Source organism: Vicia villosa, linkage group LG6 (assembly GCF_029867415.1).
Source record: "Vicia villosa cultivar HV-30 ecotype Madison, WI linkage group LG6, Vvil1.0, whole genome shotgun sequence".
NCBI classification, from domain to species: domain Eukaryota; kingdom Viridiplantae; phylum Streptophyta; class Magnoliopsida; order Fabales; family Fabaceae; genus Vicia; species Vicia villosa.
The window spans coordinates 26,742,796-26,886,974 of NC_081185.1; the positions used below are offsets into that span (position 1 = coordinate 26,742,796).

The window sequence follows — 144,179 nt, forward strand, 5'->3', positions numbered from 1 at the left end:
TTCGAGATGGTGTCAGAATTGAGAGTGAACATGTGGAACAACAAGCTTTATGGGGTAAAGACAGATCAATATTTCTTACAAGCGGCAAGTGAGTTTTTATGTTGTAAACTAGACAGTATTCCTTTTAAATTTTTTGGTGTTATAGTTGGTGGTAATCCGAGAAGGCTTTAGTTTTGGGATCCGGTGTTTGCTACAATGTGGGCTAAACTTTCGTCGTGGATTGGAAGCTTACTATCCATTGGAGGAAGACTCTCAGTGGTCACAAAACTGTCGGTTTGCTACATGTCCTTCTTCAAATTGCCTATCAAAGTGGTGGAAGCTATGGTTAAAATCAAGAGAAATTTCTTATGGCATAATGCAGTAGATAAGAGAGGAGTGGACTGGATTAGTTGGAGCACAATCTATAAACAAAAAGAAGAGGGAGGATTAGGAGTAAAAGATATGATGTTGTTTAATAAGACTTTAGTAACAAAGTGGCTGTGGATATTTCTAAATGAAGACGAGGCTATTTGGAAAGGAATTTTGGAGGAAAGATACGAATTACTGTACTAGAGGATTGTTTTTAAGAAGAAGGTGGGCAACCAAGCATTAGAGTCTCTATGGTGGAGGGATTTGATGAAAATTGGAGATGAAATACAGGCTGGTGGATTCACGCAAATCTTATCAATAAAAATAGGAAATGGTAGTAAGGTGTCATTTTGAAAAAGTAGATGGTTGTGTCAATGGCCTCTATTCAATGTTTTTCCTGCTATGTTTTAGGTGTGTGTAAATGATAGTAGTAGTGTACAAGACATGGTGGTGTGGGAGGATAATGCATGGCACTGGAAACTAGAAGGTGATGAAGACATTCATAACCAAGAGGTAAGAGAGGAACTGATAGAGTTGAAAGAAATTTTGGCAGGTGTGGAGCTGAAAAGATTCGAAAATGATGTATTTGGCTGGCCGTTGGATGGTTCAGGAGAATTTAGAGTCAAGGCATATTACAGAAAATTACATCAGTTGGCGTCCGTAGAAGTGGAGGCCCCCAATAACAAAGCAGCGTGGCAGGTTGTGTGGAACTCGTGGATGCCGTCGAAGGTCAAAATTTTTGCTTGGAGATTGATCAAGAATAGATTAGCAAAAAGATCTCAGTTAGTTAACAGAGGGATTTTATAGGACAACGAGACAGCTTTTTGTGTGTTTGGGTGCGCGGAGCCGGAAGAGCTACAACACTTGTTTCTCACCTGCTCCATAGCTAAAGGAGTGTGGCAAAAGTTCTTTACTTGGTTGGGGATTATCCATCTGACAGAGATAACTTGCTGTGTATTTTTCTTGCAAATGGTTGGGATTTTGAAAAACAAAATGTTCCTCAAGGAGAGCGGGTGTTATTTGGGCAGCAACATGTTGGTGCATTTGAAAACAACAAAACGATATCATATTTAGCAATGAGGTGGTTGATATTGAGGAAATCATCCACAATGTTAAGATGCTTTTTTGGTGGTGGCTAGCTATTGGCAACAAAGAAAAGGTTAAGTGTAATTTTTATGAGTGGAACCATTGCCCATTAGATTTCATGTAACTTGTAGGATGAGTAAGGTAGTTGGTAGAAATTATTGAGTGAACTTGTAATGTATTGAGAATTTTTGGTTCTCTGTTATATAATTCATTGCTTATAAAAAAAATCCTAAAGAATTATTAAGTGTACAAATAAAAAAGAAAAATTAAACACACACTTCCAAACACCTAAAGATTCTTAGGTCTTTTAGGTTATGTTCTAGAGTTTGGAGACGATTGGAGGGAAAGGCTTTCGAAAATGAATTTTTACAAAAATATAGAAAAATATTTGACATATTTTGAAAAAATAATTTTATATAGAATGATATAAAAATATTTATTATTACTATATTTTTAATTTTTAGACACATACTTCCAACTCTCATTCAATACAAATTTTAAGTTCCTCTAAAATAGGGACTTTTAGAGTTAGGAATAAAAGCAAATCCTCCAAAACCCTCCCAATCAAAATCCTTCAATTCTTTCTACTCAATACTTCTCTATTTTTAAAGTCCTCTTCTCCCTTCCCCTCCAAACTCCCAAACATAGCCTTAAAGTAAGGAGACGTACACTTATTTAAAAGGGTTTGATGGATAAGCACTAACAATGTAAAATGGTTTTACACTGTCATCCAATAGAAAACAAACAATCTGCCATGTCATAAAAAAATTAAAATAAAAAGAGAATGTATTTGGATACATGGTTGTAGTTGATTAATAGTGTAAAATTATTTTACATATTTTCAGTCTATTACCCATTTTCTATATTTAGAATCATTAAAAAGTGGCGCTCATGATGATGGAAGAAAAACTGAATTATATAAAAGAGCCAATTATAATACGGATTTGATTCCTTTCTTATATATTTGCTCCACCATATCTCAATAATCTCTGTCAATAAAGTGAAATAATGCTGCAAAACTCTCCCTCTGCTAACACCTCATGAACAATAAAGAATTGGACAATCTAACAACTTTAGGACAATCTACATGACACTTTGATCTAACACTAAACCAATCACAAGCTAAATATTTTGCTACTATAACAATCTCTTTTCTCCTTTCATCCCTCCATTTAAAAGAATATCGTTTCTAATCAACCAAACAACCTTAACCACCATCAACCAGATACGTTTTTAGAGCATGCTTAATGAGCGCGATTTCACATTACTCTAAAGTTTTAGTGGTTTTAATTTTCGTCCCTAATAAATTAATCCGTTAGTCAATTTAATCTATTTTGTTAATTTTTAACATTAATTTTCTTAGGTGAGACAATATTGTTGAGTGTGCACCATAAACTTTATTATTTTTTTAATTTTAACCATTTGATCTTTTTAATTAATTTTACACCTTTAGATTTGAAGAGTCTATTAATTATAAAGGTACACCATCAATATCTAATTTTTTTACCATCTTCATCTTATTTCCTCTTCTTCATCTTCATGTTCATCATCATCTTCATTATTCTACATCAAAATTTCAGAAAAATAAAAAATTCGAAAACCATCAAATCTAAATAATCTTCATTTTATTTAAAGTCTATCTTCTCAAATCACTTAAATTTGGGTAGATGGGACAGCTCAGCATATCGAAATAGCCTCTCCATCTCTATTTAGAAACAACCTTCATCAAATTGAAACCTAGGTGTTTCAAATCCTCAAAGTCGACAACCTTTTCGTTGATCACAAACAGTAGGTTTTCATCACAGTGAAAGGTTTTGAAGACATTTTTGGAATGAAATTAGATAAGTAACGAAATAGAAGGGGGTTAGAAATATATAAGTGAAGGTGAGAAATGAGAGAAAATTTTGAGACTTTAAATAGGAAAAGAAATGAAAAAGTAAGAGCCTTTCAAAAACATTAAGGGCAAGACTTGATTTAGAGAATGAACAAATGAGATTAAGACAAATTTTTTGAAAAACTCTCACTAGAAATAGCTGTTACATGCTAAGAAATTAATGACTTAGGAGAGCGAAAGGATAACGATTTCATATGTTCCCAAAACATAGAGCTCCTTAAAAGTCCCTTCAAACTTTTTTATAGTTGCATGCATGATAACTGTCATACTTCAGAGTCTAAAAAACTTTTGTTTGACTTTTGATTTTCCTCAAAGTCTAATAACTAAAGGTTCCTCACGAGATTCTGACTATGGAAAACTCTTAATTAGAGAACCATCTAATTTCAGAAAGCTAACTGTTCTAGAGTAAATAACCCGAAGTCTTATTTTACACATTCAGAGGCAAAAACATTTATCATTCTGGACAAATTTTCCATTTTGATATTTTTCAAAATAAATACGAATATGTCTTCAGCAAGGGGTTTTGTGAAGATAGCATCCCATTGATAGTCTATATCTATAAATTTTAAATTTAAATTTCCTTCTGAACATAGTACCTTATAAAATGATGTTTGATTTCAATATGTTTTACCCTTGAGTGTAAAATAGGATTCTTAGATAAGCAAATAGCATTGGTGTTATCACTAAAGATAGGAATGTTAACTTCCTTAATCTAATAGTCTTCTACCTGACATTTCATCCAGAGTATTTACATGCTACACACAGAGGCTGCAATATATTTAGCTTTTGCAGTTGAAAGAGCTATTGTAAATTGATTCTTGCTGGATCATGAGATTGGATTTTTTCCAATAAACTCAAAGCTTCCACTGGTGCTTTTTCTTTCAAGTCTATCTCCAGCATAGTCAGCATCATGATATCCTACTAACTTGTATTCTTTTGATTTTCTATGCATCAAGCCAATGTTAGTATTACATTTCAGATATCTAAAGATTCATTTAACAACTGTTAAGTGAGATTCTCTACGATCTGATTGGAATCTAGCACAGAAGTTAACACTGAGTAGAGTTTCATGCCTAGAAGTAGTCAAATATTGAAGAAAACCAATTATACCTCTATATAATTTTTTCTCTACCCTTTTACCTACTTCATCATTTTAAAGATGAGAGTTGTATGCATTGGAGTTTTAGTTGTCTTATACTCAGATAAGTCAAACTTCTTCAGAAGTTCTCTGTGTACTTTTGCTTATGAATGTATGTTCTTTCTGAACTTTGATTAATTTGAATTCCCATAAAGAATTTCAGTTCTCCCATCAAACTCGTCTCAAATTCTTCCTGCATAGACTTAGATAATTAAACGCAAGGAGTGGCATTAGTATAACCAAAAATAATATCAATAATGTAAATTTGTATTACTAAGATATCATTTTGAATTACTTGTAGCACAATGTTGTATCAACCTTCCCTCTTGTAAAACCATTTTTCAAAAGAAAGTTTCTTAGTCTTTCATATCATGCTTTGGGAGCCTGTTTCAGACCATGCAAAGTTTTTTTTCAGTTTATAAACAAAATCTGGGTTCTTGGGATTTTCAAAACCAGGAGGTTGAGGAAATAAACTTCTTATGTGATGTAACCATTCCAAAATGCACTCTTAACAGCCATTTAATATAAAATGATGTTATGATTAACTGCAAAAGAATTCAGGAGACGAATATATTCTAACCTAGCCACTGGTGCAAAAGTTTCAGTTTAGTCAATTCCTTCTTGTTGACTATAGCCTTGTGAAATTAGTATGGTTTTGTTTCTGAATAAACAATTGGCTCTAGTGACAAGCTTTTCTTTCGATTTATTGGTACCAGATCTCATACATCATTTTTGGAGAATTGATTCAATTCTTCTTGCATGGCCAAAATCAAAATCCATTCAGAGTCTCGTAGAGCGTCATTTATGGATGATGCTTCTATGATAGACACCGAGCCCGAATGGTTTCTTTGTATTGTCTAAATGAAGATCTGATTTTGATAAGTTCAACTTTGTAACCCATAATCAATTCCTCGGGATGAGAGGATTTTCCCCTATGTTCCTTTAGAGGTATTGGGGTGTGAGCAGCTTCTGGTTGAGCATGTTCAGAATCTTTAACCTTAGAATTTTTTTCTTCAGGGTCCAAACTTTTCAACTAGCTTTGACTTTTCAGGATCAAGCTTATCATCAAACTTAATATGAATTGACGCTTCAACAACTCGTATCCTAACATGATACGCTTTTGTTCTTTATAGTCAAACTTGTTAAGGTCGGTAACTTTGGTATTAAGCATAAAGCAGACACAACCAAAGGGATGAAAATAAAAAATATTGGGCTTTCTATTCTTCCATGATTCATAGGGAGTTTTATTTATAACGGGTCTTCTTGAGATCATGTTCTGTATGTAACATGTTGTGTTGACTACTTCTATCCAAAAGTGTTTTGTAATATATGTCTTATTAATTATGGTTTTGGTCATTTCTTGCAAAGTACAATTTTTCCTTTCTGCAACTCCATTTTGTTGAGGAGTTCTAGGACAAGAGAAATCATGAGAAATGTCATATTCATCAAAAAGTTTTTCAGAATCTTTGTTTTCAAATTTCCCACCATGATCACTTATGACTTTGACAATTTTAAAATCTTTTACATTTTTCACTTTGGAGGAGAAAGTAGCAAACACGAAATATGACTCATCCTTGTGTTTTAAGAATTCTACCCATGTTCATCTATTGTAGTCATCGACGATTACTAGTCCATACTTCTAACCAAAAAATATTGGACAACTCTCAACTTTGTTTTGCAACAACCTTTAATTATTCAGTTCCACCGAAATCTCTCATGGAGTATATATAGAAAACTCTTATCTTATCGGATGATCACCACCATATATACACATAAAAACTTCACATAAAAAATATTAGCTTCCCTAATGTACCTTAGATTACCTCTCACACTCAATCTAAACAGTGGAGCACCAAAACAATTATTTTTTGGTACAAGGTTGATGATGAAGGGTATCTAAATAGTCTCATATAATACATCTTAGATCTCACAATATCAACATTTTTGGAAGTTTTTCACAAGGTTGAATCAAGAAGAAAGAGTGTTTGTGAATGGAGAAACTCATAGTTTTTTCTTAAGCTTTTTGAAAATATGGGTTTGGATCTCACTAGCTCTCACTCGCAAAGAATTCCATTGTGAGACTTATTTTTTTGATCAATTAACAAGATTAACCCGTTAGTCTTCCTTAGAAAATGACACTAAAAGGATTTAAATGTTAGAGGTTAGTCACAGAAAGGTGAATAAAATTAAATAACAAAATGATTCAAGTAAAATCATAAGATTATGATTTGTATCAAAAGAAAAAATGACTTAAATAAATGTAATAAAATGAAGAATTTGACATTTTAATTTGAATCAAGATTGGTGTTTATGATTAGAGTAAAGCTAAGGCATTATTCAATATATAGTTGTATTCTAAAAGATTCTTTGTTGACACTATTCAAATCAAAAGTTTTGTGATTCAATTCAAGGAGTGTTATGATTCGAAACACACACATCCTTGATTTGAATAAAGCTGACAGAACCAAATTTCATATTTCCTCTTGATGTTAATTTGATTTGAATCATTAAAAGGTTTGACTCGAATCAAGCTTCAAAAAATCTTGTTTTAAGCTTTATAACTTGTGATTCAAGCTACACTCAACATGTTGACTTAGACGAAATTGCTTAAGCTACAAACTACAAACACACTGCCATGGGTCCAAAACTTATTTATTGAATATAAAAGTAGCTCAAATGTACAAATCTATTTGAATAAGTGAAATAGAAAAACTATAAACAAATTATTGAAAATGATAAATCAAATTACTGTGAATAAAGGTTTGTTCCTAAAATAAAGAAAACAAATCAGAAATTAATTTGTTCTCATTAAATGTAATTATTTAGTGTAACATAATATTAAAATAAAATATGATATCGGAGATATTACTCATCCAAATTATAATTTTTACGAGTTTTGTAAAGATCTGGTGTTCTTTCTAACGTAATCTCAATTGGTTTGTAATCTTCCTTGTTTTGTCGAGATTATTGACCTCGTTCTTGTGTAAAAAGGTTTGAGAACCCTTAGTTCTCTTTTTATTGAAATCTTACTTACCAAAAAAAAAATCTCAATGAAAGCACCAAAGTTATTACTTATTAGGCAGGGTGTGATAAACCAAGAGTTTGAGGACTAGAGAACTTCAAAAGAATGAGGAGATAATTTGGATAAAATCTTGCTTGTTTTCATTCATTCTATCCATAAGAATCTATAATTTGTTACTTATAATGATTGCAATATTATAATGCATAGTCAGATAATCTATATAGTATTGTTGCAATATTTGATAGAGCCAATAATAAAGAAAATTTCTTTACCCACCTCGGGGGTCACCCCCAGCGAAAACCCAAAACTGCCCCTGCTTCAGAAATGAACTTCCGAAGTTATTTTTTTTTTGATTTTTTTTTACTTCGGAAATGCATCTCGGAAAACACCACTTTTTTGGTGTTTTCGGAGATGCATCTCCGAAGTCATAAAAAATTCAAAACCGTGAATATTTTCGGAAGTTCATTTCCGAAAATATTTCTGCATATACAAATTTCCCTCCTTCACTATTTCATCATTTTTCTCCAAAACTTCTCAAAACCCTCTCTAAAACCCAATCAATCTCCATCAATTTTTCGCCCTAAAATCAAGTTTCAAACCGTTGATCACGTTAAAGGGAGCATAGAAAGCTACAATTTCAGGTAAACATCTCTCATTTCATCCCCTATTTCACTACATTGATTCAACAAATTTATGCTGAAAACTGATATGGTTCGGAAGTTCATTTCCGAAATATATCACCTAATAAATTTCGGAAATGAACTTCCGAAATATGCCCTGGCAGTTAAAAAAAACAGTTTTGGCCAATTTTGTTAATTTTTGCATTTGTTAGGTATGGTGCATCCGGACAACATTGTGCAAGACGATGGAGTATTAAATCCAGAAATTGTCAACGTTAATAACGATCCGGTTATTGACGCTACTCCCATGATCAATGCGGTCGATGTTCGGCAACATTTTACAAATGATCGGAGTTTCGGTAGTCGAGAACAATTGATTGATTGGGTTCGGAAGGAAACTAACAAACATGGATTTGGAATTGTTATTTTAAGGTCGGACAACGGAAATAGTAGGCGGAAAGCTTTCGTTGTTTTGAATTGCGAACGGGGTGGTAGATATGTACAATCAAACCGGGTGCTAAAACACGAGGACACGGGATCGAGAAAGTGAGGGTGTCCGTTTAAGTTGCGTGCCACTCGAAGGGTTGATGATTTGTGGCGGTTAACCGTAATTTGTGGAATGCATAATCATGCCTTGGATGTCAAGTTACACGGGCATCCAATGGCGTGTCGTTTGTCCCGCGAAGAGAGAAATGTGATATCGGACCTAACGATAGTCAAAGTGGCGCCTCGCAACATACTTGCCGATTTGAAGCGTAAGAAACCGGATAGCGTTTCAAATATCAAGCAAGTTTACAATGAACGGAACAATCTCAAGGTTTTGAATATGGGCCCTCGGTCGGAAATGCAACAACTTTTGAAACTTCTAGGCGATAACAATTATGTTTCAAGCTTCCGAACCTCCGAGGACAAAGTTACCGTGCGTGATATTTTTTGGACTCATCCCGAAAGTATCAAATTGTTCAACACATTTCCAACCGTTCTAGTCATGGATTCGACGTACAAGACAAACAAGTATAGGCTTCCTCTTCTAGAGATCGTCGGTGTGACCTCGACGGACAAGACTTATTCGGTGGGGTTTGCTTTTTTGGAGTGTGAAAAAGAAGAAAACTTTACGTGGGCCTTGGGAATTTGCAAGTCTTTGTTAGTTGATCAAGAGGTTATGCCAAACGTCATTGTCACCGATCGAGACAATGCTTTGATGAACGCGGTCGATACCGTCTTCCCGACATCGACCGCGTTACTTTGCCAGTATCACATAACTTGCAACGTGAGAAGCAAGTTGAAACCCGCGGTTGGGACAAAAGATAGGCCGGATGAAAACGGTAAAGTTGTCAAAGCCGGTGTTGTGGTTGAAAGGATAATGTCGGCATGGAAGGAAATTTTGGATGCACACTCCGAAGAGGTGTATACCGAGAAATTGGTACACTTTAGGTCTTTGTGTGGTTCCATTAGTACATTTTGTCATTACGTCGAATCCACCATTCTTGACAAAGTTAGAGAAAAAGTCGTGTGCGCTTGGACAAATCGAGTTAGACATCTTGGTTGCACCACGACTAACCGTGTTGAATCCGCACATGCGGTCTTCAAGAGGTGGTTGGGTGATAGCAAGGGAGATTTGTGTCGGGGATGGGACACCGTGAACCAAATGCTTGAAAATCAACACAATGAAATTCAAACATCGTTCGGTCGGAGCAAGACGGTTATGGAACACCGGTATAAGGGCCAAATTCTATTCTCCCAATTGATTTACAACATATCTCGAACGGGTTTGAATTTTTTGTTTCATGAAGCTAAGCGGTCGGAGACCACGGGGCCCGATAGTTCATTATGTGGGTGCACCATTAGAAAGACATACGGCCTTCCACGTGCTTGTATACTTGCAAAAAAGAAGAAGTTGAATTCACCAATACGCATGGATGAGGTAGCCGACCATTGGAAAAAGCTTCGTTTTGATGATTTTGACCCGCCGAAAGAAAATGACTCCAAAATCACCATCTCCGACGAGTTGGAAGTGATAATGGAGAAGTTTGCTAAAGCGGACGACACAACAAAAATGCACATAAAAGAACAATTGTGAAAGATCGCATTTCCGGAGACCACCGATTTGAAACCGCCATCTCAACCGGTTAAAACGAAAGGTGCACCGAAAAAGTCCAAAATTACACAAGATGACACGTCAACAAAACGATCTCCTTCCTACTTTGAACATGTTGATGCATCGTTCCCGGAAATTCATGAGACACCGAAGTCTAAGTGTAGTGGTAACAAAGGAGCCCGTATTTCGAAGCCACCTCGTACACCGCCGATCAAAAAATCACCAATTGTCTACATTGATGAGATGCCACTTTTTATGCACAAATATATCGATAACATCGTTGATGTTGGAGGCGACGGCAATTGTGGATATCGGGCCGTTGCGGGTTTGCTCGGTAAAGGGGAAAATAATCACACTTTAGTCCGACGGGAACTCATTGCGGAGTTGACTTCGTATCGGGACATCTACGGCCGACTATATGAAAATCAAGAAAAGTTTGCAAAAATTCATGATGCACTTGTTCCATCACTTACCGGTATCGCTCCGGTTTCGAAGTGGATGTCATTCCCTGATATGGGTCATCTAATAGCAAGTGCGTATGATATGGTGTGTATCGATTTGACGAGGTTTGGACTAAGTGAGACTTTCTTTCCACTTCATAGTCGACCGCCGTTGGACGCGTCGGGCCGCATCATATGCATCGGGTATCTACGATCGTGGCACTTCGTTCAAGTGTTTTTGAAACCGGGTTGTCCTATACCGGCTACTTCTTGTCAATGGACGGCACATCGTTCAAATGAGGCGGAGACTTGGCCGGATCCGTTCGTTTCGAGGATGGCGGAGTTTGAAGAAATGATGAGTAAAGAGCGCGAGCAAAATAGAGAGCGGTCGAAGAACGTGCCTATTTTGGACTTAGGATCCACCGATTGGTTCGGTGAATTTTAGTTCGTTACGGATCGTTTTTGTTTGTAACGATCATTTTTTGTATGTATTGTTGTTTATCATGTAAAATCGGACCGATTCAATACATATATAATATAAGTATGTTTTATGTTGTCATTGCCTATTTTATGCCTATTTTGTATGCTTTTGGTATTGTTTACACAAAACAGAATGCAATGCACAAAATGCAAAATTCACCTCTGTTTCTGCATAATTCGGAAATGAACTTCCGAAATATACATGTCTGGAGCCTATTTTCGGAAGTTCATTTCCGAAATGTCCCCTGAGGCAGGATAAGGTTTGTTGGACCATCAATGCTCCAATAAGTCTATAAATACTACACACTCTTCTTCATCCTCTTCACACCACAAAACACAAATGACACAAACCTACCCCCACCTAGCATTCGTCTACTTTGAAACCGGCTACCAGATGCCGTTCCAATTTCGCTTCTCGCGCGACACGCCGTTTACGGAATTGATACCGTCGCTCAACACGCTTTTGCGCTATCCCGAGAATCGAAAGGTTGTCAAGCTCGAGTACCGCTCGCCATCGCTTAACGACGAGGGAGGCATTAAGTTCACACCTTTTGAGATCAAGAACGACGAAGATTTAGCGGTTATGTGGACAACGTTCGACCGATTTTCTTCGAAAGGCCCGATCGAGTTGGACGCCAAACTTCAAAGATCGGCGGACGACGTTATCAAAATGTTGACTCATCCCCACCTACCCGTGTTCAACAATATGTAACTTTAATTTTCAGTAATATTATCGTTCTAATCTTCACCCGGTTAAATAAAGCGAATCGTTGTTGTTTTTCATTTTTCTTCTGTCCAGACATAAATTCGGAGGTTCATTTCCGAATTCCATCATGGGGGTGCGTTCGGAGATGAACTTCCGAAACACCACATTTTCTGAAAATGTAACTTTATTTCGGAGATGCATCTCCGAAACCAATATTTTATATTAAAAAAAACACGTTTTCGGAAGTTCATTTCCGAAAACACCTTTTTTTCAAAAAAAAGTACCGTTTCGGAAATGAACTTCCGAAACAAGGGGTAATGTTGTAAATTCACCAGGGGTGAGCAAGAAGGTTAGGAGGTGGGTGAAGAAATTCTCATAATAAATTGTCAACTCGACTTTTCCTATTTGCATTCGTTACTTTCATGTAGTCTTCTAAATATAGCATTGTGATCTTTCTTTTGGATTTCCCTCATTTTAGGCCACTTCAACTATTTCATCTTCAACTATTTCAACTATTTCATCACTCTTTCCCTCATTATTTACTTAATTATTTAAAAAGGAAAGCCATATTATTTTGTAAGTGATCAATTATTTATTGGAAATGATTTAAATTATATATAAAACACAAAAATACAAGAAGTAATTCAACCAATTAATACAACAAAATATTTATAATATAAGGATCACAAGAGGCAAGACTTAACAATACAAACAACACAAAGCATAATTATAAGCAAAACAATCTCCTAAGAACAATACAACCAAAAACAATGAAGCAACAACCTAATTTACACAAACCAACGCAATCAACTAGAGAGAGAAGTTGACATCATGATCCATTAATTTGAAGAAAGACTAAACAATGCAAAGTCATGAATCATGATAGAGTCTTAAAGCCATCCAAGAACAACATAAAATACAACCAAAAACTGTCAGGAAAACACTCTAAAGTCTAAACTAAACAATAGCAAGGAAAGGGGAAGCAAGCAGCATAAATCAGTAGCAAACTGAAAAGATCTCTTGAGGGCCTTCTCATCAGATCCAAGAACAATTCTTCTACCTACTCACATGGTCAACTAATTTGAAGCAAGAGCTTCCAAAATAGCAACAAAAGCAGTTACAGGATTTCCAAATATAGCTGAAAATATTAGCTTGAATACCACAACTGCTATCTTTGTGTACTTACTTATAGTCCTTGCTCTCCTTGAAATCCTCAAACGTTGATCCATCTCCATGCTCCACAAACGCTGAGTTTCTCTATCACTACTTGAATTTGTGGTTGCAATTGATCTTTCTACTTGAGAAAAATAACCCCTCCTCCAATTCTCAAGTATCAAATCCTTGAAACATGACACATGATAACAACTATTTCTATCATAATAACACCACCCTTTCACTTTTCCCACAACACTTCTATGCTTACATTTCACACACTTTGAACCAACTTTCTTAGACAATGTCAATGTCACGCTTCCACTTTCATCAGTAATACTATTTTTCAGCTTCAAACAACAAGGATGAAGATCATATCCGGTTCTAGAGCAATGGTACACAAACCCTAATATATCTTTTCCACAAGCATCACAGTATCTTTCTCTATCTCCAGGTGGTTTCTTGTGAAATTCGAAATAACTTTTCTCGAAAAAAGGATGAAAGGCGTAAGGATCTGGATATGCACATTCTCCATGTAGGACATGAGTGCAACTGTTCTTTTGACAATGGTAACTTGATCCAAACCCTAATTGTCTACAACCGCTGCATGTGTATGGTGCTCCTGGTGGCTTCTGTTGTAACAAATGTTCATGATCCATCTCAGTTATTTTCTGTGAATATTGGAAGTTAGTATTTAGATATCACAAACGTGTATGTTTCTATATATATATATATATATATATATGCAGCGAAAGAAAGCGTGCCCAATAAGTTTCTTTTTTTTCTTCTATTTTTGATGATTTTCCAAGTAATGACTTATTAATATACGTGAAGTTACGTAGTTTTTCTTCTTCTAGAAAATGCAATAGCAACTTCATGATATTTATGAATATCATTATCTTTCTAGAACATTCATACTTGGTTCCTTAACTATGTGAATTTAGTATTTGAAACTAAGATAGCAGATGATATTATATATTTCCCAACTTCCAGCTAAGAAAATGAATCAGCATTATATAATTAAAAATTGTTTATCCATTTAAACACATTATCTCAATTTATTATTATTTATCTGAATCATTCCGAGTAAGCATTTCATAGAAAATATAGTGAAGAGACTACTAACTTGCTAGCAAATCTAGATTGTTGCATCATAAAAAAATATGCGTAGTTTACCATAATCTAGATTGTGATGTGATGATGACGATAAATTAGAAATTGGCTTTAAGAATTGACCAGTATTCCTCTCTGTCTTTGTGTCTACGGTATCAAATGCGGCTTAATTAACTAAATAATAAAATCGTTCCTAATTTGGTTCTTTTAGGTTTTTGACTTTCTCCCAAATTTTTGGATTTTTTATTAAAAAAGAATACTCTCTTATCACACTAATTAGTTTAATAAAAGTAATTATACGTAGTAGTTTAAAATATTAATACAATTGAAATAAATAATATGTTTTTATTATAATCAATAGGTACTACAAAAAAAGTTATTTTTTTAACTCATATGAAGATAATTTTATATATTTAAATTTCGTTTAGTTTATTATTTTTTTTAAGCAAGAAATATATTGATAGGAGAATTCAAAGTTCTCTAAACCTCGATACAAAAATCGAGCAAAAGCTCCCGAAGAAAAATTACGCACCAAATAGAACCTACGAAAGGTACAATAGAGGAATTCTACTAAATTCATAATAGTTACATTTGGGTTGTATAATTTTTTCTATAAAAGTCTATCTCCAAACCATAGCTTAGTTTATTATATGATTTTTGGAAAAAACTTAATATATATTTTTTACTATAACATTAAGTAAAAACAAACTCCTATAATAATATAAAAAAAATTGACATACAACAAGCTTTTCTTTCGATTTATTGGAGAATTGATTCAATTCTTCTTGTATGGCCAAAAATATCAAAATCCATTCAGAGTCTCGTAGAGCGTCATTTATGGATGATGCTTCTATGATAGACACCAGGCCCGATTGGTTTCTTCATATTATCTAAATGAAGATCTGATTCTAATAAGTTCAACTTTGTAACCTATAATCAATTCCTCAGGTTGAAAGGATTTTCCCCTATGTTTCTTTAGAGGTATTGGGGTGTGAGCAGCTTCTGGTTGAGCATGTTCAAAATCTTTAACCTTAGAAATTTTGTCTTCAGGGTCTGAGTATGTGATCTTCAGATCTGCAAACTTTTCAACTAGCTTTGACTTTTCAGGGTCAAGCTAATCATCAAACTTAACATGAATTGACGCTTCAACAACTCGTATCCTAACATGATACACTTTTGTTCTTTATAGTCAAACTTGTTAAGGTCGGTAACTTTGGTATTCAGCATAAAACAGACACAACCAAAGGGATGAAAATAAAAAATATTGGACTTTCTATTCTTCCATAATTCATAGGGAGTCTTATTCATAACGGGTCTTTTTGAGATCCTGTTCTGAATGTAACATGTTGTGTTGACTACTTAATTCGACCCAAAAGTGTTTTGTAATATATGTCTCATTAATCATGATTTTGCTCATTTCTTGCAAAGTACAATTTTTCCTTTCTGCAACTCCATTTTGTTAAAGAGTTCTAGGACAAGAGAATTCATGAGAAATGTAATTTTCATCAAAAAGTTTTTCAGAATCTTTGTTTTCAAATTTCCCACCATGATCACTTATGACTTTGACAATTTTAAAATCTTTTACATTTTTCACTTTGGAGGAGAAAGTAGCAAACACGAAATATGACTCATCCTTGGGTTTTAAGAATTTTACTCATGTCCATTTGTTGTAGTCATCAACGATTACTATTCCATACCTCTATCCAAAAAAGATTGGACAACTCTCAACTTTGTTTTGCAACAACCTTTAATTTACTCAGTTCCACTGAAATCTCTCATGGAGTATATATAGAAAACTCCTTTCTTACCGGATGGTCACCACCATATATACACATCAAAACTTCACATAAAAAAAATTAGCTTCCCTAATGTACCTTAGATTACCTCTCACACTCAATCTAAACACCGGAGCACCGAAACAATTATTTTTTGGTACAAGGTTGATGATGAAGGATATCTAAATAGTCTCATACTATACATCTTAGATCTCACAATATCAACATTTTTAGAAGTTTTTCACAAGGTTGAATCAAGAAGTAAGAGTGTTTGTGAATGGAGAAACTCATTGTTTTTTCTTAAGCTTTTTGAAAATATGGGTTTGGATCTCACTAGCTTTCACTCGCAGAGAATTCCATTGCGAGACTTATTTTTTTATCAATTAACAAGATTAACATGTTAGTCTTCCTTAGAAAATGACACTAAAAGGATTTAAATGTTAGAGGTTAGTCACAATAAGATGAATAAAATAACAAAATGATTCAAGTCAAATCATAAGATTATGATTTGAATCAAAAGAATAAATGACTTAAATAAATGTAGTAAAATGAGGAATTTGACATTTTGATTTGAATCAAAATTTGTGTTTATGATTCGAGTCAAGCTAAGGCATTATTCAATATATAGTTGTATTTTAAAAGATTTTTTGTTGACACTACTCAATTTAAAAGTTTTGTGATTCGATTCAAGGAGTGTTGTGATTCGAAACACACACATCCTTGATTTGAATAAAGCTTACAGAACCAAATTTCATATTTCCTCTTGATGTTTGATTTGAATCACTAAAAGGTTTGATTCGAATCAAGCTTCAAAAAACCTTGTTTTAAGATTTTTAACTTGTGATTCAAGCTACACTCAACATGTTGACTTAGACGAAATTGCTTAAGCTACAAACACACAACCATGGGTCCAAAACTCATTTATTGAATATAAAAGTAGCTCAAAGTACAAATATATTTGAATAAGTGAAATAGAAAAACTATAAACAAATTATTGAAAGTGGTAAATCAAATTAATGTGAATAAAGGTTTGTTCCTAAAATAAAGAAAACAAATCAGAAATTAATTTTTTCTCATTAAATATAATTATTTAGTGTAACATATTATAAAATAAAATATGATACCGAGTGCAATTAGCCATGAGTTCATCTCAATGAAAGCACCGAAGTTATTACTTATTAGGCAGGGTGTGATAAATCAAGAGTTTGAGGACAAGGGAACTTCAAAAGAATGAGGAGATAATTTGGATAAAATCTTGCTTGTTTTCATTCATTCTAGCCTTAAGGATCTATAATTTGTTACTTATAATGATTGCAATTTTTTTTTTTTGTAATCAAGAGATATATTAATAAGAGAACCAAAGGTTCTAAAGTTTGATTACAAAAAGCGAGGCCGAAAACCGAGCCAAGAAAATTAATCATCAAATACAACTTAAGAGAGGTAAAACAAAGGGGCTTTGTTGAACTCGTAAAAATTATAATTGGTCCGAGTAATTTTCCCGATAAACGACCACCGCCAAATAATCTTCTTTATGCTCCAAACCGTATCAAGAACGTTCCATGGATCATTCCGGAAAATAATCTCATTCCTAATATTCCAAATGGTCCAACAAGTTGCCAACCAAATCGTCCATTCCCTACCGGATTTCACCTGATTGAGTTTATCAAAGCCACACCAACTCAAGAAACTACTAAGGATACCATCCAAGCTATAATCATCAAATCCAATCCATATAGCAATCTCCTTCCAAATTAAACGAGATACCCGACAAGAAAGTAAAAGATGATGCAAGGATTCAACAACTTCATTACAACAATTACAAAGAGAAGATTGGGAGAAAGAAATACCTCTCAATAAGAGAATATCCCTTGTAGGCAACCTCTTAATGAAGCATCTCCAATCAAAGCACTTAATTTTTTGAGGCACTTTTAGCTTCCAAATAAGTTTGAATGCCTTTGAAAATTCTATATCCGGGCCTAAAGGAACATGGAATTTATCGAATAAATTATAGCTACTACGAACCGAGAAACCTCCAACCGGATCCGTGCTTCACTCCACCCTATCCTTGGCCGCGACATGCGGGCCGGTGTCATCAAGAAGTTGCAGCAGACGTTGCACATCATTGGCAGCCGCTGTGCTATTCGTGAGAGTAACACCGAAGTCACCACACTTCCAAGTGTCATTTTGCCAACCTCCCATGCACACAATAGACACAAACTTCAGCCCCGAATTATTGAAAGCAACCGGGAATAAATCCTTCAAGTAACTATCTCCCACCCACCTAGAATGCCAAAAAGAAATATGCTTACCACAACCAACTTTGAACCTACAATTGTCAATAAAAGAGTTCTCATTATAACTATGATCCAAAGCTAAAACATCCTTCCACCACGAAGACTCCGTAGTCTTTTCAAAAACTTTATCAATGGAAGACACCACCCTAAGACTAATGTCTCCATATCTTTCTTTCAACAATTCATACCACAAATCCTCCGAACCACAAAGAATTCTCCACCGCCATTTATGAAGAAGAGCAAGATTGAAATCTCTAATTCTGCTCAATCCAAGACCTCCATTTTCAACCAGTAAGCAAATAGTTCCCCAACTTACCCAATGAGTTTTTCTCCCTTCCCCCACACCTCCCCTTAAGAAATTACTTTGCAATCGTTTTATCTCCTTAAGAATCTTCTTAGGCGCCTTGTAGAAAGACAACATGAAGATAGAAAGACTACAAAGAACGGATTTTAGAAGAGTTAACTTTCCACCAAAACTTAACAAGCGATTCTTCCAATCCGAGAGTCTAGCCTTAATCTTACTCAAAATACAATTCCAACAAGAAATCCTTCTAGGATTGATTCCTATAGGTATTCCGAGGAAGATGAAATTATTATCCTCCCTCCTACAAGACAAAAAGTTAGAAGCAATATCCATAACATTTTCACCAATATTGATACCAATTAATTTACTTTTATGGAAATTGATTCCAAGTCCCGAAACCAACTCAAAACCCCTCAAAATAGCCTTTATCGCCCAAACTTGCTTCCAACTCCCTTCTCCAATCAAAATGGTGTCATCGGCAAATTGTAAGATTTTACTTTGCACAATCTCTTAATATTAAAGCCCACATACTCCCCCGCCTCCACCGCCTTAGAAACCAAACTCTTCAAACTCTCCATAACGATGACAAAAAGGAACGGCAAAAGAGGATCCCCTTGTCTAAGCCCTTTCTCCACCACGAACTCCTTAGTTTGGCTACCATTCACTAGAACCGACATCTTGCTTGAAAAAATTAACGCCTCCATCCACTTCATTCAAACCTCCCCAAAACCCATCTTCCGCAACATGAATCTAAGAAAATCCCAACAAACGTTATTGTATGCCTTCTCAAAATCAACCTTAAAAAGTAAACAACCTAGGCCTTCCCTCTTTTCCATATCAACAAATTCGTTCGCTACCATAACACCATCTAGAAGTTGTCTACCCGGAACGAAAGTGCTTTGGCAATTGGACACAATTGAACCCAACACCTTTTTGAGTCTCGATGCCAATAATTTAGAAATGGATTTATAAACACAACCCACCAAACATATCGGCCTATAATCTTCAAGCCCCAAAAGGTTTGAACATTTAGGGATCAATGTCAAAAAAGATGAAATAATCGCCTTAGACAATAAAGCATCCACATGAAAACAATTGAAGCAAATAACGAAGTCCTCTTTCAATATTTCCCAACACTTCTTGATAAACATGAAAGAAAAACCATCCGGCCTAGGGCTTTTGGATCCCTCACAATTCCAAACGGCTTCTTTAATCTCATCAACTGAAAAAGGCTTTTTAAGAAAATGTTTTTCCTCTTCTTTTAGAACACCAAAAGAAATTCCCTCCAAACCCGGCCTTCCCCTTTCCACCCCGGAAAACTTCTTCTCAAAATACTTCTTAACCTCTTCTTTAACCTCCATCACCGAATCAACAATACCTCTTTCCATCCTCAAAGAACCAATGTGATTGTGACTTCTTCTACCTTTCATAACTCCATGAAAAAACTTGTTATTCGTATCTCCGTCATTTAACCATCTCAATCTCGACTTTTAAATCAACATGTTCTCTTTGATTTTTAAATTCATCTATATGTCTCTCGAAGCCAGCCTCTTCCTATCTAGAATCTCCTCCGATTCTTCGACATCATCATCCCCAATTAGTACATCTCCTTCATTCAAAACACGAACTCCCTCCTCAACCGCCATATCATAGTTTCCAAATATATTTGCATTCCACCACCTCAATCTATCCTTAAGAATCCTCAATTTCTCCTTAAGAACATAATCGCCCCTTCCCACCATCGATAAAGAATTCCACTCTTGTTTCACAAACGGAATAAATTCCTTATTCGAGAACCACTCGTTGTTTACTTTGAAAGGTTTAGGGCCCCGATTAGATTTATCACACACCAACCAAACGGGACAATGATCTGAGATATCACGATCCCCTACTAACTGACCAACCACACCCCAGTTGCTCACAACTTTACTCGCCACCAAAAAAATGATCAATTCTACTTCTAGACCTCCCCTCACCCCCAAACCAAGTGTACTTCTTTCCCTTACTAGGAACATCTATCAAACCACTCAATTCAATAAACTCCTCAAACTCCGTCCATTCCCTACATGAGCTCAAAACCGAAGCTCCCTTCCTTTCCCCCCTGCATTGTTGACAACATTAAAATCTCCCCCAATAACCCATTCCCCATCCGTGAATTTCGAATTTAGAGGAATAAATAATTGATCAATATTTGATAGAGCCAATAATAAATTGTCAACTCAAGTTTTCCTATTTGCATTCGTTACTTTCATGTGACGTAGTCTTTTAAATACTTTAGCATTGTGATCTTTCTTTTGGATTTCCCTCATTTTAGGCCACTTGAACTATTTCATCTTCAACTATTTCATCACTCTTTCCCTCTCTCATTATTTACTTAATTATTTAAAAAGGAAAGCCATATTATTTTGTAAGTGATCAATTATTTATTGGAAATGATTTAAATTATATATAAAACAAGAATACAAGAAGTAATTCAACCAATTAATACAACAAAATATTTATAATCTAAGGATCACAAGAGGCAAGACTTAACAATACAAACAACTCAAAGTATAATTATAAGCAAAACAATCTCCTAAGAACAATGCAACCAAAAACAATGAAGCAACAACCTAATTTACACAAACCAACGCGATCAACTAGAGAGAAGTTGAAATCATGATCCATTAATTTGAAGCAAGACTAAACAATGCAAAGTCATGAATCATGATAGAGTCTTAAAGCCATCCAAGAACAACATAAAATACAACAAAAAACTGTGAAGCAAAACTCTCTAAACTAAACAATAACAAGGAAAGGGGAAGCAAGCAGCATAAATCAGTAGCAATCTGAAAAGAACTCTTGAGGGCCTTCTCATCAGATCCAGGAACAATTCTTCTACCTACTCACATGGTCAACTAATTTGAAGCAAGAGCTTCCAAAATAGCAACAAAAGCAGTTACAGGATCTCCAAATATAGCTGCAAATATTAGTTTGAATACCATAATTGCTATCTTTGTGTACTTGCTTATAGTCTTTGCTCTCCTTGAAATCCTCAAACGTTGATCCATCTCCATGCTCGTGACTGCAAGTTGAGTTTCTCTTTCACTACTCGAGCTTGTAGTTGTAATTGATCTTTCTACTTGAGAAAAATAACCCCTCCTCCAATTGTCAAGTATCAAATCCTTTTAACATGACACATGATAACAACTATTTCCATCATAATAACACCACCCTTTCACTTTTCCCACAACACTCCTATGCTTACATTTCACACACTTTGAACGAACTTTCTTAGACAAATTCAATGTCACACTTCCACTTTCATCAGTAATACTATTTTTCAGCTTCAAACAGCAAGGATGAAGATCATATCCAGTCGTAGAACAATGATAAACAAACCCTAATATATCTTTTCCACAAGCATCACAGTATCTTTCTCTATCTCCAGGTGGTTTCTTGTGAAATTCGAAATAGCTTTTCTCAAAAAATGAATGAAAGGCGTAAGGATCTGGATATACACATTCTCCATGTAGGACATAGTTGCAACGAGAGTTCTGACAATGGTAACTTGATCCAAACCCTAGTTGTCTACAACCGCTGCATGTGTATGGTGCTCCAGGAGGCTTCTGTTGTAACAAATGTTCATGATCCATCTCAGTTATTTTCTTGTAAATATTGGAAGTTGGTTTTTAGATATCACAAACGTTTATGCTTCTATATATATGCAGCGAAAAAAGCGTGCCAAATAAGTTTCTTTTTTTTTTCTTTCTATTTTTGATGACTTTCCAAGAAATGATTTCTTAATATACGTGAAGTTACGTAGTTCTTCTTTTCTAGAAAATTCATTATCTTTCTGGAACATTCATACTTAGTTCCTTAACTATGTGAATTTAGCATTTGAAATTAAGATAGCAGAAGATATTATACACTTTCCAACTTCCAGCTAAGAAAATGAATCAGCATTATATAATTAACAATTGTTATCCATTTAAACACATTATCTCAATTTAGTATTATTAATTTGAATCATTCTGAGTAAGCATTTCTTAGAAAATATAGTGAAGAGACTACGTTACGAACTTGCATAAAAAAATATAATTGGAAATATGGTTGTGATGTGATGATTACGATAAATTAGAAATTGGCTTAAGAATTGACCTGCATTCCTCTTTGTCTTTGTGTCTACGCTATCAAATGCAACTTAATTAATTAAAGTAATAAATTCGCTCCCAATTTGGTTCTTTTAGGTTTTTGACTTTGACTTTCTCCCAAATTTTTGGATTCTTTATAAAAAAGAATACTCTCTTGTCACACTAATTTTTGGTCTATCAAGGTTTGGAGACATGAAGTTTAAGAAGAATTATATGGGGTAGTTTAAAATATGAAAATTTCTTTGCCAACCTCCCAACTCTCTAGCCCACCTCTGGTGAAAAACTCAAACTATCCCTGACTTCGGAAGTTCATCTCCGAAATGCAAGAAAAAGGTGTTTTCGGAGATGCATCTCCGAAAACAGCATTTCGGAAGTTCATTTCCGAAATACTGCGCGTTTTGCAGATTAAGCAAAACAGCCCCCTCCCCCAAACATTTTACCCTAATCATATTCTAAACACAACCCCTCTTCAAATTTTCTGCAAAAAGCAAGTGTAAGATCAAAGAGATTGCCCAAGTCTTCTTCCAATCTCAACCAAACTCATCATCAAACACTAATTGGTAAGTTTATCATTGTTTTTTCAAGTTTTAGATCTATTTGAATAAACTCTATTAGGGTGTTTAGAAACTGAAAAAATCACATTAAGATAGGTTAGTACTGATATTAGGATGTTTAGTAGGCATAAAAATAGTTTTGGTTTAGGTTTTTTGGGTCTGCCATTGGAGGTTGCAGAGAAGCTCTGCGCAGGGGTGTTTCGGAAGTTCATTTCCGAAAACACCTCCATCCCAGTTTTCGGAAATGAACTTCCGAACTGTATCAGAAGTGCATTTTTTTTGTTTTTTCATTTGTCTCGCATATTAATCGATTTCGATTGTTTACAGGAACATGTCAGGCAACCAACCAGCACGCATCAGACAGGGTAAGGAGACCCAGACTGCGTCGGCTAGACGCGAGCGGGCGGCGGCACAGCTGGCGTCGACCCAGGGACGGGGGCACGGTCGGGGACGCCGTGTGCGAGTTCCCGTGGGCGAGGGAGAGGGTACATCTGCTTCAGGATCTAGGAGTCGGCTGGCTCGGGCATCTTCTTTCCGCCAGCGAGAGGAGGAGGAGGAGGAGGAGGTGGCGGCAGTGCCCTACTACGAGCCGGAGGGGGTATCGGATGTTGACCCTCCAGCCGGGGAGGATGATGAGCAGGAGGACGGCCATCCGGGAGGGCCCTTTGACACCTCTGTGCTGATTAGCTACCACGATCACGTCGTTCGGCGTATCTGGGAGGAAGAGGTATTTTTTATAATTTAACCGTTTAATTGTCACCATTTTTTATAATTTAACCGTTTATTTGTCGCTTATTTAATATATGTTGCTTTTTTTTTTGTAACAGGAGCGAGAGCCGTTGAAAATGGTGAACCACACCCGGAAGATTTTCAGTCTGTTTAAACCAACAGCTAAGTGGTTTAACGACCATGTGCGAGGTTCAGGGCTTAGCGGGCTCTACATGACGGGGTATACCACCATCAGCACCGGCATGCAGGGGGCATTTGTGGAGCGCTGGCACAAGGAGACGTCCTCTTTCCACTTGCCGGTTGGGGAGATGACGATCACCTTGCATGACGTGCAGTGTCTTCTCCACCTGCCGATTAGGGGGCCGCTGTTGACCCACTCCAAGATCCAGAGGGTCGAGGCCATTGAGTGGATGACGCTCTATTTGGGCATGGAGCACGAGGTTGCTCACTTTGAGTGCGTCACGACATTTGGGCCTCATGTCCGGTTCACCACACTGAGCTGCTACTTTGAGCACCACCTGGACGCGGCTGCCGAGGCTGAGGGTGAGGGTGACGAGCTATTCACACAGTATCTCCGCGGCTGCGCTCTCCGGTGCTGGTACATGCATGTGGTAGGCGCTGCATGCTTTGTGGACAAGAGTGCCAGGTACGTCGACGTGACCTACCTCCACTACTTCATGGACCTGGATACCGTTCACCAGTGGAACTGGGGGACAGCTACTCTGGCATACCTCTACCAGAAGCTGAATGAGGCCTCCAACTAGAGGACGAGGCAGTTGGTCGGATCCTGCACACTACTTACGATACGTTTTATTTTAACACATTATCGTATTTATTTATTTATTTATGTTTCGTATTTATTTTTAATACATTATCGTGTTTGTGTTTCAGAGCTGGATCATCTCCTACTTCTCCCGCATCCACGGCTTCCGCTACGATCCTGCATATGTGGACGCCATGCCCAGGGCCGCCAGATACGCTCTCCAGAGGGGGAACGATGCGGTGGGACCATACCGTTTGTACTTGGACCGCACGATGCACGACGACGTCACCTGGAGGCCGTTCGCCGACTACGCTCAGATTGTCCCCTTTGACGGCATTGCTTTATATTCTGGCTGGTTGGCATGCGGGACTACCATCATGGGTCGGTATCTCCCTGAGCGGTGCATGCGTCAGTTCGGATTCGTGCAGCGGATACCCAGGTCCCCCTTTGAGGCTGCTCCCGACACAGTGACCCGAGTGCAGCTCACTGCCATATGGGCGGACTGGCAGCAGCATGTGGTACCGCAGGAGTACCGTCTCACTCGGGTCACACAGGACTGGCACGGTGAGGAGGGGTACGTCACATGGTTCTACCGGGTGTCCCATCCTCTGCTGAGACCCGACGTTCCCGGCGCTCCTAGGCCAGCACACGATGAGATCCTGGAGAACCAGCAGGCCGAGGATGACCACGCCATTGATCTCATGTCGATCTGCCAGCGGATAGAGATGCTTGGGCGGGACGCGTTGGATCGAGGTGTCGTTCATCAGAGAGGTCCAGATGCAGTCGCCGTGATGAAGATGATCGTCACTGATGCGGGCCGTGCGGCGGGATACATGCGGCAGAGGAGGGCCCAGGGTGAGAGGGTTAGGCACACCCAGTAGTGGTCGGGTTTATTTATTTTTTGATTTCGGATTGTATCTTTCGCACAGTATTATTATTATTTTCGGTTTGTATATATTATTTGGATCGGATTTATCATATTAGTATTTTCATTTTATCTGTTGCTTATTTTATTTGGCGTTTGCGTTTAATTAAAATGCGAGACTGTTAAGAAAAAACATAAAAAAAAAACACAGTTTCTGCATAATTCGAAAGTTCATTTCCGAATTCACCCCCCATGAGGTGTTTTCGGAAGTTCATCTCCGAAGACACCCCCTATGAGGTGTTTTCGGAGATGCACTTCCGAATTGTGGAAATTTTTTTAAAAAAAAAAACGCTTCGGAAGTTCATTTCCGAAGCAGGGGTATTTTGGGATTTTCGCTGGGGGTGACCCCCATAGGGAGGTGGCTAAAGAAATTTTCTAAAATATTAACACAAATGAAATAAATAATATATTTTTATTATATTTAATAGATACTTAAAAAAAGTTATTTTTTAACTCCATATAAATATGAAGAGGAGTTAAGGCCTCCAAGTGTTAATGCGTCTATCATTGAAGATTCAAGAGACATTGACGTACGTATCTATCCAAAACCTTAATATAATAGTGGTATGAGTCACTTCTCTTATAAATTTAATATTTATTTCATTCCTAGTCGATCTGGAACTTTAATATTTAACACTTGAAATTCAACAACCCCGCACAAGTGTGGGTCATGTAACGCCCCGATTTTTATTTAATTAATTTTCATAAATATTGTGTGATTGTTTGTGTTTGTTGTTGATTAATGTGTTGGGTTGGGGGAGTCCTTGAGTGTAGGGTGGTAGCCTTAAAAATATTTGTTTTAAGTTGTAAGGGATGTTTGAGTAAAACTTAGAGGTTTGGGGTGTTAAAGTGGAATTAATTATTAATAATTAATTAGAATTATTTTATTTATTTTAAATAATAGTAAGGAGAATATTATTTAAATAAATATTGAGCTTGGATGGTTATTTAATTTCTTTAATTTGAATAAGGTTTTAATAGAATTATAGTATAATAAAATAAGAAATGGGGAAATGAAAAGGGAGAACCTCCGCTAGAAAAATTTAAAAACTCAATATTTAAGGTAAGGATTGGACTTCCTCTTGTATTAGGAATTATATATGATAACATGGGGTGGATGTTTTTTGTATATTTGTGACTGTTTTTCTCTTTTCTATGTTCTGAGCAATTTGAGGTATGTTGATATTATCGTGTAGTTTGTTGTATATTTGTGATTGTTTTCTCTTTCTAACTTGTTATTTAGGGCACCCATATAGTTGACTTTGATCATATGTTTAAACACAAAAACAATTGTAATAGTTTCAAGCTAAATGACTGAGAGATAATTCAAGGTACATTCTTATGATAAAATGACGAAATCAAGTAACAAGTAAGATAACAAAGTCAATTACAATAAATGATAGTGAAATTATATATTAATTGATAGTTTGAAAATATCAAAAAAAAATGCAATTGTTCCACTAGGGAACTAGAAATGGATAATCAAGATCCACGAAGGAATCAGAAATGAAGAGAGTTGGATAATTGTTGATCTTGAACAAGGGTTTCGATCTTTGTTACGGTGATGAGGGGTGGACCTGCATGGTTAGCATTTCAACATCCAAGCTAGTACAAGATTCAAGATTTAAGGACTTATAATTTAAGGACTTTTCAAGATTTAAGGACTTACAATGTATTGAAACTTTAATGACATGTGAAAGATAAATTTATATAATTGAAAGGAGAGAGAATAATAAATATTTAAGAATTTAATAGGAAAAATAACATTAATTATTCATTGGAATTGTAAAGCGATTTATATTTAAATACAATTTTTTTCCAAAACGACTTATAATAAAAAACGGATGGAGTATATTAGAACGAGTAGAGTGAGCTTCAGATGTTCATCGGTAATGATGGAATATTTGTTGTGGGCGTGAACCTTTATTGCTTTGTTATATGAAAGAAGCAGTGTATTTGATTGCAGTGAGATGGAACATATGCCTCTGAATTTTTCGTGCTTTTTGCAACTTGGTGCATTGAATAATGTTAGCCACCATTTTTTGTTGTTGTATTTGCTCGTTGTCTTTCATATTTGTTGTAGTAGCATACTGATTTGTATGTTGTGTTTGGAGAATTACTTTCATTCTCCGGGACGATGCTCGGGATCCGCAAAGTTGAGGTTATGTTTATTTTGTACTATTCTCCGCGTCACGGAGAACTGTTCCCCTGCCAAGGGTAAGATCTCCGGCACTTCCCCTGAGGCATAGCTTGAATCAAGGTGGACGAAGCAAGTTGATTTAAAGGCAAACTGATCAAATTCTCGTTGCAAAGAAACCGAAATGTATTTCTGAAATATCCACTGAAATGCTCAATAATCAATAAATTAATGAAATTTGCCCAGAGATACATCTCCGAAAATAAATTTTAAAAAGAATGGGATGACCCTCATTTGCGGTGTTATTTAGTGAGACAAAAGATGCATTCGAAGATATACCTCCACAATCTAATAGAGAATTTCAGATTTTTATAAGGTGCTTTTTCACCTCTTAGGGTCGGATTAGTAATCCCCATAAACTTATTGTATACCCACATGGCTTTATTGTTGACCCATTAAATCTTTCAAGGTCACTGAGGCTTATTGTTGACCCATTAAATCCTTGAAGGTCACTTCCTCAGTAGGGATGAAATTTTTGTGTTGGATTTTTAAGAAGTTGATGTACATTATATCATATTATCATATCATATAGTATTATATAACATGAGCTTCTTTGATTTATCAGGACCCTTCAAATGCTATAATTGGCCATTACAATAGTAATGGGGAACAAATCCTCTCCATTTTTCAAAGAAATTGCATGGTCCATTACTAAGGTTTAAATTATATAAATGTTAAATTATACACATACATGTCACAACTTACAATAATAAGTGCATTTATACACCAAAAATCTTAGTAATTGAACTCTCCATTTCTTTAAAAAAATGGAGAGCATCTTGACTCATAGTAATGACATGTGAGAATTAAGAATTCATTGATTAACTCACTAATGAATGATAAACTTGTAAAATAACTTTAAAAAATCTATTACTACTACAACTTTTTTTAATTATATAATTTAGTCAAAGAGATCTTATATTTAGAAAGAGAAATGCAGTGCTTATACAAAAGATATTTTCAGAAGATACAAAATACAGTACATTCACTAGTCAATTTTCTCTTATACTTTAAAAAATTCACTGAAAAGCATTCAGTTTATTTTTCACAAAAGAAAACCTAGAGACTCTATTTAGTGATGGGGATGATAAAAGGTCATGGATTTGTATAGCAAATATATGTTAATTCATTTTATGGAATCTAAGGAGCCAAGAAGCTTATACTTGCATATACAACTTTTATGACAGAAGATTAAAAAGTGGACGCATTCAGCTAATTACATTTCACAGTGTATATTAAAGCAAACCAAAATCATTCCATTATTCTACCTATCAGAATTCCCTAAAACAGATTCATTCACTTGAAACAGAATGGCCAAAGAATATGAGGGACCTGCTATTGGAATCGACCTTGGTACGACTTATTCATGTGTTGCTGTATGGCAGGAGCAAAATAACCGAGCAGAGATTATCCACAATGAACAAGGAAACAGAATCACACCTTCTTTTGTTGCTTTCTCTAGTGATCAAAGGTTGATCGGTGATGCTGCTAAAAACCAAGCTGCTTCAAATCCAGCCAACACTATCTTCGGTAATTTATCTTCTTTTGGTTCCTGCATAAATAGTTGATAAATTAATTATTTTAGTTATTAATACTTTTTTGTAATGCTTTGAATAGAAAAGAACAAATTATATATCACCTACAATTTTGTTTATGCAGATGCAAAGAGGTTAATTGGAAGGAAATACAGCGATATCATTATTCAGAATGATATGCAGTTGTGGCCCTTTAAGGTCATTGCTGGTTTTAATGACAACCCAATGATCCTTGTTAATTACAGGGGCCAAGAAAAAAGCTTTTCTGCTGAGGAAATATCATCTATGATCCTCAGAAAAATGCGGGAGATCGCAGAGAAATTTTTGGAAACACCTATTGAAAATGCAGTGATTACAGTTCCGGCCTATTTCAACGATTCTCAGCGTAAAGCTACAATAGATGCTGGTACCATTGCAGGCTTGAATGTAAAGCGGATAATCAATGAACCTACTGCTGCCGCCCTTGCGTATGGCCTTCAAAAAAGACCTAATTTTGTTGAAGATAGAAACATTTTCATCTTTGATCTTGGTGGTGGAACTTTTGATGTATCTCTCCTCACAATTAAGAATAATGTCTTTCATGTTAAGGCTGTTGCTGGAGACACTCACCTCGGAGGAGAGGACTTTGACAACAGAATGATGAATCACTTTGTAGAGGAGATTAAAAGGAAGAACAAAGTAGACATTAGTGGAAACCCTGGATCTTTGAGGAGGCTAAGAACTAGCTGCGAGAGGGCGAAAAGGATCCTTTCTTTTGCTGTTGTTGCTACTGTTGAGGTAAATGCTTTGTTTCAGGGAATTGAGTTATCTTCATCTATCACTCGAGCAAAGTTTGAGATGATCAACATAGACCTCTTTGAAAAGTGTATGGAGATTGTCAGGAGATGCTTTGTGAATTCTGGAATGGACAAAAGTTGTGTAGATGATGTTGTCCTTATTGGTGGATCGTCCAGAATCCCCAAATTGCAACAACTATTGCAGGACTTTTTTAATGGGAAGGATTTGTGTATGAGCATCAACCCTGATGAAGCAGTGGCTTATGGGGCAGCTGTCCAGGCTGCTATGTTAAATGTCAAGTATGTTCCAAACTTAACGTTGCGAGATGTCATACCCTTGTCTCTTGGTACATCAGAAAAAGGAGATATTATGGATGTCGTGATTCCTAGGAACACTTCCATTCCTATCACTAAGAAGAAAACATATTTTACAGATGTAGATAACCAAAGTAGAGTTTCATTTAAGGTTTATGAGGGTGAGAGCATAATAGCTAGTGAGAACAACTTGCTCGGTGTGTTTTCTCTCTCACTTCCTCATGCACCTCGCGGTCTTCCTATCCAAGTATACTTTGCAATAGACGCGGATGGCATATTAAACTTGTCTGCAGAGGAAGAAACCAGTGGTACTAAGAGGGATATTACAGTAACACATGAAACAGAAAGCCTATCAACTGAAGAGCCTGAGAGAATGATTCAAGAAGCTGAGAACTTTAATGTTGAAGATAAGAAACCTGAGCAAAAAGCTAAAGCAATGAATGATTTGAACGATTATCTTTATCATGTGAGGCAAGTAATTGCTAATAATGATGTTAGTTCTTTGATTTCCCCCGTTGACAAATTGAAGATCTATACTGCAGTTGTGAAGGGCCAAAATTTGTTGGATGGAAACAAGGACGAAGAAACACATGTCTTAGTGGATTTTCTAAAGGAATTTCAGAGCATGGTTGATTCTGCTTTATACAAGATCACTATTGGAATCTGAAGCTTTAGAACTAATTAAATGAAGTATTTCAGCCTATTCAAGAAGTAAGCTCCTTGACAAAGGAACAATTTGTCTGAAAAATGATAGAACACTCAAATTTAAGTGAGAACTGATAACCATGTATCTCGGATGGTTTGTATGTTCTAAATTTTTTATAAGATTGAACTATTGTCTTTGGCTTAGTACTGTTGTGTACACCCTGAAGTGGTCATGAGGAACAATGAGGAAAAAATAAATGTACTTTCAATCATCCTTGAGCAGTTGGATCCTCTAGGAATTAGGCGTGTCATAGTATCTGACACTAGTATAACAAATTGGATGGGTTAGTAGTATCTATTTCATTCTATCACATGACACCACTTTTTATTTTTATTTTTGAAATAAAAGATTATGCATATTTCAAATGTATCGATTACAACCAATGTGATCAACCGATCCAGCTCCTGCAAAGACATAAAAACAGCATCATTACATCACAAGTAATGCAAGTTTGCTCCTATATTTGGGCTTCATCCACCCTCTATACAATATAGTATCTATGATATTTCTAGCTATCTTAGTATTATCCTCTATAGTGTCAAATATCTTGGCATTTCTATACATCCAAACTCCATAGATTGTTTCAGCTAGGGCAATTTTCAACATGCTAGCAGTAAAGCCTTTCCCTTTAATGAGATTTATAATCCATATGAAACTCCTCTGTCCATTGTAAAGGAGTGTGCTCGAGCTCCAGCCATCTTAAAACATCCCTCCAGATATCATGTGTTATCCTGCAGGCAAACAGCAAATGGTCTATATTCTCAATTGCCTCATTGCACAGACTACATTGTTCTTCCTGTAACAGTCCAAGCCTCTTCAGTCTTGCTTTGGTTGCAAGTCTTTCATGACAAGCCAACCATAAGCACAATACAGCTCTAGGTCTTGCATAGTTGTGTTGAATCAAGTGACTCCAAGTAACATAAACTTCTTCAGCCCTAATCCTGTCATAAAATTTCTTCATGGAGAATTTGCTCTTGTTCTGCATCTCTTCCCACAAGTGTTGGTGATTAATGACATCTTCTCTCTTTGCCATGATAGCTTTCATTATCCAAGAGCTACTATTGGCAATGGTAGCAGTCCAGACAGTCTCCTTTTTCAAGTAATAAACATGAACCCATTTCACCCATGAGTTGTCCAACTTCATGCTAATATTCCATAGGCACTTCATCATTGTTATATTATTCCAAGTCCCCATGTTAATCATGTCCAAACCACCATGCCTAATGGGACTGCAGACTCTTTTCCAGGCCACAGGGCTCTTTTTGCTCCTTTCCTAACCTGACCAAACAAAAGCTCTGCAGATTGACTCAATTTATTGTATGACACCACTTTTATTCCCACTCAATTTGGGCAGAATTATAAAATTGTCTCCACCATAAATTTGTCTCCACAGCTACTGCTACATGCATTCATTTCAGCTATGGAGTCTCTAAAGCTTTATAGTTTAATATGATTCGCTGATTGTCAACCAGATATGGACACCAATTGGCATACCAAGTGATACCATTTTCTGCCTGAAAACATGTTAAGGTGCTATCAGTGTTTGATTCAGATATGAATCTATACCTAACATCTTTAGTGGTTTAGGTCTCATTTGAAAATCAAGTCATCCAGTAGTTATTATGCTATAAATTTGAATGTCAACTCAACTCCTGTGATTTCTATTACTCTTCTAACAATGGATTAGATGCTAATAAGACAAAGGCTGTGAACCTAATAATAGTTTCAGCCTTCGGTTGTGATATGACGGGGTTGATCTTTCTCTTCAAATGTGTCAGTATGGCCTGATATAGTTCAACTATTTCTTCTAACTCTTTTCTTGAAGATGACATCTCTTTAGAAACAAAATGTTCATAGAATTCTGCACAAACAGAATACAGATAGGTTATCGCAATTCCTAAACTTCAGGTATTAATTATTATGGAGTGAGTTGTTTTGATTACCAAAGGTAGTTTTCATCTTTGAAATAAAATTACTATATTATTCATAAGTCATAACATAACAAAATAAAATCAGATTATCACTAATGATTACATTAATCTAATCATAAAATTCATACTGTAAATATAAGCAACATAGTAGTAGCACTTACCAAAAAACACCAGAGTGGCCCTTTAATCGATAACCACGGCTTAATGCATAAAGTTATTTGAAGCTCACCATTGCTTAACTCGGCCTGAGTTTAATTGAAAACAAGAAACTATCAGCAGAGCAAGTGAAGTTTTAAAAAATAACATTTCAATATTCACCATGAAAATTAAAGAAAATTACCTTCAATGTTAACTAACAGCAACCTGTTGGGATGCAGAATTAATCAGAAAGAACACAGACAAACATTCATGGGATAAGAACCTTCCTTCCTCATAGAGTAACCTAATTAACAAAATTGAACATAGAAACATCAATCCATGGCGTGAAATAAACTTGCAATTTTGAGGCTTGTAGTAAAACAAAGTAATGTAAAGAATTAAAAATATAAATATATATTATCATAGTTACCATGATATGTTCAAATCACTGGCATTCCAATCAAATATGTCTTTGAAATCAGACACCACTAAACCAATATGTGCAATCTTGCAAAAAAAACAGACCCAAATCAAGGACAAACAATAAGGGGTAGAAACACAAGATACAAGAAGACACAAGCACTCCAACAAGATTTGAGGCTTGTTGGAAAACAATAATATTTATCCTTGCAGAAAATAAAATACAAGTAAAGAATATAAGTCATGATAACTAGTACCAGTTTGTGGATAGATTGCCGCATTTCATGGTATAGGAATTGAATGAACCATTCAATCAGATGCTGGCCACAACATATTAGTAACAACAAGAGTTCAACCAACTGACACAGCTACATCTGACATGTCTTCAGAACTGGATGAATCCAGAACTAGATTGCATTCTGTATCAACTTCAGCACAGTGTTTATAATTTTCCTTTACACTTTCAGGATGCCTGCCACAGCTTAAGGTATGCAACACCTTAGCAGATAATAAACCCAAATCTCTCATTTCAGCCAACAAACTCCAACTACATTGTAATTTACACAAATTGAAGAAATTTCTGTCACCCAACTCAATCCTTGAATCAATCATCTCTTTCAGTAACAGTTGAATCTTTTGAAGATCTTTTTCCTTAAACGAACGGAAAAGAATCATATTAAATGTCTGAACATTAGGTTCCAGACCATTGTCCTTCATCTGGTCAAACAATGTGTTGGCCTCTAGAGTTAAACCACTTCTAAGATGTGCACGGATGCCAACAGCATATGCTTCACTGTCAAGCGGACATTTCTGGACTGCTGCTGATCTAAAAACAATGGCAGCCAAGTGATACTGACCAGCATTTATAAGCCCACTCGTTAACACAGTATGGATGAGAGCATCATTTGCATGATACATCATAGCACTACCTCGATACACATTAACTGCTTCATCAATTCTTCTCTCAGCACAAAGTGCACTTAGTAGCCCAGCAATACTATATTTATCCGGCTTAAAACCTTTAACAATCATATGTTCATAGTATTCAAGAGCACAAGAAGAATGGCCAGACTTAATAAAAGAGCTTAAAACAGCATTGCAGAACACTAAATCACCACCTATATGTCCGCAAGCTCGAACTATTTTGGGTAAGAGATCAAACCGTTCAGACCGACAAACTATAGACAACAATGAAGTAAGGGTATACAAATCAGGTGTCATATTATTTTGTTCCGATAACCGGTGAAAAACTTCAATTGCATCATCATGCATTCCGGACTTCAAAAGACAGTCAATTAACATATTAAAAAGAACTAAATCAGGATCTATCCCAGCAGAAACCATGTCTTTAAACAAATGTAAGGCAGAAGTCACCATATTGGATTCCATAAATGCCTTAATTAAAGCGGTATACGTGACAACATTAGGAGAACAACCGGTTCTAATCATTTTGTACAACAAATTGGTAGCAACATTGAGCCTACGCAATTTACAGAACCTATGAATGAGTACAGTCCAAACATTAACAGAAAACTCAATCTCTAGACCAACCATCAGACCCAAAATCTGATAAACCTGCCGAAACGCATTCATTTTACAAAACGAATTCACAACCGCACTAAAAGTAGCATGATTAGGACGATAGCGCAATCTCAACATGACTCTAAGAACATATGAAACACTGGCAATGTCATTTAAATTGGAAAGGTGGAAAAGTGCAATGTTGAAAGTAAGAAAATTCGGGAACTTCGTATTTTCCATAATATAAAAAGCTCGTTCTGGTTGCGAAGTTTTAAACATTGACTCCATAACTAAATTGGAAGCAAATGTATTCCGAAAAATTGCAAAACCATGAAATTCTACCATGTGCAGACAAGTTTCAATGAGCATGGTATAATTACCTGCACGAGAGAAAATCCTCAACAAGAGTAGTAAAGGATTAGGGTTTCTGTTACTGTCAGAGAGATTAATACAACCAATTGACTCTAACTCAGAGAGAATCATTTCCGGTGTTTCGTAACGGTCGATTAGGCGGCTGAGAACCGGGAGAATTCGATTGAAGTCGAGCGGGTCGTGGCGAGGTTGATTCGAGGAGCGGAGGAAACTGCCGAGGGTGATTAAATCGGAGAAATTCGATTTTATGCTCTGGTTATTGATATTTGAAATTTTTGAAACGGTGTTGTTGTTTGGATTGGTTGTGGTGGTGGTGGTGATAGGGATTTGGAGAGAGTTTGTTTGAGTTGTTATCATTTTCAAGAGGATTGGGATGAAACGGTGGTGTGGCCGTAATGCTATTGATAAGATGGTGTTCATGCGCGCGATAGAGAGAAGGGGGAAAGTGAGGGAAATTAATGAATATGTGGAAAAGGAGAAAGTTGGAGGAGTTTGTGACTGTTGAAGGCGGCCGGTGAGAAGTCCGGATGTGTTTTCCGGTGAGGTTTTGCATTTGACGGCCAGCTGCGGCTATGAACGATGGGGGAAGATGACGGGGGTGCTTAGTTTTGTTAGTTCATTTCTGGGGTTTAGTGTTTTTGTAAGAGCAGGGGTTTTGAGTTATAAAAAAAAAAAAAAAAAAAGACAAGAAAAAAAAAGTAAAAGAGTAGGATTTACTTTTATTATTATTATTTTATACTTTACTAAAAAATTGTCAATCCATTTTTTTTAATGGAGGTCTAAACCCGAAAAGAAAAGCTACAATAAAATTATTTTAAGAGTACGAATTTCTTGAATATTCTCCTAAAAAAATTAGTGATAAAATTCATCGTCGACGCAACGATTCGCCTCTCAGTGAACCATGTCACTTGCCTCAAGCTTTGTCAAAAGAAGAATTTTATTTTGACCTGACTCACATGTTTTTTGGGAAACTTTCTAGAAAGTCACTCATCCCAATACTACTCCAAGTCAAGCACGCTTAATGTTGAGTTTCTATGGTTATGCTATTGAAAAGAAGATGCATCTTGTTGGTATAGGTAGTATCAATCAATCTGTATAAGCCTTCTTTCAATCATGCAGTCTCTTCCCTGCATAACCTCAGGATCCCTCTTATTTCGATGAGGCGACCACTCCTTGCCATCTTTAGCCACGAGTATTACATGCGGGGCAACCACCCTCTGCCTTCTTTGTCTTCGGGTGTTACATAGCTCACATTCTTTTTCTTACCAGCCATATTTATGGTATCAATGACTTTTAAGGAATCAACATTCACCTCAACTCTCTCAAATCCACGAGCAATAGTAAGTTTGAGGCCTTCAAAAATCCCCTAGATCTCAGCCATGAAAACATTGCATTTTCATATAAACTTGGAGAAATCACATATCCATCTTCCATGAGCATCCCGAATAGTCCCTTCATACCCTGATAAGCCATGATCTCCACACGAACCAATTACATTAAGCTTAACATAGGACTCTCTTTCAAGGGAATTGATCCGCTGTCGTGCGCGGATCAAAAACGGGTATTTTGAAAACGTAATATAGCGACAATGACTCGAGTCGTATCACGGGGATTCTTGTTGTTATTAACTAATTTTAGATTCATAGGTATAGGATTCTTGCTAGCATTTTCTTGTTTTTTTTGTTGTTGTGTTTGTTGATTTTTAGGGTTGCAATACCAGTTACAACAGTGGTAAGTTTTTCAGCCTATCAGGTAAGTTTTGAAACCTACTGTTTCGATTTGCTCCGATTTTTTCCAAAAAAAGAGAAAAAAAAATCGAGGAATAGTTAATTTTTCAACTCTAAAAATCGCAAATTCCTCTTTTTTTCTTTTTTAAATTAATTTTTTACAGTTTTCATAGTGTCAGAAAATTTCAAAAAAAATCTCAAAATTTTTATTTGTCTTCATTAGATTAAATTTTGTGCTTTCGTATTTTTTTGAATTTATTTTAATCATATTTGTTCTTTCGTGTAAAAAAAATATATAAAAAAATGGGAGACTCATCGGATCAGTTGGCTTATCTTATTAATTTGATGGAAGCAAGAGAACATCAATCGTGCTATCAAAATCATATTCCACTTGCAATTTGCAATATTTGTTCTTCAAATTTTCATGGTAATGATGCATGTCCTATGTTGTTAGATACTAATTTTTGTGGTGAGACCCAAATGGTAGGTGATCTTCAAGGACAATATTCATATATTGAAGAGCAACCTATTTGGCCATATCAACAATTTCAACAAAATGCATCATTGAAAGCTGACACACGAAATCATATTTGGAAGAAATTATCAAGCAAATGGCTGAAAATAATAAGCGAATGACTGAAAATAGTTTGCAATTTCAACAACTATGCAATCCATGTTTCCAGTTAAAAAAGTCCAAGATGAACAAATGATCTCAAGCGTCCATCAAATTCAAGAGAACGTGATGTTTCATGATGATGTACAAACTGTTGCATCATTAGAGTTAACACGGTGTGATACCAGTCTTGATGAATTTCCAGGTGAGCCCATTAAAACAGTGTTTGTTTCATATGATGAACTCATAGTAAGAAACAAAAATTCAAGTGAATGCATGAAAAAGATTATGCCATAAATTTTCTTGAAATCTGATTTGGATGAATTATTTACTTCTCTTGAAGTAGACAACTCTCTTGAATTTTTTGCTTGTGAATGTGGTGTTTGTAATGTTTGTCTTGAGATCAGTGCAGCCATTTTAGGTGAAGATAGTTTTATACCGACAACCACTTGTGCAGAAATTCTAGCAAATTCAACAACTCTTGAATTTGACACAAAAAATGTGGATTTTTGCCATAAGCAACCATTGTCCATAGCAGATTTTTTTTGGTGGAAACTCTAATTAAGCCAAACAACATGGAGTTATCTTTCAACATTTGTGCATCTCTTCCACCTATTTTATCTGACTCACAAGCTAAATGTGGATTTTCTATTTTTCATACTTTTGTTATTGCAGGTTTACCATATGTGCAGACTATTCCTCCTAAGCCACCAGATTTTTTACTAATATCCAAGTTCACTTGCTATTTACTTTTTCCTATTTCATGTGTTCGTAGTGCAGAAAGGCCTCCACCAAAACCACCAGACATGAAAGCTACATTCCGCCTTAATCTCTCGGGTGTGTTCTTTCCTTTCTCTCACTTTCATTTTATATTTATGTTCTTTCATTGAGGACAATGCATGTTTTAAGTGTGGGGGAGGGAATAATTTATTTTCTTTATTTTCTTTGTTTTTGTTTTTTTTTTTGTTTCCTTTGTTTTTGTTCTTAAAAAAAAGCATATTTTTAAAAGTTTTGGGCTATAGATTAATCTGAGGTTAGTTGTGGGGACTTGGGAAAAGTTCACAAGACCGGTATCGTCTTAACACCGTAAGTCTCTTGCATATAGAAATTAATTTGAATACTTATTATGACATAGCCTTGAATTCTCATTCTCTAATAGCTCTTGAGTAGTTTATCTTTGCAGTCGGCACCATCTCACACATGCTCTACGTAAGGAAGCCGATGAAAATAAGTGAGTGATCCAAGTTTTATTTGGAAAAAAAAAGAAAGAAAGAAATGGAATGCACCTTCTAGGTTTGGTGACCCTCACCCGGTCATTTAACCCAACGGTTGTAGAACCTACAAAAAAAATTATTTCAAGACCCGTTGTTAGTTAGTTCAGAGGTTTCTGGTGCTGAACTTGGTAGGATGGATTACGGTCTGATCCCCCGCATCTACAATTGGGGAATAAAAGGGGTATACCACTTAGGTACCAGAACGCCATGCAAAAAAGGATCAGAGTCATTGTCGTTGCCGGGGATCGAACCCGGGTAACCTGCGTGACAGGCGGGAATACTTACCACTATACTACAACGACGCCAATTTGATCCGCTGTCATGCGCGGATCAATAACGAGATTTTGAAAACATAATATAGCGACAATGACTCGAGTCGTATCACAAGGATTCTTGTTTTTTTATTAACTAATATAAATAAAATTGGGGGTTTATGGTTTTAGAATCAATTTGTAAAATAGAGTAAATAAGTGATTATAAAAATTAAGCTAAACGGCTAATCCTATTGATTCGGGTTCCGACTTATCATCGGTTATAATAACACCAGTCCCTAAACGGCTTCGATCCTATTCGATTATGAGATTAATCAGACAAGCGCTTATCAAAATCATACGAGTTATGTTCCTGTTTATCGAATTAAGCAAACGGTTAAGAATTTGACGAGTTAACGAATTAAGCAAACGATAACACGCAATTAAATTTAGGAACATGCATACAATTGAATTTAATCAATTCTTTTCTATGAAATCAATTGCTTAATTTGATTATAATTGTTTGCTTAATTCGATTGTTGTTCATAGGATAGAATTGATTAAATTCGATTGTATGCAAAGACGTTGGTGCGGCTTGTTTTAATTACGGTGAATAGGGTCGCACCAGCACCCAGTGCTAGAGGTCGAGAAGGATGCAAATGCTGCCAAGACTAATGGTAGAGTGTTTAATTTGACTGGAGTAGAGGATTCCAAGAAGGACAACTTGATTCAAGGTACTTGTTTTATTAGCAATATCGAATTGGTTGCTATTTTAGATACTTGTGCTACTCATTCGTTCATTTCGCTTGATTGTGCTACTATGTTGGGAATGAAATTGTCTTCTATGGGTGGTAGTATGGTAATAAATACTCCTAATAATGGTTGTTACTACTACTTTTGTTTGTAAGGAATGTCCTTTGACTATCTTTGATAAGAGTTTTGTGATGGATTTGGTGTGTCTACCCTTACACCAAATCGATGTGATTCTTGGAATGAACTGGTTGGAGTTCAATTATGTTCGTATCAATTGTTACAATAAGACGTTGAGGTTCCCCGAGTTTGGTGATAACAAAGAACTGATGTTGTTGACTACTAAGCAAGTGGGTGAGTGCCTTAGAGACGAAGTTATGATGTTTGCAATGTTTGCCTCGTTGCAAAGTGATTGTGAAGCTGCAAGTGTTGAATTTTCGGTTGTTTTTTAATTTCCTGAGGTGTTTCCGAATGATATAAGTGATTTGCCCCAGAACGTGAAGTGGAGTTTTCCATAGAATTGGTGCCAAGTACGAGTCTAGTATCGATGGCTCCTTATACAAAGTCGGCGTCCGAGCTAAATGAATTGAAGAAGCAACTGGAATAGATGCTCGAGAAGAAGTTTGTTCGACAGAGTGTTTCTCCGTGGGGTGCGCTTGTGTTGTTAGTTAAGAAGAAAGATGGAAGTATGGGATTGTGTGTGGACTACAGGCAGTTGAATAAAGTGACTATCAAGAATAAGTATCCACTTCCAATAATTGACGATTTAATGGATCTGTTGGTGGGTGCTAATGTTTTCAGTAAGATTTATTTCAAGTCGGGCTATCATTAGATTCACGTTAAGCCAAATGATATTCCAAAGACGGCTCTCCGAACGAGGTATGGTCATTATGAATATACTGTGATGCCATTCGGTGTGTCGAATGCTCCAGGTGTTTTTATGGAATATATGAATCGGACTTTCCATTCATATTTGAATAAGTTTTTAGTGGTGTTCATTGATGATATTTTGATTTATTATAAATCGGAAGAGAACATGCTAAGCATTTGTGCGTGGTGTTGCAAGTGTTGAAAGAGAAGAAGTTGTGCCAATTTCCTTGCTCGTGAAGGAAAGAAGTTAAAAGGAGAAACTATCTTTTATAATGGGATACCTCCTTGGTTGACTTACCTACTGGAGAAGAATCGGAGTGATGAACATTTTGTTCGGCCAGTAATTTTATAGTTTTGTTTGTCTTTGGGCTTCGGCCCCCATTTTAACAAAAAATAAAAAATAAAAATAATAATGATATTCTAAAAATAGGAGTATTGTATTTAAATGAACTAAAATCAAATTGGTTAACCATGATAAACTGAATTAAGCTGGCTGGCCGTAAATTGTGTTGAATTTTAGTCATAATTTTAAAATTGAAAAAGTACTAATTACTAGTGTTACGACTCAATCAAAATATTTAGTTAGTAAAGACTTTCACTTCAAAGTTTCCATATACGTAGGCAATCCTAATATATTTCTTCAAAGTTTGAATCCAACTCAAATTTTCTCTACAAACTGTTTCATTAATTCGCTTGAAAGAGAATGACAAAAAAGTACGAAGGAGTTGCTATCGGAATTGACCTTGGCACTACTTACTCGTGTGTTGGAGTGTGGCAGGAGCTTAACGATCGAGTGGAAATCATACACAATGATCAAGGAAACAAAACCACTCCTTCTTGTGTTGCTTTCACTCATTCTCAAAGATTGATCGGTAATGCCGCCAAAAATCAAGCTTCCTCCAACCCAACCAACACTGTCTTTGGTAATCTGTTTATTATTTTGCTCCACCATTGTTTAGTTTTTACTTTTTAGTATTAGGGTTTCATATATCTGCTATTATTTTTGTTACTTTTTTCTGTACTTTTTTACGTTAAACAACAAACTATACATTACCGTTTTAATTTTTTCCAGATGCTAAGAGGTTGATTGGAAGAAAATATAGTGATTCTGTTATTCAAAATGATACTCTACTGTGGCCCTTTAAGGTAATTGCCGGGGATAATGACAAACCAATGATCCTTGTGAACTATCAGGGTAAGGAAAAACAACTTGTTGCTGAGGAAATATCAGCCATGATTCTCACACAGATGCGAGAGATTGCGGGGGCATTTTTGGAATCACCTGTTAAAAATGCAGTGATTACGGTACCTGCTTATTTTAATGATTCGCAGCGAAGAGCCACCAAAGATGCTGGTGTCATTGCTGGTCTTAATGTAATAAGGATAATCAATGAACCAACTGCGGCGGCTCTTGCATATGGACTTCAAAAGAGAGCTAATTGTGTTGAAGAGAGAACTATTTTCATCTTTGATCTTGGTGGTGGAACTTTTGATGTGTCTCTCCTTACTATTAAGAATAATGTCTTTGAAGTCAAGGCGACTGCCGGTGACACTCACCTCGGAGGAGAGGACTTTGATAATCGAATGGTGAATCACTTTGTGAAGGAGTTTAAGAGGAAGAACAAAGTTGACATTAGTGGGAACTCAAAAGCCTTGAGGAGATTGAGAACTGCGTGCGAGAGGGCAAAAAGGACACTTTCATACGATACTGATGCAACAATTGACATAGATGTTATATGTGAGGGTATTGATTTCTGTTCATCAATTACTCGCGCCAAGTTTGAGCAACTGAATATGGACCTCTTTGAAAAGTGTATGGAGACCGTTGAAAGTTGTCTTGCTGATGCGAAGATGGACAAGAGTAGTGTGGATGATGTTGTTCTTGTTGGCGGCTCTACTAGGATTCCCAGAGTGAAGCAACTATTGCAGGAGTTTTTCAAGGGGAAGGAATTATGCAAGAGCATCAACCCTGATGAGGCTGTTGCTTATGGTGCAGCTGTCCAAGCTGCTTTGCTGAGTGAAGGTTTTAAGAATGTTCCAAACATGTTTTTGCAAGATGTTACACCTTTGTCTCTTGGTACATCAGTAAAAGGAGATATCATGAGTGTAATTATTCCTAAGAATTCTCCGATTCCTGTAAAGAAGAAAGAAGGATACCTTACATCTGAAGATGACTTAGAAAGTGTCCCAATTGATGTTTACGAGGGTGAGAGAATGGTTGCAAGTGAGAACAACTTGCTTGATTTGTTTTATCTCTCAGTCCACCGTGCACCTCGTGGCCTTCGTATTCAAATATGCTTTGATATAGATGGCGATGGTATATTAAACGTGTCTGCAGAGGAAGAAACTAGTGGTAATAAGAAAGAAATTACAATAACAAATGAAAATGAAAGACTGTCAAGGGAAGAAATTGAGAGAATGATTCAAGAGGCTGAATTTTTCAAGGCTCAAGACATGAAGTTCAAAAAGAAAGCTAAAGCAATAAATGCTTTGGACGATTATCTCTACACCGTGAAGAAAGTAATGAAGGATGATTGTGTAAGTTCCAAGCTCAACCCTGTTGACAAAGTGAAGATTAATTCTGCAATGATAAAGGGGAAAAGTATGATTGCTGATAACAAGCAGGAAGATACGTTTAAGTTTGTGGATTGTTTGAGGGAGCTTGAGAGCGTCTTTGAATCTGCTATGAACAAGGTCAACAAAAGTTACTCTGATGAGGAAAGTGATTCAGATTCCTGATAATTTTTGTTATTTGATTTGCTTCCTCATGTATAATGTGGGAGCTTCTTGTTCTGCTTCTGAGATGACAGATTTTGATTGAATATGTCATATTTGGTACTTATTCCTTTTTAATTTTAGACTTGAAAAGTTTATCTTGTTATTGTTTGAGTTGGTAGAATTGAGATTGTGATTGAAATAAACAAAAATCTATGACATAACTACTACTGTTATTTTAGCATTCGAAGTTACTGCTGAAACTAAACAAATAATTGCAGCTTTATAGGGTAAGCTTGATCTTAGTAATTGCTAGATAGAACAGAAAAAGAATAAGGTTTGATAGAAATGGAGTTTATCCAAGTAAGATCTTCAAGCACTCTATTTCATCCTTAGGCCATCTACAAAACTCTGCTCATAAACTAATTAAAATGTAATGCTTTTTAAACAATTTTATTACATTTTTAACGTGTAAAAATCTTAAATGAAATTTTTGCTTTAAGAAAAGAGGAGGGGCTAGGACCCGAAACAGAAGAGACTATGAAACCCCAATCTTAGGAGTAGCCACTCCATGGATATCATCATCATAGAACATTCTAATGTTAGAAGGACATTCATCAAAATTAATGGTATCAAAAGTTCAAAACCTCCATTGAAACCGAGATTAGCCAAGGTATGTGTGCAACAATTTGCCTTCATTTTCACCTTCCAATCTAGTTTCTAACACATTTCATACAACAAAATTTCTACATTAAATAAAGTCTCAATTTTATCATACAATCATAAATAAAATAAATTTTATCACATTCAACTCAATATAAAATAACAAAAATACCTTAAAAAGAGAAAATGGATTTTATGAAAATCTTGAAAAAAATCCGGATCAACTCAAGCTTTGATGATAAACCCAACAAAGATTTGATGAGCTTTGGTTTTGTTTATGTTTGTGCAGAATTTAATTTGATAAATTGATGGAGGTTTTGAGAGATTTTATTTGGTTGAAGATGAAGGTTTTAAGAGAGTAAAGAGGTTTTGAGAAGAAAATAGATTTGATGAGCTTTTAGAATGTGGAGGTGTTGGTTGTAATTTCGACGCTAAAGAAGATGTGAGATGTCCTAGTAAAACTTAATGAAATATTTGAGGAAAACAAGCAGACTTCAATGAGAAATTGACACTTGGCGAAAAGATAGTCCTATTAGCGAAATTATGGACTTCAAAGATTTTTAAATAATTCAAATATAAATTCGAAGAAGAGAATTTGAAATAAGGATGATAATTGTGTTTTGGTCTTATTTGTTTCTTAAAAGGACGCATGGAGACGGTTGAAATACAAGAATATAAGCATAGATTATTTCAACTTTAAAAAAATAGATTTTTTCTTTATATTTTTGAAAATAAATTTTCCAAAAACGTTTTTCAAAATATTATAAATTTTTTTATATTCGTTTTTTCTAAAATGAAACACTAATTTTGACATCCTAGAATATAAACATAGATTATTGAAGACCAAAACTTTGTCAAAATCGCATTTTTTTCAAAAAATTGTATTTCAAAAATGATTTTTATGAAAATCTATTTGAAATAGCTTCAAAATTAAGTGATTTTTTGAAATTTCGATATCCAAATTTTTTACCCATAAATAAATGAAATACCTAAAATCACATTTTAAGAATAACTATTCAAACAAAATTTTCATTTGAAACTTTTATAAAAAGTTTCTTTGTAAAAAAAATTTTCACAAAATTTTGTAACACTATAAAAATCTTTTTTAAAAAAAGCCAAAACAAACGGGCCGTAAGAGACATTTGAATAAACCATATGTATTGTAAAGCACTACAGAGACTTTATTATATATAGAGAGATTACAGCTAATTATATGATATAGTCGATGTGAGACTATTCTAAATACAAATATTCTTAATACTATATATTTACAAATATCAACACTCCCCCTCAAGCTTGAGCATATAAGTCAAATGCACCAAGCTTGCCACATATATAATTAGTTTTGGGACTTTGCAGAGATTTTGTAAACACATCTGCTAATTGATCATTGGAGTTGACAAAGCTTGTGAAAATGTCGCTTGATTCAATCTTCTCTCTGACAAAGTGACAGTCTATCTCAATATGTTTGGTCCTCTCATGGAAGACTGGATTTGAAGCAATGTGCAATGCAACTTGATTATCATAAACAAGTGTCATTGGTCTTGCTTCTTCAATTTGAAGTTCTTTGAGCAACTGTTTTAACTAAATGCGTTCACATGTTGCCATTTCCATGGCCTTATACTCTGCCTCAGCGCTTGATCTTGCGAATACATTTTGTTTCTTACTTTTCCAAGATATAAGGTTTCCTCCAATAAATACACAATACCCAGAGGTTGATCATCTATCATTGGGTGACCCTGCCCAATCAGCATCGGGGTATCCAACTATCTAAGTATGTCCTTTATTTTCATACACGGGGCCTTTTCCTGGAGCACATTTGATGTATCTTAGAATCCGGACAACATCATCTATGTGCTCTTGGCAAAGAGAATTTAAGATTTGGCTTACCACACTAGCTGCAAAAGAAATGTTCGGACGAGTGACTATGATATAATTCAACTTTCCTACCAATCTCTGATACTTTCCTAAGTCAGATAGGGGCTCCCCCTGATTGGTTAGGAGTTTGACACCCATAGGAGTATCAGCTGGTTTAGCGTTCAACAAACATGTTTCTTCCAAAATATCCATAACATATTTCTGCTGAGAAATCACCAAACCATCTTTAGATTAAGCTACCTCAATACCCAAGAAATAGAGGAGTTTACCAAGATATTTTGTCTGAAATTGATTCAAGAGATGTTGTTTTAACTAGAGTATTCCCTGCTGATCACTTCCCGTTATGACAATACCATCCACATATACAATAAGATAGATACACCCTTGGGCAGAGTGACGATAAAATACAGAATGATCAGCTTCACTACGCACCATACTAAACTGTTGTACTACAGTGCTGAATCTACCAAACCAAGCTCTTGGAGATTTCTTAAGACCATAAAGAGACCTGTGTAGCCTATAAACCATATTTGAGGACTCCCCCCTGAGCAACAAATCCAGGTGGTTGCTCCATATATACTTCCTCTTCAAGATCACCATGTAAAAAGGCATTTTTAATGTCAAATTGATGAAGTGGCCAACGTTAAATGGTTGCAATGGCTAGAAAAAGTATAACAGATGCCATCTTGGATACAAGAGAGAAGGTATCACTATAATCCAACCCAAAAATTTGAGTGTATCCTTTGTCTATCAAACGAGCTTTAAATCGATCGATCTTACCATCTGGACCAACCTTCACTGTATAAAGCCAACGATAACCTACTAAAGATTTCCCACGGGGTAGAAGAACTAGTTCCCAAGTACCACTGCTTTGAAGAGCACACATTTCGCCAATCATTGCTTGCCTCCACTCAGGGTGAGATAATGCTTCACTTGGAGTGTTAGGAATAGAAACAGAAGACAAAGAAGACATACACATATACTACAAAGGGGAAAGACTATGATGACATAATTCAATATAATATGGAGAAGGATTTTTTGTTTGACATATACCTTTTCGAAAAGCAATCGGAAGATCAGACTCAGTTTACGAGATCAGATCCAATAACGGTGAAGGCGTCAGAGGAGAGTCTGCAATGACCTTAGGGACATGTTATGTCTTAGGAATAGGTACTGCCTCAGGGATAGGTACGACAGACGTGGTTGACGATGCTAATATGTTATAAGCGGGCGAGAAGTGGGGGGGGGGAGGGGTCAATCGTACGACTAGGATGATGGTGGATAGTGGGAAATGGGACTTTCGGGAGAGGTGTGGGAGTACTCTCCTGAAGGGGTTCCGGAGTTAATTGGTTGGACTCAAAATATGGAACAGACTCGAAGAAGGTGACATTGGCCGATATGAGGTATCGTTGTAGAGTATGTGAGTAGCAACAATAACCTTTTCGGGATTGATGATAACCAAGAAAGACACACTTTAGTGATCGAGCTGGTAGTTTATCAAGACCAGAAGAGAGATTGTGTATAAAACATGTGGACCCGAAGACTCAGGGAGGAATTGGGTGAAGTGGAGAATTGGGAAAAAGGATTGAATGATGAATTCTATTGTTAAGGGAATATGAGAGAATGCGATTTATAAGGTAACATGTCGTTAGCACAACATGCCCTCAAAACCGAAATGGAGCATTACCATGGTAAGGGGTGTAATTGGGTTTTTTATGATTGATATAGGGTTGAGGTAGTTGTAGGTTTTGTTGATCTTGACGATTGTTGATGAATACTTGAGAATGACTAGTTGAAAATGATGTTTGATATCCTATGATCCAAATTGACATGTATGTTTTGATGCATAAAATGTGTTTACTTCCCTTGATTCATGTACTATATGATATGGTATGTTTTAGGGTTGCTGGAGGTCAAAACATGGGGTTTGGGGTTTGTTGCAAGGCTAAAAAATAAGAGAGATTGCATAAAATCGCGAGAAAACTGGGATTTTCTGGGCCCTTCCACGACCCTTAGCAGCTACTACGGGTGACCGTAGCAGCCCCCTAGATTTTGGTACCAAGGGAGTACCCAAAAAGGGATTTTGGCTTGAGAGCGACATGGGTCGTAGCCTCTGCTACGGGAAACCGTAACAACTCCTTGGATGTTGTAGTGTGACATCGTTTTGGCCATAACTTTCAAACTGTAAGTTCAAATTGAGTATTGTTTGAAGCGTTGGGAAGCTGACGTGCTCAAATATAATATGATAGAATAATAGGAGATATGTGATGCATTATTCTTGTCCCTATGTGTTGATGGAATTGAATTATTATATGTTGATATATTATGATGTTCTATTTTAATAATGAATATGATGTTGTCATGAAGTTGTCGTGATGCTAACAACGATTTGTGATGATACTATAATGACATGTATGCTTTAAAAATGTATTACATGCTATGTGATGATTATGTGAATGATGATGCGATCGACAAAATGTGGTTGAATATTATATAACGTTATGCATCATGCATTCATATCACTTTTGGATGGTGGTCCGCTTGTTTTTGGACGGTGATCCATTTGTGACGAGCCTCAATCCCATTGTATGGATTGTGTATATTTTGTGTTGTGCTTTGGTTCCAAGAGGGAATCGATCCTATGGTGGGGATCTTTGGAGGGTGATGAACCATGTGTTCATAAATTTTGGTACCACCACCATTGAGTCAGTTGTATCGCATTAACATCCTATGTGACATTACATAAATTTGTTGATGAGTTGTGATATAATGATAATTGTGAGCTAAATGAGTATATGATGAAAGATGTGCAAGTGATATTGTGATTTATCTGTGAGTATGAATATTGATGAATAATATGTGTTGTTATGTGATGATGTTGTTATAACTACTAATCTTTTCTTTATGTCTTTTATAATAAATTTTGATTACTCACTCTTTCTGTTTGAATGTTGTCTCCACGTGAGTAACACACATGTGACCAGGAGTACTTCGTAGAAGCTTTGAGGGTAGCTTCGAAGTGTGTTATTTTATTCTGTTAATTAGAGGTGTCTTTCTATGATATGTAATATCGGGTTGTGAACGTTATGTTTTGCAAATGGCTATGTTTTTATGATGTTGTTATACTTTATGACAGTCTTTGATTGTTAAATCAATTTTAATACTTGATGACAGTATAACATGAGTTTTGAGAAGTTAAATCAAGATGATTGAAGTTGATTCCGCTGCGATAATTTTTGTTGAATTATTATTAGATGTATTGTTTTAATTGATGTAACTCGTGTTATGGAGCAGGATCGTTGTTATGAAGTTTTATTTGAAGTGTAACACCCTTGTGCGGTGCATTTGTTTGATTTATTTTTGTTAATTATATGCGAAATATTTATGTGTTTAAAAGGGTGTTACAACCTACATGAGTAGGACTTCAGCTCATGTCCCAATATGTATCTTAGCAATCAAATAATACCTAACGTGATGTTTGAAAGTGATATAAAAAGGAATATGATGGTACCTAACGGAGAGGATCGACTGTCCCTTCAAAACGTGCAATCAAGCCACCAAAAGATGCAGAAAACTTCCTTGTACCTTAAGGATTATAGATCACACCTTGTATCACTCTAAAATCTTGATGAAAACCTCTAACCAACTCACGAATCTTGAAGAAGAAAATGAAGCTGCATTGAGCTATGCAACACTTTCAGATGGAGGAGAATGCATACAAAAGCTTCTATGCATAATGGAGAAGAAGATTTGAACAATGGAATAGAGAAAAGGTGAGGAAATTGAAGGATTCTATTTTTTTTTGTAGAGAGAAATGAGAGAGAGTTAAATCGTAAAATGTTGGATCAATGTAACTGATTTTAGTTAGAGGGTGAATGAGGCTTATATATGTTGATTGAAATTGGTTAGAAATGATGAGTTGGCTTGAAAGTTTGTTATAGCTTCCAACTAATTTTTTGAAGCTTGAATGAAAATGAGACATGGAGAGTGAGGTTCGAGCTTCATAGTGTGAAGGTGTTGGTGATTTGATTCAGATGGAGCATGAGGTGAGATAAGCAATTATGGTGAGCTGGCATTAGGAATCAAGTAAACTTAATGGAAAACTTTTGCAAAAAGGTGCTCTTATGTCATTTTTGGTTAGCTTCTAAGTATGCATGTAGGTACGGTACAAATTGGTTGGCTCATTTTAGGCATAATGGTGTGTAGTGCAATGATGCAACGATGTAGTTATGTACATAGGCAAATAAGACGACCTATAATGCATTTTATGGAAAAAATGGCATAACTTTGGATGGATGTATCTTGATGCCCAAGGACCCAAATTAGATGATTTTGGTGTCAAAGGATAAATGGTGGGAAGATGAACAACTTTAATGTTGGACAAAAGTTAAATTGAAGCTTGGAACCTCAAGAAAACTTAGCTCAAAGTCAGGCCCTCAATTGACTTAAACACTTTGAAAAATTCTAAGTAACTTTGCCAATTTGACCAACTTGATGTCATGACTTTAGCTTCAAATAACTCCCACTTCAAGGATTCCTTTCAGCTCAAATTTGACATAATGATGTAGTACTAAGTGTCCTATAAAATTATAGACCCCAATTGTAAAAAATAATAGCTTGATCTGATCAAAATCTTCATTGAAAGTCATGCACATGAACATGTTCAAAAACTTTGAAAAATTTCTAAGTCTTTTGAGTTTTCTACCACTTTGAATTACCGACTTTATTCATCAAAATATCTTGATCCAAGGGAGATTTTAAGTTCAAACTTTTTGCAAACATGCAGTATTACACAAGATCTTCAATTATAGCCCTTGGTTGCAAATTTTAGATAATGGAGGAGAAAGATACATCCCTTGAAAGTCATCCACTTGAGCATGAGAATTTTGTACTTATAACATTTTTGAAAACTCTAATTTTGAAACTTTTGTGATTTTCATGATTCCTCTTTATAAAACTTGATCAAAACTCATATTATCATGAATAATGACTTGAAATATTCATGGTTGACCAAAAACCTCAAAAGTCAAACTTTGACTTTGAGCCCCAGATAGCTTTTTCTCAATTGAATCAATACCTTTCCTTCTATCATTTGGAATCCTTTGAAACACTTTAAGAAGCTCAATAATGTACACATGTATGCCTTGCATCACATATTTGAACAATAGAATCAAGTTTTGCTCAAAAAGTCAACCATCATTTGCTTTTGACCAAAACCCTAATCTTGTGTCAATTGAATATGAGCTTTTGATCAATAGTGAAACAATGAAACCCTAATTCTTTGGATGATCTTGAGAAATATATGAAGTGAATGAGGACTTCAAGACTTAAGGGTATGACTATGGTGATGAGATCAACCTTTGGCTCCACTTGAGTGAATATCTTTCTCTTTGAATGGGTAAAACCCTAAATCACAAGAAACCTTAATCCTTAGCCTTTAGAAGTCCAATGAAATGTATGATTGTATTAGTTATAACCTACTAAAGGATATGTATATGAAGAAAATGAGAATGCATAAGCCAAATGAAATGGTAGGATAAATTTGGGGTATGACAACAATACAACATTAAATTAAGTACAAAAGTCAGTTGGGAGAGAAGCTTTCATTCAATTGCACTTTGCCGTGGACACCAACAAACTACGTTCGATCACATATTTGATAAGAGTAATGGTATCAAGTTCGAACCCCAATTTTTGGGCCCTTTCAACATGGTAGACACCCACTTTGATCTCTTCATCAAGTTGTTTTCGATCAAGTCGTCGGATCTCTTCTGGACGATCTTTAGTTTTTTGAATGTTGGCCTACAACTATTTAATTTGCTTCTCCCAAGTAGAAATGTTGGCAGCATGGGTATCGAATTCTTCTTGATTTTGTGAAAAAGACTATTCAAGGTTTTCAACCTTGAGGCTAAATTTAGTGGTTGCATCCCATTCAGCTTCTTGGGTTTCCAGTTTCTTCTCGATCTTGTTCGAATGCCTCCGACGACTTACTCAATAAGAAACCCAAGCTCCACAATAACATGTGCAACCTCCGGCGAGACGTTTAAAGTGTCAACTTGGCTCGACAAATCCTTGATTCCATGGCAAGCACTTGCATTATTATCTAGCGCTTAGATCAGGTCAATATCAAAGACTTTTTCTCTAATTTTTTGGAGGAGTCAGTCAGCAGGCTCGATAGCGGAGCAACCACCAAAAGCAGTCGAAGAGTTGGAAGTACAACTTTCTCTTGTACTCATCATAGCCTTCAAATACTCGGCTGGTTTATTCTTCTTTAAATTCTCTAATTCTTCTTAAGACATAAGAGTATTGGTGATAGTCGAAGGAGCCTTGAAGTCCCAAAAGGCTGGTTGGTGGCAGCAACACCATCTAGTTATGGCTTATCATTTTAGGGTTCTTCTTCGCCTTGAGGCTTTATAGCGGTGTTAGAAATATGATCGTCATCATCATTTTGCCCCTCTTCTCCATGATCAGAAATTTTGGGCGAGGATTCATCTGGTATTCCTTGCTCATGCTTATGAGTGTCCGAGATTTTCGTGTTGATATGTTCCATATCTTCACTATCATTGTCGAAATCCGTTGGTTGGGATTGATGAGTTGAAACAGGGGTGGAACAATGTTTTGTTGAACCTCAACAAGCTGATTAACTTCACTAGTCAATCCTTTACATGAGCCTTTGTTGGATATGGGATGAATAGATGGGGAACTAATACTTATAGGAATAATGTACTTGATATTGAAAGTTTCAGTACCGATTCCTGTTGGTGTAAGCCCTATAGGCCAATACTTTTGGTACTTGTATCGAATTATTTATTAATAATAAAAGACATTTCTTTATTATGTTTGTTTTTTTAAAATAATAAAGCCCCTAGAATAGTTAGTCTGTTTAATGAAATGTTAAGTGCGACTTAATCTTGAGATCCCATTAAACATAAGGACACTATTTTTAAAGTATCCATAGTCGAGATTTATTGTGAAGTGGGATAACATTAAAGCATCATGACTATTATGAAGATAGACTGATGATCACATCTCATGGATCATGGATAAGGAGTTATTAAATCTTGACATAGGTATAAATATTAGGAGAATACTACATAGAATTTTATGCAAAGTGTCATGAGTTATTCTCATGGTGATCAAATGTTTCCCGTAATTGGATTACCATAAAAACAATTGATGGGTACTTCACAAAGCTTGATGAGGTAAATGAGTGATCTAGAAGAAATTTGCCCATCCTCCATAATAGGATAAATGTCTAAGGTCCCAATATTGAATTGGACAAGGGTGACACAGTCTATGTCTTGTGTTTAATATAGACATACGGGAAAAGGGTAATTGTACATACAAGCATTATCACATAAAGATTTTTGTCAGATCACATGACATTTTTGTAACCTGGATAGCAGTGATGTGTTGCTAGATACCGCTCACTGTTTATTATGTTAAATGTGTGATTTAATATAATTGTCGTTGCGAAAACCTATGGGCTCACACACATAAGGATAGGTTGATGAGAGATAGAGAAAATAAGGAACACCGTAAGGTACTGTTCACTTAAGTGAATTCGGAATATGGTAAGGTACCACGCACTTAAGTGATATATGGTGCATCATAAGGTATGATGCCTGTAGGCTTAATTGGGCTTTTAGCTTGAAGCCTTAATTAGGCTTTTAGCTTGTAGCACACACAAGTGGTTCTATAAGTAGAACCTTGTGCTGAAGCATTAGACTTGATGAAAATTGGGTCTGAAAAATCCTAGGCGTATATTCTTCTCTCTCACTCAAAGCCTTCATTTGTATCAGCTAACACTAAGACTGAAGGGATTTATTCGTGTGGACTAAGTAGAGGCGTTGTTCTTCATCAATGCTCGTGATCACTCCTTCGATTCGGCATCAAAGGTTTCAATCGCCACAAGAGGTAACCGTTTTTATCACTGATCATGCCCATTATTAAGGATCATTAAAGGAAAATTTTAATTTCCGCTGCGTATTATATCGTGATTTTCCTTCAATTCCACCCTCCTTCAAAGAAAGAAAATTATCAATATTAATCAAATACAAAAATGTGACTGAAAAGAAGTAAAATGAAGGGCGACTTACCTCGACTCCCTCATCATTAGGACTAGAGTTGTCACTTTTAACATGCTCAGGCGCATTAGTGGTTGGCTCAGGATCGATATCAATGACTCTTTTAACATTCAACTTTGTTTGTTAGAGTTTAATGGTAGATTTTGGTGGAGGAGCAGAGTCATCCGTTTTCGACTTTTTCTTTTTCTTGGCAGGTTTCTAAGTATTTGGAGATAGATCTTCAGGATCTGATTCAATTGTTTTGGGTTGAGGGTTGCTTTGCTTGTGTTTCTTGGGAGTTAGAGGTGGCTTTCGAATTTATCTTTGATCTATTGTTTTCGATCAATAGCTAATAAAGAAACATGTCAAAGTTAGAGGAACGTATAAAAGAAATTCTAGGAAAAGCAAGGCGAGAGGATCCTCCCATTCCACACCTTTGTGTATTGGAGACAGAACTCGAACACGTTTTATGTCGACATGAAGATGACCTTTGAAACTATCCAGAGTAAACTTAATCAGAACCATCCTTTTGGCAAGTTTTATAAAATCTTGTTTAAGAAGTTTTAAGTAAGACCCACAGACGAACCACTCTGGAAATGGAGGTCGAAGTGCCAAAGCTAGGTCAGCACTTGGCAAATATGGGAATCTTGGAGAATAGAATTTAAAAGCAAAATCATATTTGTCTCCGTACTTAACATACAAAGTAATTTTTAGGTCAGGGAGCTTCGTCATAAATTTTCCTTTAAAGTGACTACTGCCTCACGAATGGTTCGACTAAGATCACCAGGTCTGTAGATAGTTTCAAAGTATTTTTGGAATGCTTGGATTTCTTTGATATGAGTAGCTCTACATTTATTGAATCGTTCCTGTATGGAAGCAAAAGGATTGGTTAGATGTTGAGTAAAAGCAGGCACATCGAACATCTCCTTGGTGTAATAATTCCTCAATTAAGTATCAAACTCTTGGGTACAATAGACCGATGGGCGAAAAGAGACAGGAGAAAGGTTGTAATCTTTGGCATATCGAGACAAATATTTGTCACATTCGGCCTCAGTAAAATACATATTGTAAAGGCAATGAGCATTTTTCTTGTCATAAAAAGGTTTAGGCATTAATTCAATAAGGTCAAACTGTCGAGAAACGAGATCGGGTTGATAATAGACCAAAATTATTTGATTCTTAAAAGGTATCAACCTATTGGCAATCAATCGGGGGAGTAAGGAACGCCTCCCATATGGCCAAATATTTTGCTTCCTGGTCGATCGAAGGAGCAGGGAAGTCTATGGTGAACCACCCAGGGCCATAAGTTCTGTTGGCGAAAAGAGACATTGAAGGAGTGAAATTATAACGCTTGGAATACATCATCACATATCCAGTGAATATTCGTTCAAATTGGATCGTTCTTCACTTTGGGTCACGAGGATCGAATGTGTCCCTTCAATTTATCTATTCTTGATTTCTTCTACTTCTTCATTGATTGTGTTGTGTGTCGGGAGTGAAGGTTCAAAAGTGGCATTTAGCCACAATTTAAGTAACCAATAGGGGCCATCTAGTAAGATATTTGTCCATAGTTTATAGTCCTTCAAGGTTTCGACAGCTCCTCCTAAGGACTAATAGAGCCAACCCAAGATCAGTTGACTCAAGCATATCTTATGCGCATCACATAGTTGGTTTTCTATGGTTAAAAATATCTTCGCCACTTGAAGAGACTTTGAACAAAAGATACAACGTGACAACCATAGTGCTAAGAAGGAAATATGCCCTTTGTCAGAAACTTTATAGGTTTTAGTGTTGTGGTGTTCAAACATATAATGAGTGAAGGTAGCTTTATTGGCATTAAAGTTAATGGTATCCTCATTCATCTCAATGGGATCAAAGGATTCTTCAGTAGCTTGAAGTCCGGAGATAGCAACAATATCAAAGAGGGTAAGGTTCAACATTCCACAAGGTAAATGAAAAGTGTTATCGGTACTATCCCAAAAATATAAATAGGCTACTAACATATTTTGGCAATAGCCTGGCCCCACTTTCGACAATTAGATCATGTCGTAAATACCTATTTCTTTTTAGAATGGAGCCTTCTGCTTCTTGACTTTGGCAAGCCAAGTGAGGTAAGGTTCAAGATATTAAACCAAAGGGTAAGAACAAAACGCTCTAAGAGCATTGTTCATATAATCTAGATTGAGGGGTTTTCTGTGCTCGATGCTTCAATCGAAGACTTTGCCTAATCATCTACAAGTTGTACCTGGGAATCTAGTTTCCTATCAGTAGTTTTCTTCTTACTAGCTATAGGCTTCGTACAATGATAAACGGGAAACAACTCTTTAAGTTTTTTAGCATTAGCTTAGGGCCCGACAAAGGGCCCATATACGCACGAGTCTTACCAGCAATGATTTGAGGGATTAATACATGAGATTTATAAATTTTGAGTTTTTCTTCAAGAAGAGGAGGCTCAGGAACGTATTTTTGATTTCCCACCAATAATAGATTTGCGATCTAGGTTACACCTGATGAATCATCTTCCTTTTGCTTACTAGTTTTGGTATTCTTGGTCTTTGGAGGCGCCATTGACGAATATCTAGAGTTTAGAAAGTGAAAAGAGGTTTTTCGAGTTAGTTTCTAGAAAAAATTGCAGAAGATTATGAGCTCAGTGATGGAAAAAGTTTTAATTGATAAATATATAAGCTATTTATAGAGAGGGAAAAAACGTTTTAGTATCCTTATGAAAAACCAAGTAAGCAAGATAGTGGGACGCATGTAGGCTTGTGAGAGGTCAAGCAAATGATTACCCTTTCAGTTGCCACATTACTCCTAGAATATAGGGATAATGATGGTAGTTACAACATAGCACATCTCGATGAGACGTTTTGGTAAAATGGTCATTATGACCATAACGTCACAAAAATAAGTACTATCACGTCAATAAGATATCAAAAAATGTCTTTTTCTCCATTCAGTCGATGAAGACATTTTTTGAGGATAATTTGTTAGTTGTAATTTTGATGCTCAAGAAGATGTGAGATGTCCTAATTGAACTTAAGGAAATATTTGAGGAAAACAAGCTGACTTCGACGAGAAATTGGAAGAGTTTGACTTAGACCAGGCGAAATGGGACATAATCTGGCAAAAAGATGGTCCTATTAGCGAAATTATGGACTTAATTTTTTTATAGATAATTCGAATATAAGTTCGACGAAGAGAATTCGAAGTAAGGCTGATAACTGTATTTTGACCTTATCTGTTTCTTAAAAGGACACGTGGAGACTTTTGAAAGACGAAACACATGCAGACGAGAATGTGTCATCCTCTGGAGAAGAGACCATTCATTACTGTTACTATCGAAGTTTTATAAATAAGGGTTTTTAACATTAGATTTCTGTGTGTTAAATATTGTTCCAAACTATAAATCACTCAAAGTATATAAGTGTTATTGAGAAAAAGTTTCTGAGAACATGTAAGTATGAAACACCATCTTTATTTCAATGTCAACTCACTTGCATTAAAGTCAATTCTTCCTTTTACTTTTCATGAACAGTCTTTACACCATTTTTTATTAACATCGAAGAAGTTAGTATTGAGAAAACCTTAAACAAAACTATACACATATGTCCTAGGATCAATCTAGTCGATCCTGCAAGTAAATAAAGTATCAATTTTGGAAGACTAGCGGTTGTGCACTAAAATCCAAGGTAAATAGGAGGAAAGAAGTTGAAGTGGCTAAATATATAGAAAATTTGCGGCGTGAAATACACCCCACAACTTTAAGAAACATTGAGATTAGCAGCGTGGATTGCATCCCGCAAGTGTTGTGTCATAATAAGAAAGTTGCAGTGTGAAATATACCCCACAAGTTCTAAACAAGTCAGAACATTCATCTGCCATCTAACCCCTCAATAAATGACCCGGGTAAATTCCCCCTTTTTTTTAAAAAACTGTTGCAGAGTGTTTTTCACCTTGAAATTTCCTTTTCAAAAAATTTGAATTTCCCACCTTCAGTTGCGAGGTAAAAAAACATTAAAAAGTTTTTTTTTAAATAGTTAGTAGCGTGAATATTACCCTGCAACTATTTTTTTTCTTTCAAGGTGAATAACACCTGACAAAATGCAAATTCGTTGATTTCTTGTAGTGAAACTCCTATACCGGACCTCTGTCGGACCACCACTATGGCTCTTAGTATTGTCAGCCTGAACCTCTTGACTTCCAAATGGCCCCCCACGACCTTAGTCTCTTCCATCCAATTCATTCTGCTTGCTCTGCTAGTTCATTTTGAAATATCCAAACATAGTCTAAAAGCTTATTAAACTCTTTTATTTACTATTATTATTGTTATTTTTTTCGGGGCTTTTTACATTAGACAACAAATTATACATCAACATTAACTTTTTCAGATGCGAAGAGATTAATTGGAAGGAAATATAGCGATCCTGTTGTTCAAAATGATATTCTAATGTGGCCCTTTAAGGTCATTTCTGGGGATAATGGCAAACCGACGGTCCTTGTGAACTACAAGGGGGAGAAAAAGAACCTTGTTGCTGAGGAATTATCAGCTATGATTCTCACACAGATGCGAGAGATTGCAGGAGCTTTTTTGGAATCACCTGTCAAGAATGCAGTGATTACAGTACCTGCTTATTTTAACGATTCACAGCGAAGAGCCACCAAAGATGCAGGTAATATTGCTGGCCTCAATGTAATACGGATAATCGATGAACCTACTGCGGCTGCTCTTGCATACGGCCTTCAAAAGAGAGCTAATTGTGTTGAAGAGAGAACTATTTTCATCTTTGATCTTGGTGGTGGAACTTTTGATGTGTCTCTCCTTACTATTAAGAATAATGTTTTTGAAGTTAAGGCCACTGCTGGAGATACTCATCTTGGAGGAGAAGACTTTGATAATCGAATGGTGAATCACTTTATGAAGGAGTTTAAGAGGAAGAGTAAAGTTGACATTAGGGGGAACTCAAAAGCTCTGAGAAGATTGAGAACTGTCTGTGAGAGGGCAAAAAGGACACTTTCATACGACACTGAGGCCACGATTGACATAGATGCTATATATGAGGGAATTGACTTCTGTTCATCAATTACTCGGGCCAAGTTTGAGCAATTGAATATGGACCTGTTTGAAAAGTGTATGCAGACTGTTAAAAGCTGTCTTGTTGATGCTAAGATAGACAAGAGTAGTGTTGATGACATTGTTCTGGTTGGTGGCTCTTCTAGGATTCCTAAAGTGAAACAGTTGTTGCAGGACTTTTTCAAAGGAAAAGAATTATGCAAGAGCATTAACCCTGACGAGGCTGTTGCTTACGGTGCAGCTGTCCAGGCTGCTTTATTGAGTGATGGTGTTAAGAATGTTCCAGGCATAGTATTGCAAGATGTTACCCCGCTGTCGCTTGGTGTAGCAGTAGAAGGAGATCTCATGCATGTTGTGATTCCTAGGAATACTTCCATTCCTGTCAGAAAGAGAAACACATACGGTACATTGGAAGATAACCAATGCAGCGTCACGGTTATGGTGTACGAGGGTGAGAGAGTAAGAGCCAGTGATAACAACTTACTTGATTTGTTTAGTTTCTCTCTTCCTCCTGCTCCTCGACGTAGCATTCCTATCAAACAATATTTCTCTATAGATGGTGATGGAATAATAAACGTGTCTGTAGAGGAGAAAACAAGTGGTAATAAGAAAGAAATTACAATAACAAATGAAAATGGAAGACTGTCAAGGGAAGAAATTGAGAGAATGATTCAAGAGGCTGAATATTTTAAGGCTCAAGACATGAAGTTCAAAAAGAAAGCTAAAGCAATAAATGCTTTGGACGATTATCTCTACACCGTGAAGAAAGTAATGAAGGATGATTGTGTAAGTTCCAAGCTCAACCCTGTTGACAAAGTGAAGATTAATTCTGCAATGATAAAGGGGAAAAGTATGATTGCTGATAACAAGCAGGAAGATACGTTTAAGTTTGTGGATTGTTTGAAGGAGCTTGAGAGCGTCTTTGAATCTGCTATGAACAAGGTCAACAAAAGTTACTCTGATGATGAAAGTGATTCAGATTCCTAATGACAATTTATGTTATTTGATTTGCTTCCTCATGTATAATGTGGGAGCTTCTTGTTCTGCTTCTGAGATGACAGATTTTGATTGAATATGTCATGTTTGGTACTTATTCCTTTTTAATTTTAGACTTGAAAAGTTTATCTTGTTATTGTTTGAGTTAGTAGACTTGAGATTGTGATCGAAAGAGAAACAAATTAATGACATAACTACTACTGTTATTTTAATTTGTGTTACTGATTGACCTTTCGACTTTCGAAATTGAGTGTCATAGGTAATATTCATATAGTACAAACTCTTCCCATAACTTTAGCATTCAAAGTTACTGCTGAAACTAGAACAAATACTTTGTCATGCCATTTTCCTCTATTATCAACAATATCAGTTCACTACAATGTGGCAGCACTGCAGAAATGCAATCAGTTCACATAGCTCTCTAGGAAACCAGTTCAATACTTTGTCATGCCATTTTCCTCTATTATCAACAATATCACTAACTTTGAAATCATGGAGCTCCTTTGGTATGACTTATACTAACTCATCAATGCAAAAAGTCTGATCAATCCACTTAGCTTGCCAAGCCGTCGTGCTCGTACCATCCTCTTCGGTTGTGGAAAAATTTAGCTCTATTTCCATTCCACTTAAAATTGGACTTGACACTAGTAATGGCAGCTATCATAATATTCAAAATAGTATTCAGAAAGAATACCTGTTTCATGAAGAATCTTATCAATAAACTCCAAATCTAACATATCATAGACTTTTGTGAGATCAATTTTAGTCGCAAAATATCCCTTCTTTCCATGCATTCGAAGCATGCTATGAATCATCTCCTAAACCACCACAATGTTTTCATAAATATTTTGTCCCACAACAATTGTCATGTTAACATTGTAAGCCCACATAAGGACAAGATCAAAGGTGGAGCAATCACTAACATTGTAGTTGGACATATTAGCCACAAAATTAAAAAGATTTTGTTAAAAGACATATTAGTCAATTTAGCTTCCGAACTCAAGATGATACTATGATGAATTGATGATGGATGTTGATAGGCTTCTTTGTCTACCAACATATATTTAACATGATAAAGAAGTTTTAGAAATAAATTAAGTTTAACTAATTATCCTAATAATAATTTTTTTGAATACTAGTAATATAATGGTTTTTCTAAAATACTAGTAATATAAAGGTTTTTTCCCTTTGAAATAAAAATTTCATTACACCAAAATATTCGTCGAGTAAGTATCCTTCCCGTTTCTTAAAAGAAATTGAAAATTTCATTACTATATTTTTAGAGTTTTATGTATATAAAATCAAATAAATATTAATTATATATCACATATCTTAAATATGTGAATTTTTTATACACAAAATTATAATAATAAAAAGAATGGAAAAACAAACAAATGGAGAAGATCTTAATCCAAATTACTGACACAATTTTTCGTTTTTTTACCTAATTTTCATACACGCGAAATATGAACGGACAACAACGAGGAGACTTCATTCCGTCCAAATAAAAAAATGTAGAGACTCTTTTTATTTATTTGCAAAGATATAAATTTATTTTAGGGAATCAAGATACATATAATCCTACACATTCACCCGCCATGTGTTTGTTTTAGATGAAGTAGAAAAGAGAGAACTTAAAAAAAAATGTTTCATTACTGATTTATTAAAGAATAGAAAAGAAAGAATAAAATTGTATGGACCCACCTACTATTTCTAATCTACTCTAACATGAAGAAAAAAAAAAAGAGAAATGATATTTATTTTATGAGAATTTCTTTTTCTTCCTTTTGAAATTCCTTTTTTATACTTAAAATTTTGAGATATATTTTCGAATGCACCATATATTGTTTTTTAGAGGTGTTTTCAAAAATATATCTTCGAGTTTAAGGTGTTTTCGGATATGCATTTCCCAAATATCTCAATATTTGGTCTTGAAATATTTCGGAAATGCAATTTCGAAATTATCTCCCGCACCATAATGTATGCATCAAAACACTAGAAAAATGTATTTTTTTTAATGTTATTTATGTTGATAATATTTTTATTTTAAAATTATAATAATTTTAATTTAAAGTACAATAATTTTTTTAAGAGAATATATGAAAAATTGAGCTATATAATATTGATGTTAACATTTCATTAATATATGTTATTAACAGCAAATTATATTTTTGAATTAATGAATGAATTTTATTTTATTTTTAAATGAGAACAAATAATATTAAATACAACAAAATATATTATTTATTCAAATATTTTTATAAATGGGAAAATTGTATTTATGATACATATATAAATCAAAATTTATCTTTCTTTAAAAAAAAATTGTAAAGCAATTTTGTTTTTAATTTTTATATTATTATTATTATATTTTAAAAACAGATGCGCGTAACACATCAGTGTCGTCCGTGCAAACACTCGAATACTTATAGGATACGCCCATATTGTATTGATATTAAGCTATTGAGTTAAATATTTAACAATAACATAAACAAGTTTATTATTGATTTAAATTTATTATTATAAATAATTTCAAAACAATAATATTTATATATAGGAATAATTATACTGTTGATTCAATTTTTTTATATATGAAAGAAATTATTAAAACTGATTTATTATCTTTTTCAAAACTATTTTGATTAAACAATTTTGTCCTTTTTCATTTAATTTTGACATTTTTATTACATATTTGAAAACAACTGCACGTAACACACCAGTATCCGTGCACAACAATACCATGTGAACACACGGATAATTATATTTTCTCTCACACAAATAAACGTAAAATAATATATTGTTGATCTAAATATTTTTAAACGGTATTATTTTAATAAATGACAATAACTAAAGAAAAACAAAAATAATGTCAAAACAAAAAAAAAATTCAAATACGGAAAAAATACTATTGATTAAAGTATTTTTATATACAGAAAAAATTTTAGGCACCAATTTATTCCCTTTTAAAATAATAAATTCTTTTGCTTAAACAATTTTATCTTTTATTTATTTCATATTTATTATCTCTTAAAAATAAATGTGTGTAACACATTAGTACCTGTGCAAACACACAGGTACTGATATAGTACACGCATATGATACTGATATTAAGTTATTGATTTTAATATTGAATGATGACGAAAAAAATATTTACTATTGATTCAAATACTTCTATAATTAATTTCAAAACTAAAATATTTATATATAGCAATAATTATACAATTAATTCAAATATTTGTATATATGAAAAAAATTATAAGAACCGATTTAATATCTCTTTTAAAATTATTTTTAATTTAAGATATAATTTAATCATTTCACTTATATATGTTTTTAATGATAAATATCATTTTTAAATAAATGAGTAAATTGAAACAAGTTTTTTTATCTAAATATTTTTTCTAAACTCTATTGGTAAAACAGTTTTATTTTTATTTTTTACATTTTTATTATATTTTGAAAACAAAAACGTGTATCACACTAGTACGCACCACATTTTGTTTTTAGAGGTGTATTCGGAGGTATTTCTTTAAATTTACCAACACTGTCTTTGGTAATCTGTTTATTTTCTTGTTCAACATTGTTTAGATTTCAATGAGGGTTAAATATATTCTTAATATTTCCTGTAAAGTTTACATTTTTGTTTTGGTTTTAGCCGTTGTAACCCATTGTTTGTTCCTAAAAATTACAAAGCTTTTGGATGAAGATTTTTTGTGAATAGACTTCCGTTAAAGGACTTACTTTTGGTTAGAGGTATAACATTGTCTTTGGATAATATAAAGTGTGTATTTTGCGGCATTGATCCAAAAAGTCAGGATCACTCTTTTTTGAAGTGCAAGGCGGTGGAGGCGGTGCAGAGGGAGATTTCTATATGGATTGGTAAGCCATGGTGGATTTTGGAAAAAGAGTGTTTATCGTGTTTCATGGATTCATATTCTTTTTGTTAAAAAAAGAAAGTGAAAGAAGGTAAATTAGGAGTGGTGTGGTTAGCGATAGTGTGGATTATTTGGTTAAGTAGGAACGGAATTTGCTTTCGTAATGAGGTTTGAAATGTGAATAACTCGTTTAGAACATTAAATCCTTGAAAGTGATCTTTTATAGGAGAATTTAACAAAGATCCTTTGTTATTTCTTTTGTAATTTTAATTGGTCTATAATTTTTTTTTATTGACGAGTTAACCTCGTTTTATGTGTAATCAGATTTTGAGAACATTTAGTTCTCCGTTATATTAATATCTTGCTTTTATATATATATATATATATATATATATATATATATATATATATATATATATATATATATATATATATATATATATATATATATATATATATATAGGGAATGTATCAAGTAGGAGGGTTTTTAAATAAGAGATAAGAGGATTCAATGCTAACCATTGGATTAATCAAGAGAGAGAAATAATAATTATATTAATATTTTAATAAATAATTTAATTCTCTCTCTTGATTAATTTAATGGTTAGCATTAAATCCTCTTATCTCTTATTTAAAAACTCCTCCTACTTGATACATTCCCTATATATATATATATATATATATATATATATATATATATATATATATATATATATATATATATATATATAACTTTATCTTTTCAAAATTTTATACATTTTTTCTTTTTTTTTTCTCTAATATTTATTTATTTCTTACCTATTTCTTTATTCGCATACATTCTGTCACCTATTTCTCTCTTGTCACTTTCAACTACATCTCCTCACCTTATATACTACACTACACACACGACTCTCTTTTTAATTTTGAATCAAAATCTTTTCTACAAACAGTTAGACTTCATTGATTTGATAGAGAATGGCCAACAACTACAAGGGAGTTGCTATCGGAATTGACCTAGGCACGACGTACTCATGTGTTGGAGTGTGGCACGAACAAAACGATCGTGTTGAAATCATACACAATGATCAAGGAAACAAAACCACTCCTTCTTGTGTTGCTTTTACCAACACACAAAGATTGATCGGTGATGCTGCCAAAAATCAAGCTTCCTCCAACCCAACCAACACTGTCTTTGGTAATCCGTTTATTTTTCTTGTTCACCATTGTTTAGTTTTCAGTTAGGGTTAAATATATTCTTAATATTTCATGTAAAGTTTACATTTTTGTTTTGGTTTTATCCTTTGTAATTGTAACTCATTATTTGTTCCTAAAAGTTATAAAGTGGAATGCTTTTGAAATTTGTAGGATTGAAGAGTGAGTACCCCCAATATTGTTATAAAGTTTTAGTTTTAGTTTATATTGATGGAATGTGGTGGATAGGGCTGTTAAGAAAATCATGAACCGAACGAAACCACCGAACCGAAAATAACCAAACCGTTAGGTAACTGTTTGGTTATTGAACCAAACCATATTGCACAAACAGTTTCAGAAAAAAACCTGAAACCAAACCAAACCGAGACCGAAAATGAAAAATATAAGTTTTTTAATTTAAAAAAAAATATTAAAAATAGCTTAACGGTTTGGTTTGGGAAAAATTAACGGTTCAATACGATTTGGAATTTCGAAACGGTATAAAACCAATGAAGTTGAGTAGAGTGGTATAGGATGGAATGAATAAAATCGGATAGAGTGGAACAAAATGAAGTGGCATATATTTCATTTCATCACTTACCATCATTTTCATTACCTTCGGATTTGGACGGAATGAGAAAATTACTTTGTTCCATCCTAAAATATCCAAACAATGGAAAGAAGTTTCTAGTCTGCTCAGTTTCATTATGCTCAATTCCACTCCCTTTGTATTAAGATATCCAAACATAGCTTTAGAACCATATTTAACTCTTTTAGTTATTACTATAATTGAGATTTTTTGCTGTGATGTTCTTACATTAGAACAAAACATTTTATTTCAGTAATTTAAATTTTGCAGATTCAAAGAGGTTGATTGGAAGGAAGTATAGTGATTCTGTTGTTCAAAATGATATTCTGTTGTGGCCATTCAAGGTAAAAGCTGATGCTAATGATAAGCCCATGATTGTTGTGACGTTCAAAGGAGAAGAGAGACACTTTTTTGCTGAAGAAATATCATCTGTGATTCTCTCAAAGATGCGGGAGATTGCAGGGATATTTTTGGAGTCATCTGTTAAAAATGCAGTGATTACTGTACCTGCTTATTTCAATGATTCACAGCGAAGAGCCACCAAAGATGCTGCTGTCATTGCTGGCCTCAATGTGATAAGGATAATCAATGAACCAACTGCTGCTGCCCTTGCATATGGACTTCAAAAGAGAGCTAATTGTGTTCAGGAGAGAAATATTTTCATCTTTGATCTTGGTGGTGGAACTTTTGATGTGTCTCTTCTTACCTTGAAGAATAATGTCTTTAAAGTCAAGGCCACTGCCGGAGATACTCACCTTGGAGGAGAGGACTTTGATAATCGAATGGTGAATCATTTTGTGAATGAGTTGAAGAGGAAAAACAAAGTTGACATTAGTGGAAACTCAAAAGCCCTGAGGAAGCTGAGAACTGCTTGCGAGAGGGCAAAAAGGGCACTCTCTTACGACACTGAGGCCACAATTGACATCGATGGTATATGCCAGGGTACTGACTTGTGTTCATCAATCACCCGGGCCAAGTTTGAGCAACTCAACATGGACCTCTTTGAAAAATGTGTGGAGACTGTTAAGAATTGTTTTAGTGATGCAAAGATGGACAAAAATAGTATTGACGATGTTGTACTTGTTGGGGGCTCTTCTAGGATTCCCAAAGTGCAGAATCTATTGCAAAACTTTTTCAAGGGAAAGGATATCTTTAAGAGCATCAACCCTGACGAGGCTGTTGCGTATGGTGCTGCTGTCCAGGCTGCTTTGTTGAGTGGAGGCATTAAGACTGTTCCGAACTTGACGCTGCGAGATGTTATACCTCTCTCCCTTGGTACTTCAGTAAAAGGAGATATCATGGATATCTTGATTCCAAGGAACACTTCTTTTCCTGTCAAGAAGAGAAAAAGGTATGTTACTTGTTACGATAACCAAACCACTGTCTTGACTGAAGTTTATGAAGGTGAGAGATTAATAGCGAGTGAGAACAACTTGTTGGGATTTTTTAAAATCTCAGTTCCCCGTGCACCTCGAGGCCTTCCTGTCAAAGTACGTTTTGCAATAGATGCTGATGGTATTTTGAATGTGTCATGTGAGGAAGAAACCTCTGGAAATAAGAAAGATATTATGATAACTAATGAAAATGGAAGACTATCAACGGCTGAAATTAAGAGAATGATTCAAGAAGCTGAGGATTTCAAGGCTGAAGACATGAAGTTCAAGAAGAAAGTTAGCGCAGTAAATGCTTTGGATGATTATGTTTACAATGTCAAAAAAGTTATGAAGGATAAGAGTGTTAGTTATTTGCTTCCCACGGAAAGGGAAAATGAGATTACTTCTCTTATAACAAAATGTGAAAATTTGCTTGATGGTGACAAGAAGGAAGAAACCTATGTGTTTGTGGACATGTTGAAGGAGCTTGAGAGCATATCTGAATCTGCTTTTGGGCACAATAAAAAATGGCTAGGTTGATAAAATAAGTGGTTTGGATTTTAATTAGTTCTCCTAATTGTTTGCTCATTTGCTTTGTATCTGTCTTTAATTTTGAACCTGCTTTTATTTTGTTTCTTTGTATCTTTGACACGAGTGTTCTTGATCGACATGATGAGATTATGATTTGAGATATCATTCAATGTTTGTTGATAGGAATCATCCAAAGCTATACTTTCAGGTTAATCCATTTGGTTGAGTAGATATTCCATTCCTGATAAACTGCCTATACATGTTCATGTCAGTGCTCAGCAAATGATATAACAACAAAATTTAACTTTCATATTTTTGATATTTTTCGTTAGCAGTCTTGAAAAAATTGACTGTTCAAAGATTCTCTTTCTATTGTCTAAACTAACTATACAAGTATAATCATTATCAGTAGAAGAGAAACAATAATTAGTGTAATTTTTATTATACTAATTGTAGAAAAGTCACCATGAATATTCTATTTCTTACCTATTTCTTTCTTCTCAAACACTCTCTTATCTTTTTCACTCCTCTTACTTTCTTTTTACAATCAATCCCATTCTCAGCTTATATACTTTCATATTCCACATATTTATAACAATTAGTACCAGTACTACACTACACACACGCCTCTCTTCCAAATTTTGAATCAAAATTTACAAACATTTTGACTTCATTCATTTGATAGAGAATGGCTAAGAAATACGACGGAGTTGCGATCGGAATTGACCTTGGCGCCACCTACTCATGTGTTGGAGTGTCGCAAGATCAAAACAATCGAGTTGAAATCATTCAGAGTGATCAAGGAAACAAAACAACACCTTCTTGTGTTGCCAAAAATCAAACTTCCTCTAACCCTATCAACACTGTCTTTGGTAATCTGATTACTTAGTTATTAGGGTTTACTTTAGTATATTTTGCATATGCTTTTTTTTTAGCTCGTACTCTTACTACGTTAAATATATTTGCTATTATTATTGTTATTTTTTTAATGTACTATTTTTTACATTAGACAAGAAATTAAATATAACCATTAATTTTTTCAGATGCAAAGAGGTTGATTGCAAGAAAATTTGTATAAAATAGAATATAAATTTCATTTGCACCATGGAATATATATATATATATATATATATATATATATATAATCAAATTTAATTCATTTATAAACCTAAAAAAACTCCTACATTGCGAATAAAAACCTTAAATAATTAAATGTGAGTTGGGAAGCTTCTAATTGGTGTAGAATGCAATCATTATATTTGAATATTTTAAAGCTAAAAGAGCAAAATAAAATGGAGCAAAAGAGAATAAAGTAGAGCATAATAAAATATAGATATCATTATGTTGTTAGAAATAGGGATGGCACGAGGCCCGCATCCGCGGGGTCCACCCGCACCCGAACTCGAGTTGACTGGGTTGGAGTTCGGGTTCGGGTGCCACCCGATATTTTGGGTGCGGGTTTGGGTAGTGTGAAACCCGCACCCGAAATCCGAAATTACACCCGCTTATGGGTCTGTTTGGTAAAAATAGCGGTTGACTGATAAGCTAGCTGATAGCTTATAGCTTATGATTGATGGCTGATGACTGATGACTTATAGCTTATAGCGGATGGTTGAGACTGATAGCTTATAAGCTCATTGAAGTGTTTGGTAAAATTAGCGGTTCAATTAACTTATAAATGTAAAATGACATAAAAGATATTTAATATATAATTATTTTATTTTAAATTAAAATAAATTATAAGGGTTAAAAATGGATTTTAATTAAAATAATAAGGATAAAAAAGGAAGAAAAAGTAATAAGTTATAAGACATAAGATAAAACGCTATTTGAAATAGCGTTTGGAAAATAAAGTATAAGCTAGTAAAATAAGCTATAAGTTCGTGATGAAAAGACCGTTACCAAACGGGTCTAAATTATCATATAAGCTTATAAGACATAAGACATAAGCTATAAGCTCGAAAACATGTCTTACCAAACAGAGTCTATATATATATATATATATATATATATATATATATATATATATATATATATATATATATATATATATATATATATATATATATATAAATATATATTTATAAATATATAAAATATATTGTGGAAAATTGTAGAAATAATGTATTTTATGTATTTTGTTGCGGGTTTGGGTGAAAAAACCCGAACTCAACGGGTGTGAGCGTGGGTGTTAGTTTGTCACCCGAACAACATTTGGGTTTGGGTTCGGATGTCTATTTCGAGTGCGGGTTTGGGTAGTGTGAAATCTGCACCTGACCTGACCCGTTGCCAACCCTAGTTAGAAATTGTTTATTAAAATAACGGTTGACTTATAAGCTAGTTTACAACTTATAGCTTATAGTTTATGTCTGACAGCTGATGACTGATAGTTTATAGCTTATAATTGATGGTTCTGATAAGTTAATTGAAGTGTTTGTAAAACTAGCGGTTCAACTAACTTATAAATGTTAAATGACATAAAAAATATTTAATACATAATTATTTTATATTAAATTAAAATAAATTATAAAAATAAAAGCGGATTTTTATTAAAATAATAAGGATTAAAAAAAATGATAAGCTATAAACTAAAGCGCTATTTGAAATAGCGTCTGAAAATAAGCTATAAACTAGTAAAATAAACTATAAACTCGTGGTAAAATGACGGTTACCAAACAGGTTTAAAAAATCATTTGAGCTTATAAACTATAACCGATAAACTCATAAACCGGTCTTATCAAACAGACTCAGTATTTTACAATAGAATCGAGCAATTTTGTCATTCGATACAAATTAAAAAGTACAAAAATAAAAAGTGATAAAATAGGATGAAATGCATTATATTAAATGAGTTCGTTTTCACAATTTTTTTAATCAATCCAACCAATAAAACATAATCTTATTTGATTTTATTCTGCTCTATTCCATCATCATATTCTAAACAATCGAAGATAGCATAAATACTTTTTAGATTTATTACTGTTATTTTTAAAATCAAGTCCATAAATAATAATGATATTCTAAAAGTAGGCGTATTATATTTAAATGAACTAAAATCAAATTGGTTAACCATGATAAACTGAATTAAGCTGGCTGGCCGTAAATTGTGTTGAATTTTACTCATAATTTTAAAATTGAAAAAGTACTAATTACGACTCAATCAAAATACTTAGTTAATAAAGGCTTTCACTTCAAAGTTTCCATATATGTAGGCAATCCTAATATATTTCTTCACAATTTGAATTCAACTCAAATTTTCTGTACAAACTGTTTCATTAGCTTGAAAGAGAATGGCAAAAAAGTACGAAGGAGTTGCTATAGGAATTGACCTAGGCACTACTTACTCATGTGTTGGAGTATGGCAGGAGCAAAACAATCGTGTTGAGATTATACACAATGATCAAGGAAACAGAACAACACCTTCTTGTGTTGCTTTTACCAACACTCAAAGATTGACTGGTAATGCTGCCAAAAATCAAGCTTCCTCTAACCCAGCCAACACTGTCTTTGGTAATTCATTTATTATTCTGCTCCACCATTCTTTATTTTTTACTTATTAGGGTTTAGTATATTTTGCATATTCTTTTTTATATTAGGGTTAGATATATTTACTATTAGGGTTAAATATATTTTGTTGTTTTTTTGTTTTTTATTTTTATATTAGACCACAAATTAATTATCATTATTTTTTTAGATGCTAAGAGGTTGATTGGAAGGAAATATAGTGATTCTGTTATTCAAAATGATCTACAGTTGTGGCCCTTTAAGGTCATTGCCGGGGATGATGAGAGGCCGAAGATCGTTGTGAATTACAAGGGTGAAGAAAAGTACTTTGTTGCCGAGGAAATATCAGCCATGATTCTCTCAAAGATGCGAGAAATTGCTGGGGCATTTTTGGAGTCACCTGTTAAGAATGCAGTGATTACCGTACCTGCTTATTTTAATGATACACAGCGAAGAGCCACCAAGGATGCGGGTGATATTGCCGGCCTCAATGTGATACGGATAATCAACGAACCTACTGCTGCTGCCCTTGCATATGGCCTTCAAAAGAGAGCTAACTGTGTTGAAGAGAGAAATATTTTCATCTTTGATCTTGGTGGTGGAACATTTGATGTGTCTCTCGCTACGATTAAAAATAATGCCTTTGTAGTCAAGGCCACTGCCGGAGATACTCACCTTGGAGGAGAGGACTTTGATAATCGAATGGTGAATCATTTTGTGAATGAGTTGAAGAGGAAAAACAAAGTTGATATTAGTGGAAATTCAAAAGCCTTAAGGAGGTTGCGAACTGCGTGCGAGAGGGTAAAGAGGACACTTTCATATGATACTGAGGCCACAATTGACATAGATGCTTTATATCAAGGTATGGACTTCTGTTCATCAATTACTCGGGCCAAGTTTGAGCAACTGAACATGGACCTCTTTGAAAAGTGTATGGAGACTGTTAAGAGTTGTTTTAGTGATGCTAAGATGGACAAAAATAGCATTGATGATGTTGTACTTGTTGGTGGCTCTTCTAGGATTCCCAAAGTGCAGAATCTATTGCAAAGCTTTTTCATAGGTAAGGATATTTTTAAAAGCATCAACCCTGATGAGGCTGTTGCTTATGGTGCTGCTGTCCAGGCTGCTTTGTTGAGTGGAGGCATTAAGACTGTTCCGAATTTGACGCTGCAAGATGTTATACCTCTGTCTCTTGGTACTTCAATACATGGAGATATCATGGATATCGTGATACCAAGGAACACTTCCTTTCCTGTCAAGAAGACAAAACAGTATGTTACTTGTAAAGATAACCAAACTTCTGTCCTGAATGAAGTTTATGAGGGTGAGAGATTAATAGCCAGTGAGAACAAGTTGTTGGGTTTTTTTAGGATCTCCGTTCCTCCTGCACCTCGAGGCCTTCCTCACAAAGTATGTTTTGCAATAGATGCTGATGGTATTTTGAATGTCTCGTGTGAGGATGTAACGTCTGGGAATAAGAAAGATATTACGATAACTAATGAAAACGGAAGACTATCAACGGATGAAATTCGGAGAATGATTCAAGAAGCTGAGGACTTCAAGGCTGAAGACATGAAGTTCAAGAAGAAAGTTGAGGCAATAAATGCTTTGGATGACTATGTTTACAACGTGAAAAAAGTTATGAAGGATAAGAGTTTTTTGATTTCCACAGAAAGGGAAAATGAGATCACTTCTGTGATAACAAAATGTGAAAATTTGCTTGATGGTGACAAGAAGGAAGAAACATATGTGTTTGTGGACATATTGAAGGAGCTTGAGAGCATCTCTGAATCTGCTTTTGGGCACATTAAAAAATGGGTAGGTTGATAAAAGTAACTGATTTAGATTTTAATTAGTTCTCCTAATTGTTTTCTTATTTGCTTTGTATCTTGTCTTTTATTGTGGAGCTGCTTTTATTTTGTTTCGTGATTGCATATTTTGACAGTTGACTATGTTATATATCTCTTGTTATTGATATGATATTCAGTTGAGATTTCATATTTTTGATATTTTTCTATTGCACTCTTGGAATTTCGATTTTGTATATGGTCCTGCCCAATGAGTACTCAATTTGAGCTTATACTTTAATATTTAGTTTATATATATATATATATATATATATATATATATATATATATATATATATATATATATATATATATATATATATATATATATATATATATATATATATATATATATATATATATATATATATATATATATATATATATATATAATCCAATTATTCGGTGTTGTGTTATATTTTAATATTAAAATCAAAAGGGTTTAATTGAAAACATTATTTATTTATATTTACGTATACAAGTTAATATTTATAAATCAACTACTTCAAAAATTAAATTAAATTAATTTTAAGATTACTCATGATTTTTCTCTATCTCATAGATTTACTATATTTTTTAATTTGTGTAAAATTGATAAAATGACTTATAATCTATCACGAAAATAAATAACATTAATAAATTAAGAAATTGACTTAACTTTATATTTTAGATTAAGGGGACAACTTCTCTACCCATCACAAAAAGTTGGGTAGTGTACATTCAACCAATTATATGATGCCATCTAATTTTAACACAATTAATTATTTATTAAATATTACAATTGATTGTTGTTTTCAAGACATTTTACCTAGGAGGTAATCTTACCCAACTTTTTGAGTTGGGTAGATAAGAATTCACCTTAGATTAATAATAAGTGTAAAGCGTTTCAATTTTTGTCTAACAAATTTGAGATTTATATGATAACCACTTTAGTTTACACTCTAAAGACTATGAAGTAACCGCAAAATATTTTTTTTATATTTTAATTTTTCATTGGTCAAAGGGTCCAATGAAATTGGTTCAATATAAATGTCCAATCTAAAACTTGACTCATTCAAACTAATAGACATTGCGTCCATCTCTTTCATTTGATTTTATTCAACGGTTTTCTTAAGGAGTGTCGTGTTCACTGAGTGCAGTCATAATAATCGTTGATCATATTTAAGCATGACTTCACATAACATCAAGATACACACTTGCAAAATCCTTCTCCCTAACTTTATTAACGAGAGTTTTGGAGTGATAATCTTGCATGTACACCTTCTTTCTATCAACTAAAGACTTCCACCACCATGCAAAGGCCATCCATGGCAGACTTCTCCAACCTACCATTAATTTCATGTTCTGCACTTGAAAATTGTCTCTTGATTCTCACGAAACTTCATGTCGGACCTCTGATACCCTCTGTTGTAACATTGCAATTGATCATGTTAATTGATTTGATCATCATTAACTTCTATAATTGTCAACAACGATAGCTTCCAAAGTAACTCGATTCGTCGGTCATCGCAATGTCGTCCCTACGACCAATGTTGTCACACTAGTCCTTGCACTCACATCCGAAGAGCCACTTCCTGCTAACGCGGGTGGTCCGGTCCTAAAGACTTTTCTGAACGTTTCTTTTATCTAGATCTTGACCTTTGTATCGGTTGGATGGGAAACTTTTTAGGTCCTATCTCCACTCGATTATTTAAAAAACTACTCTAAGGCAAAACATCAAAACAACCTCTATCTTTATCACAATTGATATGCTCGGAGCAATAAAATGTCTATAAACATCCAACAACTCCATGCCAAGCTCAAGATGCAAGGCGCTAACATGCTCATGACAAGCATCAATTGAAGGCAAATCACAATTAAAAAATGCATCGAAAAACACAAAAATTTCCTTAAGTTGATCCTTACGAATGGACATGAACAGGGCTGGAATGGTTACATCTTGTGCCAATTAACTATTGATGCAGAATTGAGAGAATGATAATGAGTGAGAAATGAATAATAACACCTCTACTTAGTCTTCATGAACAGAGTGTCTTCAATCGCTATGCTAGTTGTTCTGAATGAAGAATTTAAAAGAGAGAGAGAGAGAGAGAGAGGGAGAGAGAGAGAGAGAGAGAGAGAGAGTACAACTAGAGTTTCACAAATTGAATTCGGTCAAGCATATAATACTTCAATACAAGAGTTCTATTTGCAAGCTGAACAAGTCCACCAAGAACATCATACCTTACTATGTATTGTATTTAACTTAAGTGCGTTATACCTTATGGTGTTCCGTGTTTTACTTAAGTACATTGTACCTTATGATGTTCCTTATTTCACTTAAGAACACCATATCATATAATGTTTCATATTTCACTTAAGCACATCATACCTTATAGTGTATTGTGTTTCTCTAATTAACATTACTGCATTGCAACATCATACAATTGAATAAGCTTCACTTATTTATCTTATCTCATCATTTTGTCCTTATGTGTGCGACCATGTAGGTTCTTGTGACGTTGACAATTATATCATATCACACATTAAATATAATATACAGTGAGCGGCTACCCAAGTCACGAAATAGACATGTGATATAACAAAACCTTTATGTGTACAATTGCCCTTTTTCCATCATGTCTATATTAAACAAAAAACATAGACCGTATGACCCTTGTCCAATTCAATATTAGACCATTAGACATTTATTTGGTTACACACGATGGGAAAGTTCCACCTAAGTCACTCATGTCCCTCAACATGATTTATGGAGTACTCATCAACCATCTTTATGGTCATCCTGTTACAGAAAATGTCTGGTCAACAATAAAATATTAGACTCCACATATAGGGTCTACATTGGCTTCAGGTGGAAGGATGATATACACCACTATTACCACGAGAACAACTTGAGAAACTGGCATAACATTATATGTATTATTCTCATGGAGGTTCAATTCAGTATAAATATTACTTCTAATATTTATATATATGTGAGGACTTGGTAACTCAACATCCATAAACCATGAGATGTGATCACCAGTCTATCCATATAATAGTTTCAATGCTTTAATAATATCTCTTTTTAGAATAAATCTTGAGTATAGATACTTTACGAATAATCCTTACGTTTAATGAGATATCATGATTAAGTCACACTCAATATTTCATTAATTGAACTATCTATTCTATAAACTTTATTACTTTGGAAAAACAAACATAATGAAGAATTTCCTTATTACTAGTAATAGATAATTCAATATAACTACCAAGTTCTAATAAAACCATTGGACATTAAGGTTTACACCAGCATCTATAGTAGGGTGCAACAACCAAACAAGAGTTTCCTCAACGAAAGACTTCTATGTATAGTAAAAAACCACCAAAGTGCACCATCACGAGTTGATACTTATCTGGAAGTACTACAACGTGGTAACCATGAGATCACACCTGAGGCCATTCTTGGTGACACTGAATCACAACAAATTAGGATCCTTAAGACAGTAGATAGGTAAATAACGTTACATAAAAGGTACAACATCTTACCCTCTCCAGATTTCTTGAGTTACTACACATGGATCTAATGAGATCCATGCAAGTAAAAAAAAGGGTGGAATAAGATATGTATTTGTGTGTGTTGATGACTTCTCAAGGTACACTTGGGGTTTATTTTCTTCGAGAAAAATTTGATGCTTTCATAATGTTTTAAATTATACACCAACGATTGCAATGTCAGAAAGGGAAATAAATTGGAAAGACAGTTTGAATTCGTAGTGATCATGGAAGGGAATTGAGTACTATAGTTTCTTTGAATTTAGCTTCTCTGAAGGAATTTCTCACGAGTTCTCTGCCTCCACCACTCCTCAATAAAATGGAGTTGTTGAACATAAGAATTGAACACTTCAAGATATATCTAGTGTCATGCTTCATGCAAAAAATCTTCTTTATCATTTATGGGTAGAAGCCATGAAAACAACACGTCACATTCACAACCTAGTAACTATGCTACTAGGAGCCAAAGTTTATCAATATGAATTGTTGAAAGGAAGAAAGCCAAATGTTAAGTATATTCATGTATTTAGTAGCAATTGTTGCATTTTTGTTGATGGAGAGCAAAGACGCAAGTTGGATCCTAAAAGTGATGAGTGAATTTTCTTGGGATACTCTATTAATAGTAGGGCATACCCAGTGTACAATAATTGCACTAAGTCTATGACGGAGTCTATGAGTGTGGTCGTAGATGAAAGAGAACATGATGAAGTTAGTGAAGAAGAAGAGGGAATTACTAGTTCTGAGCAAAATATAACACCAGATATCCCTAGCAAAGGTATCAAAACCATTCTAATGCCCGAAGATGAAGACTCAGAAGATGTAGAAGCCGAGGTTCCTACTAACAAAGGACCATCCACAAGAATTCAGAAGTATCATCTAATAGAAATTGTGATTAGCATCTCAATGAAAGAATCATCACCAAATACAAAGAAATAATTACTAACATATGTTTATCTCCAAAATTGAACCCAAGAATGTCAAAGAAGCATTAAAGGATGAATATCAGGTAAATGCAATGCCAGAAGAAATTGTTCGATTTCAAAGAAACAAAGTTTGGGAGTTGATACCCAGACCCAACTCCGCCAACATTAATGGAACCAAGTGGATCTATAAAAATAAGTTAGATAAAAATGGTATTGATACAAAAGGCTTATCTAGTAGCTCAAGGGCACACTCAAATATATGGAGTAGATTTTGATGAAACCTTTGCTCATGTTGCCTGCTTAGAAGCTATAAGATTATTACTAAGAATATCATGCCTTCTGAAATTCAAGGTATCTGATGGATGTTAACAGTTATTTTCTTAATGGAGTTTAGAATGAAGAAGTATATGTTTAATAACCCAAAGGGTTCATTAATCCTAGTTCACCAGATCATGTCTGAAAACTTAAGAAGACCCTTTATGGGTTGAAACAAGCTCCAGATTGAGGAATTGACAACAATTTATTTGTCAATGAATAAGAAGGAAAACTCATTATAGCTCAAATCAATATGTACAATATAGTGCTTGGTGGGATGTCAAGAAGGATGGTAGAATATTTTATCTACTCCCTACGTCTCATAATAAGTGTCTCATTTGAGCTCTGCACGGTTTTTAAGAAAATGATTAGATGTGTTGATTTTAATGATAAAATTAGTATCATTTACTAAAATACCCTTATTTATTATAGGTAGTGGAGTAGTTGAAAAATGTGAAAGTTAATAAATAGGGGTATAGTAGTAGAAAAAATAATAAATGTTGTATTGGTATTCTAAAGAGACATTTATTTTGAGACATAGAAAAAGTGCAAATGAGACACTTATTATGAGACGGAGGGAGTAACAAATACAATCAGAGTTTGAAATGAGATTGGTAGGTGAACTTACCTACTTATTTGGTTTCCAAGTTAACCAAATAAAAGATGACATCTTTCTATCCTAAAAAAAATATGCTAAAGAAGTTTTGTCTTGATAATGCAAGGCACAAATGCACTCTTGCTGCCACAAATGTTAAACTCACTAAAGATGATCAAAGAGTGAATGTGAATCAAAGCATCTATTGAAGTACGACTGTTATATCTCACTTCTAGTTGCCTAGACACCACTTTCTCTATTGTTTGCATGCTTTTTTATCAAGCTAATCGCAAAGTGAGTCATCTCATGCAAGTAAAAAAGATCATAAAATACATAAATATAACTTATGATTATAGGATCATGTACTCCTATGATACCAACTCTATTCTAGTAGGATATTTTGATACTGATAGAGCAGTTACTGCCAAAGATAAAAACATCACCTTAGGTGGATGTTTCTTTTTAGGAAACAACCTCATTTTCTGATTCAACAAAAGCTGAATAGCGTCTCCTTGTCCACCGTTAAAGTTTAATACATTATTGACGGAAGCAGTTGTACCCATCGCTTATTGATGTAGATGTTGAAAGAGTAAGATGTCACATAAGATGTTATAACATTATACTAGGACAACATGAGTGCCATAAACATTTCCAAGAATTCAATTCAGCATAGTCGTACCAAACATATTGATATACAACATCATATTATTCAAGAACTTATGGAAGATAAGATTATTACTCTGGATCATGTGTCAACTGAAAAAATAGCTAGCTGACGTTTTTTTACAAAGGCCTTAGATTCTTCAAATTTTGAAACATTAAGGAATTCCCTAGGTCTATGCATAATTGACAATCTATAGCAATTAATGCTATGGTGACAAGAGAGTAATTGGGTCGAAATGTTTTATCTAAATTCCACCAATTTCAAGAAACATGCCCTGAAACTCGTCTTTACCAATGAAAAGGCTAAACTGCTTCATATTAAAAAAAGTTCACTAATGTTATTCATTCGCGCTTCATATGTTTCCATCACTCGTCATTGTTTATGCTCTCTCGACTCATCTCTCTAATCCTAATACCGTGTATTCATCTACTACCAAGATCACTCGCGAAAATGGTAAGAACTAGGCAAGGTACCAATACCTCAATAAAGGATAAGAAAAGTATTGAGAAAGAAAAGAAAAATTCCTTGGAGGATAATTTTGTTGTAAAAATGCATGGTGTGAAGATGAAATGAGTGGTTATTAGATAGAAGGTTGATGGTCTAGCCAGAGGTCATCCCACCATTGAACCACCGAGGTTCATAAAAAGAAGTTGAAAAATATTGGTGATCGTGGTTTTAACGTCCCTTTAGCAATGTCTTACCTAATTGGAAAAGGAAGAGATGGTGTTCATACTGCTCCAATAAACTTCAAGGAATTCACCAATGCTCAAGTGAATGTCACAACTCAACCTTCGAAGGAGGTTCCTGAGATTACTCCTCTACAAGTCATCTTTCATGAGACTGTAAAAGGTAAACATTCAAATCTTCCAATACATCTAATGTAAATGTTTATGCTAGTATGCCAATTACTAAAGCTGCATCTTTAACTTTGTGTAAAATAGTAGTTGTCTTGGTAGGGAGTGAGAGAAGTCCATTGTTTACCAAAACACAACAAGAGAGGAAAATACATGAAGATTGAGGGTGGAAGCATTGCCGAAGGATTTGATAAGGGTTAAATATGTTTTTCGTCCCTATAAATAAACCAATATTTAATTTTAGTCCCTAAAAAATTTTTCTTCAATGAATGGTCCTTCTAAAATTTTTTTCATGCATTTTTAGTCCCTCCTATTTTTTTAAATTTTTAAAAACTATTTAATTACTATTTAATTTTTAAATTTTTGAATAACTTTTTTATACACGTTTAGAATACTGTGAAATATTTATGTTAAGAGTCCCACATCGAACAATATATGGCCTGAACATGTCCTTATAAGTGGGGGCAATCCTCATCCTTCAAGTCGGTTTTGTAGGGTTGAGTTAGGCCCAACTGCATTTCATAACATGGTATCAAGAGCCTCGTTTAAGATCCGGTGGGTCACCTTCTATGGTTTCTGCTATCGAGCCACCCGCCATTTATTTCCACGCTTTAGTTGTCTAGTCCTGAGCGTGAGGGAGTGTGTTAAGAGTCCCACATCAGACAATATATGGCCTGAATATGTCCTTATAAGTGGGGGCAATCCTCACCCTACAAGCCGGTTTTGTAAGGTTGAGTTAGGCCCAATTACATTTCATAACAATTTATTTACCAAATTTTAGAGTTTTTTAAAATGACAAGAATTAAATATGAATTTTTTAAATTTCAAAAAAATAATGATAAAAGTAGTGAAAATCTCGACTTAAAAATCAAATTTTGAGTTATTTTTTTTCAAGAAACTTTTTAAAACATTCTTAACATGTCTCCAAAAGAATCATTCAAAAATACACATTGGTTTAACAGTAGGGACTAATACTACGTGCATAATAGTTTTGTTGGGACCAAAACATGTCATTTGTTTTTATAGGGACCAAAACATGTCATTTGTTTTTATAGGGACCAAAAACAAATTTTGTTATTTTATAGGGACCAAAAACATATTTAACCCATTTGATAATATATGCTTTTCAATGTCTTTCTTCTAGGACTGAATTTTAAAGTTACGATGAGTATATGTAGCTAATATCTCTTATTTTGGGGGTCAGAAGTACTTCTCCTAATGCTCATGTACTTATTAGGATCATGGTATTCTATGTAATTCTTATTATTCTTTGATATTGATGAATTCTTTGTCTTAACGTTTGTTTTGGATTAACTACCTAAACCATGTTTTCAAGGAATGACATGATATTCTAAAGGTATTGGTCATTACTATATGTAATATTTTCATCTACTGGATATGCTAAATTCTAGAATTGGATTTAGGTTTAGTACCCATGTGAACTATCAAATTTTAATGTCATCGTATTAGCTAATAGGCTGAGAGATCGTCTATTAGGTAATATGATTGATCTCACGTCGTTAAATGAGACATGAGTTGCAATGAGAGCAATGTATGGTAATATTAATAACTTATTAGAATTGCATGTTACTAATCAATGATATTACATGAGAATAGGTTGATTAAATCTAACTCCAAAAAGTTTACGATAAGTTGGTTGCGTATCATTCTTAGGGAGTGTAAGATATATCATAGAGGAGATTCATTTGTTGTTAATGTTTGTGAAGCTTTTGAGTTGAAGATCAAGATTGGTATTGTGTAGTGTTGCCAGGATTGACAGTCAAACAGGAGAAAAAAAGGATTTCTTCTCCATTAAAGACTTTGGTAGAAATGAGTAAAGGTTGTTGCGAAACAAAGTTGCAAGTTTCGGGTCCTTTTAGATAGGTGAAGAGCTTAGGAAAACTTGTAGGGTCGAGTAAAAATTGATGTGGAATGGATGCTTGGAACGAATCTTAGATACAAGTAAGAGGACACTCAAGACTAAATGATGGTCTTAGAGATTTCAGCTGCATGAGTTATGTACAATAGAAGAAGAAGAAGAAGAAGAAGAAGAAGAAGAAATTCAAATTGAAGTTGCTAATTTTGCTTTTGATTTCAACATTTGATCCCTTGATTGTATAAAACACATGTTGTAAAAATTGTCAAAACAATGAAAGACTATGAAGTTTCAATGGCTTGCCAATGGAGACTAAATTAGGTGCAAACCAATGACGAACACGTTGAACCAGTATAAATATTGGTGCAATATTCTATTTCCCTATCCCCTTTAAATTGTCTGTGTATTTGCATGTTTAGGTTTTACTACTTTCTTAGAAAGGGCATATTTTTAAGAATCTGTTTATAGTTATTTGTTGTATAAGTTTCGGTTTGATATTGATTTAGTTATCTCGGTTATTTTTCTTGCGGTTAAATTTGTGTGTAAACGCTTACATTAGATTGATTTGTTTATTAATAAAAATTTGATTTAAACTCCTTGTTCAATTTGAACTTTGTATTGATTAAGTCATTGATTGGCCAAAATTTTCACTATCCATATTTCATTACATCGTCTAAATATCGGGTAATTCATGATATCAATTCAATGCGTATGCTACTAGATTTCATGTGTATTTGGATTGGTGGTGGACATAATTGATTTTGACAAAATTGAGTTTGATAGATCTGACTTTAACAGAATTGAGTTTAGCATAATTGACTTATATTTGAATACAATAATATAAAAGTAAGTTGAATAACAAATTTCAGTGTCACAATCACGTTAAAACTCAGAAGGTACAAATTCTATCTTCTAGTAGAATTAATTCTACTTTAAAATAACCAAACATCTTAAAATCACTCCAGAATCAATTTTTCACCCTCTAGAATTGCTTTTGGCTTTTCCAAAAATCTAACCAAATATATTACTCAATTTTCTTAAAAATTCTTATTTTGTGAAAATTGTTTTAAAACCAATTTTTAAGAAAAAGTATATTCAACCTCTTTTAGACCTTTCTCGCCTATATTCTCCTCCATTGAAAACAAAAAGTATGCAACCATTAAGGACAACCAAACTTCTGTTTGTCTTAAGCTTTTGCAAGGGTGAAAGAAAGAGCCATGTCCTCTTACAATGAAATATGGAATATTGATTTAGTTATCTGGAATATTGACTAAATGTCTATTATCAAGGTCAAATCAATATAGAATGGTAAGCTATGCAGCTACTAGTAAAATCTAGAGTATTGTTTACATGCAAATAAACTTGTTCTGGTCTCTGCAGCAACTTTGAATGCTAAAGTTATACAAGAGTTTTACGCAAAACAAAACACACTGATTTCTTCTTTTATTGTGTGCATGGCCTATCAAACAAGAATAATAAAACCTTCAAAATCAAAGACCTATTAAGGTATAGCCATGTACCATATGAATTATTAGATATGAGACTCAATTTCGAAAGGTCAATCAGCAACACAAAATTAAAATCAAAATACCAGTTCTGTCATAGATTTTTGCGTGTTTCAATCACAGCAGTCTATTAATTCAAACAATCACAAGATTAAAATGCGGAACAAGAAGCTCTGACATTATACATCAGGAAGCAAATCAAATAACAAAAACTATCATTAAGAATCGGAATTTCTTTCCTCATCTGACTAACTTTTGTTGACCTTGTTCATAGCAGATTCAAAGACACTCACAAGCTCCTTCAAACAATCCACAAACATAAACGTATCCTCCTGCTTGTTATCATCAATCAAGCTCTCTCCCTTTATCATTGCAGAATTGATCTTCACTTTGTCAACAGGGTTGAGCTTGGAACTTACACAATCATCCTTCATTACTTTCCTTACAGTGTAGAGATAATATTCCAAAGCATTTCTTGCTTCAACTTTCTCTTTGAACTTCATGTCTTCCACCTTGAAATTCTCGGCCTCTTGGATCATTCTCTCAATCTGTTCTCTTGATAGCCTACCATTTTCATTCGTTATAGTGATATCATTTCTATAACAGCTGGTTTCTGTCTCTGCCGATACGTTTAATATACCATCTGCATCTATAGTAAAGCATACTTTGAGAGGAAGCCCCCTAGGAGCAAGTGGAACTTTGAGATCGAACAAACCAAGCAAGTTGTTCTCGGTTGCAATAACTCTTTCACCCTCATAAACCTTAATTGGGACTGAAGATTGGTTATCTAAAGCTGTTAGATAACCTTGTGTCTTCTTGAATGGTACAGAAGTATTCCTAGGAATCACCACACTCATAATATTTCCGTATGTTGAGATACCAAGTGACAACGGCGTAACATCACGCAGCACCAAGATTGGAACATTTTTAAAGCCTTCACTCAACAAAGCAGCCTGTACAGCTGCTCCATAAGCAACAGCCTCATCAGGGTTGATGCTCTTGCATAATTCCTTCCCCTTGAAAAAGTCCTGCAATAATTGCTTCACTTTGGGAATCCTAGAAGACCCACCAACAAGGACAACATCATCTATACTACTCTTCTCCATCTTAGCATCAGCAAGACAACTATTAACACTGTGTATACATTTTTCAAAGAGGTCCATATTCAATTCCTCAAACTTGGCCCTAGTGATTGACGAAGCAAAGTCAATACCTTGATGTATAACATCTAGGTCGATTGTGGTCTCAAGGTCGTAAGAAAGTGTCCTTTTCGCCCTCTCACATGCGGTTCTCAACCTCCTCAAAGCTTTTGGGTTTCCACTAATATCCTCTTTGTTCTTCCTCTTGAACTCCTTCACAAAGTGATTCACCATTCTGTTGTCAAAGTCTTCACCTCCTAAATGAGTGTCTCCGGCAGTGGCCTTGACTTCAAAGTCCTTATTCTTAATTGTGAGAATCGACACGTCAAAAGTTCCACCGCCAAGGTCAAAGATAAGAACATTTCTCTGATCAACACAGTTAGCTCTCTTTTGAAGGCCATATGCAAGAGCCGCCGCAGTTGGTTCATTGATTATCCGGATTACATTAAGACCAGCAATATCACCTGCGTCTTTAGTGGCCCTACGTTGTGAATCATTAAAATAAGCAGGTACAGTAATGACTGCATTCTTAACAGGTGACTCTAAAAATGCCTCTGCAATCTCTCGCATCTGCATGAGAATCACAGCTGATATTTCTTCAGCAACAAATTGTTTCTCCTCCCCCTTGTAGTTCACAAGGATCGTTGGCTTATCATTAGCACCTTGAATAACCTTAAATGGCCACAACAATAGATCATTCTGAACAATGGAGTCACTATATTTCCTTCCAATTAACCTCTTTGCATCTGCAAAACATTCATGGCAAGTTTACTTCCTATATTTACTATTTTCATTTACATATCAACTAATAGTAATAAACATAACAGAACAAAGAAAAAACAGTATGGTAATATTATAGCTAAAAAGTAAACAATGGTGAAGAAGAAAAATAAACGGATTACCAAAGACAGTGTTGGTTGGGTTAGAGGAAGCTTGATTTTTGGCGGCATTACCAATCAATCTTTGAGAATGAGTGAAAGCAACACAAGAAGGTGTTGTTTTGTTTCCTTGATCATTGTGAATGATTTCAACACGGTCGTTTTGCTCTTGCCACACTCCAACACATGAGTAAGTTGTGCCTAGGTCAATTCCTATAGCAACTCCCTCGTATTTTTTTGCCATTATGCTTCAACTTCGAGTGAATGAAACCGTTTGTGGAGAAGATTAGAATTAACTTCAATCTTTGGAAGATAGATTCTGTATAGTAGTATACAAAAAGTATTCAAGTATGGAACAATAAAACTTAGGATGAAAAGAAGAACATAACATTACTCTTAAAAGGGTTTGGATTGAAATTTTTACCCAGTGTAATTTACTGGGTTTAGAAATAAAATTCAAACTTCTCTCAAGATATATGAGAGTAATTTCCCGTAATTTAACATAAATGTGAGTTTAATAGTTCCATTCCATTTACATTCTAACTATTTTGATTTAGGAATGAAAAAAAAACTTAAGGAACTTATTTAACATTACTCGGTAGGTGTTGAAAAAAGTTGTTACCTGATTGAGAAATATTAAGAGGTGTGGTAAGAATGAAAGGAGGAAGAAAGTTTTTACCTTGGTTGAAATGTGAATGAAAAACAAAAACTTTCCTTTGATTTCACCTCACGTCACGCTCAAATATGAAGTGTCAAAAGCCCCTTTGTGGGGTGTTCACTGTTGTCTGAACAATGCCGAGTTTTGAAATCTTAATATATATAAATGTAAGGTTGTTATGATGGCAACCCTAGCCACATGTCAACCTGATAGCAACTCTAAGCCCAAACTCTAATATTAATTTTAAAAATTTGACCTCACACCCTAATTTCAACTTTACTAATTTAACCCTACATTAAGAATAAATATAATAATAATAATAATAATAATAATAATACCATTAATAATAATAATAATATAAATAATAAGTAATATATATTTATTGCCACAATCTGAAATCTATTAGTTATTGAATTGACATAATATTAATAATTAAAACAATAATAATAATAATAAAAATTATATTTAATTTTTAATGAACAATAAATTAATTTTTACATAAACTCAAATTCTTTCAAATTACTCATCTAATGATAATAACTGTATTTTATTATTTAATATTTTGTAACTCTCAAATATATTCCGTTTATAAAATATAAAAATATTACATAAAATACTTTTATGTGTATGTATTTTAATGTTTATATTTTTAATAATATTTTATTATTTAGTATTTTGTAACTCCTAAATATATTCTAATTATAAAGTATAAAAACATTAGATAAAACTTTTTTTATATGTATATATTTATATTAAAAATAATTTGTTATTTATATTATTATTGTTAAAAATATAAATAATATTTATATTATAATTTATTATTTATATTATTATAAATATATAAAAATAAAATAATAATAATAATAATAACAATATTAATAATAAACAAAATAATAATAATCAAAATAATAGTAATGATAATATATATATATATATATATATATATATATATATATATATATATATATATATATATATATATATATATATATATATATTAAATTTGTCTTAACTATTTATTATAAATCAAAAGATTAAATAATATTCATATTTTTGTAAATTTAAATTCCAAAATATTTTTATTTCTATGAGTTTTTATTTTATTAATTTTTTAAAAAATTCATATTATTTTTATGAAATTTAAATTTTAAATATCTTATTTGAAGTTTATAATATTCTTATTATTATAATAATATTATTTTTAATAGTGTTAGCTGAATATATTATTATTAATTCTTAAAAAGTCAATAAAAAGTTTAAATGTTACCATATGACGGGTTACTTCAAAAAAAAGGTTGAAGATATTGGTGACTAAAGATGAATGTGAAGATATAGATACAATATCAAATGTAGTTTAAAAAAAATATTTAATAATATTCTTTAGTTACTTAATTTTTCTTTCTTCTAATTTATACATTCTAAATAATTAATAGTATAATTGCAATATAATCTATATGGTCTATAAAATAATTTTTATGCAAATAACAAATAAATATCAACTATTATTAAAAAATTATTTCTAACATACCCGTGCAGAGCACGGGTCGGTAATCTAGTTTTTATAAATGTGTAAATAAGAAAGAAAAAATAAATGAAAAAAAAGAGAGAATCATATAAACTAAAGAATCATAGGATAGTAGTGAGGATTACATAGTGTGATATGGTTCGTTTGATTTATTATGTACTGTTAGAAAGAATTTAAAAAGTTGCTATGAGCATTTACTTAGAAGAAATGGATAGTGGAAGCATTATTAATAGAATTAGTGAGTTGAAATTTTAAGCAAATTATATAGTTAACGTGAAGAATTGAATGAGGGAGAAGTTGGTTTTAGTTAGGGATGGCAAAAAAACCCATACCCACGGATATCCGCGGATAAAATCTGTCATGGGCACGAGTTGGATAGCTTAACGGATATCCATGGGTATTATAAACGGATATTTAGTTACCTGTTTACTTACGGGTACGGATACGGATTTGATGGTATCCATACCCGCGGGTATCCATATCTGTTAATAGTGATTAAAATCACTTAAATATCCTTTTAAAATTAGTATACTTGAATATCTTTTCAATATCAATTAGTATACTTAAATATTCTTTTAACATTTTGTCACATTCTACGTCAATATTCATTATAAGATGCTTTTGAATTTAATATAGTAAATGTATAACACATACTTTTCCATTAATAAAAAGATAAATTTTTATTTAATATATAAAAAATTAGTAAATTTCAATTAAAAAAAGTAGCCATGGATATCCGTAAATACCCGCGGATATTTAAAATATCACGGATACCCACCCGGCAGATATCCACACGGGTATGGGGCGGATATGGATATCATTTTTATTAAACGGATGGGTAGCGGGAGACTAGTATCCGTGCCCATGGATATCCATTGCCATCCCTAGTTTTAGTTAATGGGATAAAGTAGTGGGTAATATTAATTAATTAATTATATACATGTTCATTTATTCATTAACGAAAACATTTTAAGAAAATATTGACATAAATGTGTTAGTGGGCAGTTAATGTGTTAGTGGGCAATTGAGAATTACTTGGAAGGTTTTCGCTAATTAGAAAATGTAGCGTTAAAGAAGAAATATAGTTTTTTTTTTATAATTATATGAGAAAAGGGGTGATGCACTGACGGTATAAAAAATGTTTACACTGTCAACCAATCACCACCCATGTATCCAATTAAATCATAATTTTATTTAAAAAAATTTTAATGACATGGCACATTCATGATTTTCTATTGGATGACAGTGTAAAACTATTTTACACTGTCAATGCACTACCTTTTAACTCTAATTATATTAGTTAATAAAACAAAATTTTATAGTTAGTGGAGTTATGTAAAAGTGTGTAAATGGGAGTTTTTATTTAATTTATTTATTATTTATTAATTAATAAGATTGATTTGTTTTTATATTTATTTAACTTAATTATAATTTATATTAATATTTCTTTTTTTATTAACTTAATTTATTATTTTGTTAAAAAATTTATTTATATGATGGTATATGATGGAATTAAATGGAATCAAGTGGTAACTAATGAGATTTTATTGTTTGGATTTAGAAATAATAAATTGAATGGAATGAAACACGATGCAATCCATTCCATCCAATTTCCATTTTTTTTCCGTCCAATTTGGAGTGTATGTGATGGTGTTCGCTGTAATTCGCGACGCTTTATAAGGTGTGAGATGTCCTAGTGAAACTTAAGAGAATATTTGAAGTGGACAAGCTAATTTCGACGAGAAGGTCAAAGCGGCGTTCTTCGACTGAGATTTGTTGAGAAGAGTTGTCATACTGGCAAAATGATATTTCACTATGACTTCGAAGATTTTTTGAAACAACTCGGACAAGAGTTCGACAAACGCGAATTCGAAATAACACTGATAACTATAAAAAAGGACGCGTATAAGCCTGTGAGGAACGAAACGCGTGCAAATGAGAACGTGACATTTTCTCAAGAAAAGAGCGTTCATTACCGTTATTGTCGAATTAGTATAAATAGGGGTCTTAGCGATTAGATTTCTATTTGTTTAATATTGTACCATACTCAAATAACTAAAAGTATCTAAGTGTGTTAGGAAAAGAGTTTTTGAGAAAATGTACGTATAAAACACCATTTTTATTTCTAAGTCAGTTTACTTACATTAAAGCCTTTTTTATTCCATTTACATTCCAGTCGAAATTATATTCTTTGTCTTTCACTTTTACAAACAGTCTTTATATTATCTTTGTGTTATCTTTAAGTTTGCCATCACCATCAAACAACTTAGTAACGAGAAAATCCAAAACAAAAACTATACACATATGTTTTAGGATCAATCTAGTCGATCATTTAAGTAATTAAAGTATCGATTTAGGAAGACTAGCGGTTGTTTACCAAAATTCAAGGTAAATAAATTGGCACGTCATGTGGAACCCTTTGTGTTTGGTTTAATTTTAAATTTTGAAACATTGTTTTTTTAGTTCTGCATATATCATCCTTTCAAACTTTATTGCATGAGATTGAGATTGAGAAGTGGTAGGGTACCCAAAAGGATGGTTAATCCACCAAATAACAATGTAGAACAAACTCCCCATTCGATAGGGGAAAATACGGCTGCAACGACTGTGACCGAGGCAATTCCCTCTACAATGAGTACGTTGGCGATACCGTCAAACGCCCAGATTGGACCAATATTATCCTTCGTTCCAACGCAGGGTCAACCAGTGACCCCAAGACCAATGGGGACTAGTAATTTAAGGCCTTATGCGTTTGGATTTACAACGTCAATGAATGGTCGCACACAACTATATGACATGCCAACTTCGTGTGTATTTGAGTTGGTGGTGGACATAATTGATTTTGACAAAATTGAGTTTCGTAGAATTTACTTTAACAAAATTGAGTTTAGCTTAATTGATTTATATTTGAATACAATAATATAAAAGTAAGTTGAACAACAAATTTCAGTGTCACAATCACGGTGAAACTCAGAAGGTACAAATTCTATCTTCTGATAGAATCAATACTATTTTTGAAGAACCAAACATCTTAAAATCATCAATTTTTCACCCTCTAAAATTACTTTTGACTTTGCCGAAAACCAAACCAAATATATTACTCAATTTTCTTAAAAGTTCTTATTTTGTGAAAATTGTTTTAAAACCAATTTTTAAGAAAAAGTCTATTCAACCTCTTCTAGACCATTCTCGCCTATATTCTCCTCCATTAAAAACAAAAAGTATGCAACCATTAAGGACAACCAAACTTCTGTTTGTCTTAAGCTTTTGCAAGGGTGAAAGAAAGAGCCATGTCCTCTTGCCGTAAAAAAAATTAAACATTTATTATAACAAAACTAGTCAGAGACCCGTGCTTCCGCACGGGTGATTTTTTTTCTGGTGTAGTATTTTTGTAATGATATGAATAATATAAATAAAAGAAATTATAAGCAATATGCATAATTAAAAGGAATTGTTTTACTTGAATAGAGTTAGAGTTTTATTGATTGCTCTGTTATACTCCCAATTCTTTGAAAACCGAATATCCATAGGAATCGTTTTGAAATTTGAAAATAAATACTTTAGTTTTCAAATAAAAGTCATTATTGTTTAAAATAAAATAGGCATTGTATTGAAAGTGACCCTTAAGATTAAACATTATTATCGTATTCATGTGCTAATTTTGTGTGTAATAAAGAACCATATAAAAAAGAACATGTGAGTTGGAGAAAAAAATAAAATTTTAACAAATGCAAATGTAAAATTTTAAATATAAATGAAAAATATGAAATAATTTACTTAATTGTAAATTTAACAATAATTATATAGAAAACAATGATCCACAAAAAAATGTTTAAGATAGGTTAAGAACACAATAGCGAAATTGGGTCAGGTAATTTAATAATTGACGGTCCAACAACAATTAAAAGAAAATGATACAGATCACTATGGTTTAATTATAAATGAAAAATGATCATATAAGTTCAATTATATTAAATAATCATATAAAAAATACAATAAGATGGAGATAATAAAAATGAAATATTAACATTTAAAAATAAAAATTATCTCTCAATTAATAGTAATTGTTGATAAAAATAAAATAGCTACTATGTTGATAATGACCCGTGAAATAAAAAAAAAATTTGATGCGATATAAAATATATTTAAAAACAAATGTAAAATAAACAATAATCATGGAAATTTAATTGTATTAAATAATGATAAAAAATCGTGAGATGGAGAAAAAAATAAAAATAAAGATATTATCTCTCAAATAAAGACAATGATTAATTAAAATAAAATAGACATTATGTTGATAGTGACCCGTGAGATAATAAATAAATAAATAAATAGAGAAAAAATTAAAATGAAAGTAAGAAAGTGTGAAAAAATGTGAGAGAAATTTGAAATTTTAATTAAGATAGAGAAAATGTGTAATGATCGATTAAAAAAAATTAAATATTGAGTTGATAGTGGCCCGTGAAATAATTAAATATTTTTGGGAATAATAATTAAATGATCGATTATTAATATTTTTTGCGATAATAGATAAATGTTGAAAAATTAAAATGAAAGTATGGAAAAATGAAATGCGAAAGAAATTTGAAATTTTTAGTAAGATTAAAATTTAAAAATAGATTATTAATATTTTTTGTGATAATAAATAAATTAAGAAAAATTAAAATGAAAGTAAGAAAGTGTGGGAAAATGAAATGTAAAAGAAATTTAAATATGACTTCCATCATCCATGGCTTACATGTGATGTCATAAGTCATGCAATAAAGTTGTAGGGAAACTGTTATTTAATTCGGACCAATGAAAAGCTAACACTTGGTGCATCCATTCAATAAAGTTGAAAGAGTGAATACTTAATTTGTTAGTTACAAAAATGACCTTTTATTAGTGCAAATAAATTTTGGTGAAAGGGTAATTTAGGCAATTTGGTTAATCTATTATTAATGAATAGATAGAAGAAGAAGATAGATAGTAGATATACTGAACAAAATTTTACGTTTTAAAACAAATGTATGTACATTACATGAATATTTGAATGAAATATGGAATAATATTGACTAAATGTCTATTATCAAGGTCAAATCAATATAGAATGGTAAGCTAATGAAATATGGAATAATATTGACTAAATGTCTATTATCAAGGTCAAATCAATATAGAATGGTAAGCTATGCAGCTACTAGTAAAATCTAGAGTATTGTTTACATGCAAATAAACTTGTTCTGGTCTCTGCAGCAACTTTGAATGCTAAAGTTATACAAGAGTTTTACGCAAAACAAAACACACTGATTTCTTCTTTTATTGTGTGCATGGCCTATCAAACAAGAATAATAAAACCTTCAAAATAAAAGACCTATTAAGGTATAGCCATGTACCATATGAATTATTAGATATGAGACTCAATTTCGAAAGGTCAATCAGCAACACAAAATTAAAATCAAAATACCAGTTCTGTCATAGATTTTTGCGTGTTTCAATCACAGCAGTCTATTAATTCAAACAATCACAAGATTAAAATGCGGAACAAGAAGCTCTGACATTATACATCAGGAAGCAAATCAAATAACAAAAACTATCATTAAGAATCGGAATTTCTTTCCTCATCTGACTAACTTTTGTTGACCTTGTTCATAGCAGATTCAAAGACACTCACAAGCTCCTTCAAACAATCCACAAACATAAACGTATCCTCCTGGTTGTTATCATCAATCATACTTTCTCCCTTTATCATTGCAGAGTTAATCTTCACTTTGTCAACAGGGTTGAGCTTGGAACTTACACAATCATCCTTCATTACTTTCCTTACAGTGTAGAGATAATATTCCAAAGCATTTCTTGCTTCAACTTTCTCTTTGAACTTCATGTCTTGCACCTTGAAATTCTCGGCATCTTGGATCATTCTCTCAATCTCTTCTCTTGATAGCCTACCATTTTCATTCGTTATAGTGATACCATTTCTATAACAGCTGGTTTCTTCCTCTGCCGATACGTTTAATATACCATCTGCATCTATAGTAAAGCATACCTTGATAGGAAGCCCCCGAGGAGCAAGGGGAACTTTGAGATCAAACATACCAAGCAAGTTGTTCTCGGTTGCAATAACTCTTTCACCCTCATAAACGCTAAATGGGACTGAAGATTGGTTATCTGAAAATGTTACATAACCTTGTGTGTTCTTGAATGGTACAGAAGTATTCCTAGGAATCACCACACTCATAATATCTCCGTGTAATGAGATACCAAGTGACAACGGTGTAACATCACTCAGCACCAAGATTGGAACATTTTTAAAGCCTTCACTCAACAAAGCAGCCTGTACAGCTGCACCATAAGCAACAGCCTCATCAGGGTTGATGCTCTTGCATAATTCCTTCCCCTTGAAAAAGTCCTGCAATAATTGCTTCACTTTGGGAATCCTAGAAGACCCACCAACAAGGACAACATCATCTATACTACTCTTCTCCATCTTAGCATCAGCAAGACAACTATTAACAGTGTCTATACACTTTTCAAAGAGGTCCATATTCAATTCCTCAAACTTGGCCCTAGTGATTGACGAAGCGAAGTCAATACCTTGATGTATAACATCTAGGTCGATTGTGGTCTCAATGTCGTAAGAAAGTGTCCTTTTCGCCCTCTCACATGCGGTTCTCAACCTCCTCAACGCTTTTGGGTTTCCACTAATATCCTCTTTGTTCTTCCTCTTGAACTCCTTCACAAAGTGATTCACCATTCTGTTATCAAAGTCTTCACCTCCTAAATGAGTGTCTCCAGCAGTGGCCTTGACTTCAAAGTCCTTATTCTTAATTGTGAGAATCGACACATCGAAAGTTCCACCGCCAAGGTCAAAGATAAGAACATTTCTCTGATCAACACAGTTAACTCTCTTTTGAAGGCCATATGCAAGAGCTGCCGCAGTTGGTTCATTGATTATCCTGATTACATTGAGACCAGCAATATGACCTGCATCTTTAGTGGCTCTACGTTGTGAATCATTAAAATAAGCAGGTACAGTAATGACTGCATTCTTAACAGGTGACTCTAAAAATGCCTCTGCAATCTCTCGCATCTGCATGAGAATCACAGCTGATATTTCTTCAGCAACAAAGTGTTTCTCCTCCCCCTTGTAGTTCACAAGGATCATTGGTTTATCATTAGCACCTTGAATAACCTTAAATGGCCACAACAATAGATCATTCTGAACAATGGAGTCACTATATTTCCTTCCAATTAATCTCTTTGCATCTGCAAAACATTCATGGCAAGTTTACTTTCTATATTTCCTATTTTCATTTACATATCAACTAACAGTAATAAACATAACAGAAAACAGAAAAAACAGTATAATAATATTATAGCTAAAAAGTACACAATGCTGAAACAAGATAATAATGTATTACCAAAGACAGTGTTGGTTGGGTTAGAGGAAGCTTGATTTTTGGCAGCATCACCGATCAATCTTTGTGTGTTAGTGAAAGCAACACAAGAAGGTGTTGTTTTGTTTCCTTGATCATTGTGAATGATTTCAACACGGTCGTTTTGCTCTTGCCACACTCCAACACATGAGTAAGTTGTGCCTAGGTCAATTCCTATAGCAACTCCCTCGTATTTTTTTGCCATTATGTTTCAACTTCGAGTGAATGAAACCGTTTGTGGAGAAGATTAGAATTAACTTCAATCTTTGGAAGATAGATTCTGTATAGTAGTATACAAAAAGTATTCAAGTATGGAACAACAAAACTTAGGATGAAAAGAAGAACATAACATTACTCTTAAAAGGGTTTGGATTGAAATTTTTACCCAGTGTAATTTACTGGGTTTAGAAATAAAATTCAAACTTCTCTCAAGATATATGAGAGTAATTTCCCGTAATTTAACATAAATGTGAGTTTAATAGTTCCATTCCATTTACATTCTAACTATTTTGATTTAGGAATGAAAAAAAAACTTAAGGAACTTATTTAACATTACTCGGTAGGTGTTGAAAAAAGTTGTTACCTGATTGAGAAATATTAAGAGGTGTGGTAAGAATGAAAGGAGGAAGAAAGTTTTTACCTTGGTTGAAATGTGAATGAAAAACAAAAACTTTCCTTTGATTTCACCTCACGTCACGCTCAAATATGAAGTGTCAAAAGCCCCTTTGTGGGGTGTTCACTGTTGTCTGAACAATGCCGAGTTTTGAAATCTTAATCTTAATCTTAATCTTAATATATATAAATGTAAGGTTTTTATGATGGCAACCCTAGCCACATGTCAACCTGATAGCAACTCTAAGCCCAAACCCTAATATTAATTTTACAAATTTGACCTCACACCCTAATTTCAACTTTACTAATTTAACCCTACATTAAGAATAAATATAATAATAATAATAATAATAATAATAATAATAATAATAATAATAATAATAATAATAATAATAATACCATTAATAATAATAATAATATAAATAATAAGTAATATATATTTATTGCCACAATCTGAAATCTATTAGTTATTGAATTGACATAATATTAATAATTAAAACAATAATAATAATAATAAAAATTATATTTAATTTTTAATGAACAATAAATTAATTTTTACATAAACTCAAATTCTTTCAAATTACTCATCTAATGATAATAACTGTATTTTATTATTTAATATTTTGTAACTCTCAAATATATTCCGTTTATAAAATATAAAAATATTACATAAAATACTTTTATGTGTATGTATTTTAATGTTTATATTTTTAATAATATTTTATTATTTAGTATTTTGTAACTCCTAAATATATTCTAATTATAAAGTATAAAAACATTAGATAAAACTTTTTTTATATGTATATATTTATATTAAAAATAATTTGTTATTTATATTATTATTGTTAAAAATATAAATAATATTTATATTATAATTTATTATTTATATTATTATAAATATATAAAAATAAAATAATAATAATAATAATAACAATATTAATAATAAACAAAATAATAATAATCAAAATAATAGTAATGATAATATATATATATATATATATATATATATATATATATATATATATATATTAAATTTGTCTTAACTATTTATTATAAATCAAAAGATTAAATAATATTCATATTTTTGTAAATTTAAATTCCAAAATATTTTTATTTCTATGAGTTTTTATTTTATTAATTTTTTAAAAAATTCATATTATTTTTATGAAATTTAAATTTTAAATATCTTATTTGAAGTTTATAATATTCTTATTATTATAATATTATTATTTTTAATAGTGTTAGCTGAATATATTATTATTAATTCTTAAAAAGTCAATAAAAAGTTTAAATGTTACCATATGACGGGTTACTTCAAAAAAAAGGTTGAAGATATTGGTGACTAAAGATGAATGTGAAGATATAGATACAATATCAAATGTAGTTTAAAAAAAATATTTAATAATATTCTTTAGTTACTTAATTTTTCTTTCTTCTAATTTATACATTCTAAATAATTAATAGTATAATTGCAATATAATCTATATGGTCTATAAAATAATTTTTATGCAAATAACAAATAAATATCAACTATTATTAAAAAATTATTTCTAACATACCCGTGCAGAGCACGGGTCGGTAATCTAGTTTTTATAAATGTGTAAATAAGAAAGAAAAAATAAATGAAAAAAAAGAGAGAATCATATAAACTAAAGAATCATAGGATAGTAGTGAGGATTACATAGTGTGATATGGTTCGTTTGATTTATTATGTACTGTTAGAAAGAATTTAAAAAGTTGCTATGAGCATTTACTTAGAAGAAATGGATAGTGGAAGCAGTTATTAATAGAATTAGTGAGTTGAAATTTTAAGCAAATTATATAGTTAACGTGAAGAATTGAATGAGGGAGAAGTTGGTTTTAGTCAGGGCCGGTCCTTTGAATTTGGATGCCTTGGGCGAATCAAAATAGTGGTGCCCCTATAATTTTTTTAACAATAAATACACAAGGGTAAAGAAATAATTGGATAAAAACACATTTTCATTTGATATTGTGCAAAAAGAATAGAAATATGAATATTTGAATCAATGTTTATACTACATCCAAACATAAAACACTATAAAGAGACTTCTTCTTTTTCTTCTTCTTCTTCTTCTTCTTCTTCTTGATTCGGTCTTTTTTCCTATAAAAAAATAACCAAACTTTCTTAACATTTTTGTTGCAAAATCGTTAGTAATTTGTTTATAATCAAGGTTCTTCAAAAAATTATTTTCAATTGAAATCAACGCAAGACTATTTAATCTATCTTGTGACATAGTAGATCTCAAATAAGATTTTAATAATTTTAATTTAGAAAAACTTCTTTCAACAGATGCAATACTGATAGGAATAGTCAATATTACTCTATAATCTATGCATGCATTAAGAAAACAACTAAAAGTCTTTAAAGAACTCAATAACATATAGCTTGATTTTGATTCAACACTTAAAACTTCTCTAATAACTTTCAATTCTTCAAACAAAATTTCACCATCAAGATCAAGAGAATCGTCATGTTTTAAACAAGTTTCAAATGTTTACAACATGCTTTCAAGTCCTTATCAAATAATGATCTAAGCCTTTCAATACTAAACAAGAATCCAAAAATATTCTCATATGTGCTATACTGCTCAAATCTTCTATCAATATATAAGAAATAATAATTTCGAAAAGATTATTCAGCAGACTCAAGATTCAGTTATGTGGGTTGAGATGGATTTTCACCATAGTGTTGTTTTCTACCATTTGATTCTCAATCTTTTCAGCACTAACCTTAGCATTTACATATCCAGATTCTCTATATTTTTTCAAATACTTGATCAAAATTTTTACTAGTTCTATAGCCACATCAACACGCATGTTTTTTTTTTGTGTGCAAACTTTTGCTAATTTCATTAAAAGCAGTTAACAATTCAAACCAAATATTCATAGCTACTAAAAATTCAAAAGTTCCAATTTCATGAGTTGCTAAAGATTCGACTTCACTCTTAATTTTGGGATAATTATCTTATTCAACTAGTTGAAGTAGTGTTTCACTCTTAATTTTGGGATCAATAATATAAAATATTTTCTATATCATTGTTTTAATTTTAGTGTCTCAATTAAACTCTTTAGTTGCTAAAATTATAGATATATTAATTGATTTTTTTAGGGGAATTAATTGATTTTATTCAACTCTATATTTTATTTATGAGAAATTACATTCTTTTATTAATTTGGACTTTGTAGCGCCCCTATAATTTTGTTAACCGGTATTTTTTTATAAAAATTCCAGCAAGTATTTTTATAATAGAAAATTCTCTTTTAATATATATAAGAGTAAGAAAAAAATTTTGGTGCCCCTATGATTATGGGGCCCTGGGCTCCCGCCCCACGAGCCCGTGCTCAGGGCCATCCCTGGTTTTAGTTAATGGGATAAAGTAGTGGGTAATATTAATTAATTAATTATATACATGTTCATTTATTCATTAACGAAAACATTTTAAGAAAATATTGACATAAATGTGTTAGTGGGCAGTTAATGTGTTAGTGGGCAATTGAGAATTACTTGGAAGGTTTTCGCTAATTAGAAAATGTAGCAGCCGTTAAAGAAGAAATATAGTTTTTTTTTTTATAATTATATGAGAAAAGGGGTGATGCACTGACGGTATAAAAAATGTTTACACTGTCAACCAATCACCACCCATGTATCCAATTAAATTATAATTTTATTTAAAAAAAATTTAATGACATGGCACATTCATGATTTTCTATTGGATGACAGTGTAAAACTATTTTACACTGTCAATGCACTACCTTTTAACTCTAATTATATTAGTTAATAAAACAAAATTTTATAGTTAGTGGAGTTATGTAAAAGTGTGTAAATGGGAGTTTTTATTTAATTTATTTATTATTTATTAATTAATAAGATTGATTTGTTTTTATATTTATTTAACTTAATTATAATTTAAATTAATATTTCTTTTTTTATTAACTTAATTTATTATTTTGTTAAAAAATTTATTTATATTTGTATTTATTTTTTGTTATTATTTATTATTTTATGAAATATTTTTGCGGAAAGTTTTAATATCAGAAAATTTAAAATTATAATTGTATAATATATAAATAAGATACAAACTTGTAAAAAAAATACAAAATCTAATATAGAAACTGGAGCTATATTTTTGTGTAGTCACAAAACCAAATGCATAAATTAAATATGTTGAAGAAGTTTTATGTAGTATATAATTAAATTTTTTTATATAATTTAAATAACTTTTGTGGTATTTAAATACGATAATTTATTTTTAATAAAAAATGGTAATATTGAATGGAGACTTTTTGGGACAGTTATAATATGTTCTAATTTAGATAGATAATTTAATAAATTAAATTTTGATATATTTTATGAGATTTTTAATTAAATTTTAGCATAAATCTTTTGGATGTGACGACATGCAGCACAAATGACATTATTGTTTTTCATTTTTTTTCTACAGAAATACTAAGTATGTATGGGAGGGATAACTAAATTAATTTGAGATAAATGAATATAAGTAGCTGGTTTTAGAGTATATTTGGGTTGATGGTATATGATGGAATTAAATGGAATCAAGTGGTAACTAATGAGATTTTATTGTTTGGATTTAGAAATAATGAATTGAATGGAATGAAACACGATGCAATCCATTCCATCCAATTTCCATTTTTTTTCCGTCCAATTTGGAGTGTATGTGATGGTGTTCGCTGTAATTCGCGACGCTTTATAAGGTGTGAGATGTCCTAGTGAAACTTAAGAGAATATTTGAAGTGGACAAGCTAATTTCGACGAGAAGGTCAAAGCGGCGTTCTTCGACTGAGATTTGTTGAGAAGAGTTGTCATACTGGCAAAATGATATTTCACTATGACTTCGAAGATTTTTTGAAACAACTCGGACAAGAGTTCGACAAACGCGAATTCGAAATAACACTGATAACTATAAAAAAGGACGCGTATAAGCCTGTGAGGAACGAAACGCGTGCAAATGAGAACGTGACATTTTCTCAAGAAAAGAGCGTTCATTACCGTTATTGTCGAGTTAGTATAAATAGGGGTCTTAGCGATTAGATTTCTATTTGTTTAATATTGTACCATACTCAAATAACTAAAAGTATCTAAGTGTGTTAGGAAAAGAGTTTTTGAGAAAATGTACGTATAAAACACCATTTTTATTTCTAAGTCAGTTTACTTACATTAAAGCCTTTTTTATTCCATTTACATTCCAGTCGAAATTATATTCTTTGTCTTTCACTTTTACAAACAGTCTTTATATTATCTTTGTGTTATCTTTAAGTTTGCCATCACCATCAAACAACTTAGTAACGAGAAAATCCAAAACAAAAACTATACACATATGTTTTAGGATCAATCTAGTCGATCATTTAAGTAATTAAAGTATCGATTTAGGAAGACTAGCGGTTGTTTACCAAAATTCAAGGTAAATAAATTGGCACGTCATGTGGAACCCTTTGTGTTTGGTTTAATTTTAAATTTTGAAACATTGTTTTTTTAGTTCTGCATATATCATCCTTTCAAACTTTATTGCATGAGATTGAGATTGAGAAGTGGTAGGGTACCCAAAAGGATGGTTAATCCACCAAATAACAATGTAGAACAAACTCCCCATTCGATAGGGGAAAATACGGCTGCAACGACTGTGACCGAGGCAATTCCCTCTACAATGAGTACGTTGGCGATACCGTCAAACGCCCAGATTGGACCAATATTATCCTTCGTTCCAACGCAGGGTCAACCAGTGACCCCAAGACCAATGGGGACTAGTAATTTAAGGCCTTATGCGTTTGGATTTACAACGCCAATGAATGGTCACGCACAACTATATGACATGCCAACTTCCATAATGGAAAGTCTACATAATAGTACATCAAAATTTGTTGATCCAGTGGCAACTAAATTTTTTCATTATAGGGATCCGGATGGACCATTAATAGTCTGGGTCGAAACACCCAACCCTCATGGGCGGGATTTTCTACCTAATTGCCCACTTTTACAACCATGAAATGGCTCATATGCTTACCCAACACATGGACATGATATTTAATCCTCTAATCCAAAATACCACGCAAACTAATCGGCAAATGGCAGCGCAGATGATGCAAATTACGGATTTCTTTGGCGCTCCTCTGTCACAACTGCAAAAAAAAAAACAAGAGAGAATTGAACCCTTCCTCCTTTACTTTGAAAATGTTTCAACATCTTAAAGTGTTTTGAGTTTTTATACGCAAAAGTGTTTTAGTCTTTTAACAAAAAGAAACATGCAAAAGGGAACTAGATGCCCTAATTGTTGTCATGCCTGAATATATATCCTAATGTCTACATGATTCGATCTCGATCAACAGATCAAAATGAACCAAGGTATCCTAAAGGAACAGGTAATCCCACAACCAAGAGATATCAATATCAAGAGGTCAAGGTATCAACCAAAATTCTCAAACAATGAACAAGTCGAACAAGACGAGTATCAGTACCTGAGCAAGCAATTGGCATACAGTTATGAACATGAATCAAGGCTAATAAGCAACAAGGCAATTTAAGAAGTGGAGCGGGAGGTCTACGACGGGAAATTGGTCAATTTAAGAAGAAGTTCAATACGAGACCCTCGAAGAGACGTGCAATGATTTCAACCCAGCGGATAACCTGCTGGAGGTGCTTCGTTCGAGTGACAAAGTTCTCTGCTCGCAACTTAATTTGTAAAAAGTGGTATCGGATGCGGCCTTGGTGGATGATGATAGTGCTTAGCCCCAACGAGGTGATGAATAACTTTGTATTTTTGTATAACTTGAATTAGGCGTTACACCTTGACGTTTATGAAGTCAAGACTCTCTATCTATTTTGTTTTGATGAAGACAAAGTAATAATCAAATGATCATGGCAAAAGTATGGAAAAAACCTCAAGTGCATTTAATCAAATCAAGTACTCAAGATTCATCATGCGTAAAAGCTAGCATCAAAGAATGCAAGAATTATATTTGAAGACTAGCATTGGTCTTGATTTATTGAGGTATAAGCATGCAATTCATATTGATAAATTAGTGCTCAATATTTTCCATAATTCACTTGCATGCATAAGTCATTTATGTTAAAGTTCTCAAATTATCATGCATAAAAATATTTGACTCAAATGCATAAAATGCTTATTTATTTCACATGTTTGAACCATTTTAAATCACTTTCAAATATAATATTTTTCATGTTTGAACCAAGTTAAATCTCTTTCAAATATAATTTATTAACTAGGATAAATTAATAAATATTCCATAAGGTTAGTTCAAATATTTAGACAATTCTTTAAATATTTTATACATTTTCACCTTTAAAATTTTTAAATTATCATGCATAAAAATGTTTGATTCAAATGCATAAAAAACTTTCTTTTTTTTTTTTTAAAAAAATGCTGTCATCACTTGTTAAGTCGGGTCTGTTTAACTGACTTAACAAAACCTGATGCTATTTGAAATTTAAAGAATTATTTGAAATTCAAAATTGTTGCTAACTTTTTAAGTCAGGTATCCGTTGAACCGACTTATAAAGTCCTGTACGAATTTGAAAAAAAATAGTAACTTTTTAACACCTTTTCATGCACTCTTCATGAAACCTTTTCATTTCAAATTGACATTTTTTTATGATATTTTTTTATGACTTCACCATGGTTCATAAAGGTGTTATGCTCTTATAAATACATTAAATTTCAAATTACAATTCACCTCTTTGATCTACAATTAAAATAAATTAAATTCATTTCATTTTTCAAAATTACAAGTGTTTTCATATCAATTTTTAGTGATACTTTCTACACTTAATTTTCATTGAAAATTATTATAATTTTCATATCATTCATTGAACACTTGTATACCATTGAGAAAATTGTATGCTTGAAGGAGAAGATCAATTTAAGTGATTGATAAATACTCATCAACTTTATTACTCAAATATTTTCTAGATTTGGTTTGTAAATTATTATTGTCTAGGATTGTTGGAAACAAGTTAGTAGAAAGGAAAGAATGTTTTCTTGTTCTACTTGGTTGGTTGTTCTTGCTGTCCAGGATTGTTGGAAGCAAGAAAGTCATTAAGGGAGAATTGTTCTCTTAATGTACTTAGTGAAAATCCAAGAGGATTGTACTTGGTGGTTTTGTTTTTAGAAGATTGTAGGAGGAGTTTTGGTATAGGCTTTTACAAAGATCTAACAATAGTGAAATCTATTTCATGTTGAAAGGGGACTGGTGTACTCTCGAATTATGAGGGGAACCAGTATGCATCGATCATTGTGTTCTTTACTTTTCCGCATTTATCGCTTTCGTCACAAATCTGAACCAGAAAAGAAAGAAATACATTTCCTAAATCATGCACCAAAACCAGAAAAATAAGAACAAGTATTCTAAAATTGGATAAATTTTCAAAGTCCTAATTCACCCCCCTTTTAGGCGCACTCTTAAACTAACAATTGACATCAGAGCAGGTTATAGGTAACTTGTTCCTGATGGCTTCCGCAAATGAAGATCCAATTTTCAGATATGGTGATAGTATTAACAAACCTCCGTTGTTTTGTGGTGAATATTTGGATTTCTGGAAAATTCGCATGAAGGCACATTTAGAGTCTCAAGGAAAAGAAGTTTGAAAAGCTGTTATAGATGGTCCTTACACTCCAGTAACTGTTGTAAATGGTGTTCCCTCCGTAAAACCTGAAGCATCGTGGGATGAAGATGATGAGAAGAAAGTTCTCAATGATAAGAAGGCTTTAAATGTTCTTCAAGGAGCACTTAGTATGGATGAATTCTTTCGTGTATCGGCATACACAACGGCAAAGGAAATTTAGGATACATTAGTGGAAAATCATGAAGGAACCACCGAAGTTAAAAGATCAAGATTAAAAACTTTTAATCAAGAGTACGAGTTATTTAGAATGCAGCCCCGAGAATCAATTCTCGACTTGCAGAAAAGATTCGTGCACTTAACAAATCATTTGAGAGCATTCGGTAAGGGTTTTACTAATGATGAGCTTAATCTTAAAATACTTAGATCTTTGAACAGGGAATGGCAGCCGAAAGTTACGGAGATATCCGAAAAGAAGAATCTATCCAAACTGTCATCCGCAACATTGTTCGAAAAACTCCAAGAGCATGAAATAGAACTTGGAAGATTGGAGAAGCATGAAATTCAAGTAAAAGATTCAAAAGACATTGCCTTAAAGACGAGAGTCAGACATCATGATAGCAATCAAGAAGATTCCACTAGTGAAGAAGATAATGATTTTATCAAGAAATTGGAAAAAAATTTCTAAGAAAAGAAAGGGGAAGCATTAAAGGGGAAGCATCAACAAGGAAGGTTAAATGCTTTGAATGTGGAGAAAAAGGACATGTCAAAAGTGAATTTCCTACACTTGAAAAGAAGAATAAATACTTCAAGAGAAATAAGGATAAAAAGTCAAAGAAAGCATATATAGCATGAGAAGATAATGAAGCAAGTTCATCTTCTGATTCCAAAAGCAAAGACTATGCAAATCTGATATTTATGGCATCACACCATTCCGATGATGAAAACGATGAGGTTAGTAATGAATTTTTCATTTATGATAATGATGCACAAGGTGCCATAAATGAACTATTGAATGCAAAATGTTATATAGAACCGTATCAACACAAGAGAAACAAATCAAATCTCTTGAAGAGAAAATTGATACTATGCAAAAAGACTTCGAGGTTGAAAAGAAACAATATGTTGATAAAGAAAAATAAAAATCTACATATAACAATTGTGAATCACTTTCTTTTCAAATTGTCCAATTAAAGAGAGTCCTTGAAAGATATGAAAAATGACAAATTGGTTTAGAGGGTGTCCTTAGTCAACAAATTTATTCTAATCATAAAAGTGGGCTTGGTTATTCAAAATTCTCAAAACCAAATTCTAACAAAACTATTTTTGTTAAGGCTAGTGACCAAATATCCCAAGAGAAAGTTAACAAGCCTAAAGTGGTTATTCACCATCCTAAGAAAAGATTTCCTAAAAAGAAACCCTATGTTCCTAGATATAGAAGTAATTTTATTCCTACATGCTTTTATTGTGGTATAAGTGGCCATACACCTAATGCTTGCTATGTTAGAAACTTTAGTGTGGCAAATAGTCATTATGTGTGTGTTAAAAAAGGAACTAACTATGATGGACCCAAAGCATATTGGGTACCAAATCAAACTTAATTTATTTTGTAGGTTTTCTTGAGGACCACTTGAAATCTATGGTGTTTTTGATAAGTGGTGGTTCTAAGCATTTGATGAGAGACATAAACTAACTTTCAAATCTAGTTCTAAAAGTCAAAGGATTTCATATGGGGAATACCTTAAAGAGAGAAATTTTGGCATTAGCAAAGTTGGAGTACTAACTTTCACATCCATTTGAAGATGTACTTGATGTTGAAAGACTAAAGAAAAATATTCTAAGCAAAAACCAACTTTGTGACAAAGGCTTCAAAATCATATTCACCAAAGATGAATGTTTTGATGAAGTCACTCATGAGGTAAAACTCATAGGTATAATTTTTTTTTATTTTCATAAGTTTCTCTACATTTTTAAAAGTCTTTTCCCATCATTTTTGCTAATGACAAAGTGGGAGAAGATATATATGTGTATGTGTATGCTTGTCTCTAACTATTGCAGCCTAAAAGAAAGATGCAAAAATCTATATGAATCAAGGGAGAGCATTGATCAACGGGGAGTTATCAAAGTTAGGGGGAGCATTCGCATAAGAACATCATGAACTTCAAATTTCAATGGTTTGTCATCATCAAAAAGGTGGAGAATGTGAAGTTAAGACTCTCCATCTATTTTGTTTTGATGAAGACAAAGTAATAATCAAATGACCATGGCAAAAGTATGGAAAAAGCCTCAAGTGCATTTAATCAAATCAAGTACTCAAGATTCATCATGTGTAAAAGCTAGCATCAAAGAATGCAAGAATTATATTTTGAAGACTAGCATTGGTCTTGATTTATTGAGGTATAAGCATGCAATTCATATTGATAAATTAGTGTTCAATATTTTCCATAATTCACTTGCATGCATAAGTCATTTATGTTAAAGTTCTCAAATTATCATGTATAAAAATATTTGACTCAAATGCATAAAATGCTTATTTTTTTTTATCATGTATTAAAAAATTTATTTCTCATGTTTGAACCATTTTAAATCACTTTCAAATATAATATTTTTCATGTTTGAACCATGTTAAATCACTTTCAAATATAATTTATTAACTAGGATAAATCAATAAATATTGCATAAGGTTGGTTCAAATATTTAGAGAATTCTTTAAATATTTTATACATTTTCATCTTTAAAATTCTTAAATTATCATGCATAAAAATGATTGATTCAAATGCATAAAAAACTTTCTTTTTCTTTTTTTTTTTTAATTTTAAAATGCTATCAGCACTTATTAAGTCGGGTCTGTTTAACTGACTTAACAAAACCTGATGCTGTTTGAAATTTAAATAATTATTTGAAATTTAAAATTGCTGCGAACTTTTTAAGTCAGGTATCCGTTCAACCGACTTAAAAAGTCTTGTACGAATTTGAAAAAAAAACAGCAACTTTTTAACACCTTTTCATACACTCTTCATGAAACCTTTTCATTTTAAATTGACATTTTTTCATGATATTTTTTTCTGACTTCACCATTGTTCATAAAGTTGTTATGCTCTTATAAATACATTAAATTTCAAATTACAATTCAACTCTTTCATCTAAAATTAAAACAATTTAAATTCATTTCATTTTTCAAAATTACAAGTGTTTTTCATATTAATTTTTAGTGAAACTTTCTACACTTGATTTTCATTGAAATTTATCATAAGTTTCATATCATTCATTGAACACTTGTATACCATTGAGAAAATTGTATGCTTGAAGGAGAAGATCAATTTAAGTGATTGATAAATACTCATCAACTTTATTACTCAAATATTTTTCAGATTTGGTTTGTAAATTATTGTTGTCCAGGATTATTGGAAACAAGTTAGTAGAAAGGAAAGGATTGTTTTCTTGTTCTACTTGGTTGGTTGTTGTTGCTATCTAGGATTGTTGGAAGCAATAAAGTCATTAAGGGAGGATTGTTCTCTTAATGTACTTAGTGAAAATCCAAAAGGATTGTTCTCGGTGGTTTTGTTGTTAGAAGATTGTAGGAGGAGTCTTAGTATAGGCTTGTACAAAGATCTAACAATAGTGAAATCTCTTTCATGTTGAAAGGGGACTGAAGTACTCTCGGATTGTGAGGGAAACCAGTATACATCGATCACTGTGTTCTTTACTTTTTCGCATTTATCGCTTTCATCACAAATCTAAACCAGAAAAGAAAGAAATACATTTCCTAACTCATGCACCAAAACCAGAAAAATTAGAACAAGTATTCTAAAATTGGATAAATTTTCAATGTTCTAATTGACCCCCCCTCTTAGGCGCACTCTTAAACTTACAATGTTTCCCTACATTATGTATGAGCAATGTTATTTATTTATTTGCCCTTTTCTATGTGGTATCTTTATGCTCACCATATTTTGTTCAAAATTCTTCATAGATTTCCTGTTATATCAGTGAGGTTATTCTCGACTATGTCTTTTAGCTTTTAGTAAGCTTGTAACTTCTGGCCTCACTATGCTTAAATTTATTTTTCTTCTTTCTAGAAGGATTTACGTTGTTTATGTTGTCTTTACTGGATCTTTTCCTTTGGGAGGAGCCAACATGACATTTGGATCTTGTTGTCACATGTTCCTTTAAGAGGAAACAGGCGCAACCATTAAGCTTTGTTGCTACTCGTCTGGTCAATGGGATCTAGTGTGACCATTAAGATTTGGTTTTACCCATCCAAATCAAAGAGTGCTGGTGTAATCACTCAGCTTTTCCATTACCCATCCCAGTCGAGGGGAGCTAGAGTAAGTCTTCAACGTCACTAGGATCTTTTCCCGACCAAGGGTTGGGGTTCCCGTACCTTCCCCCAGATTTTTATTTCGGTTCGAGGTGGATTTCTACTACAATTCCACCTCCTAGGCTCTCTTGGAGTGGCTAGTTCCTAAGAGGGGGTGCATGAGTCGCGCCTTAGTGTGTTTTGCCTAGTAGGACCTTGTTTTGCAAAGAGAACACATGCCCCATCGGTGAGGGTTATGATGTTATTTTAGGGGAATGGATATTGTTAGGTAAAATATTCATTTATTTAATTTTTTGACAGGTGGAACCAAGGGGTCTGCACGTGATCATTTGGTTGTCGGCTTATATGTTAGCTTTACCTTTGACAGGGCTCGTGTAAGCGAAATTTAGATGCTTTGCCACTCGGGTGACTATCTTTAATTTCTTATAGGTATCCTCTTTTTATGCCAAGTTATGCGTTCAACTCCTATAGATTTTCGTATCTGGTATTTTCCCAAAACCATTATCCAAATTTTCTCTGATCTTTTGCCTCTTTATAATATCAAGGTGAATAACATAGATTCTTTTACAATTTGGAGATAGGAATATCTCAGTCTTATTATGGAGTCACTGTATGTTTTGATAGTTCGTCCTGACTAGAAACTATTGGTAGCTATCTTATTATCCCCTTCCAAGCGTTTTTCCCTCAGAAGATCCAGGGATGATTTCCTTCTCATCTATAGTGGAAATAGATTTGACATGTATGTCTTCCTTCGTAAAAGGTTGATGGATATACTGGATACATGGAGTCTTTCTTCTATTCTTATCTCGACCTGCTCTTTTAGAAATCTACCTTCTTGCTCGTTTCAATCTATGTTTGGATCGGTCAAGCTTCCACGGTAGCTTGAGTATTCATAAGTGGTGTGATCTGTCGCGACGATAAGGGTTAATTTCAAAATTTTCATCGAAGGTTCATTTATTCTATTGCAATAGCATTAGTTCATGTATTTTTTTCTATTTAAATTTTTAATAGGAAGAAATCTGGAGTAGGAGATTGTTATTGTTACGACGTTTCCTTCTTGATCACTTTAGTTACGGTAATCAGAACTGATTGTTGGATGTGAAATCCTCCTATAATATTCATTGCGATCTGGCTTTGGATCAAACGAGATTTGATCATGGAATTTTGTGGGGCCGGTTGTCGATTTTCATAGATGACGCCAATGTTTCACACTGAAACTAGAATTGTGACTATTTAGTGAAAATGGACTTCTGATGCGGTGGTGCGGTTCTCCGCTACGACAGTGCGGGAATGGGCTTGTAAGGTTAACACTCCAATGCTCAAGTCACTTAGAGAATTCAAAATGAATGGAGTGAAAGTATTATATCAAAAATTTACCTTAAGTCTCTTGTGTGTCAATTATATATGATGAATAATTTTGGCAATTTCTTTTTCCACCATTGTACTTTCTTATAAACCCATGAATTTTTTTTAAAAATACCCCTAAAATTCATAATTGCATCTCTGAATGCACCCATTTGCCACAAAATTAAACGCAAACGAGTGAGTCACCCTATTATATTTAATTTCAGAGAAGCATATTCGAAAAACCTTTTTTTTTACGAAAATGGTGTTTTCAGATATGCATATCCGAAAGTTTTCTATTGTGTTTTTTTAATGTAGTATTGGGTGTATTCGTATAGGCAAACCTAGTAGCCATGCATCAGCAATGCGACAAATATGTAAATACCAATAATTTTTCTATCGAGAAAAACAATTGAAAAATAGAAAAACGATTAAAATAAAATTATAAAAATCTAAAAAATCAAATTAAATCAAATAAAATGTCTACAAAAATTTGTGAGATTTTTTCAAAAATATGAAAATAGAAAATAAATCAAATAAAAAGACAAGAAATTTAAGGTTCTTAGGGTGATGTCTTGTATTTTGATACATGATTTTTTTTTATGAAATGACATGGTAAAATTTTGATTCATAGTCGATTTTTTAGGAAAATCGAGTTTTTTAGGCTAGATCGTGTAAAGGGCAGAAACGCAGGAACGCAAGGGACAAAACACGAGGATACTATTCCTATAACTCTAATATTAATTAAAATCGATAGAGAGTCCCCCAAAACAACGTTAGTTTTAATGAAAAACGACGTGTAGTAAACATGTCACCTTGAAATTTTTCGAAGATTCATCTCCGAACTAATTTTTGACAAAAACAGAGTAAAGTGTGTTCGAAAATTTTCAAAAAAAAATTTAATTTTCAAAAGTGTAAGCCTCACCATAAAAATGAAACAAAAATTACCATAATTTTGATGAGTTTTGTATCATTGGACTTTACTCTTAGGTCCCGCCCATGTTGAAGGCAGATCCAAAACAACACTCAACACATATGAAGGTAAGAAACTAACAATACTTGAAATAAACATATTCGATCATCTATTAATATTCATCTATTATGAATAGAATAAGGAGTGTTATAATTTTAAATATGTAAAATTGAATTTTAAGTAAAATTAAAAAACTGAATTTTAACAAATAAAAGAAGTATATTGATAATCATGTCTTAAATATTGCCTTATAATAATTTATTTTCAAAGTTTGCTTAATATTCTTAAATGTTTTTGATTTGCAAAACAGTAACTTTCATACATATGTATGTAAGGATTGTGTTTTATAAGCAAGTGAATAAGAGAGTAGTGGAAATATTATTCTATATTTGATTTAATAGAATATAGCAACAAGTACAAATACTATGCAATCAATCCATTTAAAGGAAAAAACTAGAGATGATAAATACAGAAGAAATAAGAGAAGATTCAAGGGGAAAAAACTAGTCCACTGCTACATATTTCATCAAAATGTAATAATCAAAGAAACAAAACAAGCATCTCCACAATTTAAGATAACGATACAAAGCAAATGCGCAAACAATTACGAGAACTAATTCAAATCCTAGTCGGTTTCTTTTATCAACCTAACCATTTTTATGTGCCCAAAAAGCAGATTCTGAGATGCTCTTAAGCTCCTTCAACGTATCGACAAACACGTGGGTTTTTTCCTTCTTGTCACCATCAAGTAAATATTCACACTTTGTTATAAGAGAAGCGATCTTAATTTTCCTTTCTGTGGAAAGAAAATAACTAACACGCGTATCCTTCATAACTTTCTTCACATTGTAAACATAGTCATCTAAAGCATTTATTGCGCTCACTTTCTTCTTGAACTTCATGTCTTCAGCCTTGAAATCCTCAGCTTCTTGAATCATTCTCTGAATTTCATCCGTTGATAGCCTTCCATTTTCATTAGTTATCGTAATATCTTTCTTATACCCAGACGTTTCATCCTTACACGACACATTCAAAATACCATCAGCATCTATTGCAAAGCATACTTTGTGAGGAAGGCCTCGAGGTCCACGAGGAACTGAGATATTAAAAAATCCCAACAAATTGTTCTCACTCGCTATTAATCTCTCGCCCTCATAAACTTCATTCAAGACAGCCGTTTGGTTATCGTAACAAGTAACATACCTTTATGTCCTCCTGACAGGAATCGAAGTGTTCCTTGGAATCACTACACTCATGATATCTCCTTGTACTGAAGTGCCAAGGGACAGAGGTGTAACATCTTGCAGTATCATGTTTGGAGCAGTCTTAATGCCTCCACTCAATAAAGCAGCCTGAACAGCAGCACCATAGGCAACAGCCTCGTCAGGGTTGATACTTTTAAAAATATCCTTACCTATGAAAAAACTTTTCAATAGATTCTGCACTTTAGGAATTCTTGAAGAGCCACCAACGAGTACAACATCATCAATACTATGCTTGTCCATCTTAGCATCGCTAAAACAATTCTTAACAGTCTCCATACACTTTTCAAAGAGGTCCATGATCAGTTGCTCAAACTTGGCCCGAGTGATGGATGAACAGAAATCAATACCCTCATATAACGCATCTATGTCAATTGTCGCCTCAGTGTTGTAAGAAAGAGTCCTTTTTGTCCTCTCGCACGCAGTTCGCAACCTCCTTAAGGCTTTTGAATTTCCACTAATATCAACTTTGTTTTTCCTCCTCAACTCTTTCACAAAATAATTCACCATTCGATTATCAAAGCCCTCTCCTCCGAGGTGAGTATCTCCGGCAGTGGCCTTGACTTTAAAGACATTATTCTTCAACGTAAGAAGAGACACATCAAAAGTTCCTCCACCAAGATCAAAGATGAAAATTTTCCTCTTTTCAACGCAATTAGCCCTCTTTTGAAGGCCATATGCAAGGGCAGCAGCGGTAGGTTCATTGATTATCCTTATTACATTGAGGCCAGCAATGGCACCAGCATCTTTGGTGGCTCTTCGCTGTGAATCATTGAAATAAGCAGGTACAGTAATCACTGCATTTTTAACTGATGACTCCAAAAATATCCCTGCAATCTCCTGCATTTTTGAGAGAATCACAGATGATATTTCTTCAGCAAAAAAGTGTTTCTCTTCTCCCTTGAACGTCACAACAATCACGGGTTTATCATTAGCATCAGCTTTTACCTTAAATGGCCACAATTGTATGTCCTTTTGAATAACAGAATCGCTACATTTCCGTCCAATCAACCTCTTTGCATCTGCAAAATATAAAATACTGAATTATAAATAGTATTTGTAATGTAAGAACAGCACAGCAAAAAAAAAACACAAATAAAAACATGTTTAACCCTGATAACTAAAAAGTAAACAATAGTGGAGAAAAATAATAAATGATTTACCAAAGACAGTGTTGGTTGGATTAGAAGAAGCTTGATTTTTGGCAGCATCACCAATCAATCTTTGTGTGTTAGTAAAAGCAACACAAGAAGGTGTTGTTTTGTTTCCTTGATCATTGTGTATAATTTCAACACGATTGTTTTGCTCTTGCCACACTCCAACACATGAGTAAGTGGTGCCAAGGTCAATTCCTATAGCAACTCCCTCATATTTCCAGGCCATTGTTACTGAATGCAGTTAAACTGTTTGTAGGAAAGATTTAAATATGTGGAATGAGTAAGTGGTGCCTAAATAGTCTCTTCTTCGTTGTCAGTTGATATTTCATGCTATCAAAATTGGGTAGAAAAATAAAACTGAAGTGGAGGTAACTGCTTAAGTCTCTAAATATATAAAGACTAGTTAAAATTAAATGAATTAAGAAAGTAAGTTTTAATATTAAATTTCTATATTATGCTCGTGCGATGCAGTAGTCTTAGATTTTTCCGTGAGATTTAAGTAATAAACTTAATTTTAATAAAAAATATAAAAAAGTATTGGAGTAGTGCTGGTGCATAATCAATTGATGTCAAGTTACTTTCTAACATAGTAATTAGAATATAATTTTTAAAAAAATAAAAAGAGAAAAGGGATCATGCACCGACAGTGTAAAATATTTTTACACTGTCAACCAATCACCACCATGCATCCAATTAAAACATTTTTTTATTTAAAAAAAACTTTAATGACATGGCACATTCATGACTCCCTATTGGATGACAGTGTAAAATAGTTTTACACTGTCAGTGCACTACCTTTTAACTCAAATAAAAAATAAACAAAATTACACAATTAAATTATTATGGAGGCGTTTGTTTCAAGGATTCATAAATGATTCCAAAGAATAAATTGCCCAGGAATAAAAATATGAAGATTTAATTTCTGGGTATTTTTTTAAAAATGTTTTAGCATATAATTAGAAGTTCCTTGGAAAACTGGTAGTTATATATTTTTTCAAAAATATTACGTGAAATTTCATGGAAATTAAGATTCCCACCTTCTACTCATGGGAATTATGGAAGTTATGGAAGTTATTTTGTTCCAAGGAACATTTATTCCAACGAATAATTTTTTTACAACTTGTAACAAACATATGAATAACTATTCTCAATCTATATATTTCTGAGAATGTAATTTATAGACTTGAAACAAACGCCCCCTATAATAATAAAAATAAATTTTTAATCATTTACACTGTGCTATTTAATTATTAATAATGAAAAAAAACTTTACAAAATTAAGTTAAAAATATAAAAGTTTGCCCTCAACCAAGAGTTAAACCATGGATACTTTGGTTACTAGACAAGCCACTATATCACTATGCTATTTCACAGTTATTTAATTTACAAATGAAATATATGAAACCATAAAACAAACAAGATAAAAATCAATGGCCAAACTTTAAAAGCATATCAACACAAGAAACAAACAAGAAAATTTTCCAAAATAACCAAAATAATAATCTTTCCAGAATAACTAGAAATTTTTACAGTAAATGTTTTTATACCAATTCCTCTTTTTCATAAACCCTATTCCCAATCTTCTAAACTTTAACACAAAAACTAAATTTATAGCAGCGCAACAAAATTCATCTTCATCTCACGCAACACAAATCCATTTCAAGAACTCAGCCACGACGACAACAAAACCATCAACCCATCAACAACTCAGCACCACTTGAAAAACTCTTCACTCGCAAACATCAAAATGTTACCGCAATCCGCAAAACAGAGAAGTCGCTGAAACCCTTCAACACCGCACAAACCCTTCAACCACTGCAGCACTTCTGCATCGCCACCGTCACATTTCAATCATCTTCAATGTTTTTCAATGTTGCTCTAACAATTTCAATCATATTCAATGATGCCTTGTTCTTCCAGTACCCTTTTTCTACGCTTGAATTTGCAAAACCTTATCTTTCAATTATCAATTCGTCTACTACCTCTTTTGCTAAATCTATATCTATAAGAATTCTTGCATAAGGTATCTAAGAGTGAGAAGAGTTAACTTTCATAAATTAAAATGGATGATAAATTAAAATGTATCCGACAAAGAACCACGCATAGAACTCATGATTAGATGATGATTTAGGTTTCAATTAGGGGATTTTGAGAAGCATTTTGCGTTAGGGTTGAATTTGGGGAAAAATATAAAAGTGTTTCAGCAACAAGGAAGAAGAAGGTGGTGAATAGACATTCCACCAATCCACCTCAGCTTCCACGTCATCTAAAGTAACGTCGTTAGCCAGTTTTTGACAGAAATGACCACTTTGATTCTGTTATACAACGTAAAGGACCAGCCTGAAACTTTTAAAAGGAAGAGGACCAAAATGGATCCCAAAGCATAGGTACGGGACCAAAAAGGATATTAAGCCAAAAATCTATTTTCACTCCTTATTTAATTACTTTCTATACTAAAAATAATAAATAATTAATAAAGTAAATTTCCAAATAATTAGTAATCTCATTTCCTATTACCATTCTACATTTCCACTCCATGTATAACCCCTTTAAACCTATAATTACCACTCTCTACTTAATAGCTTTAAATACTAAAAATAACTATAAATTAATAAAATAAAAAAGAAACATTCAAATTTATTTCTATAAAATTGAAAACAAAATTAGACACATGCAAGATCACAATAGTGTGACGCAAAACCAAATAGTGTTCAGCCAGACCCGTGATTTTTCCGAGCCAAACTGCACTAACATTTTCAAACTCAAAAAACCAATACTTCCAAAAATTTAAGCAAAAAAAAAACCGGTCTAAACCGGTAACCAATAACCACATAAACCAATACACCCCTCATATTCCAAAACATGATAAAGTTCGTAGAAATTTTTCTACCCAACCCTCTCAGTCCGAAGTAAATGAAAGTGATCCTGGTGAAGGGAAGCTGGAGCGTAAGAGGCGTAGGGAACAAGTTACAAGCAGTGGTGCAGAAAGTGTATGAGCATCCCAGTCTTTTTTATCGGCAAGTCCTGGCAGTCAGGACTGTCAGGATAAATGAAGATCCTAAGTTGAAATTGTCGGGGCTTGAGCAACCTGCGTGCAATTCCGAACCTGCGACAACTCGCTCAAAAACACCATACATATGTCTTGTTCCTTTTTGAAACTTTGTCGAAAAATCAGAAGCTTGAGAGTGTCTGTGTCTCGTTAAAGTTTGATTCTTGTTTATCCGTTGACGTAGTCGGGAGAAGCGGAGGTTGGGCTGTGTTGTGGAAGGATACAATTAAGTGCAGTATTGTGAACATTTCAAGAAATTTTGTTAACTTAGTGGTCCAAGACGAGGAGAAGGGGGAATGGCGCCTTACTTGCTATTATGGCTTTCCGGAGAGAAACTGTAGAAGAGAGGCGTGGTATATGTTATGAGAGCTTAGAGATTTGTCTACCGTTCCTTAGTGCGTAATTGGTAACTTCAATGATTTACTTTTGCAATAAGATAAGGTTGGTCTTCACCAACATCCTAACTGGTTGTGCGCCGGTTTTTATGAAGCTGTTACCGATTGCAATCTCTTGGATATTCCGTTGGAAGGGCATCCTTTTAGATGGATTAAGAGTATGGGTTCAGATCATGTTATTGAGGAGCGGTTAGATCGTACCCTTGTGACGCAAGAATGGTTGGACATCTTCCCTGATGCCAAACTAGTTAATTTGTTGGCTTCACATTCAGAACATAGCCCCATTTTGCTGCAGCGTGAACCGGTTCAGCGAAATCGTCATAAGAATTATTCCTTTAGATTTGAGAATGTGTGGTTAAAAGAAGAGGAGTTGAATGGGGTAGTTATGAAAGGATGGAATGTCGAAGAACATGGCGGAGTGCTGAAGCGAATTAGCAATTGCGCGACAAAACTATCTGATTGGAACAAGGTGAAATATAAACAGTAACGTAACAATCTGACAGTAAATATGGCAGCCATGGAAGCTGCATGTATGGTGAATGATAAGGACGCGACAAGGAGGTTTATTGATGCGTAGAGGGAATACAACAAGATTATGATTCGGGAGGAAATATTACGGAAGCTGTAACACCCTTCTAAACCCCGCGGCAATTTTGATAAATAATCAGAGTAAAAATATAAATACAAGGGTGCCACAATTATTTAAAAACAAATAAACCAATTATGGTCGAAGTCATGCTTCATTAGGAAACGATTTACCAAATCGTAATTATGTTTATCACAGCGGAATGGGAAACAACGTCAATACAGCCAAATGGAATATAATCCAACACCAAATAAAATAGAGTAATCTCTTAAACTCTAAAACTATCGTTCCCCAGTGTTACAAGATCAGAGCATGACCGACACGACCCAAAACAACGGATAAACTCTACGAGTCATCCTCACCGAGCACTAATGCCGCTACTTCTCAAATCTGAAAAATGTCAACAAGTAAGGGTGAGTCTCATTCTCAATTAATCAATGTTATGCATTCATAAGCAACAAAACATCATAATATATCATTCACCCAATTTGTCATATATTCAGATATTCAATGATCATTCATCAATCACAACAAATACAACAATTACAACAAATACGACACCAAACATAACACTGAAATTCAATTCAATCATGTTATGGCAAAGATGCATATGACCAACTGACACTATGCATGTGGTACCAATAAACCGTGGAATCAATCCACCTAACCGATCTACGCCTCATCGAGATACGGCCCACCGACACAATTTCCGCACAATGGGAAATATGTCCACCAACGATCCAAACATCACCGGGATCCATCATCAAATGCATATGAATGAATGTACACATATACCATACTTAAAAACATCACCGATCCGATGCACCGCATCGTCTCATCATAACTCACCATTTTCATCACCGAATAAGTATGTACACGCTGCACAATCATTCAATTATTCACATATATTTACATCAAATGTATCACTAAATCATCACCGTCATATTATCACAACAATCATGATAATAGTCACAACAAATCTATCACCACATCAACACATTGTCACATTCAAAAACATATGCACACAATGTTACATTCAATCATACATGTCCACATATAACATATAATCATCACATTAATAATAATAACGGTTCATTCCATCATCCCACGAAAACATTGTCATGTTTACACAATTCCACATACACACAATGTATATCACCGAAGTAATTAAATAATCTTTTAAAAATAATTCGGGTCACCGCCCATCTCACCAATCCATCATATAAAATATTTAATTTGCTTCACAACGTCCCAAACGGCACCAAGAAAGGATACACGGGTCAAAAGATACGTTATTTTAAAGTTTTAGAATAATTCAACACAGCAAAGTTCGCTCAGCGAAGCCCGACAGAAACGAATCCTTCAGACCTCCGCTCAGCGGACCTCTAGCGACTCCCAACAGAAGCAAACTACGTTGGGACCTCCGCTCAGCGGACCCCCTCCGCTCAGCGGACCTGCGATTTCACCAATTCTCAGGTCTGCGACAGACCTGCGATTTCATACCCTTTACACCCAAAAACAATTCCAGACATCATATACAAGCATACAAACATCAAATTTCTCATCACACATCATTATACATCAAAACAAACATCGATAACCAATAATCTATACAAATTCATCAATTATCCCAAATCGTAACATACCTAACAATATCAAATCCCAATATACCCAATCGAATCATACGTTAATCCATCCTATTACCCATAATCACATAATAGAAATTAATCGGAAGAGTCCCCCCTTACCTTAGCCAAGAATCTGGACTTTTCTCCTTCTTCTCCATCAAACCTGTATTCCTCTTTTCATCACTTTCTGCAAGAATCTCCAATCTTCAAACCCGTTTATCTCCCTCACCGAGAACTTCCCTGACACGAATTAATATATCAAATCGAAGGAAATTTCGTGTAGAATCCGAATCTTCAAGAATTACTTGATTTGGAGTTACGAGCAGAAAGTTATGACATGATTTGTGAAGGCTGCCAAAGGGTTGCGAAAATAGCTTTTGCCCATGAGTTCTTCTTCTCTCCCTCTTAGGTTTTCTTCCTCTATTTCTCAATTTCCTCTTATTTTCTTGTTTTATTAAAACATGGCATAATTTAGTAATGGGCTCAACATTTAACACCCCCTCATTACTAAATACCTCACTTGGCCCAAAGACCCATAATCCATAATTCTTCCAATTAGTTCAACGAAAATACCAAATAATTCTAAATAATAATTTAATTTCCGATTAAATTAAAATTAGAAAATATGGGGTGTTACAGAAGCAACAGACCAAAATGCATTGGCTGCGATATGGTGACTCGAATTCTAAATTCTTCCACAGGTACGCCACAGTTCAGAAAAATTCAAGAGGATTGATGTGCTACTTGATGAGGCAGGGGTTGCGTCTAAAGGTCAGGAAGAACTGTGTTGTATCGTAAAATCCTATTTTGTGCAGTTATTTGAAACTAAGCATGGGGTGTATGATCCCGTTTTGAGTTGTGTACAACCCAGTTATACGCATGATGATAATCTCAAGCTGCTGTTTCATATTACCAAAGCTGAACTTTATGAAGCTCTTATCCAGATAAATTTTCGGGCCCCGAAGGGTTTAATCTGGCGTTTTATCAACATTTTTGGGAGTTGTGCGGTGATGATATCTTCCTGGCGGTTTCTTTGTGGTCGGAAAGAGGTTTATTTCCCTCAGAGCTTAATGAAACTAATTTCTGCCTTATTCCCAAGTGTGCGAAGCCGAAAGATATGAAGGACCTCTGTCCCATATCTCTATGTAATGTTTTCTACAAAGTAGTTGCGAAATTGCTAACTTATCGTTTGAAACTAGTTTTGGACAAGTGTGTCAAGGAAGAGCAGTCGGCTTTCATTGAAGGGCGGCCCATGCTTCAAAAAGGAAGATGTATGGTAACATTGCCCACCTTGCTTTAAATATTGATATAAGTAAAGCTTATGATAGAGCTGATTGGGGTTTCCTATGAGGTATTCTTCTTCGCTTGGGTTTTGATGAGATATGGACACATTGGCTTATGATGTGTGTGACTTCGGTGCATTATTCTGTTCTTGTTAACTCAGACAGAGTTGGACCCATTATTCTAGGAAGAGGACTAAGACAAGGAGATCCTTTGTCGCCTTACCTGTTCATCCTGTTTCTAAAGGTCTTTCTGCTCTTATTAGAGGCGCAGTTTCCCGTGGAGACCTACATGGGGCATATATGTGCAGGGGGCACCCAGTGCGCAAATTTTTCTTTATAGTCCTTCATTTGTAACATTTCTAGGTGATGGGTTTGGGGATTTTTTATCCCCAATTCATCAACTTCATTCTTTGGTTAGTATTAGCTTAGAAAACAACACTAGGTCGTGCATTTGGATAATTGGAGGTGGATTTCTCATCGATCAGAGCTGACAAACCGCAAGATGTTCGGTTTATCTCTTCTCATCTTTGTGTGTTTCCTTTGTGTTGGGTTTGTATGTATATTTACTCGAATTTTATGTATATTTATCACTCATGGCATTGTATAAAATCTGCTTTATAAATCGCTATTGTTATCTTCTTTAATCTTTTTGCATTTAAGTTTGGGATTGGTGTTGCTTTAGAGATAAACTTCACAGATCTTGATTAGGGATGGATATTTGTTAGTTTCAAAACTATAGAGATGGATTAAGAGCTGACAATCACTTGTATATCGAAGCTTAATGCTTTCATGTTTGAGTTGCATGCGAGAGATCGCTGATGCGAGAAGACATATGTTCTCGCAACCTTGCGTTAAAGATAACCTCGGTTGTGATACATCTCGTTGGTGCTCCAGAGATGAACACTGATGTGATAGACACGTGATGGTAATGAAGAGTATTGTAGGTTGAGTGCAACTAGTCGATAGGTTTAAGTTTGTGACGAGTGAGTATATTTGCATGCCTGATAAGTTATTATCTCTTAAGAATGTATTTATTTTTTCCTGTTTATATCTTTTTACTTTCAACCCATTCAAACCCAAGCTCGAAAACATCGAAACCGTTGAATGACATTCTAACAACCATCTTTGTGAACACGGAAATTCTCGAATAAATATTTTCAAATATTTTGTTGCTTGCCCTATATAGCTTCAACACCGATCCCACTGGAAGCCCTGAGTGGAATTTAATTAGAGGGAACAATATGCATTGTCTTCGGGAGAAAATGCAAATCCGACTGGATTACACGGAGCAATATTCGCCAGATTTCTGTCGGAATGACGCCTTTCGGCATGATTGACCTCCGCCATAAAGTAGCTTTGGTCGGCTTCGATGTTTTCCAGTATACCATCGTTGCGCCAGATGGTTATTCTCTGGTATATTGATGATGGCATCATTCCTATGTCGTGTATCCACTCATGACCTAGCAACAATTGTTATTGGCCTTTGATTAGACCACCATAAACATGGTTGGTCTTGTTATTGTGCCAATTGTTAAATCAACCTGGATAACTCCCAAGGTTGTTCCAACTTTGCCTTCATAATTCGACAAAACCATGTTATTTGGTTGTCAGTCTTTCCCAACTTCTTCAGGATAGTATGCGGCATTAAATTCACTGTCGTTCCTCCATCGACTAGTATCTTGTTTATGGGCATATTCTCCACTTTGCCTCTTACGAAGAGAGGTTTCAGATGACTTTTCATAGACCCTAATTCTTTTGCTTGATTTAGGTGAATAGCTTGATCTACCATCTTGTACACCTTTGACCGCTTGAGTTAATTTCAATCATTGCTTGACTTTAATCTTGTTATCATCATTTGTTTTCGTCATCAAAATCATGATGTTATTAGGGCCACACACATCTTGCTTATCTATAGGCATTGATCACTTTCTGATTATACCTACAAGCACATAGTTCCACATTTCATAGTGTGATTAACATCAACCATCGCTTGTTGTTATTGTTGTTGTTGTCGTCATCGTCTAAATCTCCTTTATAAATACCGTTGAATTTTAAGAATCAGTTGAACAAGATCCCTGGCACCGTAGGTTCTTCGCCTTCAACTGAAAATGAATTTTTTTACATAAAATAAATAACAATAAAAAGGTTTTTCTTACCCTAATCGATGAAGTCGGAAAATTTGATATCTTAAATAGTCTTCATCAACGGAATCAAAAACTTTATAGGTTGCAAGTGTATGGTGCTATCAATGTAGTGGAAAAAAGAATCGTTCCATTGTTGACTATTCAGATTATCGATTTTATGTATCTGGTGATTATCTAAAACGATGAAGATTTGTTTTGATATATTTTGATTGATTTAAAATATTATAAAGAATAGACTTAGGATTATGATTTCCGTATATGACTTACTCATGTAAAACTCTCGTTTTTAATTTAGTAATGAAAATTCAAATTTTTATAGAAATAAATAGATAAATATGATCATATCTTCTTTCAGAGCATATGATCATGTCTTGAACTAGGGAATCACCTATTTTTGTAGTGTAATCAATTTCTTCAGGATCCTTTAAGCAATGCTAATTTTCTAAAAAGTGTTTTCTTAATTAAGCCCGAGACACTTTAGTAGATTTAGTTTAACCATTTAGTATTTTTAGCTTGAATATCAGTCCTACCATTTAAGTCTATCGACCGATGATTATTGCCATCTCTACTTTCTTAGAGATATATTAAAAAAAAATCCTAAAATACCAAAGCAATCATTTAACTTCACATAACTGAATAAGAATTAAGAGACTACATGAGGTATTAGACAAATCTCATGATCCTAATGATCCTAAGTCTATGATGAGACCACTCGTACATAATAAAAGGGATCGCAAAATATGTATAAAAAAAAGTAACAACTAATAAGAAATCGATAAATAATAGCAAATATAATTTGAATTATCAACCGCAAGAAGAAAGGTAAAAATGCAAGTAAATTATGCAGAGAAATATATCAGCGTCTAGAAAGAATCACGACTGATGCAAACAATCAAATGATTAGGAAATAATAGTTACATGCCTTTCTGATAGTAAATAAAATCGAAACCACATGTCATTTGTTCCATAATTTCAAACATCAATTTCATGATCAATCTCAAGTCTAATGACACTCGATAACAAAATAAGCAGCTCAACAAATAAAGATGATTAGTCTCTTAATCAACCCAAACCATTTTTTATTGAGCCCAAAGTCGATCCAAAGATGACCTTAAGCTCCTTCAAAATGTCGACAAACACATGGGTTTCTTCCTTCTTGTCAGCATCAAGCAAATATTCACACTTTGTGATTAAAGAATTGATCTTATTTTTGCTTTGTGTGGAAATCATAGAACTAATTCCCTGATCCTTCATGACTTTCCTCACAATGTAAAGATAGTCGTCCAAAGCATTTATTGCCTTAACTTTGTTTTTGTACTTCATGTCTTCAGCCTTGAAATGCTCATCTTCTTGAATCATTCTCTGAATTTCATCGTTTGACAGTCGTCCATTTTCATTAGTTATAGTAATATCTTTCTTATTCCCAGATGTTTCTTCCTCACATGAGACATTCAAAATACCATCAGCATCTATTGCAAAACAAAATTTGACATGAAGGCCTCAAGGTGCTGGAGGAACTGAGATCCTAAGAAAACCCAACAAGTTGTTCTCACTAGCTATTATTCTCTCACCCTCGTAAACTTCAACCGAGACAGTGCTTTGATTATCTTTACAAGTAATATACCATTTTGTCTTCTCAACAGGAATGGAAGTGTTCCTTGGAATGACTACACTCATGATATCTCCTCTATTTGATTTACCAAGAGACAAAGGTAAAACATCTTGCAGCGTCAAGTTTGGAACAGTCTTAGGCTATGTTTGGGAGTTTGGAGGGGAGGGGAGGGGAAGGCTTCCAAAAATGAAATTTTAAAAAAATATAGAAAAATATTTGACATTTTTTGAAAAAATGATTTTGTTTAGAATGATAAAAGACTCATTATCATTACTAAATTTTTAATTTTCAGAATACTATAACAACCTAAAAGATATTTGGAAACTTTATGTAAGCCCTCCAAAACCCTCCAAAACCCTCATTCAATACAATTTTTGAGTTCCCCCAATTTATGGGGTTTTTGGTGTTATGAATAAACTCAAACCCTCCAAAACCCTCCTACCCAAAATCTTTTTATCCTTTTCACCAAATTCTTCTTATTTTTCAAAGCCCTCCCCTCCCTTCCCCTCCAAACTCCCAAACATAGCGTTAAGGTCTCCACTCAACAAAGCAGCCTGGACAGCAGCACCATAAGCAATAGCCTCATCAGGGTTGATGCTTTTAAAAATATCCTTTCCATTGAAAAAGCTTTGCAGCAGACTCTGCACTTTGGGAATCCTAGAAGAGCCACCAACAAGTACAACATCATCGATACTATTTTTGTCCATCTTAGTGTCACTAAAACAATTCTTAACAGTCTCCACACACTTTTCAAAGAGGTCCATATTGAGTTGCTCAAACTTGGCCCGCGTGATTGATGAACAGAAATCAATACCCTGGCATATACCATCTATGTCAATTGTGGCCTCAGTGTCGTAAGAAAGACCCCTTTTTGCCCTCTCGCAAGCAGTTCTCAGCTTTCTCAGGGCTTTTAAGTATCCACTAATGTCAACTTTGTGTTTCCTCTTCAACTCGTTCACAAAATGATTCACCATTCGATTATCAAAGTCTTCTCCTCCAAGATGCGTGTCTCCGGCAGTGGCCAGGACTTTAAAGGCATTATTCTTAAGGAGAGATACATCAAAAGTTCCTCCACCAAGATCAAAGATGAGAATATTTCTCTCTTCAACATAATTAGCTCTCTTTTGAAGGCCATATGCAAGGGCAGCAACAGTAGGTTCATTGATAATCCTTAATACATTGAGGCCAACAATGACAGCAGCATCTTTGGTGGCTCTTCGCTGTGAATCATTGAAATATGCGGTACAGTAATAACAGCATTTTTAACCGATGACTCCAAAAATACCTCTGCAATCTCCCGCATATTAGCGAGGACCATGGATGATATTTCTTCAGCACAAAATCTCTTCTCTTCACCTTTGCTCGTAACAACAATCACAGGTTTATCATTAGCATCAGCTTTTACCTTGAATGGCCACAACTGTATGTCATTTTGAACAGCAGAATCGCTGTATTTCCTTCCAATCAACCTCTTTGCATCTGCAAAATTTAAAATACTGTAATAAATTTTTTTTGTTCTAATGTAAGAACAGCACAACAAATAATTGGTTACAACTTTCGGAGGGTAAAAAAAATAAAATAAAATATTACAATGGTGAAACATAATAATAAGAGAATTACCAAAGACAGTGTTGGTTGGGTTGGAAGAAGATTGATTTTTGGCGGCATCACCGATCAATCTTTGAGTGTTAGTGAAAGCAACACAAGAAGGTGTTTTTTGTTTCCTTGATCATTGTGAATGATTTCAACACGATCGTTTTGTTCTTGCCACGCTACAACACATGAGTAAGGGCCCGTTTGTTTTGACTTTTTTTAAAAATGATTTTTATAGTGTTACAAAATTTAGTGAAAAAAAATTTTACAAAGATTTTTTTTATAAAAGCTTCAAATGAAAATTTTGTTTGAATAGTTATTCTAAAAATGTGATTTTAGATATTTCATCTATTTATGGAGAATAAATTTGGATATCAAAATTTCAAAAAATCACTTAATTTTGAAGCTATTTCAAATAGATTTTCATAAAAATCATTTTTGAAATACAACTTTTTGAAAAAAATGCGATTTTGACTAAGTTTTGGTCTTCAATAGTCTATGTTTGTGTTCTAGGATGTCAAAATTAGTGTTTCATTTCAGAAAAAACGAATATAAAAAAACTTGTAATATTTTGAAAAACAGTTTTGAAAAATCTATTTTAAAAAATACAAAGAAAAAATCCATTTTATTAAAGCTGAAACAAACAGGCCCTAAGTCGTGCCTAGGTCAATTCCTATTGCAAGCCCCTCATTTCTTTGGGCCATTCTCTTTCTACTGAATGAAGTTGAACCGTATGCAGAAAAAATTTTAATTCAAATTTAAGAAGAGAGCCTATGTGTAGTGCAGTACTAATTGTTATAAATGTGTGGAATATGAAGAGTATATAAGCCTGATTCCCTAAAATGAAGTTATATCGGTGCACATAAATAGAGTCTCTTCGTTTTTTATTTATTTATTTGGACGGAATAGAGTCTCTTGGTTGTCCGTTCATATTTCATTTCATGGAATTTGGGATGGAAAAGAAAAACTGATGGGGGTGGTAACTGTTTTGGCGTTACCATTTTTTTACTTCGAGGAAAAAATGTATCCAAAAATTTGAATATTTAGCTCAAAAAACAAAAATCATATTTTTACACTAATTTTTATATGAAATACTTAAACTTAAAACGATTCAACGGTTTTTTAAAACAAATTTACTTTAAAATAAAAAATATTTATGAGAATTTTTTTAAAATTAAATTACTATTCTTTAACACAAATTTTATATGTTATCATATAATTTTATCATTTAATTAACCAGATAAATCTATGATATTAATCACTTATTTTATTTATAAATAATTAACCATTTTAGCTATTTAATTAGTCAATAAAATACATAGCATTAATTATTTTTAAACATTATAATATGAACGATAAATAACCAATCTTTTAAGTTCTATTAATCAACTATTTACTACTTTAGATTATGTTTTTTTTATGGATGAGAATTCATTAACCAAATTATAAATCGTATTAACTAATATTTTAGACATTATTAACCAAAGATGATTTACTACATAAGACTTTTATTTTATGTCAAAACTCTAAATAATCAAATTATATACTATATTAACCAACTTTTTATACTCGACTAATCAATTTTCGTCTACCTCTCTCTCATCATTTATGTTACAAGTTTTACAACCATTTATTTTAGTTTTACTTCTCCTTTCATGTACTACGTTTTGTTCCTTTCATTTTTATGGAAATAGAGGTGTTAGGATCTAGACCAGTGTGTTATATTTTGAAAGATCGTCGTAGCAATTTTTTCTAGTTTTTAGGGTTTAGGCAGAGCAAGGAAAGATCAGATTGATGTTAGAGACCAGATGATCACCTTTGTAGCAAGCATTAAAGAAGTCATTGAGTCTCTTAAGAATTCGGGTTTTGGCATTGATCTTGATTTTGACCCTTCTCCTAATTCTTTCCCATCTAACCTCCCATAGGTTAGCATACCATATCATGATTATTACTATGATGAATTCTGTTACTACTTCTCGTACATCTTAGATATTATGATTATCTGGATATTTGGTATAATATTTTGTATGGCGTGCTTTTTGCCATTATTTTTATAATTGTTAATGTTTCATCTATATCATTGTCTGTTAGTTTATCTCGTATACTGCCTTTTAAATTGTGTTGATTGCATGTTTAAGTGTCATATCGTGTTATTTCTATTTTAAATTAGTCTGTTATTATATGGAATTTCATATAGGCTTGTATGTCATTTTGGATCCATCTTTGTGTGTGTAGTATCTATTTTTGCCTGTTTATCTCTTTTTCATATTTGTTAAAGGGGGATAAAAGGATTGTGGTATTAATGTGATATTTACGTACATTAAGTGTGTTTAATGCAAGGGGATCAAGATATAGCTCAAGATTCCAAATGTGTATCGTCAATTGTTGTGTGTTGTTCAATAAGTTTGAAATCTATTTCATCCCGGATCACAAATTACAATTTTCAACGGTCGCTCAAATCAAATAACAATAATAAGTTGCCAAACATCAAAAAGGGGGGATTGAAATTGTATTTTAGTCGGTATAATTATTCTGATGTTTTGTCAATTATATTTCCACATGTGTTTGTAATTCGATTTATCGCTTGTATTATTCGCTTGTAATTTATGTGTAACATCATGTTTCTTGTTTGACATGTACCTTTAACTTCCTTTTCATTTAATCTAATAATTTTGGATCCATATAAATGTGAAGTAGATTTTTTATAATCAGATGAAAGTTAAAACATTGAGTATTTCTTGAATCTCAAGTTAAAATTCTTAAATAAAGGTTTTTGAAAGTCTTGATTCAAATCACACATGTTTTGATTTAAATCACGAACTTAATTGAAAATTAATTTTTTTTACTCTTCTAGTCTGATTTGAACTAGAGAAGGTTCTGAGACGAATTACAAAGTTTCCTGGCTCGAGTCACAGGATTGGTGATTCGAATTAACACAATGTTTGACTAGAATCACACATCTAGTCTTGATTCAAATCACCAATAACAAACTTTTTCACTTTATTACCTTTGATTCACTTCATCCTTTCTTTGATTCAAATGACAACAAACTTTTGATTTCACTCAATCTCTTTGTTCCTTTCCTTTATTTTTCTGTCTTACTTATAGCACATATTTAAACCCTTTAAGTTTCTCCAAGTTAAGAATTGTTGACATTGTTAGTCAATGACACTTGTGAATCACGAGTGGTGATCACAATTGAGATAAAACTCTTGATAACCCTTTGAATATTTCAGTTTTGAAAATCCAAAAAATTCATCTAAACCAAAACCAACCTTTGTCAAGAAACTGGAAAGAATTATTATTTTAGATCCATAAGCGTTGGGTTATTAGTATTCAGTTTGAAAATAATTGGTTGTACCAAAATACTTGTACCTTTAACTTTTATCGTAGCAGAAGATGTTATCGTTTCCAATGATTAACATCATCAAAGAATGAAGTAGTCATAGCAAGGACGAGTTGTCGAACGACTATATATCCCGTGTACACTCTTTTATCCTTATCTATTTATTTTTCCATATTATATCATGTATGTTAATCAGAATTTATCATTAAAATGTCATGTAAAGTTAGATCTTCTTATAGTGTTTTATCATAAAAGTGTAGGTCTGAGATGCATTTAATTTGATAAATATATGTGAAGGATAGAAAAACACTTAGAAAGGGGGGGTTTGAATAAGTGTAGTCTAAAAACTTGAACGATAAAAACAATATGCACAGTTATTTTTATCCTGGTTTGTTGTTAACTAAACTACTCCAGTCCACCCCCACAGAGTGATTTACCTCACCTGAGGATTTAATCCACTAATCGCAACAGATTACAATGGTTTTCCACTTAGTCCGCGACTAAGTCTTCTAGAGTATCCTGATCACAACCTGATCACTCTAGGAACAAATTCTTAGACACAAGCTAAGACTTTCTTAGAGTATCCTGACCACCACGTGATCACTCTAAATACAACTGCTTAGACACAAGCTAAGACTTCCTAGAGTATTCTGATCAACACTTGATCACTCTAGTTACTTACAAATTAATGTAATCAATTCTAAGAGTATTACAAATGCTTCTGAAAAGCTATAATCACAACAGTGATATTTCTCTTAAAGTTTAAGCTTAATCTCACTAATATATTACAACAGCAATGTAGTGAGCTTTGATGAAGATGAAGTTTCTGAGCTTTGAGTTTGAACAGCGTTTCAGCAAGTTAATTGTTAGCAAATCGTCAACCTTGCTTCTCATCAGAACTTCATATATATAGGCGTTTGAGAAGATGACCATTGGGTGCATTTAATGCTTTGCGTATTCCGTACAGCATTGCATTTAATGTTTCACGCTTTTGTCAACTACCTCGAGCCTTGTTCACGCTGTGTCTACTGACGTTGCCTTTAATAGCTTCCAATGTTCCTTTTGTCAGTCAACGTAGCCTGCCACTTGTACTTTCTTCTGATCTGATGTTTGTGAATAAAATATTTAAATATCATCAGAGTCAAACAGCTTGGTGCATAGCATCTTCTTGTCTTCTGACCTTGAAGTGCTTCTGAGCGTGATACCATGAGAACTTCAGTGCTTCTGCTTCTGATCTCAAGTTCTTCTGATGCTTCCATAGACCCATGTTCTGATTCTGCCTTGACCATCTTCTGATGTCTTGCCAGACCATGTTCTGATGTTGCATGCTGAACCTTCTGAGACAAAGCTTCTGAGCGCTGATTTGTGCATACTCTTTATATATTTCCTGAAATGGAAATTGCAATGTATTAGAGTACCACATTATCTCACACAAAATTCATATCCTTGTTATCATCAAAACTAAGAATATTGATCAGAACAAATCTTGTTCTAACAATCTCCCCCTTTTTGATGATGACAAAAACATATATAAATGATATGAATTTGCGATCAGAAAGAGCAGACGGCTAAAGACAAATTACACAGCTATAGCATAAGCATGTGAATATGTCTCCCCCTGAGATTAACAATCTCCCCCTGAGATGAATAATCTCCCCCTGAAATAAATACTCGAAGAACTTTAATAATAAAAGACTTCCCTGATTATTTCGGTAGAGACGATCACATAAGCTTCTGTCTTCTGATAATTCATAGCTTCTGACTTCTGCTTCCATTGGACAGCTTCAAAACTTGAATTTCTTTAGATCCCTAGAACACTCACAGCTTCTGATTCCTGCTTCCATTTAGGACAGCTTCAGAACTTGAATTTCTTTGATCTTCAGAACATTCACAGCTTCTGATTCCTGCTTCCATTTAGGACAGCTTCAGAACTTGAATTTCTTTGATCTTCAGAACATTCACAGCTTCTGATTCATGCTTCCATTTAGGACAGCTTCAGAACTTGAGTTTTCTGGATCTTTAGAACATTAACAGCTTCTGATTTCTGCTTCCCTCGGATAGCTTCAGAGCTTTGAATTTCTTCTTACATCACTTCATGCTAGATTGTATCAGAACATTGTTGAATGTACCAGAGCATCATCAGAGCATCTCTACATCCTGAAATGTTACAGAACAAAACTAAACGACAAAAGTCAGCATGAATGAGTTAGAACATAAAATGTGTATCAGAACACAAAATATGTATCAGAGCCATATAAGCCATATAGAATATATCAGATCCAATAGACAATGTATCAGAGCAAATAGACAATGATTTGGATCATATTCTATTATCAGAATTTCTGATCATTCTTCCTTCTTGCTTCTGATTCTGAAGCTTCCTAGCACTCAGCTTGCTTCAAGAATCCAAGAGCTTGATTCATCTTGTTGCTTCTTATGTTGATCTTGAATCTTCGATTCCTGCAACAACACAACTTAAAAACATAGAACTTTGCAAGTTCTGTTAGTAAAGCAACTGATTAAATCAAATCATTTATCACATATTTCTCCCCCTTTTTGTCATATCATCAAAAACATAAAAGATTCAGATAAAAACAAAAAGAAACACACAGAAGAAAAATGATGATTTTCATTGAAGTTCAACCAGACAAGTACAGAAGTACACAAAGAGAAGGAAGACAAGATGCACAAAACAGATGCAGCAAAAGCAAAAACAAAACAACAAAGACTCAATCTAAGACGACCCTAGCCTTGACAAGATCTTGGCTAGCATCTCTTGAACCCCATTGTTGTGCTCATTCTGCTTCTCTATGAAAGCTCTAAACTCAGCATTGACTGAGCTTTGCTCTTCCTGGTTCTTCTGAAGAACTTCCAAAGTCCTTGCAAGACGGGAAGGTTCATCAGAAGAAGCTTCACAGCTTCTATCCACAGGGATGGCATTCTGATTCGTGGCTTCCATAGTTAGATCATTTACAGGATTTTCCTCAACAGGAATGGTTTTATCAACATGATCTTCAGCATCTGCTTCTTGCATAGAAGCATCTCCATAATCTGCAGCTGGAATCTCAGAATCTCCATTCTCAAGTGCCTGAAGAATGGCAGCTAGATTCCTGGGAGCAGAAGGACCTTCAACTTCTGGTGGGTCAACAACTTCTGGAATGACCAAGCTTGGGTCTTCCTTAGAAGGGTTTTCCCTCAGAAAGTCAAAGAGGGTCTTGAAATCCCCGAGCAGAACTGGACATTGAGGTATCCATACCACAATTTCTCTGCAAGGGTTAGCTTCCATTGCAGCAGCCAATCTTGCTACTTCTAATTCATCCACAAAGGGCTTCTCTTCCAAGGTATGTCTTCCTCTGAGACGGGAAAACCAGAAGTCTTCATAGCTTCTCAGAATTCCACGAGGCCGTGGAGCAGCTTCTACACAGGCTTCCTGAAGTTCTAAAAATAGAGCATCTGATTCTCTGCGTAAGATCCTCCAAAACTTCCTCATAGCGACGTCATTCAGGCCAGAACTTTCAGCAATTCTGAGGGTGTCAAAGATACTTCTGAGATTCCTCTTTACTTTTTCAAAAATTACACCAATAGGGTAGACAAGGCGGGATTTTATTTTGGTTTTTGAAAAGGCAGGATTGGGGATGAAATAGGGTTGAGGTTCTCTATCCAATCTATAAGAAGATTCTGCTTCAGTATCAGAATCTAACACTACCACTTCAGCTTCAGGACGAGGCTTGGGAGTGTAGTTGCAATCACGGAGTAGCTGTTCAAGTGATGCAGATGTTGGAAGATCAGAACCACTATGGTTGTTTTGAGAGGTAGAAGGAATGGGTTCAAAGTTGGCATGGGAAGGAGGTTGAGAGATGGAGATATTTGTGTGAGGTGGAAAGAGAGTTTGAAGGGGTGGTATATCCAGAACAGGATTGATGGTGGGTGGAGGAGAAGGAATGGTTACAGGAGAAGAGGGAGGTGTAAGAACATGGACAATTATAGGTGATTCTGATGTGTCTTTTTCTGGTTCAGGGATAGGGGCAACCACTATTGGTGCAACTTCTGAAATACCAGCAGGAGTAGAATCAGGTTCAGAAATACATATACCTTTGGATGCTTTCTGAAGGGCTTTGACCACAGCCTCAGTCTTCTTCTGCTTCTTACTCTTCGGCTCTTCAACAATTTTTGTTTTTCCACTAGAGATCTCTTTCCTTCTGACACTTGCCAGAACTTCCTGTTGATTCACAGCCTCTTGAACAACATTTTCTTCATCAGATTCTTGAAGAATCAACTTCCTTTTTCTGGTTTTCTTCTTCTCAACAACTTCAACAATCTCAGCATTGTTATTTGACTTCTTCTTCTTTTTCTCAGCTTCCTTCTTATTTTTCTCAAAATCAACAGAGACAACCTTAACAACCTTTGCAATGACTTCTTCTGGGACCACTTCTTTCTCAGTGGTAGCAGCAGGATGATCAAACTTTCTTTTGGTCCTTTCTTCCTTCTTGCGATTTACTATAATTGGAGCACCTTTCTCTTGATCTTTAAGACTTTTATCCTCTTTTTGTGACTTCAGATACCTAGTTCTGACTTCTGGTACCTCACTATTGAAGAAGGTTTCAAATTCAGCTAGAACTGGTTCTCTTCTGATTCTTGTTCCAGTAAGAGGTTGGGGAGTCTTAGTGATGGCCTTAATCACTTTCATCTTCTTTAAAGTGAAGGCATTCAGACAGGCCCCAGTTGTGACAGCAAGGTCTTTGATAATACCTTCAGATTCCAGGTTCTCAACAATCTTGGAATGAACCAGAAGATTTGAGATAATTCTACCAAACGGAATGATGGTACAGCTTTTTTCTCTGAAGGCATTTCTGGACTCCTTCACAGCCTTCCACATATGGTTGAAGATAATGTAGATAGCACCAACCTTCTTCTTAGTGGCAATACAGTACAGAATGTATTTTTGCTCATTGTTGATGAAGTCAGAAGCATGTGTCCCTTTCCTGTGATAGAAACACCCAAGAAGAATCTTGGTCCAGATTTTGTAGAGATCTCTCAAATCCTTGACATTCTTTGTTTCATTTATGTTTGGGTAGAGAGTAGACAAAACATCTTCCTAATTTACCCTTTTATCGATTTCAAAAGCTCCTTCAGCGTTTCTCAGATCAAACATCATCCTTAGGATGTTCTCATTCACTACCACAAACTTTCCATGGACGAAGGACAAGATTGACTTAGGGGCGACAACTGCATGTACCCAGAATTCCTTGACAAGATCTGGGTAGACTGGTCCACAGAACTCAGCAAACAACGAAGTCCATCCTTGAAAAATTATATCTTCTTTGAGATGAAATTCGTTTTCTTCAATGTTATCAAAATCAACCATGAGTTCACATAGAACTTCTAATTTATCCTTAGGAATGGAGCACGCAACAACTGGAGTGAGTTCCTGATTAACTTCATCTTGAATATGGAGAAGAGTAGATGAACCAACATTTTGGGATGAAGAAGCAGCCATTGAAACAGAATGAACAGCTAGGAAGAACAAAATTCTGGGTTTTCGGTTAGGGTTTTAGAAGCGACTAAGAAGATTTTAAAACAAAGTATGCAAGAAGAAAGAGAGACTCAGAGCGAAAAAGATATATGAGATGATTTGAAAAGAATATATAGAGACGGATTTTTTTTATAAAAAAAAATGCAATAAGATTAGAAAATGAACAGTTACAGAATCAAGAGAAATCAAATTTCATTTATTGATAAGTGACGTTAGGTGAGAGAACGTGGTAAATGAAATGATTTAACACAGTTACCTAGGTCAGCGTCTTTTCAACTGCACGCTTTGTACTAACCGTACAGACACGTGTTCACCATCATATAATAGATGACCGCTGTAAAATATGAATAGACTTTACGCCTTCTGATTCTGATCACTGCTTCTGATTGTCATTCTTTAGAAATGATCTTGTTCTGATAGGATCATCTTTCTTCCCAAGGATCACATCTTCTGAATGAGCTGATGCAAGTCTAGGTGATCTTCTGATTGTTGGCTCTTCAGAAATCCTGAGATTCTCTAGAGATGCAGCAACTTGATCTTCTGATTCATTGCTTCTGAGACTGCAAGCTTCTGCAGCATTGCTTCTTGGTTCTACTGCTTCTGATATATCAATATCAAAATCTGCAAAATTCTCAAACTGCTTTGGTTTTTCAAGACCAAGCTTATCATCAAACCTAATATTGATTGATTCTTCTACAATCAATGTTTCAGTATTGTATACTCTGTAGCCTTTAGAGCGTTCAGAATATCCAAGAAGGAAACACTTTTGTGCTTTAGAATCAAACTTACCAAGATGATCTTTAGTATTCAGAATAAAACATACACATCCAAAAGGATGGAAATATGAAATGTTGGGCTTTCTGTTCTTCCACAATTCATAAGGAGTCTTATTTAGAATAGGTCTTATAGAGATTCTATTCTGAATATAGCATGCAGTGTTAATTGCTTCTGCCCAGAAATGCTTAGCCATATTGGTTTCATTGGTCATGGTTCTGGCCATTTCTTGTAGAGTCCTATTCTTTCGCTCTACAACTCCATTTTGCTGTGGAGTTCTGGGGCAAGAGAAATCATGGGCAATACCATTTTCTTTGAAGAACTCCTCAAAGAATCTGTTCTCAAATTCGCCACCATGATCACTTTTGACCTTTATGATTTTACACTCTTTCTCAGATTGAATCTGAGTGCAGAATTCAAAGAACACTGAATGAGACTCATCCTTGTGTTTCAAGAACTTTACCCACGTCCAGCGGCTATAATCATCAACGATGACTAATCCATATTTCTTCCCTCTGACAGATGCTGTTTTGACTGGGCCAAACATATCAATGTGTAAGAGTTCTAACGGCCTTGAGGAAGAAACAACATTCTTAGACTTGAATGCAGGTCTGGAGAACTTGCCCTTCTGACATGCTTCACAAAGAGCATCTGATTTGAATTTCAGATTGGGGAGTCCTCTAACCAGATTTAGTTTGTTAATCTGAGAAATCTTTCTCAAACTAGCATGTCCTAATCTTCTGTGCCAGACCCATTGCTCTTCAGAAACAGACATAAGACAAGTCACCTTCTGATTCTTAAGATCCTGAAGATCTGTCTTATAAATGTTGTTCTTTCTCTTGCCTGTAAATAGGATTGAGCCATCCTTCTGACTTACAGCCTTGCAAGACTTTTGATTAAAGATTATGTCATAACCATTGTCACTCAATTGACTTATGGACAATAAGTTATGAGCTAATCCATCTACTGGAAGAACATTAGAAATAGAAGGAGAGTTACCAAGACTAATGGTTCCAGAGCCAATGATTTTGCCCTTCTGATCTCCTCCAAACTTGACTTCTCCACCTGGTTTAAGCACCAGGTCTTGGAATGTAGACCTTCTTCCCGTCATGTGTCGCGAGCACCCAGAGTCCAGGTACCATGACATTTTGCTTTCTGTCCTCTTTGCCGCCAAGGATATCTGCAACAGAAATTATCTTCTCCTTAGGTACCCACAATTTCTTGGGTCCTTTCTTGTTAGTTCTCCTCAAGTTCTGATTGAACTTGGGTTTAGCAAAATATTTAACAGGAGGAACAGCATGATATTCTTTAGGTTTGTCAGCATGATATTTCTTAGGATGTGTCACAAGCTTCTTGGTGTGAACAGTGTTAAACTTCTGTGCATGTGAAGTGAGCCTAATATCATGTGCATGGCCATATTTGAACTGATCATACAAAGGCTTGTATGTGATCTTCAGATCATCAATAGGTTCAAATTTATGTGAGGTATCACCCTCATAGCCAAAACCAAACCTTATGTTTCCAGAAACACCATATATCATAGAAGCAAGATGACTTCTGCCAATACTTCCAGATAAGAACTTTCTGAAGCTCGAGTCATATTCTTTCAGAATATGATTCATGCTAGGAATGGATTTTTCTGTTTCAGAAGGAGATCCACTATCTTTGGATAGATTTAAAACTTTTTCCTTCAGTTCAGAATTTTCCAATTCCAGCTTCTTAGTTTCAAATTCAAACTGCTTTTTCAGCTTTTTGTATTTGATACTAAGATGAGCCTTGAGTTCCAGAAGTTCTGTTAAACTGGAAACTAACTCTTCTCTAGATAGTTCAGAAAATACCTCTTCAGAATCTGATTCTGATGTAGATTCTGATCCATCATCTTCTGTAGCCATCAGCGCAAAGTTGGCCTGCTCTCCTTCAGAGTCTGATTCTGATTCTGATTCAGAATCATCCCATGTTGCCATAAGACCTTTCTTCTTATGAAACTTCTTCTTGGGATTCTCCTTCTGAAGTTTTGGACACTCGTTCTTGTAATGTCCAGGCTCATTGCACTCATAGCAGACAGCCTTCTTCTTGTCAGATCTTTTGTCACCAGAAGATTCTCCACGTTCAAATCTCTTTGAACTTCTGAAGCCTCTGAACTTCCTTTGCTTGCTCTTCCAAAGTTGGTTTACCCTTCTGGAGATCATGGACAGTTCATCTTCTTCTTCAGATTCTGATTCTTCAAGATCTTCTTCTCTAGCCTGAAAAGCATTAGTGCATTTTTTAACATTAGATTTTAATGCAATAGACTTACCTTTCTTTTGAGGCTCGTTTGCGTCCAGCTCTATTTCATGGCTTCTCAAGGCACTGATAAGCTCTTCCAAAGAAACTTCATTCAGATTCTTGGCAATCTTGAATGCTGTTACCATTGGACCCCATCTTCTGGGTAAGCTTCTTATAATCTTCTTTACATGATCAGCCTTGGTGTAGCCTTTATCCAGAACTCTCAATCCAGCAGTTAGAGTTTGAAATCTTGAGAACATCTTCTCAATATCTTCATCATCCTCCATCTTGAAGGCTTCATACTTCTGGATTAGTGCAAGAGCTTTGGTCTCCTTGACTTGAGCATTTCCTTCATGAGTCATCTTCAAGGACTCATATATGTCATGGGCCGTTTCCCTGTTAGATATCTTCTCATACTCAGCATGAGAGATAGCATTCAACAAAACAGTCCTGCATTTATGATGATTCTTGAAATCTTTCTTTTGATCATCATTCATTTCACTTCTCGTGAGCCTTACACCAGTAGCTTTAACAGGATGTTTGTAACCATCCAACAGAAGATCCCATAGATCAGCATCTAGACCAAGAAAGTAACTTTCCAGTTTATCTTTCCAGTATTCAAAGTTTTCACCATCAAATACTGGTGGTCTAGTATAACCATTGTTACCGTTGTATTGCTCAGCAGAGCCAGATGTAGATGCAGTTGGATTTGTATGAACTTCACCAGCCATCTTTTACTGAAGCGTTTTTCTCTTCCTGAATCTTTTCTAAACACGGTTAAGTGCTTGCACCTTAGAACCGGCGCTCTGATGCCAATTGAAGGATAGAAAAACACTTAGAAAGGGGGGGTTTGAATAAGTGTAGTCTAAAAACTTGAACGATAAAAACAATATGCACAGTTATTTTTATCCTGGTTCGTTGTTAACTAAACTACTCCAGTCCACCCCCACGGAGTGATTTACCTCACCTGGGGATTTAATCCACTAATCGCAACAGATTACAATGGTTTTCCACTTAGTCCGCGACTAAGTCTTCTAGAGTATCCTGATCACAACCTGATCACTCTAGGAACAAATGCTTAGACACAAGCTAAGACTTTCTTAGAGTATCCTGACCACCACGTGATCACTCTAAATACAACTGCTTAGACACAAGCTAAGACTTCCTAGAGTATTCTGATCAACACTTGATCACTCTAGTTACTTACAAATTAATGTAATCAATTCTAAGAGTATTACAAATGCTTCTGAAAAGCTATAATCACAACAGTGATATTTCTCTTAAAGTTTAAGCTTAATCTCACTAATATATTACAGCAGCAATGTAGTGAGCTTTGATGAAGATGAAGTTTCTGAGCTTTGAGTTTGAACAGCGTTTCAGCAAGTTAATTGTTAGCAAATCGTCAACCTTGCTTCTCATCAGAACTTCATATATATAGGTGTTTGAGAAGATGACCGTTGGGCGCATTTAATGCTTTGCGTATTCCGTACAGCATTGCATTTAATGTTTCACGCTTTTTTCAACTACCTCGAGCGTTGTTCACGCTGTGTCTACTGACGTTGCCTTTAATAGCTTCCAACGTTCCTTTTGTCAGTCAGCGTAGCCTGCGACTTGTACTTTCTTCTGATCTGATGTTTGTGAATAAAATATTTAAATATCATCAGAGTCAAACAGCTTGGTGCATAGCATCTTCTTGTCTTCTGACCTTGAACTGCTTCTGAGCGTGATACCATGAGAACTTCAGTGCTTCTGCTTCTGATCTCAAGTTCTTCTGATGCTTCCATAGACCCATGTTCTGATTCTGTCTTGACCATCTTCTGATGTCTTGCCAGACCATGTTCTGATGTTGCATGCTGAACCTTCTGAGACAAAGCTTCTGAGCGCTGATTTGTGCATACTCTTTATATATTTCCTGAAATGGAAATTGCAATGTATTAGAGTACCACATTATCTCACACAAAATTCATATCCTTGTTATCATCAAAACTAAGAATATTGATCAGAACAAATCTTGTTCTAACAATATGTTTCTTAAATCAAGAGTGCATTGACTCTTAGTTTATGGAGTTAAATTGCTTGTAAAGCAACTTCATGTCTACTTGAGCTAATGATTTTATTTGATATCATGTCTCTATGATAATGAAGAAACATGTGTCGTTGAATCCATTTAGCACGTTTTTCTTCTGCTCATTCTCTTTTGCTTCTGCTCCATAACTCTGAATTTGAAAAAGAAATCAATTTTTGAATTCAATTTTTATGGGGTAAAATATATTCAACCCCTCCTTCTAGAACTTAGTGTATCTAAATTATCATCCAACATTGATGATAACTGTTAAAACCCCTGATCTCGACATTTTTTCCAAAGGTTCCTGATAATGATATCTAAACAAGAAAGGGATATCATGAGTATCACCAGTCTACTATATCAAGATTGAACTAAAAGTGATAGTCAATGTTGAATTCAACAAAGGATATTAAAATTTTGAACTTTGAAGATGTAAAAGTTTGAAGTCTTGAAGTTGTAGACTTGAAGATGTGAAAGTGTGAAAGCTTGCACAATCTTGTGCTTAGGGTTTTTTTCCTAGGTCTGATTAGTTTAAATTGTAAAAGGAACAAGAGTAAGTCTTGAGATAGAAAAACAATTCATACACACATAAAAAGTGTTTTCAAACCTCTTATCTTTTTATAAGACACTTAATAGTGAAATCTTAATTGTTCAAGTATATGTTGATGATATCATTTTTGGCTCTACTAATGCTACTCTTTGCAAAGAATGTTCTGAGTTAATATAGGCTAATTTTGAAATGAGCATGATGGGAAAGTTGAAGTTCTTTCTTGGGATTCAAATCAATCAATGCAATGATGGTGTATATGTTCATCAAACAAAGTACACAAAGGAGCTTATGAATAAATGCAAGCTAAAAGACTGCAAAATCATGGCTACTCCTATGCATCCTACCTTCATTATGAGCAAAGAGGAAAGAAACACCAAAGTCTGACAGAAGCTGTATAGAGGTATGATTGGCTCTTTACATTACTTAACAACTTCTAGACCTAATATTCTATAATAGCATACAAATGGAAAGGTTTTTTCAACTACTTTTTCTGACAACTGTCCACTTATGTGTCTGTCATACCCCAAAATTTGCCCATCTCATTTCTCCTATCAAAGTTCAAGACTCAAAGACACACTCTCCTAGACAAGGGCTCAATGAACTAGGGTTTTGAATTCTCTAAAGGACATCAATGAATCAAAGGATCCAATGGATTTCATATGGCCTATAATGTTTCAAACTATCTCTATGGCAAAGTACAAGCTTCAATTCCAAAGATTTCCCAGTCAATTCCTCAAAAAGTCAACAGTCGACTAGTTTGACCTAAAAGTCAACTGTGTTCAAAGTACAGTCAAAACTCCTAATTTTTATTCAACATACTCATTTTGAAGTATCATTCATCATTTGATCAAGGATTGGTCATGATTCATCAAGAAAAGTTCAGAAATCAACAAAATCCAAAGTTTCTAAATTAGGGTTTTTGGACTAAAAGTCAACTAAACTTTGACCAGCTTTAACTTTCACATGGAAGATCAGAAATTTCCCGTTCAAAGCTCATTTTGAAAGAAATTGAATTCTCTACAACTTTGTCTCTCACAAGCCAAGCCTAAAAATGCTTCATTTGAGAGATATGGATCAAAACATTACAGGTCCATTTTGGAAGTCAACCAAAAGCAGTTTTTTGTCAAAGCCAATTTCATCAAGATAAAATCTTCAAATGAAAAAAAGCTTGCAAAGTGGCTTGTATAGGACATCTTGAGGTTTCCAAAAAGTCCATGAACTCCTCCATATCTTAAAAATCGAGGGAGATATGCCTTGTCCATGAACTCCTCCAAATAGGCCCATGTTTTTAAGATCCAATATCCTTCCTCATGGCATTGAGTCCAAAATCCATTGGCCACGAAAATATTTGATTTAATTAATTTTATGAGAATTTTTATTCATTTAAAAATCAATAAAATTAAGAAAATCAAAGATTTATGAAAGAAATTGTTTTGAATCCAATCCCAATCAAATTCAATCATATATTGTATCTCATAATCACTCAAAATTCGTACAAATCAGAATTAAAAATGATTGAACCAAATATTGGACAAATTTAGTATGAGTTTTAAATCAAATTTTTGCCAAATTGCCAATCAAGGATTCAAAGAGATTCATTCCACAATTGTTGACCTAAAACCTTTCATTATAAGTACATAACCTATTCAGATGCAAAATATACGAAATTCTGCAGCCAAAAGTTACCTTCAAACTTTCAAAAACCCAAGAACAATTCAAGATCAGTTTTGGCGTTAGAAGAGATTTCAAGGAGATTTAAGGATTCTAAGTCGTTCCCTGAGGATTTCTGAAGCTCTCCAGATCATTACTTTCAATCCACACGTCAAAACTCACGAGCAATTTGTCACGGTTTGCACTTTCTTATTTAAGCTCGATCTCAATGATTCATGCATTCTCATTGAATTTTCATTGCATATTTGCGATTAATACGATGTTGTGGCTGATTCTGGATATTTAATTGTGTTTATATGTCCATATGAGTGATACGACATTGTTAGGGTTTTTGCTTCGTTTTTAGGAATTTTAGATACACGTGAAATTGGTCGACGAAAGGACCATGGTTGGACTCAGGGTGATGATACGAGTTCATCCCTGCCTTTAGGTTTGATTTTTGTTATGCGTAGAAGATTTCATGAGTGCAGGATCTATAGCAACGTTTTTTTGCCGTCGCTAAAAGCTCTGGTTCTCTAAAACGACGGAGGGAGGAAGATGATGATGGCGTGGCGCCCTCCCATTGGGTCGTTCACGCGCGCGTCTGGATTTAAATCCAGCTGGATCTGGTACTTCTCGTTCGTATCCATACACTATGCCTGCCTCATCTCAGCCGCTTGATCGTTATCCGGATCGGTCCAACGCACAGGAGGACTCAAGCATACCATAGACCCTCAGAGGCGTACCACACATGATCCAGCTAAGTTTTTTCTAATTTTTATTTTATTTTTAATTACATAGTCTTATTTATTTATTTTCTTCTTTTCTTTTGTTTATTAAATATTTATTTTTTTTAAAATCTTTTTATTTATTTACTAAAATTTATATTTTCATATTATTATTTATTTTATTTTTTCCTTTTATCGAAAGTTCGATTTTTTTTACAATTTTATTAATGATTGTTGTTTTTCATTTAAAATTCAATATTATTTTCAAATGAATTTTTATCAATTAGGATTCCATCCAATAGTTATTTAATTGATATATTGATTCGAACTCTCGACTTTTTTCTTTAAACCTTTGGTATTATTTAAATTATTAGTTTTGTTTAATTTATTTAACCTTATGGTTTCCAACCCTGATTTATCCTGACGAATCAGGGTTGTCAATCAGTCAATGCACTAACGTTTTTCTTCTTTATGCCAAATTTTCAGGATTAACCGAGATCCTTCAGCCACGCGCAATACCAGATCGAAAAGCTAAGTTTTGATTTTTTTATTTAAGTTAACATCATTTTATTTTTTATTTTGGCCTTTTGAATTAAAATAGGGTTTGCATCAATAGTCAATGAATTTGTAATGCACTCACCCTTTTTATCTTTCCTTCGTTAATTTTCAGGGTTTACCAACCGATTAAAGCTCAAACCTTGTGGTAACCCTAAACTCATTCTCATTTAATTTCTAACCCCGATATTATTACCTGTGGTTAACCTACTAGTCTTTTGGGTTACCTTATTAACTGTTTTTCCCCCTCCCCATGGTTGATATATTTTTGTAACTGCTCAGGGTTTGTATTGTTTGGCCTTAAAGGCACTTAAACTGTGATGCTATTACCTTATTACTGATTACTACTGCGTGGTTAGTAATTATAGGGAGTGCAACTCTGAACAGAATTAGAATAACTAATTTACAAGATAACAAATCTGAATTAATCACATGATTGTGCACCCACACACCTTTAAAGGTAACCCCTCTTGTTGCCTGTTGCCTTGTTGTTTTTTCATTACAGAATAGTCAAGTCCCTTGGATTCCGAGGATGCCTCAGCAAATGTTGCCCTCAGTTCATTCTCATCACAAAAGATCATAAGTCCCTTCGATGCTGCCTTCGGTTATATGATCTTGTCCCTTGAAGTTGCCTACGATATGATGTGATAGTCCCTTTCGATTGCTGAGGCGTCCTCTTTGGTTGCCTAAAATGACTGTTCTATCCTTCCCTTAGACTACCTGCCCTCTTTATGGCAGGCACAGTCTTATGGCGAACGATAATTTCGACGACCCTTCAACCTCCAATATAAGGACTACCTACCCTCTTATGGTATGGATAGTGTAATACGGTGAACTGACTTTATTTGAAATATGCGGATAGCAAGACTCGCCACCGACTTTTATTTTATCCAATTTATAGAAAGGCTAAAAGAACAGAAAAGACCTTTTGAAAAGATTTTGAGTTCGGGGGGTAAGTTATACAAAGGGAAGGTGTGAGGCACCCATTGTATCCATGGTTATCCATGGGCT

General features: G+C 34.0%; 11 protein-coding genes, 1 long non-coding RNA gene and 2 pseudogenes across 16 annotated transcripts; 6 read left to right on the top strand and 8 right to left on the bottom strand.

The window, feature by feature from the left end:
* Nucleotides 1-12,908: 12,908 nt before the first annotated feature.
* LOC131613410 (uncharacterized) lies at nucleotides 12,909-13,643 on the bottom strand. Its single transcript, XM_058885084.1, has one exon. The coding sequence runs from the start codon at nucleotides 13,641-13,643 to the stop codon at nucleotides 12,909-12,911; it is 735 nt and encodes a 244-aa protein (XP_058741067.1).
* Nucleotides 13,644-21,367: 7,724 nt separating this feature from the next.
* LOC131613411 (uncharacterized) lies at nucleotides 21,368-22,105 on the bottom strand. The gene is made up of 2 exons (XM_058885085.1): nucleotides 21,740-22,105; nucleotides 21,368-21,634 (listed from the first exon to the last, which is right to left on the bottom strand). Exons 1-2 carry the CDS (start codon nucleotides 22,103-22,105, stop codon nucleotides 21,368-21,370), a joined length of 633 nt encoding a protein of 210 aa, XP_058741068.1.
* A 6,740-nt stretch (nucleotides 22,106-28,845) lies between these two features.
* LOC131609041 (putative pentatricopeptide repeat-containing protein At1g16830) lies at nucleotides 28,846-36,101 on the bottom strand. Of its 5 annotated transcripts, none has more exons than XM_058880672.1 (6): nucleotides 33,850-36,101; nucleotides 33,603-33,679; nucleotides 33,375-33,476; nucleotides 33,196-33,279; nucleotides 32,817-32,964; nucleotides 28,846-29,323 (listed from the first exon to the last, which is right to left on the bottom strand). In XM_058880672.1, exon 1 carries the CDS (start codon nucleotides 35,903-35,905, stop codon nucleotides 33,944-33,946), a length of 1,962 nt encoding a protein of 653 aa, XP_058736655.1. In that variant the 5' UTR covers nucleotides 35,906-36,101; the 3' UTR covers nucleotides 28,846-29,323; nucleotides 32,817-32,964; nucleotides 33,196-33,279; nucleotides 33,375-33,476; nucleotides 33,603-33,679; nucleotides 33,850-33,943. The 5 variants fall into 5 exon arrangements, with proteins under 5 accessions (XP_058736655.1, XP_058736657.1, XP_058736654.1 ...); XM_058880671.1 differs by lacking the exon at nucleotides 28,846-29,323 and adding an exon at nucleotides 30,477-32,617; XM_058880674.1 differs by lacking the exon at nucleotides 32,817-32,964.
* On the top strand, nucleotides 29,454-31,064 carry LOC131613413 (heat shock cognate 70 kDa protein 2-like). The gene has a single exon (XM_058885086.1). The coding sequence runs from the start codon at nucleotides 29,484-29,486 to the stop codon at nucleotides 31,062-31,064; it is 1,581 nt and encodes a 526-aa protein (XP_058741069.1). The 5' UTR covers nucleotides 29,454-29,483.
* Nucleotides 36,102-41,673: 5,572 nt separating the features above from the next.
* LOC131609043 (heat shock 70 kDa protein 4-like) lies at nucleotides 41,674-43,709 on the top strand. Its single transcript, XM_058880675.1, has 2 exons — nucleotides 41,674-41,893; nucleotides 42,043-43,709. The coding sequence occupies exons 1-2, from the start codon at nucleotides 41,674-41,676 to the stop codon at nucleotides 43,707-43,709; spliced, it is 1,887 nt and encodes a 628-aa protein (XP_058736658.1).
* Nucleotides 43,315-44,804, bottom strand: LOC131609044 (uncharacterized). Its single transcript, XR_009285923.1, has 3 exons — nucleotides 44,521-44,804; nucleotides 43,604-44,405; nucleotides 43,315-43,527 (listed from the first exon to the last, which is right to left on the bottom strand). It is a non-coding gene; the product is annotated as an uncharacterized LOC131609044 (long non-coding RNA).
* Nucleotides 44,805-58,724: 13,920 nt separating this feature from the next.
* Nucleotides 58,725-60,350, top strand: LOC131611365 (heat shock 70 kDa protein 4-like). The gene has a single exon (XM_058883405.1). The coding sequence runs from the start codon at nucleotides 58,740-58,742 to the stop codon at nucleotides 60,348-60,350; it is 1,611 nt and encodes a 536-aa protein (XP_058739388.1). The 5' UTR covers nucleotides 58,725-58,739.
* A 4,841-nt stretch (nucleotides 60,351-65,191) lies between these two features.
* Nucleotides 65,192-67,909, top strand: LOC131613414 (heat shock cognate 70 kDa protein-like). The gene is made up of 2 exons (XM_058885087.1): nucleotides 65,192-65,411; nucleotides 66,267-67,909. Exons 1-2 carry the CDS (start codon nucleotides 65,192-65,194, stop codon nucleotides 67,907-67,909), a joined length of 1,863 nt encoding a protein of 620 aa, XP_058741070.1.
* A 3,281-nt stretch (nucleotides 67,910-71,190) lies between these two features.
* LOC131611366 (heat shock 70 kDa protein 4-like) lies at nucleotides 71,191-78,494 on the top strand. The gene is made up of 3 exons (XM_058883406.1): nucleotides 71,191-71,410; nucleotides 71,595-73,198; nucleotides 78,468-78,494. Exons 1-3 carry the CDS (start codon nucleotides 71,191-71,193, stop codon nucleotides 78,492-78,494), a joined length of 1,851 nt encoding a protein of 616 aa, XP_058739389.1.
* A 5,271-nt stretch (nucleotides 78,495-83,765) lies between these two features.
* LOC131611368 (heat shock 70 kDa protein 4-like) lies at nucleotides 83,766-85,825 on the bottom strand. The gene is made up of 2 exons (XM_058883407.1): nucleotides 85,559-85,825; nucleotides 83,766-85,402 (listed from the first exon to the last, which is right to left on the bottom strand). The coding sequence occupies exons 1-2, from the start codon at nucleotides 85,776-85,778 to the stop codon at nucleotides 83,766-83,768; spliced, it is 1,857 nt and encodes a 618-aa protein (XP_058739390.1). The 5' UTR covers nucleotides 85,779-85,825.
* A 7,448-nt stretch (nucleotides 85,826-93,273) lies between these two features.
* LOC131609045 (heat shock 70 kDa protein 4-like) lies at nucleotides 93,274-95,334 on the bottom strand. The gene is made up of 2 exons (XM_058880677.1): nucleotides 95,115-95,334; nucleotides 93,274-94,959 (listed from the first exon to the last, which is right to left on the bottom strand). The coding sequence occupies exons 1-2, from the start codon at nucleotides 95,332-95,334 to the stop codon at nucleotides 93,323-93,325; spliced, it is 1,857 nt and encodes a 618-aa protein (XP_058736660.1). The 3' UTR covers nucleotides 93,274-93,322.
* A 16,306-nt stretch (nucleotides 95,335-111,640) lies between these two features.
* LOC131613415 (heat shock cognate 70 kDa protein-like) lies at nucleotides 111,641-113,638 on the bottom strand (annotated as a pseudogene).
* Nucleotides 113,639-116,777: 3,139 nt separating this feature from the next.
* On the top strand, nucleotides 116,778-117,343 carry LOC131613416 (uncharacterized). The gene is made up of 2 exons (XM_058885089.1): nucleotides 116,778-116,814; nucleotides 116,898-117,343. Exons 1-2 carry the CDS (start codon nucleotides 116,778-116,780, stop codon nucleotides 117,341-117,343), a joined length of 483 nt encoding a protein of 160 aa, XP_058741072.1.
* A 6,216-nt stretch (nucleotides 117,344-123,559) lies between these two features.
* On the bottom strand, nucleotides 123,560-126,406 carry LOC131613417 (heat shock 70 kDa protein 4-like; annotated as a pseudogene).
* Between the last annotated feature and the right edge of the window lie 17,773 nt (nucleotides 126,407-144,179).

Excerpts from the sequence above, each read along its gene's own strand:
- LOC131611368 (XM_058883407.1), bottom strand. The coding sequence starts at position 85,778 with ATGGCAAAAAAATACGAGGGAGTTGCTATAGGAATTGACCTAGGCACA. Across the intron at positions 85,403-85,558 it reads CCCAACCAACACTGTCTTTG|ATGCAAAGAGGTTAATTGGA; the intron begins GTAATCCGTTTA and ends AATGTTTTGCAG.
- LOC131613411 (XM_058885085.1), bottom strand. The coding sequence starts at position 22,105 with ATGGATCATGAACATTTGTTACAACAGAAGCCTCCTGGAGCACCATAC. Across the intron at positions 21,635-21,739 it reads CATTGAATTTGTCTAAGAAA|GATTTGATACTTGACAATTG; the intron begins GTTCGTTCAAAG and ends TCATGTTAAAAG.
- LOC131613410 (XM_058885084.1), bottom strand. The coding sequence starts at position 13,643 with ATGGATCATGAACATTTGTTACAACAGAAGCCACCAGGAGCACCATAC.
- LOC131613414 (XM_058885087.1), top strand. The coding sequence starts at position 65,192 with ATGGCCAACAACTACAAGGGAGTTGCTATCGGAATTGACCTAGGCACG. Across the intron at positions 65,412-66,266 it reads CCCAACCAACACTGTCTTTG|ATTCAAAGAGGTTGATTGGA; the intron begins GTAATCCGTTTA and ends TAAATTTTGCAG.
- LOC131609043 (XM_058880675.1), top strand. The coding sequence starts at position 41,674 with ATGACAAAAAAGTACGAAGGAGTTGCTATCGGAATTGACCTTGGCACT. Across the intron at positions 41,894-42,042 it reads CCCAACCAACACTGTCTTTG|ATGCTAAGAGGTTGATTGGA; the intron begins GTAATCTGTTTA and ends AATTTTTTCCAG.
- LOC131609041 (XM_058880674.1), bottom strand. The coding sequence starts at position 35,905 with ATGAACACCATCTTATCAATAGCATTACGGCCACACCACCGTTTCATC.
- LOC131613416 (XM_058885089.1), top strand. The coding sequence starts at position 116,778 with ATGGCTTTCCGGAGAGAAACTGTAGAAGAGAGGCGTG. Across the intron at positions 116,815-116,897 it reads AACTGTAGAAGAGAGGCGTG|ATAAGGTTGGTCTTCACCAA; the intron begins GTATATGTTATG and ends TTTTGCAATAAG.
- LOC131611365 (XM_058883405.1), top strand. The coding sequence starts at position 58,740 with ATGTGGCCCTTTAAGGTCATTTCTGGGGATAATGGCAAACCGACGGTC.
- LOC131611366 (XM_058883406.1), top strand. The coding sequence starts at position 71,191 with ATGGCAAAAAAGTACGAAGGAGTTGCTATAGGAATTGACCTAGGCACT. Across the intron at positions 71,411-71,594 it reads CCCAGCCAACACTGTCTTTG|ATGCTAAGAGGTTGATTGGA; the intron begins GTAATTCATTTA and ends TTATTTTTTTAG. Across the intron at positions 73,199-78,467 it reads TTGAGAGCATCTCTGAATCT|TTGAAAAATGTGAAAGTTAA; the intron begins GCTTTTGGGCAC and ends GTAGTGGAGTAG.
- LOC131613413 (XM_058885086.1), top strand. The coding sequence starts at position 29,484 with ATGCAGTTGTGGCCCTTTAAGGTCATTGCTGGTTTTAATGACAACCCA.
- LOC131609045 (XM_058880677.1), bottom strand. The coding sequence starts at position 95,334 with ATGGCAAAAAAATACGAGGGAGTTGCTATAGGAATTGACCTAGGCACA. Across the intron at positions 94,960-95,114 it reads CCCAACCAACACTGTCTTTG|ATGCAAAGAGATTAATTGGA; the intron begins GTAATACATTAT and ends AATGTTTTGCAG.